The 141,327-nt window shown below is 39.1% G+C and overlaps 2 protein-coding genes across 5 annotated transcripts; one reads left to right on the forward strand and one right to left on the reverse strand.

The window, feature by feature from the left end:
- The first annotated feature begins 6,596 nt into the window (after positions 1–6,596).
- CCDC83 (coiled-coil domain containing 83) lies at positions 6,597–23,947 on the forward strand. The gene is made up of 10 exons (XM_084227039.1): positions 6,597–6,704; positions 8,885–8,969; positions 12,121–12,289; positions 12,923–13,090; positions 15,832–15,923; positions 17,095–17,163; positions 19,807–19,928; positions 20,988–21,067; positions 22,558–22,712; positions 23,689–23,947. The coding sequence occupies exons 1-10, from the start codon at positions 6,619–6,621 to the stop codon at positions 23,875–23,877; spliced, it is 1,215 nt and encodes a 404-aa protein (XP_084083165.1). The 5' UTR covers positions 6,597–6,618; the 3' UTR covers positions 23,878–23,947.
- A 5,546-nt stretch (positions 23,948–29,493) lies between these two features.
- Positions 29,494–94,549, reverse strand: PICALM (phosphatidylinositol binding clathrin assembly protein). 4 transcript variants are annotated; one of them, XM_084225995.1, is made up of 23 exons: positions 94,265–94,549; positions 69,918–70,060; positions 67,675–67,750; positions 66,349–66,451; positions 64,088–64,181; positions 63,472–63,583; positions 61,988–62,094; positions 60,762–60,803; positions 59,975–60,060; positions 58,630–58,753; positions 58,153–58,289; positions 55,735–55,835; positions 50,811–50,960; positions 48,923–49,003; positions 46,281–46,388; positions 45,284–45,415; positions 45,163–45,193; positions 44,258–44,357; positions 42,485–42,508; positions 40,394–40,453; positions 38,013–38,117; positions 31,932–32,034; positions 29,494–31,001 (listed from the first exon to the last, which is right to left on the reverse strand). In XM_084225995.1, exons 1-22 carry the CDS (start codon positions 94,392–94,394, stop codon positions 31,942–31,944), a joined length of 2,139 nt encoding a protein of 712 aa, XP_084082121.1. In that variant the 5' UTR covers positions 94,395–94,549; the 3' UTR covers positions 29,494–31,001; positions 31,932–31,941. The 4 variants fall into 4 exon arrangements, with proteins under 4 accessions (XP_084082121.1, XP_084082118.1, XP_084082119.1 ...); XM_084225992.1 differs by lacking the exons at positions 48,923–49,003; positions 50,811–50,960; XM_084225993.1 differs by lacking the exons at positions 42,485–42,508; positions 48,923–49,003; positions 50,811–50,960.
- Between the last annotated feature and the right edge of the window lie 46,778 nt (positions 94,550–141,327).

Raw genomic sequence — 141,327 nt, forward strand, 5'->3', positions numbered from 1 at the left:
CAGCCCTGTTGTCACCTGCCCACGTCGTCCGCACGGAGCGCTGGCTCGGCTCTCGCTCGCAGCAGCTCTGGTTTAAATTACACCCCCACTGTGTTCCCAGCCTGAGTCCATTCACTCCCCAAATCCTACACCATCAGCCCAGGCTTCCTGCTAACAGTAAATTCTTATGTTTCACTTCCTTCTCAAACTTAGATATGGTGAAACAATTTTTAGAGAAGCATTGGTGTAAAGCAATAGCATTTACACCTAGCATTGGTGTAAACTCTTGGTCAGTTACATGTCTTTTAAATTTCATGCATTTGATATGCGGTTCTTCCTTTTTGATGACAAAATAAGGGACTAGAACACGCTTTTCATGCACTATGCATGTAAAATTCTGGCTTAATAAGCCTTTAATAAGGCTTACATTCAGCTCACAAGGATCAGAGTGAATTGGAGACCTTGTGAAAGACTATAAGTCGTTTGCTCCCCTCAATAATTTTCATTCAATCATCTCTCATCTACATATCCTGTTTATTCATCTCAATGCAGCATATTAAGCTGTATCTATTCAAACCCACGCTAAAGTGCTGTTCAGTACAGATCGAAGTGATGCGATGCCCTTCTGACACTCTTCCTAGATGTAGCATACTTTTCTCGTGTGTTAAATACCTCTTTCCCCGCCTCTCGCAGTCCCGAAGAAAAAGGAAGGTATGAGTAAAACAGTTCAGGACCAGGCACGCTGTGAGTGCGCTTGACCCCTGCTGGACGGACTTGGAACTGGTGGGTCTGGTGTACCCACTGCCCAAAACAATTCCGCCTCTAATCAGGGACTTTGGACCCAAGCTAAGGAAAAAGCAGCTCCTCGCTGCTAAATGGCAAAGGTCTCCAGCGCTGTGAGAAGTGACTGCTGAGAAACTGTATGTGTGTGCTCTGTGTCTGTTAAAATACATAGGTGAGCTCTCCTGCTGAAATTTAATTTAGTGATGCGTTCTTACAATGGATTCAGATGAAATCTGCAGGATTATGCGTCTAAGGACTGTCTCAGCTCAGACCAGTTGCCAGTTGATATCTTCATAAAGAAAAAACTGGAAATATCTGAATGACCTTCAGAACATGGAAAACTTGAAGGACCCTCAGACTCATTCCTCAGTAACTGAAGATGGAAAAAGTCTGCACTGAGTATCCAGCCTGTTCCCACAGCTACTCTGCAGCTGTTCAGCAGATTTGAAGAATCTACTCATTTTATGTAAGTGCAGAACAGCTGTTTTTTCAAGTGAATTGCACCTGAACACTCTCAAGGTGGCAGCAAGAGAACAAAAATTAGTCACAGAAGGATATATTCTACCAACTCTCCTCTTTGTGTTCCCCAGACACAGTCACAGAGTTGTTAAATTCTCAGCACAACCAAAAAATATAGTTTTGACTGCAGTGCAACAGAGAGTGTTATGGCACCTTCAGGAAAAAGACCGAAACTAATGAAGTCTGCCGGTGTCTTTGCATAGTAGTATTGCTATCAGATTCAGAAAGTGGATCACCTTTCTTCCTTCACCCCCTCATTCAGCATGTCTAACTCTCTAGTGATTTCCAAAAGTAAAAAGGAAGTCATGACATCTTTTTCCAATAATGAAAAAATTAGTGACTGCCTTGGTGTGGTTACAAAGTGACAGGTATAAGTTGAAGAGACAGTAGCTTCCACTGAAGCAAATTGAGCTGATAATGCTTCCCTTCCTCCAGTTTCCTTCTGTCACTCAATTGCCTTTGACACTGAGCTGCTCTCTGATGAACTAATGCAAATCACAGCTAGCTCTGATGTTGTTCATTTAATGGCTGTAGTGACATTTCCCAGGTGGCTTTGACCACATCATCCCTTGCTTTTCATCCTTCAATTGGTTTCTGGGCATCAAGGTAACTTTTTTTCTTCTTTTAAAATCTTCCACGCTCTTAGGTTATGCCATTAAAAGTTCTCTACATGCACAAAGGGAGGCAGAGCAATAATGGTGAGTGGAGTGGCTTGAGAAATACCCTGCCTGGCTGCCCCCAAGTCCACCACAGGAGCTCTCAGTCCATCAAAGATCCCTCTCTTCACATGTGAAGGAGTGCAGAGTCTTTAAAAAGTAAGCCTTAAAAAATATTTAAGAATTATTTAGAATTTATTTTAAAATATTACAAGAAAATGTATACCAGAAGTGCAAACTGTAAAAGGAAAGAGTGTGGATAATTTATATTACTCTATACAGTGCTCTCTGTGGCTTGATAATAATGGTCATGAAAGGAATGGCCTCAAAGGTCAAATGTGCATGACTAGGGCCTGATCATTTTCCTTCTATTTTGCTCCCAAACAAAACAAACTTAATCCTTCTGCCAGTGACCAGGACATCTTTAAATTTACTGTCTTATGCAGCATGGCTACAGATCTCTGCCTGTAGGACTAAAAGCATTTTGTCCTTACTGTAATGAACATGGCTTAATTACAGAAACTGCTCTACTATGTCAAACAGGACTTGTCAAAGGAAAACACAAATTCCCACAGGGATGGCCAAAAATTATGAACAAAGTAAGTAAATGTGAATGTTCATCATGGAGGAAAAGCAGCTATGGAGAGACCTCACTGCAGCCTTCCAGTCCATAGAGGGGGCTTATAAAAAACAGGGAGAGTGTCTCTTTTTATACAGGCAGATAGTTATAGGACAAGGGTGAGTGGATTTTAACTAAGAGAGGAGAGCCCAGAGAGGTTGTGGATGCCCCATCCCTAAAAGTTTTCAAGGCCAGGATGGATGGGGCCCTGAGCAAACTGAACTAGTGATGGCATTTCTGCCCATGGTAGGGGGGTGAGATGATTTTTAAGGTCCCTCCAACAAGCCTTTCTATGATTCTATGTTGCCCAAGAATGCAGACAGCAGCAATTTAGTGATTGGTAATTTATTTCTGTGGTTGAGTATGGCTCTCAGAATTATGCGGCTCAGGCACTGATATCCTATGAAGGAAGGAAATGACGAGAGCCTATCCAAAATCTACTGCAGTCCACTGGCCAGGAGGAGAGAAGCACAAGTATTTAAGATCAGACTCCAGCCTTCCTTTCCACCTTCTTCAGTCCTGTCCCCATGCTGGCGATGGCCTTTTGCTCTGATGTGGAGCAAAGGGGACACAGGCCACAGAGTTTGGCTGTCACTGCAGTACAAGGCTCCGTCGCAGTGCCTTGGACTGAGGGAGCTGGTTCCTGAGAAAGCAGCTCTGCGGTGTTGGGCGGCCCTGCTCACATTCGGTGTGGGACTGTCCCAGTACGGAGCTGGGACACGCTCTCTTTCTTGACGAGAACAACAACTTCAGGATTTCAGCCTGGCACGGCATTTGGTCGAAACCCAGCCCGTCCCACAAGCCTTTTTTTCCCGTACTTCTCGTTTCTCGGGGCAGAGGGCGCCGGCGGCCCCCACGGCGCTGGGCCCCGTCGCGATGGCGACCGGCGGGCGGGGCGCGTGGCAGGGCCGGGGCAGAGGCAGCGCGCGGTGCGGGCCGGGCGCCGGGGCGCGGGCACCGTGAGGGGGGACGCGGTCGGGGTGCGGGCAGGGCCGTGGCGGGAAGGGGTGGCGGGGGGCTGAGGCGCAGGGTGACAGTGCCAGCGGGATTTGGTGCCTGCGGGCAGCGAGGTGCCGGCCTCGGTGGGGGGTGGCCCAGCTTTGTCCGCTGAGGTGTCTGGCGGTGAAGAGGGCTGGGGGGAATAGTGCAAGGGATATGAGGGAAGTGTTAGGCAGGGACGGATTGAGGGCAGAGGGAATTGGTAGCCTGCTTTGGGGATTGGGAAGGGGTTACAGTGTGACTGCGTGATGTTGTAGCGTGACTGAGGAATAGATTTTCCGTATTCTGCACCTGGGACTGGGCAAGCCCGGGTGTACGGACAGAATGGGGAGTGAGAGGACGGACAGCACCAGTGGAAAGGGACCTGGGGGTCTTGGTCGATGGCAAGCCGAACATGTGTCAGCAGTGCCCTGGCAGCCAGGAGGGCCGAGTGCGTTCAGGGGTGCATTGGGCACAGCATCGCCAGGGAGGCAAGGGAGGGGATTGTTCCTCTCTGCTCCGCACCAGGGTGGCCTCACCTTGGATATTCTGTGCAGTTTTGTGCATCACAGGAAAGACATTAAGCTATTGGAGAGTCTCCTTAGGAGGGCCACAACGATGGTGGAGGATCCTAAGGGGAAGCCATATGAGGAGTGGCTGAGGTCATTGGTCTGTTCAGCGTGGAGAAAAAGAGACTTGAGGGGAGACCTCATTGAAGTCTGCAGCTTCCTCATTGGGGAGCTGGTACCAATCTCCTCTCTAGTAAACAGTGAGAGGATCCGAGGGGATGGATGGCCTAAAGCTGAGTTAAAGGCATGTTTGGACAATGCTGTCAGGCACATGGTGTGATTCTTGGAATGTCCTGGATAGGGCCAGAAGTTGGACTCAATGATTCTGACAGGTCCCTTCCAACTCAGTGTATTCTATGAGTCTATAAATGCTGGGGACTGAGGGAGTAGAGGCTTCTGATAGTGCAGCTCCTCAATATATGGGGTTAATTATGTGAGTGCAAGTGCTAGTTTGGATGGTATTAATGATAATGATTGGGCTCATGAGAGTGGTGAGCTGCTGTACAGGTGGTCTCTGTAAAGAGTGTCTGGAAAGTCACTGTAGTTGGATTGCAGTGTCAGGAAACTGCCTGCTCCTTCTAAGGATGCAATGGCAGTGAAGTTATTGCTTGAGACACTGCTGGTGCTTATAAAGGGGGTCAGTCAAGAGCCTCAAAATTTTATTTGTTTGGGAGAAGAAATAGATATTTCCTTCTGTAAATGTTCTCTTGTACATTTCAAATGTGTAGTCAGTCCTCAGTCCCCTTAAATATGTTCCTCTCTCTCTCATGTGTATTTTCTATGGTTTGCAAAGTCCTTTATTGTAGCATGTGTTTTTTCACCTTTTACAGCTTGGAGGCTTTCTTGTTCCTCTCTACTTGGGAACAATTTCATAAATATATCACTGGAGTTCATCTAAGTCTGTAGTTAAAAAAAAAAACCACCTTAAGCCTTTTCAAAATACTTCTACTCAAAATTTTCTGGTTTGTATACAGTTTTAAGCAGGGAATTTGATTATCCATTTAGTGAAAGGGACAGAAACAATTTAAAGAAAACCTAATGGAGTGTTCTGGTGATCTTCAGTTTCTGAGGAAAATCAGTAAAATAAATGTTCAAGTGGAAATGGAATCAAAAGCAGTCCAGTTAATTCCGCAATGAAGAAGTGTGATGAATTCTTTTTTGTGCTTAACAAGTGTGTCCTGCACTTGTGCATTTGGTTTGGAAACATCAAAGGGGTGTAGGAGGAGCAAAGTACCTAACTCCCTGCCTCAGTGAGATTTTTTTCTTAATTCACTTGTTTATTTGGGTTTCTTTTAAATCTCAAGTCTTACAACGGCCACGTCTTTAGGATTTTTGGAAGTTTCATGAAAAAATATTGTACTGAATTGGAAACTGCAAAGGCTGTATATGAAAGAGAATAGAAAGTTATTTTTTATACAGAAAGCTGACATGGCCTTGCTTCAGGGTATGGGGAGTGTGGTGAGAAGGCATAGGACAGTGTTTGGATTGCAGTGCATCTGTCAATAGTTAGTTTCACTTCATTCCGTTGATTTTACAGTCTTGCTTATGTGGCTTTTTACTGATATTTTTTCCTGTTTACTTGTGCTCATTTTAACAGGAAAAAGTATCTATCCTGCTGTTTTTAGACACAGAACAAGTTTTAACCAATTTCACCTATTATTGTAAAATTCAGAATTTAAATTCAGCAACGCTGAATTTTTAATATAAAAACCAGGTTTAATATAAAACCAGGTTATATACAATGTTTCTACTCATTCAGTAATGAAACAGTCTATATTATAAAAACTATTTTGGTTTGGAAAATTTGATTATGTGACTGCTAAAAGTGAGGAATCTTTATAAGTGCCCTTTCTTGTGACATTTTTAATTTTGTATAATATATGCTACCAGTTCCATTGCAGAACTATTCATTGTCAGTCGAATTCTGAGGTTGGTGGTTGTGACAGCATGCCCAGGGAACACTGCTGACATGCATATCCCTTCAGAAAGTGCTTTTGTTCCAGCTCTGACAATGAAAACTGGTATCAGAGTTGTGTTGAAAGGGAGATATTCATAGTGCTAGGAGAACAGAAGGACAGGGAAAGAGAGGCATGTGAACAAGTGGACTTGATAAAACAAGCATGATAAAGACACAAAGGACTGGAAAAGGAGCAACTTCGGGTTTGATTTGCAAGAATGTAAAACACAACCTGTAGCAAGAGATGCAATCAGTAATGGTGATAGAGACCACTGTATCTACCCAGGTATACATTACATATATATATGTATATGCACACACACACATATATATATGTATATAGATATGGGCCTGAGTACTACCCTGGGCAGGATTGTTGCTGCCAAAAATCCAGCTTGTTTTTTTTTTTTTTTTTATTTCAGAACTGTTACAAGCTTGTCACAAGTGACTAATGCCAGTGAACACACAATGTTTTGTAAATTATTCATCTCTATACTTTTTTTTCTTTCACTTCTAGCACAAGCATTAAAAAAAAAAAAAAAAAAAAAAGAAAAAAAAATGGAAGAGAGTAAGAAAAAGAAGAAACCAGAAGAGCAAATTCAAGATCCTGAATCTGATTTACCAGAAGCCTTACTAGAATATCAGTAGGTTTAAAATATTTTAACTTTTCTCTCATACAGAGCATGTGAAAAATGAAAGCAGATAACAAAGAAAACTTACACAATTTAGAGCCTGAGCTGATTGTTTTGAGGCTGTTCAGAAAGGTACACTTTTTAAATTGTAGTTGTAAGAAAGCAATTAAATGGGTCAGAAATTTTATGCCATTAGCTCATAACTTGGGAAAAAAAATATTTAAACCAAAAAACCCGACATTTTTTTCTGTTAGTAGCAAGCTTTTGATCAGCATATGCTGAAGTTGCAAGATCACATTTGACTGTATTTTTTAGGATTCCTTGGTGTTCGTGGAGGTTTGTTGTCACTAGCCAGAACCTCAAGACCCACAGTTTGCTGTCTTCCTTGGTGCAGCTGAGAGCAGAGCACAAAGTGTTTTATTTTGAAAGTAAGAGATGGATAAATGAAAGGTCTCTTAAAATCAAGCAGAGGAAAATAAGAGCCAAGGGGGAAATATCTGAAACAGTTACAGATCTGTCCAATTTATTTGATTTCTAGTCTCTTGAGTAAATGATTAAAAGGAGAAAAAGTAAGCTTCATTAATTTTATTTAAGAGACAGAAACTGAAAGGGAAATACCTCAGGAACACCCAATATCCAACAATTTTCAGCGTTTAGGGAGCAAGGAGTAGTGCCTTGGTGTGGAAATGACAAGTGAAGTAAGCAAACTAAAAAGTATGCTCCTATAGTTGCAGTGACAGCTGTATGAGTTCACAGGGTTTATGTGGGATTTTCCTGTTTCATTTTACAGAGCACAGAGTACAATTTCCCATAATGAAATAAATGAAATAGCCTAGATTTAGCTGAATCATATCACAAACAAATACCTTCTGAAAAGTCCAAAACTAACTCACCTATTTTGTGAAAGAATAAGGAAACTGTATTACTGGGCTGATAAAAAAACTGTACCACTTTCTGATAAAATTATTGTTATGCATATGCTAATATCCAAGCAAATGACTCATTTGTCTGGAGAGTCTTCCACTGAAATAGGTGCTTCACTGAAATGGAACATGTAGTTTCTACAGCAACAGTAGGGGAAAAGGGAAGAAAAGTGTTCTTCTTACTGTTTTTATCTTTCTCCCACTCTCTTCTCTGTCCCTCTTGCTCTCCCTTTCTTTCTCTTCACCTTTGTAATCTGTAAGTTTTCTGTACTACCTGACTGATCAAGGGTGGATAATCGTACAAGTGAATAGCTGCCACATTCCACTTTAGGATTTATCAGTGTGTAGTATTTCTCTAACTTTGATTCCTGTTTTTTATTTCCTTTCACTGAAGAATGGTCACTATTCCGAGGGAGTTTGTTATTTTGCATTTTCATTAAAGTTCTCCATTTCAGCATTTCCTAGGAACAACAATCTTATGATGTGCTTTTGCTGTGACCATAACCACTCTACCCCCATATCTCTGGTCTAGTCTTTCTCTAACTAATATCCTTCTGCTTAATAGAAAACCTGAAGAATACCTTGGAGCACACTGACAGCAGAGGATGCAAATTTAGTAACCTGCAATTTGCATGATTCAGTGTTCCAAACTTAGAAAATTAACTAGGAAATATATTATCTTCTTTCGAAACAGCTGAAAGCAATAGAGAAGGGAAAAAACTCCCAAAACCACAAAAAAGCACCCCAAACCCCCAAACTTAAAATTGAAGGAAGAAGAACTGTTAAAAGAATAAAAGACTTTGTGATAATTGTAATACTTGCCTCTATTGCACCATATGATGAATGAATGCTGGGAACAGAGGTGCAGAATACTAGAATAATATTTTCTGGAGCACAAAATAGAAAGCACAAGTAATATTTTTTGGAGCACCTGATCCTGAAAGTGACCTGTGTAAGAGATCAGCTAAACCTCATGCAGAATGAACAAACCAGCTCCAGCCTCTCAGGAGGCTACACAGGAACAATATAACCAGGGAATCTGCTGCTCTGTAGGGGTATGAAATCCAGACTAACATGCAGGCCCAGATGTATGTGCGATATAATTTCTTTATGTGTAGTAAGCAGATAGTGGCATTTACCCAAATGTGCCTAGCAATATGATATGAAAATAAACATTTTGGTAGTATTTACATCTAATCTAGCTTAAATAGCATTCCTTTCTCTAATGTTTTTTGTTAGAATGTCTCTTTCTTTGCTCTCTCTTCATAGCATTGTGGCAAAGGAAGCAGCAATTGCACGGGTTTTGTTTCATCTGAACGAATTGGAAGAAGAGATCAAAGAAAATATTAAAAGGGTAAGTGACTATGCAATAAATTTTATTTGTGGTATTCTTACTCATAGATTCAGTTTTATTCTTTCCAATTGAATGCTACATACTTTAAAATTAGTTATTGCAGTGAATTTGTTACAGTCAATGAAACTAGAGTTAGTGAGTTACTTTATGTGCTGAAAGTTAAAGTGTTATCTGAATTAAATGTGACATATAGCATAAATGTCCTAAATATGACATGCTAAAAAGAAGCTGCAGGAGTAGAACATTACAGAATAGGACAGAGCAGTAAAGTGAGTTCAGTGCAGGTGCTTTCCAATGCACAAGAGATACTTATAACCACCTACATATTTAATGGAGTCACAGAATTGTTAAGGATGAGAAAGACTTCTCAGATTATCACGTCCAACTGTTTAACCCAGCACCATTGTGTTCATCACTAAACCAGGTCAACAAGTGCCACATCCATGTGTCTTTTGAACACTTCCAGGGATAATGATTCCACCACTTTCCTGGGCAACATGTTCCAATAACTCATCACCCTTTCAGTGAAGAAATTTTCCCTAATATCCAATCTAAGCTTGGCACAACTTCCTTTTCCTCTTGCCCTGTTACTTGTTACATGGGAGGAGAGACCAACCTCCACCTGGCTACAAAGTCATTCCAGGTGCTTGTAGAGAGAGATAAGGTGCAACCTGAGCCTCCTTTTCTCCATACTAAACATCCTCAACTGCTCCACATCAGACTTGTGCTTTAGTCCTTCTGTCAACTTTGTTTCCCTTTTTTGGCATTTTTCTCTGCAGCAAGGACAGGACAGCAAGCTCTCTTTCAGTAGGTACCTTTCCTGCAGTACATTCAGATATGCCTTTTAACCAGTCCTACAAATATTCTTCAATATTTCAATGCAGGAAGAATAAATGGTATAAATTTAACTTTTGTTAGTAGTATTAGCAGACCTAACCAAGCACTGAGAATTGCTGAGCTTCTTTGATTCACTTCTGAAGTAATGGAATTACACAGGTTTCTGTGAGAATCTAGTTATTGCTGCAAGCTTAGTTACAATAAAACTTGAATAAAGGAGAATGACCATCATGCTATTTGCCAGCTGTGATTTCGAGCACTGATTGATGAAGACACACTTTCTCTTGGATTAAGAATTGTTTTGGGTAATTTTTAGAACAAGGTTGTGTAGCTGCTGATCTTACCTGAGTGACGCTTTAAAGAACCGTGCAAATGAGCTGTATATAAACAGCCATAATATGGCATCTGATAACTGTGAGCAGTGAACTTTGAAAATAGATATTAGAGAGTAACCTATTGAAATAAATTGAAAATGCTCAAAAAAATCCTTATTCTGCATCATGTTGCAGCCTGCACTTCATAGCAGTGAAACATTGAAACAACACCTCTGTCTTTCCCATGCTGATGCTTGTCCTGCTTTTATAAGCATCCATCTGTTTAGCTTTCTGTGGTACTTCTTTCAGTCTTAAAGCCTGGATGGTGTTTGATTTGTGGCTTGACTATCACTGGAAGTGGCAGTTGCTCTTCTTTTTGCAGGCATCTGAAGGCTTTTATGGTTATTGTTGGGTCTTATGTCCCTTGTGGTTGTACTGCTGGATCAGAGGGTGGTTTGACTGCCTTGTTCAAAGACACAGAGCAACAGCATAGGGGGAGACCCTCAGTGGGTCTCCCCACTTTTTGACCCCTCAGTGAGTCTCCTCAATTTGTTTGAGTGTGTTACTGACAGCCAGTGCCAGTGAAGGGCTCACATTGACAGTTCATGGAATAATGCTCTTTATTAACATAAAGTTGCGACAGATTAAGTTTTGAGGATTTTCAGTGATAGTATCTCTCTGCAAAAGCATATTCAAAGCAACACACAGACAAGCTCTAATCCAAAGTATTCAGTGTCCACAGAGCATGGTTCTAACCCAATAGGTATCCCTATGGGGGAGAAGACAGGTTCAGCCTCATGACTGATCCCAGCAGTTATGATGGATTTCCCAAACTTCTCCCCATTCCTAACTTACTTTCATACTATTTCTTTATGTTTAGGTGACTAGTCAGTCATCTTCTCCGCTCTCCCCTGCCTGATAGGTGCTGTGCAGTTTGTCAGCTACAGAGTGCGATTGAGTTCCCCTCCCTGCAAAGATTTCTATGCAGCCTGGCCGCAGTGTCTTCCCTCTGTTCCACCCTCTGTTCCATCCCCCTTAGCACGGGCTGTGGTTGCAGATTTTAGGGTATCATCATGGAATTGGTTTCGAGCATGCCAGCTACATGCCATTCAGACAGTAGCAGCTGCGTTTTACTCTATAATTTCCATACTACTACAACTTCCCAGTTTCCTCTAATTTTACCTCCAGCTATCTTTCTACAGTTATTCCCCCAATTTGCTACTAGCTCGTGGTCTTTCAAGAACTCCGTATTTTGGATTGAGCAGGGTACTTTAAGGCATGGGTGAAGTGCTGTTGTTTTAATTTAATCATGTTTTGACAGTGCTTTGAGCTCCATTCTTTATTTCCTGCTTAATGTTTCTGAGTGGTTTAGAGTTAATCCTAGAAGTGAGGAATGCTTGAAACTCTTTCTACTGCCTACTCACTGTTACTTACTTACTACTTGTTTGCTCCTGTATGGTATCCTTTGGGAGCAAACATACACAATCAGTAATTTCAAACAGTCTGAGTGTCACTAGAGAGGGTCATGGCCAAGGGTATGATCACAGTTGTGGAATCAGGGTGTATTACTAACTTCAGCTCTGACAAAGAGTCTTTGCTGTGGTTATATGTAAGTGACCTGATTGTCTCATGATTTTTCTATATGAAGATGGTACATTCTCATGAGGAATATTGACATGAAGCAAATAGCTCCTACATAGAAACATTGTTATTAAATTATCTACAAGCACCTTTATTTCCATGCAATGGAGAATTATTGGTGGGCTGTACCAAGTACAGCTGTCATTTGTCCCTCTTTTCCTTCCAGTGGTCTTGAAGTTACTGAGGAAATATCTGAGCCTTGCAAATTCTCCCCTCTGCTCTAACCTTTCAGAATATGAAGACCAGGTTTTTAGCTGGGTATTCTTGCATTTCATCTGTCACTAGGCCAGATGTTACTTTTTTTGCTTAAATTTGTCATTCTGAAAGCATTTTAATATCAGCTGTGTCTTCTTTCTTAGAATGTTGTTCTGAATGAAGAACAGAAGGTGCTTATCAGGCGCTTAGTAAGGCAAATAGAAGAAAAGGAGAAAAGAAGAGATGAGAAGGAGGTTGTAACCAGGGATGATGTGGAAGAGTCACTGAAAGGAGTTTTTCAGTTTGTGAGGGACAAAGAACAACTTCTTCAAGGTATGCTGTGTGCTGGGGAAGTGTGGTTTGCAGTTTACACACTTGGGATTAAGTACGTGTTGTTGTTTTGCAATTTAGGTAGAGATTCAAATTCTTTGTTGTACAAAAAGTATAAAACTATTCCTCTCCCAAAATTGGGCTATCTCAGTTTAGTATGAGATGGTGGAGGGCTTATAAATCAATCTGTCCCTTCCAAGTGATGTATAGTATTGTGCAAGTACAGAGGCTTCCTCTTTTTAGAAACTCAGGAAAGTCCTAAGCACTGCCTCTACTGAAAATTAAAAATAAAAAATTATTGATAGCAGGAAAAAAGACCAGTTTTGAGTGTTGATAATTCCAGCTGCCATCCCTGCGATTCAATGTGGGAGATACGTGACCTTGGTTACAACATTTTGGTGAGAACAGTTGTCTCTCTTTGGAAGAATAAGATCAAGCTGTTTTCAGCAATGATGGTGGCCCTTAAAACTATGTAAGGCGGTTGCAATCAGGTTGCAATGTACTGTAGTGTGGAAGAATCCCCCTTCCTTTTCCATTCCCTGTGAAAGCACCTTTCTTAAGCAAGTTGACACTGTAAGAATTATCAGTTCAATAAATCAGTAATTAACTTGTCTTTTGACATTCTTATTTTCATAGATCTGCGCTCCCAAATTGAAGGAACGAAGGAAAAAATTGTAGAAAAGCAGCAAGAGAGAGATTATTGGTTGGAGTACAAAAATGTCGGAAGTAAAATACATGCTGAGAGGATTAGCAGTCTGGAAAAAGACATTGCAGATGTCAAATATGAACTTGAGAGAACTGAAGGTCAGTTTACAGCTGGTGTAATGCAAGTTTTACAGGGTCTTTGCATATTGCCAGCAGGAATTAAATGACAAAATTAATTTTAGATCAAGTTCTAGTAACTTGTATCAATTTTTCTAGTAATTTGCATGAACTTTTCTAAGTGCACCTAAGATGGGCTGCATAATCCTGAAAAATATAAGGACTCCCTTTCTTTATTTCTCTCTCTGTAAAAGTTCCTTTATTAAAGAAATTGATAAAGTTTACAGAAATGATGACACTTCAGGAAACTGATAAGCTGGTCCTTTGATGGTTTTCTTGTAAAATACAGGCAACCCATTGAAAAAAAATGTTACTGAGAAGGATGGCAGTTTTTTGTAAAAATAAGTCTACATATCTTTAGGTCACCTACACAGAGGGCTCCCTTAGCAGTCATACTTGAAAATGTTGACTCTGCTGCTGTTAGTTCTCATCGTCTACAAGCACTTCACATATTGAAAGCTCCTTTGACAGGAAAGTAGTATGAGCTCATTCTTGGAACAGTCTTCTCTGTGGAGCGCACTGGTTTCCATGGAGGACTAGAGGGAGCTCTTTAGCCAGTGGTCTGGGCCTTTCCTCCTAGTTACACAGCGTGAGGCCCTGCAAAGTCGCCCATAGATACACAGACACATTCTGAGAACTGATTCAGTGCTGTCACAGCAGTAGAATTAATTTGAGAGCTTATATATTGTGGTGCTGAGTGCTTTACAACGATTTCTTTATTACTGCATTATTTTAAAATAATTTAAATATTTTGCTGTTACATAACCCATGCTTCCAACAGGAGAAAGATGTCCTGGTTTTCTTTCTTTATGTCCCTCTCAGTATGCGTGACCGCAGCCAAGCAGCTGGTAGTAACAGGCAGTGACACTGCTCTAAGGGTCTCTGTATATTCTGTGCCAGCCATTACCAGGCATCAGCTACTGTGAATAAGCTATCTTTTTGTCTCTCAAAACATATTTTACCACCATTAAGATCTGGTCCGTGATTTCTACATTTCCAGATAGCTTGTCAGATATCCATGTCTGTATTCAGGAGAGGTTGGGGTTTTTTCATTACGCATTTTCTGTGTTCTTAATTGATTTAAAACTTCTCTATATTGCTGCTGAAATATGAAATGAAAAAGAGAATGGGCTGTTATATAGAATGCCAGTAGGGACAGGCAGTTTGATCTCTTGCATGCCACAGGGTACAGAATGTCGCGGTTTAACAAAAATTCGTGATCCAACAGAAGTGTATGTATTGAAAATCATGTTATAGTGGTACATATGTAAGTGGCCTGCATAACATACTGGAAAATGATGCTGACAATACTGGATGTTTATCATACTATTTTGCTTAACTGCCTAAAACTGAACCTAGAAAGTGGCTGGGGAGTACAGCCTTCCAGCAGAAATCTGACTTTCAATCTGTCCAGCTTTCAGAGCAAAGTAGGAAAAATTTGGCTTGCTCACACCTTGAATGTGTAACAGTCTTAGAGAATAAGCATAGGTGAACAGGTTTCTGTCTCTGTGTGTACCACTGAAGGGCTTGGAACTGGCACAGTTCATGTTTTCTGGCAGTGACATTTTAAGCAAAAGAAAGACACACATTTAGGTGATGTGTGGGGAAAACAGTGTTGCAGTGAGAAGATTAGGGAAGATAGCCTCTTTAGGAACTGTTCAGACACACAGTTTCTCCTTTTTCATTCTCCAAGTACAACTCAGGTTATTTAGCTATTTGAAATAATGGAAGAATGAATTCATTATAATATGGAAGTACTTCCTTTTCATTCTGCCAAGTCTAGATGGTGGAGTCCAGCTTCCAGAGTGTTAAATTAATAATTAAGGTACTACTAATACACCTTTCATATTTGACTGCCTTTGACTCCGCAGTGCATCCATGAGCAGATATTTGTTTACAGATAGATCAGAAGTTGGCTGTCTGCAACACAAGTGCAGTGAAAGACTGAATTTCAACCCTTTGAAACAAGAGTGCTGTGCCTTCCTTCACAGAAAATTACTATAATCTCATTCATTCTTTCAGAAGGAGGAATTATCAAGCAGAAGTGAACTATTTAGAAGAGCAAAAACAAAAGAACTAAAAGGAGGGATGAAATAATTAAATAGCAAGTGACTAGAACATGAAGCCAAACCTATTCAGTTCAATGTAAGACACACTTTCTAAATAATGACCACCAGTAATGATCGAAGCAAATCAATGTGGCAATTGCCACATTCTCCATTTTGTCCTGCTGTCAAATTGGAACCTCGGAGTCTTAAATAAGTCAGAAAATTTATTAGGCATGTTATAATAAGTATCTGAAAAAATGTCATGTGGATAAGGAGATTCAGTACGCTTCTGTGTCAGAAAAATAAATTTTCTAAGCAAATCTCTCATATGGCTCCAGGAGCTCTGCTTTTGATGGAGACAAAATTTAATGTTAAGATACCAATACTTTAGCAGAGAATTGCTTAGATCACTGCTCAGTTAGCAGTGAATTGCTCAGCAGTTGCAGTTGTGAACAGAAATGTGTAATTTCTGTTCCACTTCCAATTTTTAGTTTTGTAGTTAACACTACTGTTCTTTGGGTTTAGAAGGACAATTTCTTTGGAAAAGGATATTTGAATCCTTTTCTGTGGAGCATCTGTGCGGGCGACACTCACTGATATGTTGCAGTTTAGTAATGACACGTCAGTTATCTATCAAATAATGATTTTTGATTTCCCTGGTTTTTTGTTTTGAAGAATTTTATAGCGAAGCTTTGAAAGTTGTGAGAGAAGAAAATCAGAAAATGTTTGACAGGCACGTGAAATTACTCAGTGAAGAAGCTCTTAAGGTATTCTTTTTGCTTTTTTTAAAAACTCCTAACTGTGTTACAGTTGGGATACATGTACTCTGCATTATTAATTATTTTAACTCATATTAAGACTTCAAAGTTTTTAATAAATTGAGAGTAAAATAACCTGCAAATCCTGCTACATATGGATTTGGTTACTGCTATACATACATGTACCTTTTTTTTTTTGTTTTCACCAGAATAACAATGGGTAGATGTGAGGGCATTTTACAAACATTGCACGGGAAACTGGGGCACCATGCACTGACAAGGCTTGTTTGAGAACATATTGCTTTTGCCATGGCCTTGATTTTGACACTTACACAGATTTCAAAAAGCAGTAACATACAAAGAGATTGCATGAAAATATACATCAATTTGAAAAAAAAAGGGTTTCACTGTACTTGTAAAGTACAACATTTTTTAAATGTCACAATAGTGCAGTCTCGGGAAAATATAGGTTTATTGATTCACTATGATTTTGTCATCTCTGCCAGCTCTGATTTGAAAACATGGTTTACAAATAGTTCTAGTGACAACTTCTTACTTTCATAAAATGCAAAGTATACTTCAGTACAAACCACTAGGCCCATTAGGTGTTTAAATTCCCTGACTTCAGTGCTGGAATTTCCAGTCATGTGAGAACATAATCCAGAGGATTGTGTTTATGGTGATCTATGGGGGCATCTTCCCCCCCACTTCTTCCTTTTCACTTTACTGACATCAATAATTAAATTGTAGCCTTGGGTCATTAGCACAGACCTCTACATGCTTAGGTCACTTGTTGTAGAGCAGTACTGCCTCATTTGGGATTTTACTTGAGGTTCTCAATAGCTGCAGGTTTGATTTTCTGAAAGCGGTAAGAATTGAGCAGTACTGGAACACAGAAGAATTTATTAGGCAAAAAGGGAAATGCCCTATTTTAATATGGAAAATCAAAAAATATTGGTAAATTGCTTGACATATAATCTGCTCTAGGCAGGATGATAGAGGAGAAACATCTGGCCTTGTGAACTAAATCCCCTTGTAATCCCTCAGGGGATGCTACAGTCTGTTGTGTGGATGAATCTTAATTATTTCCTGCTAAAGAACAGACAGTTTTTCTTTATAGTGTGCAGGACTGTCAAAGCGACGCTCTCTGATGAGATTATCTTAAATTGTGTTTTCTCAGACTGCTGTGGGATACTTAGACAAAAACTGTCGCAGAGAGATTGAAGAGAACGAGTGGCTAAAAGAAGAGGTAAGAGGATCGCTTGCTTGCACTTTATCATGGCAGTTTATGTTTGAAATACTGTGGCCTATGGTCAGAACTGTTTCCAGTCATGGGCCTTGGGAGACTTCTGTTGGCAAAGGAGAGCAGTTTTCCAGTAATTAATCTGTAATCCTCAGCGGAAAGCAGTGCAATGTAGTGAATAAAGGTAAGAGGTGAACATCTGCTTTCACAAATGGAGGACCCCCTTTCCTGCCCAAGCTGTTACATGAAGGACTGCAATGTTCCATAGAATTAAGGATTTTTATCTGTGGAGACTGGGATGCTATAAAGGATCGACCAGGTAAGTAGCTGAAGAGGGGAGGTTTGAATTGCATTAAAGTTCTAGTGCTGCTGTATTGAAGGAAAATGGATATGGATGTTGGAAACATGTTCTGAGAAATGGCTTGAGACGACATTAAATGGAAGGTCATAAAGAAACCATGGGGACTCTACACTGAAGAGAGGAAAATCAAAATCGTGTATGGTTGTAATCAATTGCTTGATAGCTTTTATACTGACCTCTAATGACAATTTAGAGCTGTATATTAAGTATCTGTAATTTTCTTGAAAAGAAAATATTTTTATGTGCCAGATTTAGGAAATTAATTTTTTCCATAGTGAAGGTTTGATTTTATTTATTCCAATCAATAGAAGTTCTTTCTTTCAATCAAATCTGAGCATGAGATTGGTGGGTGAAATGCCTTTCCTCACTTTTATAACCTCACAGTTGAGAACTGAGCAAAGCTTTTTGGAAAGTTAATAAATGTACTTCTTGCTTTTCCATGCCACATCAACAAACCTGGCAGAGGTTCTTCATTTTAGTTACTTATTTAAGGTACTTGCCAGTATGCAGGGACACAGCTTTCCTTCTTCCCCTTAATGAGCTCTGAGCATGCATCTTTAACTTTCCAGGGAGGGTGTCCAAACCACAACTTCTGAAGCAATGAGGGTAGGGAAAAGAAATGGGAAAGAATTAATGTTTTATTCTGTATAAACAAACAGGAGCCCAAATTTACACATCCCATCACTGAATGAGTATGAATTCTCTCCCCTTCTCCCTGTCTCACTGAACACTTAGTTTTTACACATATTAGCAGTGCCAACAAGAGAGCACTTTGGAGTACTCTTATGTCCTGACAGACCTGCACCTCAGAGCTGAGGGATTTGGATTTCTTTCCTCTCAAGCAGAAGTTTCCTATGTTATGAGTGACTTTCCTATGTTGCTACTTTCCTATGTTATGAATTACTGCTTTCAATTTTGGGGGAAAACAAAACTATTGTCACTAACTTCTCCACTCCTCTGAATTCACCCATTCATTTTCTCTGCTTTTCTTACATGGATGAAATATTTTCTCTCAGACTAATGTTTATATGTAGCTGACAGACTGTTTCAGTATTTCCTTTGGGGGTGATAAACCAAAAATTTTAGTTTTGTCTCAGTTCTTTTTTTTTTTTTTAAGTTTGGCCACTGAACTGAAAAATGACTTACCAAAATAGCTCTAGATTAGTTACCTCCAAAATTAAAACAGATTTGGAGACTTCAGTCACATTTTTCCATGGTTACTGTGTCACACCAAGATAGTGCAAAGCTGCATCACCTCACTGTGCCAAGCCACATCCTGTTACTGGTTAATTTCCAGTCATTTTCACCTTTTTAATCCTTGGGAGAAGTTGGAACTAGTTTTAACTGCAAATTTGGATGATTATAGCCGGGTTAATTTGGTTTTGATGAGAATGGATGCTTTCAGATCGCTTGGTACTTCTCTTCAACATGTGCCTATGGCTAAGCTTTCTGGGAAGATCTTTCCCATAGTACATTCCCCTCCCCAGTGAAGGGGGTAAGTACTTGCTGATACTTAAGCAAAAGTGGGAGGAATTGTGGGAATAACCAGCTGTGAATAACCAGCATCCTTTGGTCAGTATATCTCCACAGTCATAAGGGACAATTACCAGTCTGAAAGCAAATAGTAACTGGGGCTTAGCCGATGTCACAGAACCATGGAACATCCTGAGCTGGAAGGGGCCCACAAGGATCATTGAGTCCAAGTCCTGGTCCTGAAAAGCCCCACTGAGAGCGTTGTCCAAACACTCCTTGAGCTCTGTCAGTCTTGGGACTGTGACCGAGGGGAGCCTGTTCCAGAGACCCGCCACCCTCCGAGGGAAGAAATGTTGTGGTAACTTGAACTGAAAACTTCACTAATTTTGGGTAAGAAGGTTTTGTGTATAGGAAGGAATTAGAAAAACAACACTTGCTGAGTAAGACCCTGACTATCTCTGCAAAGAAACTTTTCCTCTCTCAAAGCTCTGATGTGAAAGCAAAAAAGAAAAATCCGCAGCTCCTGTCTAGCAGACCTGTTTGACTATACAAGAAGGTGTCAGGGTTGCATAGCTCAAATGTGTGGCTGTGATTGACACACGTGTGCTGTGACAGTAATAGGGTTCTAATAAAGGTGTAAAAGAACCAGAGAATCATTCCTTTTGTCTGAACATGTGTCATTATGTTTCCCTTCCAAATGTGCAATCTTGCTGATACAGCTGCATTTTTCCTAGGTATGTGCTGGTAAGATAGTTGCTATCAAAGCTTTCCAAAATTCTAAGACTTTCTTTTATTCTTTTTTTAATTGTCAAAAGGTTATGATCTACCGAAAGGAAGAAAGGGATTTGAAAGCTTCTGTCCAGCTCCTGGAAGAAGAAAATACCAGTTTAGTGGCAAAACTGATTGATATCAAACTTCAGCATCTAGGAGCATCAGGGTAAAATAATGCTTTCATGGACTCAAAAGTGATTTTTTTTTTTTTTTAAGCTAATGCTCCTCTAGAGCATTAGCTATGCTCTAATGTCTGCCTCTAGAGCTGTTTGGGCTCTCCCACATCAAAGCCAAGGTAGTTTCCTAGTTGAGGAAAGACAGGATTTGACTGAGTATACATGGGAGCAGTATCTCTGAAGGATGACAATAAAATTGTGACTCCTCAAGTACTGAATTTCAGGGAAGAAACTGGGTCCTTAATTAATCCTAGTAAGACCTAACACTACTCACTTGGTATATCACTTAGGCTTGGAAATAATTTCTTTGTGTTGCAATTAGAAGGTCTCAGCCCCAGATTTTCATACTAAGTGCTGAATAATAGATTTTTTCTTTACTGTTTGCAAAATGTTTAAGGATGTGAAGATTAATTTGCAAATATATAGGGGGATTTGCAATCTTGAGTGAAACAAATGACCTGATACTGAGAGAGGAAGAGACCTTGGGAAATGTCTGTCTGCAGAGGTGTCTGTAGTATTGGCTTCTTTTGTGTTGAAATAATTTAACTTTTTCCCTGGAGAAAGATTAATTTAGCTACAAAATGTCAATGCTAATGGTATCAAAAACACAATGCAACAATGTGAGAGATCCATCTTCCGTTTCCAATCCCAGCTCAGTGATTTTAGCCATATTGCACAAAAAGTTCAAGTCTTAAAAAATGACCATTTTTCTCTGCTTTCCAAACTTTGGATTTCTTTGAAGTGAGAGCTGCCAGCTGTGGTCTGAATCTTGGACTGACTGGAGACTATAACATTTGTTTTCTTTTAGTCTCATGGACATAGTTGAACTAAGGCACTAAGAATAAAAAAGAGCAGCTTATTAGCCACTAAGCTACCTGGCTGCCTTCATTGCATTTTTGAACCATTGCGCTATTCTGCCTCTGTGGTTAAGCAACAGTGGCTCTCAGAAAGGGTGGCCTCCCCTTCACCCCAAATCATTGCACAGGACAGTTTAGAGAGAAAATTCAGACCCCTATTATAGGTTTCACTTTATATTTTTTACTCCATAGGCATTTGTTTCATACAAAGGGAGCTGGCTTGCAAGAACTTCCTAAGGATGAAATGAAAAGGGAAACCAGAAAATATGCAGGTAATGCAAATGTCAGAAGCTCATAAGAAATGCTAAGTTACTGAACATTTACAGACTTTTTATTTCTGAAACTTTTTATTCAAACTACCTCTTTGACATGGAGAACACCTTATTTCCCTCTTGATTGCAGCCACCACAGCCATGATAGATTGTAATTTGCATAAGGAGACAAAATCGCAATCTATCTGTAGTACAGTTTTTAAATTTAAATTGGTTTTAGATTGTGGAATATGATTACTCATCTAGAGCTACCCTAGAATACAGTTTACAGGATTTGCCATCTTTTATGAAGATATTAATCATATCTTAAGCAGTTCTTTACTGATCCATATCATAACTTCATTATAGCTTGTCCCTGAGAGGACACTCTTAAACTCCATGTAGACTTTCACTTTTAGTGTACATGCACTTGGTAGTCATTCATCCAATACACCAGAGTTCAATTATGACTAAATCCCTAATAAGAGCAGATGAAGCTACATGGAGCTCAACCTGAACTGAAAATTTTGGTAAGCAGTACTGAATTTTGGGCTGAATCTCCATCCCTTCTGGTAGGTGTGGCCAGGGAAAGGATATACCATTAAGCAAGAAGGAGCATGAGCCTGTGCTTACCTGTTTAGGACAGTCTCTGTGGATTCCTAAGTATCACAAATTTTATTTTACATCTTTGTGTGAGTAGAAGAAAGAGGATGGAAAAAAGTAGAAGATGATTCTAACATATCTCTTTAATTAAAACTAAAAAGATACGTTAGAAAAATGCAAGTCATACAGTTATAGAAGAAGTTTGTTGAAGTTCTGATCCGTCCCAGCCATAGGTGGGCCTTTTGAAATCATCAGGCACCAGCAAGTATGTTGACAAAGACTTCTATATTAAACACGTTTACTTTGAACACCTTTGCTAGACTTTTGCAATAGTTACCTGGAAGAGAAGGCTTTGTTCCAATAAGCTGGGTCACAGTCGCAGGCTGACCTGTAGCTTGGCAGTCCATCTCCAAAATCCTCTATCATCCTGAGAATGAGTCAACTACAGATGTGATCTCTTTAGGGGAGTTATAAGTAGACTAACTGTGTTTCAGAAACTTGTAGTTATGTACCTATAGATACACAAACATGGGTATAAAAGAAGTTTATACTTGGTTTTGCTGCCTTTCTTATTCTTTTTAACTATTCAGAGCTCTACAGGATTTAAATTGAACTGATAAAAGCTCATTTTTTCCTTGCCCCCTCCTACAGATCCATTAGTTCTAACTTCCAATCAATTTCAGTCCCTGGGCCTCGATTAGAAATTGTGAACAAAAAACACATAAAAACCCCCAATGTAAATGAGCATTTGGCTTGAATTGCCAATTAAAAATGCTACCAAGCTGTTTTTTGCATCGCAGGGGCTAAGCCATATTAAAGATTGCAGGCAATCCTCATATCGAGTACTGATTCTGACTTCCATAAGGCTTGACTATTACATACACTTCCTTTTTCTTCTCTTTAAAAAGCAAAGACAGATGGAAAGAGCCTCAGAAGTGCCTTTTCAAAGATTCGGTCTAAAACAGATTATAAGAAGCCTCCAGGCAGTGATGAAAAATCGCGGAAAAAATTCTTCACTCCAGCCCTGGACAGATTGTTGTATGAAGATGAAGAAGAGTTCCAGGTATGAGTCAGAGTTATCAGGTCTTCCACTGACCCAAGCAAACTTTCACACTTCCAGTGTGGAGCATGAGCTACTGTCAGGACCCTTCTATTTCCAATGGTTATGGCATCCAATGTCCTTTACCTGCTGGCTAATTCAGATGGACTGTAGTCGTCTGGTGCTGTTTGGGACAGTTAGGTCCATGCCCTTCAGATGCTGGGTCAAAAGAGCACAGGTTCTCTCTCCTAAGGACCAGCCTCACGTGGAAGTTTTGGATGCCTTCAGGCATCTCTGATACCATGAGGTATGTGCTTTGAATTGGCAATTGAATGATGTCCTAGAAATCATCCCATGGAGTGTCAGTATGAAATTCCCCTAGAAATAATTCTGAATGTCACCTAATGAGAGATTACTTGGCTTGGATGGCAATGAACAGGTCCTTTAGAATCTGTGTTGCACAGTAGCATTAAAGGATCAATATGTGCAAACTATGGGGTTGAGGAAGCAGTGCACATTGGTCTTTGCTGCAGCTGATGGACTCTAGCCCAGCAGAAAAGCTTTCCTTTTCTTTCTTCCCCTGAATTAGTTTCTGTTGGGTTGGTCAGCTGAGTAGACTCAGAGGTTCGGAGAAGACCAGAGCCAGTGCAGATGTGGCAGAAGCACGTGGCTGGGCTTGGACCTCTCTCTTTTTGGAAGGAGCGAGCTGTTGCATTAGTTTAATTCTTCTCACAGAACTGAATTGGATATTAGAATTTGGTTTATAGAGAAGGTGATACTGGTGAAAACAGAGAGAAGAGGACAGCAGGGCTGGAGCCTCCTAAAATGAGTTGGCTTGCAAAAGAAGCCCGTTATTACTGACATTATCAAACACAGCCCCAGAGCAGTACCTCTACAGTTGCTTTAAAAATAAAAGTTGCTGGTTTTGTTTTGTTTTGTTTTTTTAAGAATGGTTGCTTTTCTATGAAATTGCAAAGGAACCATATTCTTTCTTCTTAAGGCATACTCAAAACTGGGACCTCTGAAGAGAAACCTGCTTGTGGTTGGAAAAGTTGTACCTACTTGTAAGGAAACAGAAGAAATGCCAAGCAGGAGCCACAGAGAAAAGGACACTGTTGGTAAAGCAAATCGGCATATCACAGCTAAGATGATCAAGGCCTTATTTAAGGAATATGTTGATGAAAACTAGACAAGCTGTGCTGTTTACACAGAAATGTAACACTCTCAGTTCATTAAATATTTGATCTCTTCTGTGTGGCATGGGGCGTTGAGGAAACTATTTTAGAGCCTGAATCATGATTATAAGTTTCATGAGAGGTTTGTCTGTGTGCAGAGGCTAATTGAAAGGTTCCTTTCCTTACCGCTGAGAGAGGTCTTGTGCACTCTTTGGGGTATTCAGTCCACATAGCAGCACATATATCTACTGAAAGGTCTGAGCTAACATTTAGATTCTGTGGTCTCCACTTGCAGATGTGGAATTCCTACTTGAGGAGACAGTGAATGGGTATATGCAGGCTGCCATAAAACACAAACTGTTACAAAATACATAATGCTCTGCTAAAGCAGAATTAATTTTTGCAAGCATAATTCAAGTATTGCTATAAATTGAGTGTCTGAATGCTTTTTTTATCTGTCTCCACAAGACCCCTACTTAAATACACTGAAATAAACAAAAATTAATTTAAAACCAATTTAAAACCAGCATAAAAATCTCTAAGGTCTGAAATAGTTTGTTTAGAATTGGCCAAATATATTGTGTAAGCCCTTATCCTTGTTTTGTGGCTGGTCCCTTTGAACATTTATCTCAGTGTATTGATGCAATGGGGGGCTCCCTCTGGACACTCTCTCAGCAGCACACAACAGGTCCTTCCCACACATAGGCTCTGACCCATGCACTTCCTCATTAGAAACCTGTGACAGCATTGAATAATCAATTTAAATTCTTGACAGGATAATCAGCTATTTGGAATAAAGCTTTTTTAAAAACTTACTTTTTAAACAACCTGTATCTCTGTGCAGTACCTATCTATCTCAGTGTACCTCTACTTCAGTGCAAACACTTTTGGTTTTCCAAGCACGCTCAGCTGTTCCTTGCCAGCAGGTGTCTCCTTGGGCTGCAGGTGAGTTCCACTGGTCTCCACTGACCAAGCTCCTCCGAGGCTGGGATCACAAGCAGACAGGTAAAGGTGGCAGACTCAGGTAAAGGTAGATTCTCACACTTACTCTCACTTCACTGCCACATGAACAGTAAACAGTGAGTTTGGATGTGCCCCTGCTGTAACCCAGTGGAGTGACTGTGAAGGCTGAGGTGATTCCTGTCCTTTGAGTGTCCATGGAATGGGGATCCGCACTTGGGCTGTGTCTGCAGCCCAAGAGACACCTCCCCTCGGCTCCCTTGCCTTGCTTTGACTGGAGCACAAGCCCCATGAAATGGCTGACTTGAAAGAGAGATTAGTTCTGCTCAGTGATTAGTTTAGCTTCTCCTTTAGATGCAGAATTACAATGTGGCTTATGCTGAATGGCTTTTCTGTTAAAGAAAGGCCTCTCCTTCTTCCCACCACTCCCAAAGGGGATTTACATTTTCTAGTGCTGTAAATGTAGGTCCCAACTTTAGGCTTCTCTTGGCTTATGCCCATAATGCATAACACCATGTGCAGGACATATGGCAAGACAACATCAACCTGCACCTTGGAAAAAAGAACCCTTGACTCCTCCAGTCACTTTAGTCCTTTCCCATGACAGCCTGTGTGGGTGAGAGGGAGTTAAAAAGAAATCCCAAACATGCTAATTAGGGTACAAGCCACAGGCAGCCTGCACAAGCCAGAAGCAACAGCCTTCAGCAAAACATATTTAGTGAAGTGTCCCAAATCCCCTTGATTTCTACAGGATTAGCATTAAGGCCACTGCGGGGCTTTCATATGGAGAAAGCTGGGTCTTCAGCCCAAGGCATCTGGATTTGATAACTTCGTTACTAACAAAATCTGAGAAACGAGCAGCATGTTGTAAAACGGGGCTGATCAGTCACTTTCTGGCAGCACAGACAGTGCTTCCAAACCCCACTAGGAGTTCACTACTCCAGTTAGGACAAACTTATGGGAGTCACCCTTGTATTCCCAGCATTATGAAATACCTTTACTGTGTTACTGTTGCACAAGACAATTCTAGCATGCAAGCAAGGGTCCTGGTGTCTCCACAATTATAATCCAATCTAACCTTCAACTGAGCTGGAGTTACGTGTTTAACTAGAACAAAGCTCAAAGAAATTTGCAGTTTCAACAGGAAGAAAAAATCCAACAAGTATTCCTTGGAATTCAAAATTAAAGAAATACAAGCATCACTCAAGTTGCATGGAAATAAAAGCTATTTTAATAGAACTGAGGTCCATGAGAAACATCAATCCATGGAATGTCTAAAAAGCACAATGGGGAGAGGTGTGCTGAGAGCCTGTATCCACTCCAGTGATGAAAGGAGCTGCTTACCTCAGCACTCTGCTGGCTTGAACCCTCTCTGAGCAACTGGCTTGTACTGCTTTATAGTCTGGCTGTGCTAGGATGATCTCCCTCAGCCTAAGCTGCAGGGAATGTAGGTGATTTCACTTTTGGTCTGGTTTTTATGAGGTTTGCAGCCTCCACTGCAGCGAGGTTATATAACAAGGCAATCTTTCCACAGGTTCAGACCTGCACGTTTTGGGAAAGGAGGGTTAAGAGACTCGTTCTACAGCATGTGTTCTTGTTTGGCTGCTTTCTGAGAGAGAAGTTATTAAACACTCTGCTTCTGTGGACTAAAAGGAGTTTGCCAGAATAAGGTCAAGGCAGAAGGTAATGGACTGAAAAGTTACACTATAGTGACAAGCACAGAACAGAGAATCTATTGGTGTTAGCATCTTTAGCCACTAATGTTTTGCAGCTGGATGTTCCTCCAAAAAAAGGCTTTTCCTTGGATTTTGAGTCAACTGTGAAAGTAAGGATATTTTTTGCAATACTACATTTCAGAGCTCATGTTCTGCAGTCTTCCACAAACACCATATTGTTTTAGGACATGATACGGCAACAAGATGCCAACAACTGTTCCCATACGTTGACAACTGAACACTAAGCCATACTGAAAACTAGGATTTAACATGGTGCTGGATCTTTGCTCACTTAGTGATTAAAGTAAAACAAGAAGCTCAAATTGTATCAAATACTGCTTTTCTAAAAAACTCCAGCACTTGGGCAATTGCTGTAGCTGGCACAAGGAAGTTCAGCAGTTACTGCCAAGAACAAAGCAGAGATCCATGCTATGAAAATAAACCCAAGACCCCAGTGCTCCTTGTGTACTGCAGCTGCCGGCTATCCAAAGCACTATGCTTGCATCCAACACATTCTCTGAACCCATTATCACCTCACATAGAAATTTGAGCAAGTTGGCTCTTTGTTCCAAGGCTTTTTGATCTTTGCTTCAGGATATTTCATCATCAGAGAAGCAAGAAAATAATTACATGTGTTTTACTCACTCCTAGACTGATCTGTTATCTTGGGGAGGCCATCTCATCATATTACTCAACCTTCTGGTACAAAAGGTGCTGAGTAGGTGGCAGCGATGTTACACCTTCAGGGAAGCTGCCCAGGGTTTTCTCCTCACTCATTCTCCTGATCCAGCCAGAATGCAGCTGAACAATCAGCTAAGCCCCTTTGCTCTCCAGTTTGAACTTGGAAAACAGCAGCATCTCACAGATTTTTCTTGTTGGGCAAACTCAGTGGAAGATGTCAAGCTTGTTTCTGCTCTCTCCACTGTCATGTGAGAGCTCCAAAGGTCAAGAGACTGACAACAGGCCAAGGAGCAAGCTCTTGTTCAGTTTACATATGCTGCCATTAGCACTGCTCTTTTGTCTGTATTCAGCACATTTTTTCACTGCCCCTCACATTATCTTGTCAATCTTCTGCTCCCATCAGCATTTGCTATCGTTCCCAGTGTTTTCAGCACTTAATTCTCATTTCTCTGCCACAATCTTTATCTCAATTATGTCATGGCCTTTAAGTTGCAATTCATTTATGTTGCTTACAAAATTTGTGGCAGGCTCTGGAAATGGGCACTTTTTGTCTAATGAAAGATGCAGGGTTTCACCCTGTCCCTTTTTCTTGCTGAAGGGCTGTTTGGCAGCTGGGAACGTCTGTGACTTATTCTAGGAGTTGGCTGAATGGAACCTCTGATGTCAAAATGTCACACAAAGACAGACTTTAAACATGTCCTGAGGTACCAGCTCAGTTTGTGACTTTGAAACAAAGAGAAGCAGCAAAGGAATTTAGATCTGTCTTCATATGAAGACTCCACATTTGTGCTGTTGGAAAACTTAAGGAGCTGTTCAAGTTCTTGTTCTGGCAGAAATAATTGTCTCAAGAGGTAAATCCAGTTGTTTTCATTATATAATTCCCTGATCTAAAAAAAATAAAAATATTGTGGTTATTCTGACACACCAGTTCCCTACACAAAGCTTCAAGAGGAACCACATCCCTCCAACAAAGCACTCCATCGTCCTCTGCTTGCTAAGGGCAGGCAGCTTCTCTACACAGTTTGCTCCTGTAGATTAAACAGCCTTTCAACTCAATTCTGAAGAGAACAACCAGGTTTTCACTGCCCCTATTATTAAAAAATGCCAGTAATTAAAAAACAAAATATATCTGTGTGCTGTGCTTTTTAAATTAAGCTAAACTGAGTGTTTTTTCAGTGATACTGAAAGCAAACACTGGAACAAAACAAATAAGAAAATACTACTCATGAAAATTCTCAAGCCAGTTTTTCTCTGAAGAGTAAACCGAAGAGCAAGGGATTTTAGCAAAGCCTTCAACAAGAAGGCCTAATCTGCACAGCAGCTGTTTCAAGGAACGCAGAGCAACAACGAGCGAGCAGTAAAGGGTAACAGGAGTTCAGCATCTCTGCAGAAGACATGGGTTTGGGTGTTCATAATTCTTTGGTGCTTTCGTGATTTGCAGCCTCAAGTCCACAGCCACACAAAGAGTCCAAGGGATCAAAAGAGATTTAGGAACACATCTATCCTCAGCCAAAAGCCTCAAGTTAGACTCTGGGGAGAGCAGCAGAGACCTAAGAAGAAGGTTAGCATCTGTTTTATCATAACCCAGCTCATCACGCCCTGGAGGAGGATGAAGGTCGACCTTCTTCCTTCACACAAGGTCTGACAATCTGTACTCTGGTACTTACTGAGGTATATAACAGGTCACAGATACGCACCTTTTTTCCAGCTGGACCCCAACTCAAACAACTCACCTTTTTTATATTCTGACCACAAGCAAACTGACCCACACTGAAAGCCCAGTGGTAAGAAGAAAAAATTTTACTAAATGTGTATGAACTCCCCAGATCTGGCTGTCTGTATTACATAGTCTGTAATAGGTTCAGTTTTTTTTTAAATTCATGCTTTGAGAAAGAAATTTTAAATCTACTGACCTGTACTGCTCAGTTTATGATACCCTGGCCTCCAGGACAAGCCTCAAGTCGTTGTGAGGAGGAAAGTTCCATTTCTATCAACTCTTGCTGTGTCTAATTACAGAAGGTGGTCACAGCAAACTGTTCATAGCTTTTCCAGAACTACCCTCTGCTATAAGATTAGGGAAGATAATAACAATTTTTGGGAACATATTTATGCTTCTTGCTCAGTTATAAACAGTACAAGTTTATTGCCATGAATAGTTTGAAAAACTAGAAGGTGGTGAAATACCACGTTAGGTCAGGAAGAAGGAGACACCTTGCCACTGAGGTGTCCACTGAGGCTGTCTGTGATGCCAACCCAGGGAAGAGGCTGCATGGATCACGTCAGCCACAGGTTCAGAGTGCTGCACTTCCTGCAATACAATATGCACATATGAAATACATTTGGTATTTTATTAAGTAAACAACGCAATTATCAGTGCACATTTTAAGCAGCAAAAAGAAAAGAAGCACCTCAGACTTTCATACCGTAACAAAAGTTCTGTGGAAGCTGCATTTTATTTGAAAATCCACCCATTTTTGCTAACATACATTTTAATATTTTAAACAAAAATAGAATCTGCAGAGACAATGCAGCAAGTATGCTTAATTCATGTACAGAATTGCTTTCGTATCATTGACTATCCTTCTGAAGGCCCCACTCCACCCAAAAGTTATGGTGTATTTACACAAAGCACCGATCAACAGCGCTACTTCAACTTCCTGTGAACTAAATACCCACTAGACATATGTAAGGAAGCTACTTCCCCTTTTTTACTTTTAAAAGGTACATGATCATGAACAAGCCCAATGAAAAGGCTTTTCCCCCCCCAACACACAACACCTCAATTTATTTTTTTTTTTACAGAAAAGAAGGAAAGTCTTAAAAATGAAAGCAATTCCTCACATTCATCTTGGAAAGGCCTTATAATGTCAAATGTAAAAATAATGACATGCCAAGCACAAAGCAATAAAGTTCCTTCCCAATGCACTAATGCTGAATTAAAAATGTAGTGCTTCTTCTAGTCAGTTAACTGTTCCCTTGCAAAATCCTAGGCACAGATTTGACTATAAGGATTAATGCGTTTTACAGCTCTTCCCTAATTCCCATATATACTGAGAATTCATTAGATTCAGACCTTTAAAATATTTAGTGCTCTGTATGTCAGCTGAAAAGCATTCTGAATCAGATTCATTCTTTGTGGATAAAAATCAGACATACTGTATACATCCATACTCATTTTCATAAGGAGGTTTTTTTTGATACAATATTAATGTTAAATTGATAATCATAAATAAATACAAACAATAATACATAAGGAATGTCTACTGCAAACTGAATATATAATTTTTAAAAAAAGTTAATTTCCATTACTGCTGTGCCTACATTTGTGAGGACTGAAAAGGTAACTGCAGAATTAAGAGTTAGGATTCGACCCTCCCCTGCCCAGAGTCTTGTTTTGTGTTACGGTAAAGGACACATCTCCAATCCAGACAGCATTTCCAAACACAAACATCAATTTCCAGAATAAAGGCTTCTCTGCATACGTTACCAATTAAGGATATTATTAGAGGCTGAGAGTATTGACGTGTTAGTCACCAGGACAAAAATAGGTCTTGGTCTTAATTCATGGCAATTCTTGGCTTTGTGTTGTATACTGATGTCTTCTTATAGAGGTGTCCCAGCTTCCTTCATTGGTCTTCATCATTTCACTGCATCACTTAATGGAAGAGGAGAGTTTGAGGGACTGAAGTTCATTTTTTTCCTGGAAGTGGAAGTTTACTGCTGAGCACATCTTTTTGGAAACGTTCCTTTCTCTCCATCTAACACAGTTACATAAATTGAATCTGGAAAGATGAAAAACCCTGGGGTTAACATGCAACAGAAGTAGGACTTCACTCTAAACCTTTTTTCTTCAAAAATTTCCATTCTTCTGATGCCCAAGCTACCCCATGATCTGAAGTTTTGAACAGAAATAAAATATTTTTAAAAAATCAGGGCCAGGAAACAACCAAAAGCCATCAGGATGTTCTTCCAACGACACCAGCCTTTGGAATAGCTCTGCATTAAAAATAAAACCCACCTAGTTATCCATGCAATATTGTCACCAGTGGCAGCATAGCACAGACCAACACCATTATAAAGAGAACTCAGGGTCATTTTTCATGTTGAAGCAGAGGAAGTGCACAAAGAAAAGCAGCTGCTGTGTGCAATAAGCCTACTCTCTCTTTATACTATGAATTCTCAAATTTCTTTTTCATGTTTTCACTCATTTTACTATTTAATTCCCACCTGCCCCTGACTGGTCAAAAACAACACAACTCCTCCACTGTATCTCTGTACTAAAATGGATCCCTGGCACATGTAAAACAAGCACCTCCTCCTGCATGAACGGAACTCTCTGGTCAAGCCACAGGCAAGAGCACGAGCACCCTGCCAGCAGAACTCAGGGCTCTGCTGCTAACGGGGAACTCTGAACATTTTCCTGATGTGATGGTAAATACCAGGTAGCACCAGTTCCTTCTCCCTAACTGCAGCAAGTACCACATGAGCTGGTTCTATTTCCAATGGACTGAGGCAAAACCACTCAATCAGCCTGTAAACTGCTGAAATTAGATACCAAGAGTTTCCAAGTCACTTCCACAGTGCTTCCAACTCAAAAAGATTTGGTTTTATTTCCTTCAGAAACAGTTCTAGCCATGTTAATAAAACTTGAATTAGAACTTTTTTGTTTCATATCACAAACACCAGCATCTACCCAGAATAATGGACAATACCTAAGTTGTTCTACAAGAAATCCTGGAGAGAGAGCTCTGCAAAGGGATCCTTTCCTGAGGCTCTGTGAGGACTCTGACTGGAAGGGCTGGATGCTGCAGACAGCTAGTAAGAAAGACGACAGAGAAAGGGAAAGAAAAAGAAAACAAGGTCTCAGAATGACAGAATATGAAAGCTAAACGTGTAATGAAAGGACAAGGGGAGGTTAAGAAGCACACTTGGCAGAAGTCAACTATTAAAATAAGGTGTTTGGTCATATGGAAAACAAAGCCTCTTCAATGATTGGTGTAATGTAGAAACAAGCCGGACATGACTCTCCAGAAAGGAAACGCCAGCGGCATTTGCCAAACAAGCAGATACACACTTTCACAGCAGTTTTCTTCAAAGGAAGATACAAAACATTCAGCCTGACTTCTGTGAAACAGGTTAGTCCTCTCCCTGCTTTACTGGGAAAACTACAGCCTGGCAGGGAGAGATGATGCTGGGGTCTGGCCAGAGCATGGCAGCTTTCCAGATGGTTTCAATCCAGAAGGAATAGCTCTCAGCATCTTTTCTTGTCAAAATAGGATGCATATAAAAAGAGTCTGGATAGCAGAGAATAGATAATTTTCAATTTCTCAATTTGGGACCTAGAAGGAGAACACGAGATATATTCTGTGAATAGGAGAAAAAAGAAAAAAAAGGAAAAAAGATGAGAGTTTCAACTGCTACTGTGGCCATTTTAGGTGAGAAGTGAAGACTGTGACTGATAGTCTGTACACTCATAAAAATTGTACCTACAGCAGCACACCACAAAGTCAGTCATATAAAGCACTTAACTTAGAGGTGGGTAATATTGGCATTCCAACTGCTGCTGCTGGGAAGGACCAATAATCTGCAGGCTGTACTTGCAGGAGTATCTGCTATTTGTTGATTTATTTTTCCTTCTGTATTAGTACTTTTTTTTCCCGTTACAAATGGTGTTTTATTAAATCCTATTTGCCCCCCCACCGGGTAGAAAATGCAATGTTTCTGCAGTTATAAATCAAAGTCAGCATCCTCCAATTTGGGTTCCTCACTGGAACAGTTTGCCCAGAACCAAGTTACTTGCACTCTGTGCCCATGGCAAAAAATGTTGCATGAAGACCTTTTCCGCTGGAAATGCCAGGCACCTTCCAACCTACGCATGACAGGAAATCTGCTTATGGGAATTGCTTGCAGAAGTGCTCAGAGTGTAAATATTGCCACTGCACATTTAAATTTTTCACATGAATGTCTATCTCTGAAACCATATGAGAAGGAAGACTTCCTTCAGGATCAGCACATATTTAATCTGCATTGGAATCTTCATCTCCTCCTAAAACCCCACTCCCAATGGGGCACTCAGATCCAGTCACCATCAATAAACTATGCAAAAGTCATGACAGAGAATTGGAAATGCTTGAGAAGCAGTTTCAGGATGTCAAAACTTCCCCTCTTAAACTTGGTTCTTTCCTTTGGAAAGCCATAGGCAGACTAGTGATATGGTCCAACAGAGTCCTAACTTCAGCAAGGAATGCCTGCTGCCACTTGATTTCAGGAAACATTCTTCTTCTTCATGGTCAAATGCCTTGAAGTCACATACCTTTCTATCAAACTAAGCTGGCAAATCTCCAGCCCATATCAGGTCCAAAGGAACATCCCAGTTTGAAAGCAGTGTGGAAGACTGGTAGGTTTGGGCCAGTTGTGCAACATCAGCACATAACCAAACACAGGGGAAATTTCAGGAAGCCTGTTCAGGTTAAAATCTGAGGAAAAAACCTAAATTACCTAGATGCCATAATTAAATTCAGACAAGGCTTGCAGTAAATATGCATTTTAACAAAATTCCTCTAATTATTAAAAGGAGACCTAAAAAAAAAAAAAAAAAATACAGGGCAAGTATAGTTGGTTTCCTACACCGTGCCTCTTCAGATTACTCCAGTTTATAAATAGAACTGAACACCAGGACCATTTCTAGCAGTTTCCGAGGAGAAGCATTTAAAACAACAGTGCTGGCCATCAGTTTCTCTGGAGCTGATCTAACTAGAGCTGTGGATTTAGTGCCCCTGCTGCCCAGAGCTGGTGTGATGTGAAATGCACTGCACTGTGCTGCTCAGACAGCTTAGTCACACCTCCAGCATCAGCTGGCACTTCTCACTGCCTCCAACAAAGACAAAGCTCCCTGGAGTCACAGTAAAACCTAAGAACCCATCTATAAGCAAGCACTGGGCTGATTGGCACCATTAACTACATTCTGGTTTCCCATGAAACAAGTCTGTCAAGCTGTTTTACCATATATTCTAGGGGTAACATGCCAAAGCAAGCATCTCTAAGGTCTACTTTCTGGCATAAGTCTGTCCTGAACTTCCTACCCTGTTATTACAGTTTCAAACACCCCTCAAAATCCCCTCCCCTACATCCAGCCAAAAACCAACCACATAACAGATCCACCAAGCCAACTTATTTGAACCTTTACCTATTCTCCATCACCCAAGTGATCACTCCTGCTACTTGCCATGTACAACTGGCTGTGTTAACAACTGCTGTGTGTTACAATTTATATAGATGTTGGCAGTGGATGGAGTGATTTCTTTATTCTATTTTAAATCTTAAATTTTGCACTACCCATCTGCTTCCCCCTCCTAAGGCTATGTCTTTCTGTGGACATCACAGCAGAACATGTGACAGGTGAAGGCACACGGATTTGTCCTAATTGTACCATTTTATATTGGCCAACACAACATGTTGTTGGTTTAACAACCACTGGGATCCTCCGGCCTTGTGATGGGCAGACACATTCCAGCCCCTGTCCATCAGTCAGATCTGGCTTGTTTGGGACATTTGGCATTGACTGTAGTGTATCACATCTGCCAACCCTCTGCTTGAAGCACTGATTCAGCCTGCCTCCTCCTCAGACACACACACACACATCCCCCTCACCAGCTACAACGTCATCAAATAACTGTTCTGGGTAGCACAATATAATAAGTTGCAGTGGGTAATGCCCACTATTTTATCATGATGAAAACTTATTTTCTTTCTCAGGTGGGAAATACTGCAAGATAAATATTTTCAAAGAAAAATTACATACCTTTCAAAACTATAAATGCCTTCTGTGCTCAGATTTCCAAAGAAGTGACTGTTCTAGTTTTATTCTCAATTATTTCAAATTATTTTGCCCTTAAAAACCAAACTACCTTTGCTTTTGACTGCAACAATTAGGAAAAAAGTTGAGAGCATGTAAAGAGAACACTTGGAAGAGAAGCAAAAGAGGTATGTCCAGAGATAGAAAAAACTTATGTATTAAGACTAATCCTTGAGAGTATCAAGTTATGAACAACATTTTAATTTATATGGAAACTGCACAACATTAAAATGCCTATTTTCCCAGTGTGTTCTCAACTCACTACAACTTGGCAATAAAATTTTTGGCAACAACTTCATATCTGTCATCATGCTTTTAAGTACCTTTAGCTTTCTTTACTGTAGACAACACCCAAGATCTATCAGAAGACTGGAGGTGATATAATCTGGTGCTTTAAATTAAATATGAAAAACAATTTTGGTTTTGGCAAGTGGTGACACCATGGACAAAACCAGTATTAGAATAATGGTGTTTACAGTGATCCATGCGGGCAGTTTGAGCTGTGTGCCTTTCAGATAACCATTATTTATTCTTTAAGATTTGTTTACTGACTCCAAGAACACACATTTCTGTTTCTTTTACTTTCCTTTTGCTATTTCTGGCACAACAAGAGCATTAATTATATTTAAAATGCGAAATATGCTCTCAGAAGAGCCTCAAACTCAGCACACAGTAAATTCAGTGTGATAAAAGTGTAATTCCCCTCTGTGGCTATCCATTAATAAACTCTGCTGTGTATGGGGAAGCTCTCACATGCAGCCCTTGTTTCATTTAAGATGCTTTACTGATATCAGGCTTCTGAAAACTTGACACCTTTCGGCAACAAAGATTGTGTGTCTCAGGGAAAACCTTTCTTGGTCACAGCAAATGCTGACTCAAAGGGCGTGTCTTCAATGAAATTAATTCTCACAGGAGCCAAACATTGTCAGGTAAGAGAATAAATATAGCTCCACACACCTCACTTGTGACTAATTCCTCTTTCTCCTGTTCTGACAGCCAGCTGGGATTCAACCTAGGCCATGCCCTGCAATGTCAAATGAAGCAGAAAGGCTCACTGAACTATTCAGGCCCATCTACCTGTTCATAACAGAATCAGGCAGGTAGGCAGTTTTTTTTGTTTTTTTTTTTAAGGTCCATTTCAATTTTGTTTTTTAATGTAGAGAAAACTCCTATCCTTGAGGATCCTTTTACTTGGTCAATATTTTAAAATTGTCATGAACACTATTTGTCCTCTTGAAATGGTATAAAATCCATGTGAAAAAATACCAAATCACTTATGTGACAGTGAAGGTGCAAAGCAGCTCTCAGAAGTCTAAGACAAAGCCAGTTGAGAACTGCATTTCTAGCTAAAGAAATCTAACAGCATCCCTTTCAGATAAAGCATTTAAAAGAAGATATTTAGAAAAAATCCCTATTCATAAGGCTGTATTTTGAAGAAGACAATGGGCATACAGCCCAGTGGGAGCACACAGCAGAACCCTTCTTATAAAAGAATCAGACTGAGGCACTGGAAAATGCTTAAGGCTCTTTTTAGTTCCAGCTTACTGCTGAATTCTCTTCCTGCCACAGTCTAGTCACAAACACTGCAGTTACACCAACCTACACCTAGGTGAAGTTATACATAAATGCTTTTAAACATTCATCTATAGAAACAGAGATCTTTATAGTAAGATCAAAATACAGGCACAATATATTTCATTTTTCTAATAGAAGCCTGATGTACAGAGTGAACTTGGAAAAGGAGACATCCGATAGGTGAGTAAAACCACACTTAATGCTGGAGCTTCAGTCTGCCAGTTAAACTTGGCTCTGCCTCTAACTGCAGTTCACAAATACAAAGTCTTAATGATAGCAGAATTTTCCAAAAATAGTATGAAGGTGCTCAGGGTTATCCATTCCCTCTTCCTCCTGCTTACTGTTAAAAAAAACCCTCTCTTAGGTGATACCTATTGCATTATAAAAGTGAGTTCAGATAGAAATTTCCCAGTGACAGAGATTTGTAAAACAGTAAAACAAATCAGTAACAGGTATGTATTTAACTCCAGTACTGATGCAGTTAGTTTAGAGAGGCCCTTTGTTAGGTAATTAATCTGGACACAACACATCCTGAGAAAGAGGTAACCAGGGGATTTAAGGAACACTCCACCTAAGGTGGCATTTAACAGGGAAAGGCCAGGTAGATCAGTATTGCTATTACACATCTTCACTTTGCTGCAAATGCAGTCTCCTGCAAAACCATGGAGGAACACAAAACCCACTGAGGATTACCATAATTAAAACTAGATGGATGTGCCACATGCCTCCCACTGAGGTGGCCAGGACCAACAATGGGGTGGTGGGTTGAGTTTTCACCAAGTTTGATGCCACAATTCTTTCAAACCCATCTAATGCAGTCATAGGCATAAAAGGCTACACACACCCTGTCTGGCCCCTGCAAAATGCTGTAATACAAGCACACACCTTGCACTTTGGGTGCTTTATAATCTAATGCTTTCAAATGTAACAGGGGAAAGAACAGTGACACATATACTCAGGAAAAAGCTGTAATAGCCAATCTCAGATAAACACACTCTACGGGTAAAGCAGCATGGAAAAAGATCATTTTCAGCAAACTTTAGGGGAAAAGCTCATCTTCAGCAAAGGGCACAGACATCAGCTTTTGCTATTCTTTGTCATTGTCACATTCCCAGAAAAAACAATGCCTGAAAAAGACCTATCCTCTTTGGTTTGGTAATACAAACTTGCTGCTGTCAACATGGATACAAGCAGATAGGAAGCAAGCCTTCCATGAACTTTCCATGAACTTGTGCAATAATTTGCCCAACACAAATAAGAAATATTAATTATATCTATGCATAAAATTAACATATTTAATATACTTCTAAAGAAACTGCCTCGTGTAATTCACTCCCAGCACCAACAATTTGAATATACACACCTGTGCTCCCGGTACAGGGCCAAAGGGGTTTGGTGGTCTCATGACTGGCTGACTGTATATCAAAGTTGGCTGGGTCATTACTGGTATGCCTCCCATCTGTGATGGCTGAAAAAACCCAGACAGCACCAAATCACACACAGCATTAATACATTTCAAATATTTAAGGAGATAAAGGAAAATAGCAAATGGGTAAAATGTCTTAGTCATATTTGAGATAGGTGAGATCCTTCTACAATATTCTGCAAATAAAGGTTATCAGAAAGGAATATTAGAGCTTTTCCAAGGAATTTTTCTCAATAACAGCTTAGCTCATTCAATCTCTTGCTGCAAAGATCTGAAGCACTACAACACTTGTTAGACACGCATTTGTGCTGGTCCTTCTTCTCCCAAATGCGAGGCCTGACAGCACTCCCTGAGTTGCCTCTGACAGCACAAGCACAGTTTTGCAGACAGCAGTGCAGTGCTGACAGAGCTCAGGACAGAACTGAAAACTGAGAGCGGTACGTGCGATTAATGTTAAGTCATTATGCAATCAGAGGCAAAGTGTTACCAACACTCCAGCTGAGACAAATTACAAGTTTAATGGGTATTAATGGTCTTACAAGTCAGGTTATATTTAACACAGATGCCCATCTCTGGCACCGCTTTTTGCATTTCCCTCAGGCTTGGGTTGACAGCCAGCAGCAGTCTTACTGAAGCAATCCCCGCACCAAGCAGCTTTTCCCTGACTAATCCTAGTGGTGGTGGCACTCTTCCTATCATGCCAACTAGCTGTTTGGGCAATCACAGGGTGGACCCATTCAATAAACTGATCCTAATGAAAACACCCTATAAAAAAACACATGAACAACTGAACAACTGCTGGCCCAAGACACAAGAAGCAGCAGTCAGGGAATGCCCAGGCACAGTGCTACAGCAATAAACATGCTGCCTGTCCCAGCAAGCTCTCAACATATGGGAACACAAGGGAAAAGCCTGCACTTAGACAGGACATCCTCAGAACTCTGGTCCCCACTATTGCTTTTATGAAAAACGAAAAGGTTTCACATCAATGGCTGTAAATTGAGTCAACATTTCAGAGATTCCTGGTGGTAAATATCCTGAGTAAAGTCTGAATGAGCCAGGGCAGATTTCAGATGTGCTACAGAGCCTGCTGGTCATTCTGTAATGGCCTACCTCACCCACCTGTTCAGATACTGGACATGTTTGAACAAGCAGCAGCAACTCAGGGTAATAGAGTTATGTCTCCTTAATTCCAATTACTATTTCATATTGGCATTTAAACCCTACAATTAAACATAACACAACAACATAACCTAACAAGCAAGATTACTTCTCATACACTACATATGTTGCCTTCCCCTGCTGCTGACTCAAAAGAACTATGAAAATGCTGCTGGTACCATAAGAGCAAAGTTGTGTAGATCAAGTTTGAATCCATACTAATGTTAGTTTAAGCATAACAGCTTTGACCAAGAATATGGGATAGGTAATAGGGAATATGATGATATATGATACTCTCTCAAGAGGCCCTCAAAAATATAGTTGGACACTTCTGCAGTTTGCTTACCAAGTGTATATAAACCGTAAGTCATTAAACTAATTTGGTTATATGATGAAACATTTCAATTTTTTTTCCTTTAGTCTGTTAGACATTTAATAGCATAACTACTTGAAGGAAATTTTCTTGCCTTTTATTCACACAGGAAAGCTGTGATGCATCAAAATCATACTAAAAAGAGCTAAGGCATATAATTTCAGAAATATTTTATAATTTAAGATAAGAAAAAAATTTTCAAAGCAAAAAGCAGGAAGGCCAGGTTAATGTCAAAAGCCTTGAGGCGCTGATGTGTCACTAACAGATCCAATTCTCAACCGAAACCACACCATATTGCAGTGTCACAAACTTGCACTTCTGTAGCATTAATCATCACAGATGCTTGCTCCCAAACCTCAGCAGAAGGTATTTAAGGAAGGCTTCACTTCACCAAGAAAACATTTTTATTCTGAAAGCAGATATTTATATTGCCACAATAAACTTTTTTCCATGCCAATTAAGACCACCAAGAACAGACACTGTGTAATTTTCATAGAATCACAGAATGGTTTGGGTTGGAAGGGACCTTAAACATAAGCTAACTCCATTTTAAGAAGTTTACGAATAAAACAAGTGAAGTAAGGAAGGGCTTAGACTTAAGTTCAGACAAACAGCATGTAAGTGGTTCAGAAAACCAAAAGTTAATAGTCTGGTGAGGAATAAATGAATGAGAGTTGAAATTCAGTCTTCAGTAGAATAGTTCAGGAAAACAAGAGCTACCAAACTATAAGCAATCAAACAACAGACAGCATGTGCCTGGTTGGAGTGTAGGAATTCCACTCACCATCACGTAGCCCATCATTCCTGTTGGCGTTGTGGCAGGATAGGCCATTACAGGGGGTGCCTGGTGTGAGAAACAGTGGTGAACGGAGTGGAGAAGAGATCAGCTGCATACTCTAAAGCATTGCTTTCTAAGCACTCAGCTTACTATGAACATTGCAAAGAATAAATAGGATTTGCAGTCTGGTGTTAAGAGTGTATCCTAATTATTTCAGATGGAGTACAATACCTAAGCTAAAGTTTATGGGCCATCTCAGCAAATCTCTAATAATGTACTTGCCGTTATCATGTTAGGATTCTGGCTAAATTAAACTGCAAGTACCACTCTCTCAACCTCCTGTTTAGAGAACACAGTAGAAGACTCAGAAAAGTTTGAGAGAAAATATTTACGAAGCAGAAGCACTTTTTTAATCCCATGAAGTATATAGTTATATTTCAGTATCAAAAGTAATAGTACACACAAAGTCTTAAAAGAGAATCTGAAAGACCGAAAGACCAAATTACCCTTGCTTCTGCTGACACTTACAGGAATTCTCTTTAGCCAGGATGAACACCTTATGGGGATTCTCCTAGCAGGCTTTGATATAAATTAAGACTCTCAAAGGAATAGCCAGTTTGCACTCCCTCTCCCTCACTTCCATTCACCCTCACAGTCCATTCACTGAATTTGAACTTGCCAAAAGTCCTCGTAGGAATTTCATATGGCAGATACATTTATATTACCCTGATATGCTTCCTGTACTTTTATGAAGGTACTGCACAACTGCTGTCAAAACTGGGGTGAACTTCTGTTTTGTAAACAGCTAGGCAATATATATGCAGAAAAACAGCTGATAACTCTTAGAAATTTAAATAAAGACAGTTCTTCATCTCTTACCCTTATTCTTTATTCTACAGTTTATTATCCATTTTCAAAATTAGCATTTACTATTATTAGGACAAAAAAGTTGGATTTTTTTTTCAGACTAAATTGGTGCTTAGAGATATTTAGATAGCTTGCTGTCTATCCACTCCACCTCCTGTTAGTCTACCCTTTTAGAAAAAAACCAGTAATTTTCATGTTTTTGCTGTGGGGATTTCTGTTCAAGACAAACACCATAAGCATTTCCTGGTACACAGACATTACTGCTATAGAAAAGAGGCAAACCATAAACCATTAATCATACTGGATTAATTAAAGCAGATAAATTGTTTCATCAGGAATAGAGCATCAGGAAAGCTGCTTCTGAATTCAGTTCTAAGGTATCAGCTGCTTTTTCCTATATAGTAGAGCCAGTGCAACTGGCATTTCAATTGCCACGAGAACAGATAGAAAATCATCTGGACAGCGTATTTGCCATATATTTCACACAGCAGGCAAAGCTATCCTGAAAATTACACTGTTTTTTTTTTTTTGTTTTGCTTGTGTACACACACCTACACAAACATGCTGAATAAACTTATTGTTGAGTGCTCAAATATGGACCTACCACCCTTTAGATACAGAGTTACCCTGGAATTAAAACAAAGTACAGGGAAAGACCAATATTACTGTTGACATAAAGAAAAAAGTCCTTTGAAATGAAAGCCTGCATTCCTCAGACAGCAAGCACAGGTTATTTCTTGCCCTCTGTAAACTATCTGCATTAATTTTCTTTCTTCGTATGAGTATTCATGACATATTGGTCTCTCCCCACTTAAAAAAAAAAAAAAATTTAAAATCAAAATCTACCATAAATGTGGATCAAGTGCCACGTATAACAGAAGCCTGTGAGGTTTCATGCAGTTATTCAAACACAATATTTTTATCTTCATTCAGAATTCACCAAATGCATTAAAGGCAGCACAGACACACACCCCAGCTCTCTGGCAGCAGATGGTACAGTTTAAAGCGAGGAAAAATAATCTTGGTATTTCCCATGCCATCATTCGATTCAAGAGCCTGCACACCACCTATGAAGTTTGTGTATGCTAGAAAAAGCTCAATTTTTGGCACACCAAAGATTTTCAAATGAGAAATGTGTAAATAGCGAGGAGGTTATGAGATTCTGCAACAGCAGTGGTTAATATCAGCATGCCAGTCGATTGCAAAAAGGCTGTGGGTTGTTTCACTTACGTATTGTGGAAAATGCATGCCATTCTGTATTTCCCAGGGAGAACAATTACATAATGCAATAACACTGGATTAGAAGCAAATACTTACACAACAGAATATACACAGATAGCATTTTAGTTCACAAATACATTAAATGTTTACTCCAAGACATTCTTGTAATTCAAGTCATTCACTGAGACAACACACCTGTGATACTGTCATTGGTATTAGGTTTCACATTGGTTTGCACAGTCCATTTATTTGGTATATGCCTTTTTCACCAAAGATTTTCAAAAGCATATTTATTTAGCAAGCAGCAGCAACTCCACAATAAATGGACCAGCAGAGGAAAACAAAGCTTTTTTTCCCCCATGTTATTTCAAGTTTATGTTTACAGAACAGTTTCACAAGAAGTGTCCCAACAGTATCTCTCAATAATAAAAGCTGTTAAATGTAATGACTTATCATCACAAGATGTAGATATAAGACATGAGTTATTAAACAGATTCAAGCACACAGGTAAACTCAAACCACCAGTCATTAATGCAGGTAAGTAGTTAAAATTTCTTCAATATCTACACACCCTCCAGTAAGATCCACAAACACATTTCTCCCTAAATAAATGTAGTGAGTTGACAGGGGACGCCTGGTAGGGAAGAGGTGGCGGATCCAGGGAGACAAGTTCCACCTTTCCAAATCCACAATGCTGCATTACTACACTGCAGATTCAACCTCCCCCAGTCAGTCAGATGCAATAAATCCTTGGGGGCAGTTTGTTACCTGCTCTGTCCATGTAAAGCTCTCCAGGTCATTGGTGTAAGGGTGAGTAGGATTCACATGCAAAAATGTTCTGTGAACATTGTGAAAACTACTTCTGTAAAGCTTTAACATGTAATTAAAAGCTCTCCCCCTACACTGATACCCCAAAATCCTTGCCAATACTACCTGTTAAAATAGACAAGAACTTGCTCATCAAAACTGACATGGATTAAAAGCAAGTGCACACACCAGGCCAGGAAAGCAGTAGTTATGTACTGTATTAATAAAGCTGTAACCACAGACACTTGTGCAAGTATCATGGGGCTAGTTCCTACCCCCAGAGCAGACCAAGTTACAATGTAATGATGCATGACCTCTAAGTGCACCCGAAAGACACTTGCACACTTACACTTTTCTGGACTTCCAAATGCCTCCTCACTCCTTGGAATTCAGAGTTTTATGTCATAAACTCATAGAATGCTTTGCATTGGAAAGTACTTTGATGATGACCTAGTTTGAACCCCCCTGCTGTGGACAGGGACGCCTTCCACTAGCCCAGGCTGCTCAAAGCCCCATCCAGCTTGGCCTTGAACACTTTCAGGGATTGGGGCATTCACAGCTTCTCTGGGAAACCTGTGCCAGTGCGTCAGCACCTTCACAGTAAATAATTTCTTCCGAGTATCTAATCTAAACCTGACCTCTGTCAGTTCCCAGCCATTGCCCCTTGTCCTTTCTCTATAGGCCGTTGAAAGCCCACTGAGCAGAACCCAGAAAGCCCTACCTCCCCAGAGAGAGGCTGCTCAAACCCTACTGAAGTTTGTGCTAAACCTGCACGTCATATCACAAACTGTTTACTAGAATCATACACCCAAGAAAAACAAATCCCAGTAGCAGGCAGCTCCAGCTGACCACTTCTTCAATTTTCTATTACCCTTTTACTGCAACTATAGACCATTTTCAAATTCATCCATTATACATCACCCTGCAGACCTAAATTGCAGGAAACTCACTATTTTAAAATGAGCATTTGCTTACCAACGTTGGAGCGTTCCACGCAGTTGTAGGTGCAATCTTGGGTTGCCAGTTGGAACCACCTGTTAGTTTCTTTTCACCTGGCTGAGTCCAGTTTACATCACTTCAAATAAATTTTTTTAAAAATTGTTAGAAAACATTGGACTTCCTTATAAAACTCTCAGGCAAACACCATTTCCACTTGAGAATGAGGCTTCTTTTATTAATGAAGCTCATTTAGCAAAGGGGTTGATAAAAAATTTTGTGACAACATGTTTTGGCTCAGAAAAGTAAAAAGTTCAGCATGAGCCCCCTCAGCATCTCAGTCAAGTTGCTCAGAATAGGTAAGTTAGTGTATCTGACTCAGGGCAAGACATTTAAGTAAGATTTCAAGACAGCATATTAGATTTCTGAATGATTTCAGAGTTGGCACAGATGGTCGCAATAAACTTGAAATTTGCCAATTCCATTTCCCAGCTTTGCTGCTAGAGCAGATGTTCACTACCCTCGAATACACACACCCTGCCTTTGGAATTCTCTTGCCTAAAGGTCAGCCTCAAGACCAAGGTTGCAGTTTCATAATCTTTAAAACTGCTCTGCTCACACTCAGGTCACACCAAGTATTTAAGAAGTGCTATGACTACCAGCAACAACTACAAAGAAACATTTTGACGAACTATTTTTTTAAATATACCTAAAGTCTGAAAGGAATCAGAGACAGGACACCTTGCTTGCTGCTATCATTCTCACTGCCACTCAGTCTACAGTCACCTTCCAATAGCTCTCAACAATTCATTACACCTTGTACAATCCCACATGCCCTGAAGGCTAACATTATATGTTGCTATGCGCAGGTTTCAACATGTACATTCACAAACATTTACTATCACAAAAATCCAAATGCTCGACTTCTGCTTAAACATACTTACTTTTTAGTAGTTCCATTTCCAATGCCCAAATCTGTCACAAGGGAGAAAAAAGAGACTACTGAAATTCTGTTTGTTTGAAAGAAATCAGTAAGTATTTACATGTTAGTGGTTCCATACTTACTGCCTACAAGATTGGCTAAAGATGAATCCAGATCATCTGACACTAATTTATTAGGCGGTACTTTGGCAACTGGAAGACTCTGGTTTTGAGAGGCCACTGTTGGTTTTAGGAGACCACCTAGTTCATCAAAGCCTTGGAATGAAAAACATAAGTGATTTGAATCACAGGTCTCCCACAAATGTCATGACATTCAATTAGACAGCAAAGTCAACACAATGACTAAAATACAAAATTTAACCTGGTGATGCTACCCTATACAGGAAGCACAAAACTTATTATGCCTCTTGATAAAAAAGATATTTACTATGGAAATAAGATTTCAGTTCAGTGGTTTAACCTTTGGGACAATTTTACATGGAATGGATTCATAGTGACTGTAAAGCAGTCAAAACATAAAACAAAGAAAAAATATAGGAGGTGTTTTAATCTCACAAAAATATCTATTTGCTTTTAGCAAAATGATGATTTAGAAAAAAAAAAATCTGACATCAAGAGTCTAATGCAAAAGATCTACCTTCCAGATGCTCAAAAGAACACAACGAGCACTATGACTTCAATCCAAATTAACTGTATTGACTGATCATTTTCTGAAGCAATATTAATGTCAAAAGAGGAGGTAAAGGAGTGACAAAAACTGTGTTGCTGATAAATAAAAGGAAGATAAAATTCTACCTCTTCCAACCACACTCTACAAATACAGACTTAATTTCAGCTTACAGCATATAAAAATGAAGGCTGTTCACTGTGTGAAGTTTTAATGTACAAAATATGTAAGTGAGGGAAATCAGTGTAAACATTTCAGCAGAGTGTAGAAATAGTCTGTAAAGAAAAATTATTTGATTAATGCTGTTATTGACCTTTTAAAATCAGCTTTCTTTTCTTCATCTGAAACTCTGTCCCAGTAGTGTAAGTAAATACATATTAAGAGATTTATACCTCAAGAACAAAATACATCAAAGGAAAGGACATACGTTATTTATTTTAGCAAGTGTCTTACCACCAGAATCTGGGACAACATTAGAAGATTTGTTTCCAAACACAGACTCAAAGTCAACATTAAGGCCAGCTGATGGCTGTGGTTGAGCAACAGGAGATGGAGTGAACCCTATGGGGAAAAAAAGAAAGAAATTGTATGTTTTTATACAGCATTTCCCATAAATCCACCTTTATGCAAGAAAAGCCAAATAAGTATTTCAGCACTGCACAAAGACCAGGAATACCACAAAAGTCCAGATTACGCCCTGACACTGAGCAGTTTATTTGGTCTTTATTACTCCTCCAAAGAAAGATTTTGTCTAAAAAACTGAACAGACAGGCCATAAAAGACAATTCCCCTGCAATTACTTAATCTCTGCACACTTTCCTTACTCTTTTACTATATGTTTACAATAAATTACTGAGGAAAAAGTCACCATGCTTCTCCAGGGAAAGAAGCTGGCTAGTGTGGAATCTGTTTCAAGATTATTTGACTTGAAAATTATTCCTTTGTGGTTTATATTAATCCAGCAATTCTCTTAGATACAAATGGAGCAAGATCCAAACCATCCCAAGGTGCCTGAACTAGTATTGCTTTTGATTAGACACACTTAATACAAATAATTTCCATAGCTCTTAGTTACTTGTGGACACACATTTTGCAGTTGATCGTGTTTTTCAGACAAATTTCTAGAAATTATGGCAAGATTTCTAGAAATTATGGGGAGGTACAGTCACATTTCAGTTCCTAGTGCTGTCTAAACTTACTTCATTTGTCTTCCATCTGTCTGTAGTGTTCTACAAATACACAATTATTTTTCAACACTGAAAATTTATTGCAGCATGAAGCATTGCATAAGATGTTCAGCAGCATTAAGTCAATAATTCAGTAATAAAGAAGGTAATAGCCATTTGTTTGTAGTATTTTTAATGTTATATATGATCACACAGAAGCATGTGCATGTGCAACACCTTGGTATTCAAAAATAACAGAAGTAATCATTGCTTTATATGAAAAGCATCAAAAAAAAAAAAAGCAATGCCACCTTGAAAGTTAGCTCTTCTGGTTTCTAACAAAAAGTATGATGACATGGAGAAATGGAAGGATCACAACTACTTCAGCAGTAAAACACCACAGTGGGTAAAAATAACTGACAAAGAAAACTTCTTGGATTTTATTTTGCCTGCTGGGACAGCACCTCATTTCAATCTTACTGTTTTTCTGAAATAAGTCACATTTAGCCTAAAAAAATTAGCAACTACTGGATGTTATTTTTGAACATAAGCTTCAGAGGAAAAAAAAGCAAATTTGGATTATCTGTTTCTTTTTGTCTTAAAGGAGCATAAGACTCCTAACTTCATCACTTAAATTCAGACAATGTAATTTTCATTAAAAATAAATCAAACTGCATACAGCAAAACATGGGAAGCAGTAATGTGGGAAAAGAGAGAGTAAAAAATCAACAAACCAAAATGAGTATCTTTATGACATGTATACCATCAAGTTGTAACAAGCCATTTCAGAGACTCTGAACTTCAGATAGGAATTCCTTTGATGGGATGTCCTGCAACTCTTAAAACCGTGCCTGTACCAATAGAAAACTTGACTTACAATAGCTCATATCTTGCTTTAGCAATCAGCCTCAACCAAAACAAGCTGAGTTTCCTTCTCTCACATTTTAGACTAAGATGAGACCGTCTCCAAGACAAAACAATACACAGGACTCCTTTGAATCAGCCCATGAGAAAGATCAAATCCCACTCCTGATATCAACCACCAACTCAGGGCTGTTTGTTTAACACGGGTATTTTGAAAGGTGCAAAGGTCACTATTTTAATGGAGCTTCTTTGAGCATCAAGACTTGACAGAAACTAATAATCCTGCTTTTTTAATAAGGAACAAAGGGAACACAGTAATTTGTAGCATTTAACTTCTGTTAAATGACGCTCACTGATTTGTATGCAAAGATACTAAACCAAAATGTGACTTTATGGGGCTTTTAAGAACTAAGCCTTCCACAAACCATTTCCTGAAGGTATTCCTAAGCCTTGCACGGCAGCAATGTTTACACACCCTGCTCAACCTGGTTTGGACAGATTATAACCCGTCACAGCCCACAGTCTCTCTAGCAACTATTAGGATGGTGTTCCAGAATCAGCACCAGTATGGAGTTACTACACAAATGTGACACAGCTGCACAAATGATTAGCCAGTACTTCAGTGCAGCAGAGACCTCTTTCTCCTGTTCTGTTGAAAAGCTTAACACTAGTTTAGTGCACTATTTAAGAGCAATATATCAACAAAACTGCCATAAGCAGCACGAACATCCCAATCCCTTTATCTTAAAAACAATGAGGTAGAGCAACATGAGAAGCTACTTAAAAACATGCATGTCTTTTGTGTGGTATGTAGCAACAAGTAAACTACAAGAGATCCTGAAATGGGGAGATACTCATTTCATGTTTAGACTAAATAAGCCTTAGTTTGGCAGAAACTGAAAAAATTCATACCATTCGTGACCACACACCTGGCACAAGCACATGAATTATAGTTGGAGCCACTACAACAAGGCACTTCTGCAGTCAGCAACATGCCTACTAGTTCTAGGCACACAACACATCCAAACTTGTGTGTGTGTGGTAAGGCTGTATCCCATTACCTACCTCCAAATAGACCAGCTACAGAAGAAGGCTCATTGCGGAAATGAGAAGCGTTAGGATAAGCTTGAGGACCACAAAAAGAATCTGATAAGGAGTATCACACAAGAGAGAAAGCCAGGAAAGGAGAAGAGGGAGAGTTACAGAAAGAGAACCAAGATACACTGCTATTCAAAACTTTTAATTTCACATCAGTCTATAAATCCACATATAGTCTAATAACATAGAACCAATGGAATGAAATCATTACACATCAGACAGACTGTAAGAAACAAGTTTACACAATCTCTAACACAAAAGGAGAAAGCATGATTTCCAAGGAACAGCTAGGATCTTTTTTTTCCCAATCAAATGCCATGTTTTACACCCTTGGAGGAAATGAGTGTAAAAGCTTCAAGGCATTTTTCTTATACCTGAAGTATATTCATATTTGCTTGCCACAAAGGGATTTAGTTGAGTAAATGGATTGTAATGATCTAAAGAACCAGAAAAAGTTATTTTAAATCCACATTCACATTATCATAGCACCTTGATCACGCTACAGCTAAAACTGCATCTACATGTCCCACATCAATCTGTAAGGAGGCCACCCTCTGGTTCTAGATATATCCTTAGAGCATGAGACACTGGAAGGGAATGTAATATCAATGCCATCCATTTCCAGTGACTTCAGAGCAGTCATGTGATAAATACTGCAAAGACCAGCAAGCACCACAAAGCCCACGAGGGTCCTTGTTCACAGCTCTGCATTGCTGCAACTTTTCATGTGACTGCAGAACAGGTTAGAAAGAGAAAACTAACCTGACTAAATAACCATTCTTTAAAAAAAAAAAAAAAAAAAAAGCTGTATTTCAAATAATCATTCCATATTTACATGAACCATAACAATTTCATTGAAGCATGGAAAAGACAGATTATCACACAGCAGTGCCAACTAAAGGCATTTTACATATATTTAAAGATATATTTATCTTTCCTGTTTTGTCTTTCCAATAAAGACAAACAGGCTAGGAAACAAGTTGGTTAAGTTGACAAAGTACAGGTAGTATGACTATCTTTAAAGAGATAATCCCTTTGTTTTACCTCTGTTAACAAGTAGCAGAAGTATTAAAAACCCCTCTTTGCTCTAATAGTCTGTATTTTTCTTTGACCAATTCTAGTGAGGTTCAACCAGCATAAATCCAGTCTGTGGTGGACAACTGTCTTTAAACTTGCTTTGTTTAACAGAACTGACATGTAGTTAAGTGATTTTTTCATCTATGAAAACAAACTAAATCTTCATATTGAAAAGTAATTAAATTACTCTGGAGCTGCACCAACACAAGTGTTGGAAGGATTTCTAGTGAGACAGCCATGCTGAATCATCTCCAAAGTAAAATACGAACAGCTTTTAACAGGTGAGTTATTAGTTTATTGCCCCATAGGTATTGCCCCATATCTGAGTAGATTATGCATCAATATGTGCATGACTTTATCAGCTTTGTTAATGACTACACGACTGGGGCAGAAACGTTAACTATTAAAAAGAATCAGATGAGACTCTTTTGTTTAAAAAGAGCATTTCAACCTGAGGAAGAAAGTAACAGCATTTTCTTTTCCTTCTCAGGCATATGCAGCATTTTACCTTAAAATTTCCAAGTACAATAGACTGTAAAACTGCACTCAAGCAACTACACTGTTTCTTTATATTGTGTTAGAATCCCATCTAGGCAGCCAAGAAAAGACTTTAACACCATTTTTATTGTAGAGTTACTAAATCAAATTCTAACACAGCACAAAACCAGCCCCAAATGACCAGCTTTTATTTTCTGAAAGCTGCAAAAATATATTTTAGAAACTAAAATAATGTTAAAATTTTTAGGAAATAGGAAATTAGTTTGAAATGGTACTTTACCAACAAATATTTCATGTGTGGGTGTCCTACTGGTGAAAGGAGATACATCAGAAGACACAGACAGATGAGCAGCATCGTTAGTTTTTGTAAGGAAAGGATTTAGGTTTGGAATGGCATCATCAACACTATCAACAGTAGCAGAAAAAGGATCTGTTCAATTCCAGAAAGCAAGAGAAAGAAGAAAAGGGAGATGGATTTAGTTTTCTCCTGACAATTCTAAAGCTTGGGATGACCTAGCTATTTATCTCACTTTCAAGTTGTCCAGGACTGCAGATACTAGTTACTAATTTCCTCTTTTTTTAATTTTTAAATTATTAACATCACATTATAAACTGTGCTTCTTCCTGAGTGTGTTTTAGACTGAAACTAACTATGTTATTCCTCTTCAAACACAATCACTTTTTGTTTTTCACAGTCATGTCCTGACATTTGCAACAAAGTCCCTGGAGCAGAGGATGCCTCTCAGGACTACAGAGCCCAAGGTTCTATGAGAGGATTCAATGCAATAACATCCCCAAGACAACTTTAAAAACCTGAACAAAACCAACTAAGCTGAACTTCTCTTTCTCCAAACTGTGTTTATGGATTTTTCTGTTACTGAGCATCACAAAATTTTCAAGAGCTATGATTATACCAAGGTAACATACAGGACATAAGCACTTTCCTAAGTACCTGGGGCATCAGGAACAGCAGCTTGTTGTGGGTATGCTGTTACCTGCAAGCAAGCAAAGGACTGCTCTGTTTTTACAGACAACAGACACCAAGCCATAATGAGGAAAATGTTCCTTACTAAAAAAACTGTCAGACGTTATTGGAATGAAGGAAACATGGATCTAAACAAGTAACTTCCCAAGGCACATAGTTTCAAGGTTTCCTGCGAATGGATGCAGTTGCCAAACTCAAGTATTTCTGTAATTCAGAATCTGACAGATAAACAGGATAGAGAAGGCAGCTATAACACTTGTTGACTGAAGGAGTTGCAGTTTAGCTGTCTGGTTTCAGAGCCCATAAGCCCTTGATGGAAAACTCAAGAACTCACTAGGTAAGATCAGCGAGGGTTGTATCTAGTCCTACTTATCATTGTGCCTAGAACTGCAGCTTTCTCTTCTAGACGAAGCCACTACAGAGAAATTTCTGAATAATAATTACAGAAAGATGTGTTACATACTTCAGTTCTTGGTCTTTTTATTTTTTTAATCTGGCCAGTTTATGCATTTATCCGTAATTCTTGTAAATACTATCCTGCTGCATGAAGCAGCTCTGAAGTGTAAATTATTTTCTCTCTCTAAATCTGACCTCCTGATTCTTAGCCGGAAGTTCCACACAGCTTCATAATGTGCTCATAATGTGTACAAAAGTCCTAATAGAAACAAAATAACTACATTATTCTTTGCAGGCTTAATGTATGCTTTGATTTGCTGCAAGCTCAAGATATGTTATTAGGTAAGACCTGCCTTTTCCCCAGATTGCTTGGCTATGTTGCAAGAATGAGTGAAATACCTTAACAGACCTTTTCCTAAATCATTCAGCAAAAATCACTGTCAGCAAAATGACAGTGTCCAACACTGAATAAGCAGAATAAGCTGATATAATATTTGTAATATATAACACGAATACAAAATTACATGTAGTCTCATGTATGTTTTATATACAGGACATGCCAATCAGCCACTTGCCTGAAGCTGAGTCCTTGTTTCAGCTACTCCTTAAAACAGCTTTCTGCTTTGAATGTAATTTTAAAAGATGTAGAACAAACAAATTTGTCAATAAAAATGGGGCAGATTATCTGTTCATCAGTTCTTCCTTGCTCTTTCTGTTGCTGCTTTGTGTTCTGCTTATTTTATTGGTTCTCTTTATATATATTATATAAGTGGAGAAAAATCAAACAGATGGGTCAAAATGTTCATTTCCACACTGATACATTTGTTTTGCTTTTGAAGTTTAGGTACAAATTGATAGCTGGCAAATATACCAGAAACAGCTGGAATGATCACCAAAGAACCCCAATAAATAGTGCAGATAAAAGAATATGGAAGAAATTAACAAGCACAGGCTTTTAACTGTATTTGTTTGAATCTACCATCCACTAAAATTATTTTACACATGCACTCACCCATAAAATAACCAAAAAACACTCTTCTGTTCCCAATTCCCAAGGTTGTATATGGAACTTCCTGCGTTTTGACTAGTTAAAACAATATAATCCAACTTTAGATTATCAAGATTAGCTCAGAAATTTAACCCTTTCTCAGACTCTCTGCTTGTCTACCCCGTTCTAACTCTATCCAGCATGTCCAGTCTAGTCCAAGTCTCAGAACTGGCAAATGCTAGTAACAAAAGTAACCAAAAATTAATTGGGCTTTATATCCTAATTTATATCCCTGTATTTTCAATTTTTTAAAATTGATATGAGTTCTGACAGCAACACCTAAATGTTTCTAAAGCACAATTTCATCCCTGAATACAAATGACATCTGTTTATGTCAATGGAATCATTACGCACCTGCATGCTATCATTAGGTATTAATGTTTTAAGTGCATTTAAAAGAGTAGTTTGAAATTTGCAAATTTCTACCTTTAAGTTATCAAATTAGAAGCATTTTGTCTGAAAAAAGAGTGACAAAGGATTTTCAATGGCATCTTTTACAGTCTGAAATAGGTAAACTGAAAACATACAATCACAGAACCCATTCCCCAGAGTTTAACCTTGTCAGTTTTACATTTTTGGAAGCACAAAACTAAAGGCAGCGACCCAAATACAACGCTTCTGTAACAATTTATTGTTTTATTACACACCTAAGAGCTTCTGCATAAAATTTTTAACAGTAACTGATTTTAGCTGATCTGGTACTCTTCTCAAAGCCACCATACACACCAAATACAAAGATCATCATGTCAGAAAATTACCTAAGGGAGGGATGCTGTGCAGTGGTTAGAGCACAGGACTGGAAATAGTTCAGGTTCCATTCTTGGCTCTGCCACTGACTTGCCGTATGACTTCAGACAAGTCAGTTAACTGCTCAGATTTCCCCATCTGTAAAATGTGGAAAGCACTTCTTATCTACCTCACCTGTGTGAAGTGAGTGTTTATGTCTGTAAAGCTGAAGAGCTGGGGATTTTTTTTATGAAAGGTAACACAAAAAATGGTGATCCCAGAATTTTAGCCTAAAACTTTAGCAGACAATCCAAAATCTTCACAGTTAATTAAGTCTTATAAGTATTTAGAAATGTGTCAATAGTGAGCAGAAATATCAATGACTAGTACTGAAGACTCATACCACGAGCAACACAACATGGAACAAACACAGACTTTCAGGCTCATGAAGAAATGCTAAATTGTGATGTGACCTTTGAGAGGCAAACAGTTCCCCCTTTTATATCTCACACATGAAACAAACAGGACAAGCTGAAACAGAAGGTATTGTGCAGAAAGCAATCAAGATGAGCCAAACCATTTTTCTCCATTTCTAAATTCTAAGCCTATTGTAGCACTGAAATTTGTATGCCTAACTCCATAGTCCTCACTACATCTTTCTCGGAAGATGCTTTGCTCAGCAGAACTAAAGAACAAGTAAACTACTCATTTATTTTAGAAGCTGCCACATATATTAGTAGTGCCTTCCTCACTCAAAATTGTGTTATTTCCCTACAAACAAATGTGAGAAGGTAGAGAAAACAAAGTACACAGCAAAAAGTAAATAGGAAGGCAGAATACATGCGCAGCTTATTATGAAGATACATTAGATAGCTGGAAAGATGTTAAGAAGAGCTATAGCTCATAAAAATAAACAGGGAAGTAAAAATTTAGAACAGGGTTGTTCTGATGCCTATGAAACTTCCTGATGCAGCAATTCCCAATTTTTCGCATCATAAAATAAAACACTTTTGCAAGCATCTAGTTTAGAAAAAAATAATCTGGAAATATCCACATAGTTCAGGAATTTACTATTTTATTAAGCGTCATTTATGTAGAAAAATAAACCAACAGTACCTCTCTCTCCCTCTGTCATAAAGCTCTTTAATCCTCCACCAGTATAACCAACAGTTATATTGGCAATATAATACTGTATCTGAATTATTCTGGAACACTGCAAAGCAGCCAAGAACTTTGAGTAAATATCAAAATACTCCAGCACTCAAACCAAACTTGAAGGAAAATTCATTACTTTCTAGAACTCTCTTTCTTGAACCCTTGTTTGACTGTACCAATAAGGTCATTTCAACTTATTCAGTCCCCCCTAGAAACTGGGCAGAATGAAAATTTGGGTGTTCTGGAGCACATTTCAGAGGGAAAAATATACATTTTGTCTCCTCACTTAAAAGGTCCAACCACAGCTTTTTGCTGATTTGCTGTTGTAGTTAAATGAAATACAGCAGAGAATTTAATAAGGCAGAGAAGCCTTATTATTATTATTTCAGTAACTAACTCTGGCCTTTCTTTTATTGCACAGTTGTCACAAGTGTCTCCTTTCAGGCTTCATCCAGGTTCTGCATTACCATCCCCAGCAAATTTGATTTAATATTAGACAAAATTTAGAATATGTATTAAAATGATTTTGCATTCAGGTTCCTGTGTTCGCAGCACAGTCTACCTCTTAGACATCTTCACTGAACTGACTTCTAAACGGCTAAGTTTCTGCAGCTGGCTATGTGAATCTTGAAGAGAGCAGTTATGAGGCTGGCAGATCTCATCAACAATTAAAGTAACTTTGCTAATAAGAAAGCATTTTAAAAATTTAGAATCATCACACACTGCTACATTATTTTAATCTATACACATATTTTACTTTTTCTCATCCTTTTATTCAATTGTAATGTCTTAAGATCTCTCTCTTTAAGGAAGAAATAGCCCCCAGACTAGGGACAACATGTACAGGAACATGGCCATAGCAATTAGAACCTTAATCCAACTCAGAATTCTTACCTCCCCAGGTACTTCCTACTTGTGGAGCAGCTGATATAGGATGTACAGACGGATGAAAAGTTGGCTGCAAATCAAGCAGATCATTTGGCAGCTTTGAAGTGCTACAAAGATAAATTAATACAACTGTTTGAACTATATCACAGTTTTCAATATAAGCAAATACTAGCCACTGTCAACAGTAATGAAAGCTTTGTAACAAAATGGTCATTACAAAATGGATAAAATTGAACCAAAATCAGAAGGGCTGGTGAGCTCCATATTTTCAATTCTGTAAAAAAGTGTTAATTTAGCAAGGTAAGTTGGATGTTATGCCAAGGGACTTTTGTCAAAGCTATCCAAGATAAAGACAGGTGTCCTCACAGTCCAACACTAGGCTGGGAGATTTTACACTCAGAACTTTTTATCAACTTTTAAAGTTCACCTCATGAAAACTCTATGATACAACAAAAAAAACAGACAAAATGAACTGTAATGGGCTGCACCACCAAAGTATTACTCTAAATTCCACAACTCCAATCTTTCCACTATAATCACTGCTGAGAAACTACGTCACAACCATGAGCTATTAAAGACCTTTGGGGAAAGCAAAGCATAAGAGGCCTTAAAACACTTGATCACACATCAGGCATATGAATGAAAACATATTCAAATGCACATTTTAGACCATTCAAAAGAAAATTGAGATCTTATAACATCACATGGAAATTAAGAGTGAAGGCTTATATACAACTTCTGCATAAATTTAAAGTCAGACAAGAACAGTAAAATTCATCCTCTTGCACAAAGTTCATTTCACACTTTAAATAAGTCTTGGGAAAAAAGAAAAGAAAAAAAAAAGAGAAAAAAAAAGAGTACCGGTCTTCTCCCAGAAACTTTGAGGAGATGAAATGAAACCAAATCTGCACATCATCTACTACACATAGAAGCTGAATCACTGTGACATCCAAAAATCTCTCTCAATAAGACCAGCACAAGAGTTTAATGGCTAGTAGTGACATCCTAGATCTCTGTATATTTTCTTACTCACCCAATCACTTGTATAATTCACAGTTTTCAGTATTGCATGATTCATTTCAGCAGTGATTGAAATTACATTTTGCCACTACTGCTCCTATTAAAAAGCAGCATGGTCTGGCACTGCCCTGTAATGTGAGCAGCTGAACAAAGATAATTTTCAAGGTAAAGCTTGTTCAAGATAATGACAGGGATTAACCAGACACAACAGCAAGCCACTGAACTTCTGACCCAGCATATCCCCTTCATGACAACTCCTGCTTTAAAATCTGTTCTTTGCTCATAGCATTCATTCTGCCAGCAAGGAAATTTGAACAAGAAAAACTAGCATTTGGGGTTTTTTTTACAAGAAAACACTCTCGTCCTCACTATGCAACATTTCTGTCTTTTTAAAGAAGATTTATTGGATGTTTCTATGTTTCAGACCTCTTAAGAAGAAAGATCAGATACTCAAGTTCAAAGCACACACCCATTTCAAGTTTTCTGCCCTCTAAAAATCAATTTGAAAAAAATCTCTTTACCAGGAAGTCTTTCAGTTACTAACACTGACAGATTCTCTAGCTTCTTATACATGACTCAGGTATTTACCGCATATTTGGTGTCAAGTAATTTCCTACAATAGCTTTCTAATGGGAAAGAAAGCTGTCAAAAGAGCAATAGATTCTTATGTGAGCTCTAACAGAACAACTAAGCAATCCCTTCAGGTTTAGGATCAGGCTCAAAGCAAAAAATACTACTTCAGAGCGTGGATTCCTTCTATACTGATAAAAGCACTGCACCTTCTGCTGCTGCTTAGTTTGACAGGTATTTTACAGAATGATCACACACTTGCTCATACCAACAGCTCCTGTTAGTCAAAGACCAGGATTAGCAGGCAGTGAGTACTCTTGCCCTTTCTTTGCAGGTCCTTGCAGAAATGTTCCAGATACAAACACAAGACTGCAAAACCTGCCTCTCATTTCAAACTCTGTTTCAGGCTTTTTTTTTTCTACAAAAACTAGCCAGAATATTTGCCACTCTACCTTTAAAGATCTAGAAATACGTTTTCTTTATGACTTCTCAAACATAATTTTTATTTGACTTTTCTCGAATTTACTTGTAATGTTCCTTGGGGACAAAGCATGTATGTGTGTTTTACAGTTCCAGCTGTCTGGCTTATGGACTAATAACAGCTACAAGGGCTGTCAGCAGTCAGTTTATACCAGAAACTTCTGCAAACAGATGAAAACACAGTTTTACGTTATTTATTGCAATAGGCTATTTTCCCAACAGCTTCACTATAATTTCTTATCACATTGCTAATGTACTCTACACCCAACCAGTCTTGTGCAATACACACTCTGTGGCAGAGGTTTAGAGGAAACCCTTGCTGCAGCACATCTCCCAGTGGAGGATTGAGCATACCTGTTAGAGGAGCTAGGGGTAGAAAAAATATCAATGGCTGGTGTAGTCATTATGCTTCCTGCTGCAGTTGACACAGGAGAAGCTGCTGTGGTTAAAGAGGTATGAGGCTTCTTTGCAAGTTCTTTTAGACGTTGCTCCTGATGGGAAAATGAGCTGGTATAAGAAATCTGAACATTTGTGCACATGACACTGGAGGTAAATAAAGCAGAACTAAAGCATTATTTAATCCCTACACTAGTGTTAGCCACTAGTAATTACAAGAGTCAGCGGTGCCACAAACGCTTCAGAAAACTATTTTAACAAACCCTCCACAAGTTGTACCATCTAAGTACACAGAATTCTACTTCCAGCACTTTGCCAACAGTACATGTTCAGTATTAATAAGTCTGTTTTCCCCTTTGCTTCTTTAAGAATCCTAATAAGCTATCAAAAAGAACACAGGAAAAGTATTTTCAATTAAAAATTCTGTATGCTTACCTTTAAAGCTTTTAAGAGAGCCTGTTCTTCCTCTAATGCAGCTTGTTTTTCCCTTTCATCCACTTTTGTGAGGGACAAGCCAGTGCTTGCAAGGGAAGAGACTGCATTGGAAAGGGTGGTAGCCCTAAAGTAATTGGACAGGAGAAAAGCTGGCTGTTAACAGACAACACGTGATAGCAGCGTCTGAAGAACACTTCATGCGTATCCACCCAGTCTCCTTCTGAGCTCTCTTATAGTGCACAAGTGAAAAGTTTACATAAGATACATCATATGAAATGCAAACTTAAAAATGCCCAGAAATCTTGCAGGCTACTCTACTGGCTTTTGGATTTTCCACCTTAAATGCTTCCCATCCAAACTGCATCAAAAAATTCACATTTGAAGCCTTTGCTCTTTTCCTGTTTGCCTAAAATGACATTATTTGAAGGCACACAGCAATCTTCCATCATCTGGGCCCCACTTCACATAGTTGTTAATTTACCAGGCTTAGTGAACAAACTATCAATACTTTTAATATCCTAAAGGAAATTTGCAATTTATCATTATGTTTAACAGTATGCAAAAAGATTTAAAACAAATACTTAACTTTTAACAGAGTAATCTTACAAAAGAAAACCAATATACTAAAATTAGTGCCCTAACAAAATAGTGCCCTAATAATCACTGCCATAATGAATTCATAAAACATTACTGCCTCAGTTTTTGAACATGAAATAAAGAAATGCTATTCAATTTTACAAGTCTTACTCCCAAGATTATGCTTTGTTAAATTTGAACAATGAAATTTTTCATGTAAAGGGGACATCTCTATATTGCCTGTTGTATTTTGGAAAGCACTCACAATAATTTAATGCCTTATACCATATGCATTATGGCTTTCACTTCCAATTACTTTCAAAATTCATTCTTAATGTAAGGACATCCTGGAAGCATTTCCTTGCTTTTGACAAAACAGGGATTAAAGTTGAGATATAAAAGTCTAAGGACATGTATTTATTCATGTTGCATACCTTGCAGAAGTCTAATTATTAATATAAAATGAACATTTGCAGGTAGTATGTGAAAGAAACTTAGTTTCTCTTCAGAAGTTCAGGATCAAAGGCTAAAAGTGTAAGTAAGGATGCTAGAGGACACCCTTACAGGTCCTTAGATTCTAGTTCTGCCGACCTGGAAGAAGCTGTTTTAAGATATGACAACTTGCTAAGCCATCATTGCTTATACAACGCCTTTAAGAAAGCCTCCTCAAATCTCAATTTATAATGAAATTGAAAAAAAAAAACCAAAACTGATTTAACACTCGATTTGACAATTGTCCAAAAGTCCAAAAGGACAAACATGTAAGCACCTGCTTGCAGCTGTGGAATCTTTAATTTTCTTCCCCTCTAGAGAAGCTAAATGTTGTTCCAAAGCATCAAGAAGGCTACTCGGTGCCTGCAAAGAGAGACATTGGGGAATACATTTGAAGAAACAAATAGTTTCAATATTTTCAGAGGATGCAATTGTAGGGCAACTAGTACAACAGCTCTGAATACTTTTACCCCCTCTTGGCATTCTGTACACATTTAATGACTTCAAGTATAAGGTGATGTGTACTCACTACATTATTCCATCACAATGATTTATCAGCAAGGAATGAAATAAGTCAAGAAATGTTAAAATGAACCGTTAGGAAACAGCAGGCAGATAATCAGAAGCAGTCAGTGTTTTAAGAGACACTAAGAAGAAAATTGTACCTAAAGTAATTTCTCTGTGCATGTTCTGCAAGCCTTCACATTAACTTCACTAGGCATATGGCCAAAAGCAAGGGTGCTAAAACCTACAGCTTTGTAATATCATGTAAGACTTTCATTATGTGACCTCACAGATATAAAGTGTGTCTTCAAGCATGATGGAAATAAGGCTATCTTAAAATTCAATTAGAGAATGACAGAAATGTTATAAATATTTTACAACAGGATCACTGAATATAAAAGCCAGGCTCTGACAGAGCTTGGATTTAATCACAGACTTAGAGATAGCTTGGTGACAATGTATACAATAACGCCTAAGTGAGTACCATAATGGCATTTCTGATCATGCAACCCTAAAACCACACATACGTGCACTGGAAAACACATAATAGGTTTATCTACCTGTGAGAGATCTGGTATGTCTCCTCTGTCAATTCCAACTTGCTGTAATAAAACAAATGAGCTTTAGAACCTGTTTGCTTTTTTGAAGGCAGATATGCTCAGAAAGTAAACAAATATTAACATGAAGTAATGCAAAAAGCGCAAACCTGTTCAATATAAATTTTACATCTCCAGAGTCTGTACCCTGTAATGGTTGGTTGTAATAAATTCTTGTTAAATGCATACACATTGAAGTAGGTGTGTCACACAGATATTTCAACAGATAGAACCTTAGAAACAAGAGAGTAAGAACCCAGTGTTTTATAACCTGAAGAAGTTTGCCTATCTCACAATTTACATGGCAAACTCTCAGACCTACTGATACACAGGATATGTTTGATGAAACAAAGCATCAATGAAGTTTTGTAAAGAAACATTTTTCTAAAATGCAGATGAAATTTAGGATGTTTGCAGCAAGACATATAGTGTTACAACAGAAAGATCAATACTCTCAACTTCAACTGATGTATCAGCTGAAGATAGTATCTCTGACAGAGACACTGCCAGGACAGACAGCAAACCAAGCTTGAAGGCTTATTATTTTGTTAAGAGAGACATGAATACCAAGGAAATAAAAACAAGAGTAGCACAACTCAACTGAGGAATTCCATAATATTAGGACATCAATTTAGCAGTGCTCTAGAAACAAGAAGGCAATAGACTAAGCATTTTTTTAAAAAACCCACAAGCTAACATTTTGCAAGGTAATTTGCTTTTCCCTCTATGAGCACACCTACAGCAAAAAATCTTGAAGAAATCCCACGTTCATCTGTTTGTCTCAGTTGCTTATTTCTGAAGCTGTTATGTCATCTAAAACTTCTGGTAGAATTGTGGGTTTCAAACTAGAATATAGCTAGAATCATAGAAAGCAGATCATAATGAGATTCCTCTGTTTGTTTAAAGCAATCCTATTCTTTGAAAAAAGTTCAAAAGTATTCCATAACCAAGGAAATTTTAAAATGCTCATTAATACACTCTCCTCAAGTAAAAGACAAACCAATAAGCACTCCACAGTCAGGTTTTCCAATACAGTCCTCAAATGAACTAATCACCAGGGTAGAGACGAACAAGATGACCGTTGAGAGAACAGCAAGTAAGCAGGATGGAAGAAGCACCTGTTTTATGATAAAATAAGCACTTTACAAGCTGTTTCAAATAAACAGCTAAATTGACTGGCTTAAGTTTACCTCTGCAACTTTAAGGAACTCTGAGATCCGTGTCATTCTAGTGAGGAACTTCTTATATATATCAAGGCCTTCTTTGCATTGGTTCTTTTTCATATCAAAGTATTTTTCTAGAAACAGTAAGGATATTTGCATTAAATAAGAAATCAAGATTTTCAAAGGATATCCAAAGTAAAAGCATATAAGCCAAGACAAACAGAAAATACCTGCAGATCTGTTATCATGATAACTGCAGAAGTCACTATGCCTAACTCGCACCAAATGACAAAAGCTGTGTGAAATGTGAGCTATTGGTTCCACACATGAAATTACACCTTACCTTGCAGGCATTAGATACACAAAAGCAAAACCACTTTGAAGAGGACAATCAAGTTTAAGAACAGGTCATTCAAACAAATGTAAATTCATCTTCTTGGAAAGGAGAACAAACAAACAAACAAACAAACAAAAAAGGGGCAGTTTTACAATCTGACAGTCAAATAACTACTCTATTCCAGTGGCCATATATCAGGCAAGATTTTTATCTTCTCTGATAAACTGATGCCTCTTACTATGGTCTGGGGCAGTGAAGTACAACTGATTAGAACACACCAGTGCTGAAAGCAAGAGGGTGCCACTCCTCTTTCAAAAAGCCCTTTCAAGGCCTGTTTCTTCTTTTTTATTAAGTTTCACTCAAAGCATAAGTTGAAAGCAAGTGCATACTACTTCTTACAAAGGGAAAGGAAGCTGACAGGGGCACCACACTGGAAGACTGACTGACTTCAGATTGTCCCTTACTGACTTATTCTGGATTTTACTTTTCATTTTGCAAGCACTGGGTAATGACTTCATCTAATCAGGTAACTTCATCTAATCACAGCATACAACAAAATCAAGTAAGTCAACCGATTACTTTCAACTTAATTCTTTCCTAAATTAGGAAAAGTCGTCTCCAGTGTGTGCAAGTGAAAGGGCCTTAACCCTGAATTTTTAATTCTCCTTATATATTAAGATATGCTCTAGGAACATAAGACAGCCAATCATGGAAACAAAGCAACATTGAAGTTTCAATAGCCAAGCAATCACCGATGTTGTGACTGCAGATTTGCAACGGAACATAACTGATTCCTTTACTAGGAAACACAAACTATTTCTTAAGAAAATCCCCAACCAACATCAATATTATAATTCAGGTTTGCCATGCAGTTCAATAAGACAAAATAAAAAAAACCCAACCCAAAACCAATGCACACAAAAATTGCCAACAAAGCAGTGCAAGAAAAAAAATTAGGCAAATAAAATCTTGGATGGACTTTGCTTTCAGATTTTACCTATTCCTGGGTACAAAGCAATGTCACATGCAACTGCACAGACAAACACTGGAAATAACAGTAAAATTTTGATATTTTACAGTAAGACTGTTTCAGTTTCTCAAGAGAGCAGCTCTTGTGAATCATTCACTGAGCTCCCCCTCAGGGCTGAGCATTGCAGAAAGCAGTTGTATTTACCCAAGAGGTTAATAATCCCTTCGTTATATGCCGCAAACAGTCTAATGGCATCTTTGAAGAGGAGCATGAAGGCAGCATTAATTACACCATTTGTAAGTTCATTGCTATTAACCTAGGAAGATCAGAGAAAAAGTTAATTGAACTGGATTGATCTCTTACTGGAAAACTTCTAGTTAATCTTCAGCACACTATCTCATGACAAGCTTTCCACTCATCTCACTGGCTATTAGCAGAAGCAGCACCTAACTAACCATTAGTTTCTCTCATCACAGAATTAAATCATTTTGGCAGACATTTTTGTTAACCAATGCTAATGTTAACTAACTAACATAACTAAAATACAGAGGGCTTAAATAATCAGCTTTTCAACAAACAAGCAATTCTTACATAAGGTACACAATAAAAACACAGTAATTTAGCACAAAGCATTTTCTCCAGTGAGCATTGTTTCTATTTTTTTCTGATTTCTTGGAGGTATACCAATGAACAAAATGATCTGTGCTCTTTAAGCTATGCAGATAACATAGAACCAAGTGCAAGACATTTAATCTTGACCTATTTTATGTGTTTATACAAGATGACAGTATGTTAGAAATGTACATGCTGCTGAACTTACATTAAAGTCAAGAAGTGCATCCATTTGATTTTGTATAATTGGTACAGTTTTTAAGAGTTTTTCTGTGCTCATTGTTCTCATCACTCCATCAGCCCTGTTGTGAGAAAAAAAAAAAAACAAAGAAAATTCTTCACATGAATTTTGAAGGCAATTGTTAGTAAGAAACAACAGAAAATATATCAGGACTTTAGAGAAACCACCTAAGTCTTTGCCATACAAAGCCATCCTTGTGGCGTTTAGGAATGGTGTCTAGCCAATATAACCATAATAATTGCAGCACAGAAAGACAACAACTTATTTGGTTAAAATGTGACTTCAAGACGAATTTTTACTCAGAGAAAATGAAACTGATGGTGTTTAGAAATATAGAAGAGCTACGATGTATCAGGTAACAAAGAAAAAAAAAGCTCCAAAGATAATTTTTGAAGCAATTTTTAATGTATTTTTTCCCAATCACCCAATTATTATTTAGTATCAGTTTGGATTCTTTTCAACTTAAAGAGATAAGAAAGAATAAAAACATGCAGCAGTATGTTTTTTCAAGCTTTTTCAGAAAGATTTCCTTTTAATGGCTGACCACCAATATTTGGTTGTTTATTGCTCAGACTGAATAGACTAAGATTGGCTGCACATTTGAAAAACCCATCAAATGAATACCAAAAATATCCAAGAAAAGCAACAGCTGAGGAAGAGACTAAATTCCCTCAGTGACATGAAACAACTGCTTTCTGTAAGACAAATCAGACAGCCTTGCAGTTCATCAGCATGCACAGAGCAAACCAAATGCTTCCTGCAAGTGCAAATCTCATAGTGCATCTTCACAGAACAGTTTGTGGCTGTTCTCCAGGTTGGAAAGCAGTGGGGAGCATGCTGCTTCCAGCTCTCTACTTGTGCTGTATATTTACTCCTAACAGCAAACGCAAGAAACTGAATGGGGCAGAGCATGGGTGTGAGGGCTGAGAAAAACAGAGTAGAAAAGGCAGATTGCTGCCATCAGAACAGTTATCCCTATTGGCTCACAGAAGGACCTCCAGGCACATGGTGCAGGCTAAATAATTCACCTCGTTAGATCTAAAGAACCTGATAAAACAACTGTATATCTCTCTAGAGCAGTTGCAGTGACCTTACCACACACAGATCTTAGGTGTGGAAAATATTTGTGCTGTTGGCAATTCAAGCAACTCCAAAGGCACAACAAGCAAAAGGAGCCCAGGCATCCTCCTTTTACTCTACAGTCACAGTTCAAACCAAAATGGACTCTACAGTCTTAGCAAGGAGGCAGAAGGGATTTGGACAGTATTCTGAGGCCCACTCCAGATGTCTTTACAACATTAATGCAAAACATCATTAGAAACACCATTACTACAATTAATTCATTCAATAGTATTAAATTCAGATTTCTGTGGATTAAACATTAAGTTTTTAATTTCAATATAAATTCACCTATATGGATAAGACACCCAAATGTAAAACTACTATTATGCTTTTAAACCTTAAAAAGCACCATATAAAAAGATAATGGACAAAGATGGAAAGACTCAACTGTGATTGGTACCTTCTCCCCAGTCTTCCCAAAGAAGAGCTCCAGATTAATTCCATCATTCACTATAACATGCAATTTACCAAACTACTGGTGCTCTGCACTGTGCTATTTTGCATGTAAACAGGTACCTAGTCTCAAAATAACTCACTTGTCTTAAATGAGCACACTTTCCAGGGAAAATCTGAATTCCTGCCGACCAAATCAGGATAGCATCTGCTGCAACATACTATTCTAAGTACAAATTTACACTACTTTCACAAAGGTAGTAAACTTTACACAGATATTTTGTGACAAGAACAAAGAAACACCAGGAAGGACTGCAAGGTTGTTTCACCTGTCATTTAAGCCTTCCAGAGCTACAAGCACAAACAAATTGCATGGTCCTCTATATTACATAAAAGGCAAAGTATATAATCTATTGTGAAAGATTTATTCAAACTTCTACTTTTTTATATAGACTTCCAGGCATACCATCTTTCATTCCTTTATATTAAACTGTTAATGCTTAAAGATAAAAAATTACAACAACTGAAGTAAAAATTTTTTTGCTATATACTCTATCAGGCAGTTGGGCCTTGGTGTGTCATGGGAGATATTCCAAAGAGAAAAGGAGTCATTATTGTCTGTATTAAGCCTGAGCTAACATCAATATTTTTCACTAGAATTACAGGATATATGACAACACCTCAAGATCAGTAGAACAAAATGCAGTCCTTACCCTCTTTTTACTTTTGTGAAGTCAAAAGCCACTTGTCTATAGGAAACTGCCTTTTCATTCAAATACCTGCTATACCGCCTGATAAACGTTGACATGTCATAACCTAAAAAATAAGTTTTAGGGGTTTATTACTTACCTAATCAAAGAACAAGAATGTTATTTAAAATAAAGTGCAAAATATTAGCACAAGACAGCTCCATTGACTATGCAAAATTGTGCAAAAATATAATCTGAAAATAACTGTGTACGTCATTATATTCACCACGTAAATCAAACAGACAATACCACAAATACCTAGACAACCTCAAGTATGTAAAAGTTTACACTTCACTTCCTAAGGAAATCACTTCCACAAGCAAAATAAAGTAATTTTTATGCAAGTTCTTTTATACTACAATAGAGAATTACTATAAAAAAATTAAATTATGCATTCGCAAAGACATCAGCTCGGCAACACATTGTCTCATTTGCAACTGAACAGAAAAAAAAGGCTTTGATGGAAACACCACAATATGACAGAAACTCTTCTCTGTTAAGATAGCAGTGATAGGAAATATTTTGATTAACTGTCAGTCTAGGGGTATAGACTAAGAAGAAGATCTGTTCATAGTCTATGCTGAGACCATAGAAGTTAAAACTCAAAAAAATAACAACTTGGTAGAGCCTTGGTTATAACTGAGAAGGTTTCTGTCTTCAGGCAACCATTCAGGCTGCCTGTTCTAGTATACTTGTGGCAAAGCTCAGAAGTCTATAAGAAGCAGTAGACAAAGTAATGAACCATCTTAGGAGAAAAAACAATGCCAGCTACAGGTATAGTCAGAACTGCACTGAACTGCAGCATAACAGTTTGGAAGACTTTCAGTTGAAAAATCTGAACCAGATAAACAGTTATTTGCCCACTGAATTAGTCTCAAAATAAATGGAATGGTCTTTGATCAATTTCCCAAAAAAGTAATTTTCATTTTTTTTAGATAGGGTTCTTTTCTCACTGACATGATGTGTGTACATATGATGCATTTTTTAAAAATTAATATCAAAACTGCCTCATTTGGAGAGGTCTATCTCTATAGAAATAAGAGGAATACTGAGATCAGTATGTCTAAGGAAGTCAGAAGCCTTTAAGTATGCCTGTTAGAAAAGATTCAACATGGTCTTCCAGCAGACAGGTCCTGGCACACCACTAGAACATTTTATTTAAGAAATGCAGCCTGGGGTAAAATGGACAGAAGAGTTACTTCCTAAATGACAGGGTTCATTAGAGTAACCAAGTTGTCTTTGCTGTTCCTCAGCACATTACTAACTTTTAATGAATAAAAGACACCTTACCTTGCAATCCACTTTTGTCTAGGAAATTGCTCAAATTAAACAATGTGTTTCTGGACGCCAGATACTGGATAAAACGCTAGATGAAAAAGAAAAAAATTGAATACTTTTACTGTGTTACCAAGGAGAAGGAATTGCAGTAGCAACACTAGAAACTTTTTATCCAGGCTACAAAATTTAGCTTTTATGCCTTAAGACTGACTTCAAATCTGGAAACTATTACAAAACCAGCTAAGCTATCAAAGTAAGCTAGCTATTTTTTATGCATAAATCTGTGAAAAAATCCAAGTAGCATTTTGTATGAAGGCCTCCTTTAGTCTGAGTTTATTTTAAGCCAGAATATGGAACTCTGAACTTCTGAAAAATTCTTTCAAATACATTCTCATTTTACATGCTCATAGTCGTTTCACTGACTTCAATTTTCTAACAACTGATTTAATATTGCTAATTAGCCAAGTCATCTTTGTTCAGCATACAATTGTAATGGTACTTAGCTTAAATAGGAAAATAGGTGATGGAAATATTAGTTTGCTTATAAACCCAGTATCAAACATAACAATTCATATAAACATTAACACTGCATCACAATTCTTCTAATTATACTTAATTACAAATTATGTTTCACAAGGTGAATGATGCTATTTTCGTCTTGTAAAGACACATTTAAGATTGTTGACACAATAGGAAAAAAACTTGTACAGAACTTCTACAAAAATAAGCCAATCATTCAGTTGCAAGAAACATTTTAACAAAAGACAAAACACCAGTGCTGATTAATGCAACATGTACTACTTCATTGCTTTCATTAGCATACATAGGTTACATAGAAAAATGACTGGAGAAGAGTAAAGGCACTCAGTACCTAGTTATAAAGGACTTAAGCCAAAGTTGGAGGCACCATCCCTGGAGGTATTTAAAAGACACAACAATGTGGCATTTCGGGATATGGGTTAGTGGTGGGCTTGCAGTGCTGGGTTAGCAGCTGCACTAGATTTTAAAGGCCCTTTGCAATCTAAATGGTGCTATAATCAGTTTGCACTCTCATTGTTCAAGTACTATTTCCAATTGTGAAAGATTTCATTTTCAGCAGCAATCTTACCCTCAATACCCTCCTGTAATATATTTGTCAAACAAAATTTGTTTGTAAATTCTATTCTCAATGGAAAGTATTTCAGACAGTGGTCCCATGAAATATTTTTAATTGCTATTAACTATTTTGGTATCAGTTTATGAGTTTATGATTCATATGACTCCAAGTGCAATGTGTACAGATCGTGTTTTGAAAAGTGTCAATTATCCCAATATAAAAGGTTAAGCTTCAAGCCAACAACAGAAGTTTGCCCTCTTGTGGCTTAGTTAGCTTCACAGAACAGATTTTCACCCAGACTAGCAATAACTTGCAAGTGAAACCAGTATATGTTTAAAAACTTAACCTCCCCCTCAAACCCACACAAGTCAGAGGAAGCAGTTCCTCTGAATGCAAACTCAGATGAAAAATTTTGGTAATTTGCTAAAACTATCTCAATTCCAAAGTTCATATAGCTTACCTTATTCTGCAGTAAAAGGAATGCTTACAAACATTTCCTAAGAAAGCCTTAGAAATATATTTTTTTGGTTTTTGTAAAGGCAAAACATTCAAGCTGCTGCTATGCTTGTCTTGGTATTCCAAACAATAAGGCCCCATAGGAATTAAAATTGTGAGACAAAACAGGTTTATTCCTTTTTGTGTAACTTGGGGTTATGTTTGTTAAACTGTTCAACTGTTAACATTTTAGTGTTATTTCACCCTGTCCTAGGGTGACCTTTAAAGCCAACTCATAGGCCCATATTTGTTTGCATTTTAAAAGATTAGGGGGTGATGGTAGAAATTAATTTAGAATGAAGTTATCTAGGAGAAAAAACCAGAGGGTTAGCTACAGCACGAAGGCAAAAACGCTTCCATTTTCAGCTTGCAGAAGCCCATGCAAGTTAGTTTTGCTTGGGTTTTTTTCTTTCATCATTAGAATATGAACATAGGAAAAAAAGTACCCTCAGCATTTGGGACATTTACTTTTTATGCTAGAATTGCACACTTTGAAGTAGAAACAATGCAAACAAACAGAAAATGAGGCCCGTGTTCATTCAGAGTAGGATCCAAAAAGGCAAACCTGAAGATTGTCTTACAAAAAGAATTACTGGAAGCATTTAGGTGACATTTACTGGAATGATGGACTGCAACTCAAAATAATACATCATTTTTGTATTACCTCATTTCCATACACCATTAGATGATGGGTTGTGATAAGAGATTTGAAGACCACTACCCAGCTACTGTTGGTAGTTCTTTCAAATAAACTATCTGCCAGTTGTGGGATGTTCACATTCATCTCATTTGTGCACTGGATTAAATCTGCAATACAAAAATTTTTGTTGTTATTATCAGTTCTGTAAAGGAAGATCAATAATGCTCCCCAAAAGAATCAGTACATTCATTTTATGTAGCAATATTTTTCATGAAAACTGAGGGGCTTTCCAGCAAAATAAATATTGAAAAGCAGCATGGTTCTGGTCTATCAGAACTTAATAATACAAAGCTCACTCTGCTCACTGCCAAGATTCAACTGCTTTTGCAGCTGCCTTAGAAGGCCCTGGAACAGAAGTACCATAATGACTTACAGTACACCTCTGACTAACAACTGTCAGCTTTCAAACACCTAAAGCATTAAATCACAAAATAATTATTACATGGTACCACTTAATTAAGTTTTACTGGAAGATTATTGCTAGAATTAACTGTAATCTCAGATTTCTGGCCTCTTAATGGATCAGTAAATACTTTCCAGCACTGGTTCAAAGTGAGTAATAAAACATTCAAATACTACTTAGTCTTGACACAATGCAATCAACACCTTCAAAAGGGCAGAAGAAATGTTGAGTGGAAAAAGGAGCCTCTAGCAACAATGCCAGAAGCTGACAGATTAATTTAGTTCAAACAAAGTTGGATCATTAACCAAAAAGATGGTTAGGAGCACAAGACCTGAGGTTGGCTAGTTAAAACAAAGCTTTCCAATCTCTGTTCAGCCTGGACTACTGTCCCACCTGTGTAAACATGGGGAGCTATACTTTCAGTAGAACCAACAGAAAATGTCTCATCATCCCGTAACTTATTTCCAAAGGCTGATGAAGGAAGGGATGACTTAAGATCATGACACTATGTTGACAAATACAACAGAAACAACTATATGATAATACAGCTTGCAAATATTTAATATGAAGCTTGATGCAACATAGTTGTGATGAAATTTTTCTACTATTAGCACTCCAAAAACCAACCAGCAATTTTCACTCAAACTGACAGCCCTGCCAAGGGCTGTAGCTCAATAAAAATCAAGACTTCAGAATGTCCTATGCCTTCTTGTCTAAGGACTACTAAGGCATACTGGAAACACCCATTTAATCTGAAGGCAAACATTTCACTTTTGAAGGCAGTTTTTATATCTTCCTATGAACAATCATCCATCTTGAAGGACTCCTGAAAGACAGGACCTTCTTTCAGCCAGAGCAGCAGGTACGCACGGCTACCACACACTTTGAACTAGTATGGTCAGAGCTGAAAAAGCTGCTATTTACATGCTTAAGTATTGAAGGAAGCAAGCAGGAAATGATTTCCACATTCATAAATGTAACGAGATGGAGAGATAAACATTCTTTTATCTACAAGTAAAATTGTGATGACTACAGGCATTCATGACCTCATTTTTAAGTCACGGTTATCTATTACTGGATGATGATTGGGAGCTGTTAAGACAATGCCAGGATATTACTCAGCAAGAGATGTGCTCTGAACTGGATCATCAAAACCAAGCCCTGCAGCTTCTTCACCTTCAGGTCTTTCCTCCTAAATAATAACCCAAACAGTTTTGTGAAAGGCTATCTGGCAGGAACATACATTAAATACAAAGGTACACACATCACTGGATGTCAAGTCATACGTTTTGGCATAAGAGGTGCAAGTGCATATTAGAAAGTGAGAATTTCTATTCTTAAATGCAACATCTGCCAGCAAATCAACAGTAATAAAAAATACAAAAGAAGAGGTGAAAATTCACTATCTAAAAACATTTTAAAAACCCCACCCCAAATAAACATCCAGTGTAGATGATATTTTGTGCTGGGAGAAATGGTTTCTGAAATGCCCCTGAACTTTGAAATCATCTGTTGCAGCGTATAAAAAAAACCAGGCTCTGTCACCCTCAGAAAATCATCCCTCAGAGGACTGATGAGTGTTTCTGTGAAAAGCATATGAATGAACCTGGGGGCGAGGAGGGGCAGAGAAGAGAGTACAAGCACATTATGAGAAACCAGTGACCAACTGGCAGAGAACACAGGCAAGAAGCAAAGTACAGAGGCAACTCCAGCCTTCAGTGGAAGTAAATTTGCAAATGCAAACACGGGAGTCACTACAATACTACAGTTACTACAAACTAAATTTAGTAAAACATGAAATTTCTCTCTCTCCAAAATACTGATTGAACAGATGCACAACAATCTGGTATGTATCAATACCTCAAAGCACCTACACCATATACATCTCAGAAAAGTTACATCTCTCTGAAATTTCTTTTCAAAGTATTTTCATAAGCAATGCTAAATAGGTAAAGAAATATTTGCAGAGTTACACCCAAATTAGAACGGCAATTTTGGTGCTAGCTATACTATAAGCAGCATAGTAGAGACAGCAGAAGAGGTATCCTTCATCCCACACTCCTGCACTACATCCCACACAACATATACAGTGTTCTTATTTATCCTATTCCCACAGACACCCTTCATTAAAGGAGAGGAACAAATATATAGTTATTTTCACATCCTACACTTAACACAACTTGTCTCACACCCACCTATAAAAATACTAGCTATGTGTTTGGAAACCTAAGGGCCCCAAAGCAACATATCTCTAGACTGCTACTTACTGGAAATGCTACGAGCAATACCACAGGCAGGTGTAAAACCAAAGGGTACAGCACTAAGGGGAACAGCTTTCATCTTAGAGCAAAAATAGAAACAAACAAAATAATCAAGAAAACAAAGGATAACCCTTGGTGAAAGAGTGATGCCTGTTTCATAGATCATCTTGTCATGGGAGTCAAGAAGAAAGATTTAATAGTTACTCCCATCAATACTAAAGATAGGAAAATCACTTTATGCACCAACCTTCTGCATTAAGGCCCTCAAAGAATACCTCAAAGCAGAAAAAGAAATACTCTCCTGGGAAATAAACCACCTAAAATCATAGAATTCTGCAATTCTAAAATCTGTTAAAACTTTCACAGTGTGAGACCCATAGCATACAGGTCTTAGATAACAAACATCATTCCTTCTTTCAAAGGCAGCAATTAGCAACAAGAATCTTAAGCTTGTAGCTGGCTGAAAGACTTATATGAGGGAAGCTTAGACAGAACAAATGCACAGTCATATCCATGGATGTGGCTGGGGACAGCCAAGAGAAAGGCTACCAGGTTGCCCAGGGTGTAAAGCATACAATGCACAAGAAGTGGTTGAAGGAAGTGGGTTTATTCCACCACCAAAACAGAAGGCTGGAGGCAGAGAGGGGGAATATAAAGACTACCTTCAATCGGGTATTTCTTGGAGGTTCACAGAAAAAGGATGAAAAGCAAAAGAAAATGGCCAGGCACCAGAGCCTGTAAACAGCCAGACCTATTAATGTTCAGCATGGTTTAAAAGCTGGAGTTCATTACAAAACCTGAGGTCCCTTCCAATCTAAAGCAATTTACAAATCTACGCAACATATAGAGAGAGAGAATATAGGCAGGCAAAAAACAGAGAAGTGACTTACAAAGTAAACTGAAGTAGGAAAGAATAGGCCAACAGGTCTAAGATCAAAAACCTTAGACTTATGTGACTGACAAAACATGTTTTGAGAACACCACTTACCTAGCTACAGTATCAAATTTCGGCAGAGGTTTCAGAGGCAAAACTAGATTTTCCAAAAAAACCACTTGTAGCTTGTTTTTAAATAGCCTTCAGATTTTATTTTTGTTGTAACAGTTAAAGCCTTCACCACCAAGTGACTTTCACATAATTCAGTTCTGTTTGAATCTCTTTCCACCAAAGCAAGGGTTTTGCAAGGAATCATAACACAGGTCTGGCCAACAGACATTTCAGCAACACTTGAGGATTTGCAATTGCTCCTGTACCAAAGTAAGCATATTGCCTAACCCTATTCAAGTTAACTACTGCAAAACATACAGTACCATACTGTACAATACTCAGGCTTACAAAAATAATATACTTGCAACTCCCAACAAGAAAGAGTTCTACAGCCTTTCAACTGTTCAGCCTTCATTACAGGAAAGAGCCAAGTGATTCACTGCCTTATGCTATTCATAGTTACCAGGTGAAAGAAGTATAAAGGTGCAAAGCAGAGTAAAAGCAGAGTAAAAGCAGAGTAAAGAGAGTAAAAACTGAAGATTCCTACCAAGAAAGAAGAAGCAATCACCTACACAAAGCAGTGACTACAAGGCTATGATGATAAAGTATGCTGTCTGCTTCACACTAGGCATGTAGATGCAGATTAGTCAACTCATGGCAAGAGATCATGAGACTTGACCCAAGACAAACATGAGGAAGTCAGGCTGGATAATAAAGTAACAAAGGCATCTGTCCCAAATTACCCCAGAGAATGCATGTGCTTTCAGAATGTGCCTGTGACCTAACTCTTTGTGCAGCACCTCGTTCTGCACCAGGCAGCCTGCTATGACAAAATTATAAAAAACTGGTTTCCTTCCACACAAAAAAAAAACCACCACAAGGTATCCTGAATGAGTCTTTATGATTTCTTTTCCCAGAATCTTACTCATATGAATTCACAGTAAGATTATAAAGAAACAGGTTGAGAACAGCTTTTGTTAATGGTTTTAGTTTCAGATACAGTTTCAGTTTACTGTGTCATTTGTGGTAACTTGACAAGCAGACTGAACATAAGCCAGATTTACATACTCCATGAACATGAAGTACCTGATTATTTCCAATGGTTTACCTGTATCTCTCGTTTTGAACAATATTTTTATTTGTAAAGTATCAGTCTGAAAACATGTACAAGAGTAAGATCTCCCAGGCCAGAAAGTGGGTGCCACACCCCTGTTACTTCAAAATAGATCAAGCAACTGTGACAGATATCCATCTTGTTAGCTATTGCTTTTTCATTTTTTACACCACAGACACTACCTAGAATAAGCAAGTAATTGGTTATATCCTGCAAGTTATTGATAGTTGTGCCATTTTAAAAAATATATATAATGGGAGAGACAGTATCCTTTAAACAGCTAAAATATTTCCAAAGACAGGTGAGAAAGCAGCAACGTGACCATTTCCCACGCAATGATACACCGTGTAGCAGCAGTTAACACTGACAACTTCAGGAATTTGGTGACAAATTTCAAAGATCAGAAGTCAGCAAGTTCACATCAAGTTGGTTAATGATATGAAAATGAAAAATGATTGGTTTTATGCCATTGAGAAATCAGCCACTAGACAAAAATTCCTTCCTTTGATTTTTTTGTTGGGAATACAGTTATAGCAAGCTTTTACTATTTCTAAACAAATTTTATAGGTCTAAGATCCACATTCCCCAACTTACCCCTAAAGAGCTCATGATCTACAGGCCATGTAGATTATAAATAATATGGGTTATTGAGAAGGGGGGGGGGGGGGGGTGTGGAATTAAAGAAATAAGCATGTTCCAATTACAGTAATGTAACATTTGTCAGCAGATATTAAATGAAGGAGAAACTGAATTTAGCAGCAACAAAGTTTTTCACGGTCCATTTTTATTTTGTTATTTACTGAACAAGAAGTCTCTTTTTAACCAGAGTGGTTTGCATGAAATGTAACATAAAATAGTATAAATAACTAACATCTGTATATTAGATATTCTTCCCAGTTCTTATTTTGTTTTCTTCAAATTTCTATAGCAGGTCATCTTCCTTCACTGAATAATTGGCAAGTCAAGGTAGTCGCTTATTTTCAAAACTTCAATAAAATGTATCAAGTAGAGTTTTTCAAATGGCCACAGATGATAACAGATCTTCTGGATTATGGAGGTTATTTTTTCCATTCACCTTGACATAATGACTGTGAAGAGTGTGCTCTAATTTTACACAGTTACAAAATTAAAAAAATTTAAATGACTTCACAAATACATAGCAGTTTTATTCTAGCAAAGTGCTTTGAAAACGTTTCTAGAACATATATATAGACAGTGTTCTCTAATATTTAAATACTTGGAGAACATAACTGTACCATGAAAGGACACTTATAAAAACTTCAAGAAATCGGAAATACAAAAATAAGAACATAAGAAAAAGATTTTCTGCAAAATCTATAATTAAAATCTACTTCTACAGATTAACAGTTCTGATAACTACAAACCCTGACACATTCAGACCTGATTCTACACATTCCAACTGACATTTTAAAAGTAGATAACTTAATGTAAGTATATGGTAACTTTCTAAATAATTTCCCACTTCTTCCACAGGTGATGTCCTTATTTAAATATGGGAAATAGGATTAGAATGTTCCTGGAAGCAAATAAGTACTTTCATTAGAGAACCAAGCAATTTGTCTAAAAATAATACTCAGAATAATTCTGAACATTAATGCAAATAGGCAAAATTGTAATTTTGAAACAATGCATTTGTAACAAAAAATTAAGCTTGTGCAAAAAGAAGTTTACCCCAAATAACATACTGGAGTGATCAAACAAAACACAGTGATGGTAAATTTCATTCTGAGCCACACACTAAAGGAAATTTAATCTGCTGTATTTAATCTGAAGAATATTATATAACAAGCATGTATTTGAAAACTGAATGAATATTTCAGTATTTTCCTAATTAACAGAAAATACCTATATTTGCAGTTTAAAATAAAATGTGCCATAAACACTATCTGTTCTAAATTTAGGTTTATCTTCTGAATAAACCCATTTGTACCAAACCACTTTACTAGAAGTAGTTTACTACATCAGACTGCCCCATGGCTTCACCAAAGTCCCCTTGAGAAAGTGGACAAGGAAATCTGGACCACACATTTTTAAATTAAGAACAAAAATTCCCACTGAGAATTCTTTCTCTGTATATAAACAGCATCTTAAGAGCTATATGCACTGACTCAGGGAACAATTTATGGAAGAGTTAAAGAAATCTGAGAAGTCTCATTCTATTCTGAGCTTTCCACGTTTAAAAAGAACTATGATTTAATCTAATTTATATTAGATAAGCACGACAAAAAAGGCAGAAAGAAGATTTATCATAATGTTGATTAACTTGCTCTATAGCCACACGTTTATATTTTCATTTCATCAAGCTACATCTTGCCTTTTTCTTCCAACTCAAATGAGACTATCATGTTCTCTCTCCAACTTAAAACCACTGTTTCTAATTGGAATTCTTAGAAATTACTTTAAATCTCTATCAGTAACCCTGTGAACTCAGCATTACTGCCTCAGGTATCTTTTAACTCTGCATTTTTCTCATATGGAAACACTTCAAGCAACTTAGTACTTCTGTTTGAGAAGTAAAAAAACTAATTAATATACTTTCTGCAAAAAACAGAGCAAAAATTTGTTTAGTTGAATAACTGGTTTCAATGAAGAATTCTCAGAAAAACATTAGTAATGTCTACCAAAACTCCTCAACAAACAAAGCATTGGTAAATGAAACAGCAAAAAGTTAAAAATAAGGGAAGAACAATTAAAACCATTAAGTACACAATTTTCCTTTTTCTTTTCTTTATCTCAATTCCTAATACTGAAAGGTGCCACATAAACACTTCAATAAATATTCATAATGATTATTCAAACTTCGCCAGTTACAAATATTGTGGAAAAGACAAGTGTGGCTAGGTTACCTTCGGAGAATTGATTTCTCAAGACAGACTTGAACATTGCTTTCATCTAAACTTGCCAAATACCCCCATCACATTTTAAAGACTAACATAAAAATACTGCTAAATATTACCTCAACAGCTCTAGCCACAGATTGTAAATATAACATTCTTATTTCAGATACATTCGAGCTGAACACAAACCATAGCTTAACTCACCTAGATCTTCATCCAAGTTTAACACATGGCAGAAGTTCATTATTTTAGACCAACACAAATGCATAAGATATATAACTCACATGATATGTTTTCATGATAACTCATGACAAATCTGGGGGGGTCCCATTCCTGTCTCTACCTGCAAACATTGACACACTTCCACTGCTTATGTCATGTCAGCCATAGTGTGCTTCTCCGAACTATACTAAGCACACAAAACCCCCTGACCGCAGTGGTGCTGGATGGTATAATGGGGATGACACATGAGGCGACACAACACAGCACAGTTTTTTCATTATCCTACCAGATAAAAAACGGCTCACAAAATACCAAAACAGGTGAAAGCCACAACAAGAAAAGGAGATGATGACACGCAAAGGTAAGAAGAAAGAGGAAAAAGGGAAGTGGACAAGTCCTTCCACTTTTGGCATCAGTGAGTGACTGCTACTCAACCACCCCACTACAGTCATCCTCTGTTTTTCCAAGATGTCTGCCTTGGCCTTCAGTGCTTACTGTACATCTCTACTGTTCCAAGTTTTCTTACATTAATATTCCAAAGTCTGATGTTCTGGTGCAGATTGAAAAAGAAATTCCCCTTGTGCTTCTCACTGAAGACTGAGTATCCATACTCCCCATAAAAAACTCCAACAAAATGAAAAAACTATTTTCTTTGTTAATAAAATAAATAAGTTTCTTTCAATGTTTCCTAACTTTTCAGTCTTCTTAATTCATCTGACCACCTTGATTTTCTACAGTTTCACTGATTTATACATATAAATACACACACACATATGTATGTGTGTTTAATATATCTATGTGTGTTATATATATGAATGTATATATATATATAGTCAAATATAGTGTTCTAGCTGGCTAATGGAAATTACTTCCTTCTACAGACATCTTTCCTGCATTCTCACGTTGGTGGTTTATAATGAAAATTAAGTGAGCCAAACCTTCTTGCACAGTTCCTGCATGTTCAGATAATCCTTGTAGACTAAAGTGTTACACCTTCCTTACACATTAGACCTCTGCAAGCATTCATAGAGCACTACACCAATTTATCAGTGTAACTTCATCTTCTAATCTTGGCCTGAAGAGCATCTGCACACAATCCCAGGACAATGCAATTCTCTGTTGATACAGAATGTGTACCAACATATAGTTACTAACAAAAAACATCATTAGAACTAGATATGAACATATTCTCCACTTTTAAGTATTCTCTAGTTGTGGGCAAAGTGATGTAAGCAGTCTGTATTAAAGCAGCACTCTCTGGGTCCACTAAGTTTGAAAATCAAAGAAAAAACACACTAAAACCCATGGCTGTTACCTGTACCTATCTGTTGTTATAACAGGAGAGAACTATCTTTGTTAAAATCTTAAAATACTAATCAATACAAAAGCATCTAAAATATATTAGTTACCTTTCTAAGGATTAATTTCCCAGCTGCCACCCACTCTTAAGACTAAATTCTTCCTCAAAACAGATCAACAATTGTTTCAGCTCCCTAATACTAAGAAATATGCAAGACATACCAAAAGAACTGAAAACTTTTGCCCTACGTTTACTTCCTACATACCCTTTAAAAGCATTTTATCATGAAATCTAGTTCAAAATAATTATAAGCTCCCACACATACACTAGCACATTATTCGCACTGAAAAGTATTTGTAAACGTAGAGCCTTGATCCTATCTTTACAAACATGCTTAATAATAAGCCTGTAAATCATCTTCTAAAGATGATTCTTGATAAAAAGATGAAAAATGTCTGTATCTATCAGCCAACTAACATGACAATTCTTGCATAAGCTGTAAATTCAATTTGAATATTTAACCCACTGGCCTAATTAAACCAGGGAAAAATCAATATTCTTTTTCACTAATCACATGCTAATTTCAAAGCATTCATTAATAAAATTATAAATAGTTCTTTGTTCAAGTCCAGAGTGCATGGCTGCAAACACTTGAGGATGCACCTCATTTCAGGTTCTGATAAGCAAGAAAGCAGGTATGTACCCTAAGGGTTCTATATGAGCACTGCTGTTTAAGAATACATCAGGACAAGTGGTTGGGCAGGCTTGGATTTTGAATGACAGCCATTGGTTTGATATTGAATTCAATATTTACTAAGTCAGCGTCTAATATTAAATTAGTATATTAAATATGAGAATAATTTATAATAATACTTAAGCATCCAATATAATATTTATAGTGTGAATGGTCACACATAGTGGGTGAATGGAAGCACGATGAACTACATGAAATGGAACACTTTAACTTTGATGAAGACTAATTACTTTGAAAATTGCATAGCTTTAACACTGCTTTTATATCCTACTAAAAACATGAAGGTATTTCAAGCAGCCTGCATATATGTGAGTTTATCCTATCATTTCACCTTAAGATGCATAGAGAAGGCACATAACATGGTTTATAGATAGCTGAGAGATCAGTATGTGATGCCAGAGATACTAACCCTCAGGCCTCTTCATCACCACGTACACACTGAATGCTACCACACTGTTCTCTGCCCCTGACAGAGAACAGTGCCCAAGCCATCGGCCTTTGCATACAGTGAATTTTTGGTTATAGTATGTACTTACAGCCCTCTCTTTCTGCTCCAAAGAACCTGTAAATGTTCTATAGCTATTGCACCTCCATACAATAAAAAACAAGTTGTGCTAACAGACGTTTTTAAAACAAGGCCTGTGAAATATGTGTACAAGCTGCTGTTGTACTGCCAATAGCACATAACCAATCCTTGCATATTGCAGAAACCTCCTGGATACAGGCATAGTACCAACAAATGCCTTACCTGGCAGCTTGCTAGCGGTGGTACAGTGACATTATCATGGCCCAGCCTACTGGAACAGGGATACCATTTTGTTAATAGCAGAAACCACTGAACAAAAAATCCTCAATGAGCACAATTCTACAGTAGTTCTGCAGCAAGACAACTTCTATCTCTTCAAGAAGGTAAGCCTTTAACGTAACTAGGGTTTGCTTCAGTATCTAACCCTCCTCAATACCGCAAGGAACTCCTAATCTCAACTTTAGCTCACCTGGTTATGTGGCATTCTGACGATATCCGTTAAAAAATATACCCAAAGACTGTCAAAGTACCTATCACAGAACCATAGAATGGTTTACGTTGGAAAGGACCTTAAAGGTCATCTAGTTCCAACACACCCACCACAGCAAGAATGTCACTCATGATCAGGCTGCTGAAAGCTCCATCGAATCTGGCCTTGAACACTTGAAGAAATGGGGCATCTAGAACTTCTCTGGACAATGTGCTCCAGTGATCCACCAGCCTCTGAGTAAAGAATTTCTCCTTCTGTCAGTTTAAAGCCATTTCCCCTTGTCCTGTCATTATCGACACATATGAAAAGTCCCCCTCCCTCCTTCTTACAAGCCCCCTCCAGCTACTGGAAGGCTGCAGAAAGGTCTCCCCAAAGCCTTCTTGTATCCATACTGAACAGCTCCAGATCTCTCAGCCCATGCCAACTTCCATCACCTGTGACTTCCTTAGTCCTGCATTACCGAGGAGCAAACAGAAAAAGCCAGACTTCGCGCACAGCATGAAGTAAACACTTCTAGCACACTTTCTGAATCTAAATATATGTATCTTCTAAATATAGAATATCCACACAAGTGCAATTTAGGTGTTTTTTAGATGTTTACCTTCCACATTCCTTTATTCTAAAAGATGCAGGGGAAAGCAATTTTGTAGTACTGATGTATCACCACAGTAGAGCACAGTGAAACTGAAACCAGTGAGCGCTAACATCAACCTGACCTTTTGCCACCACATCCCACTGAATGGATCTTCAAGCCAAAGAAATCCAAAGACCTTTGTTACTTTGTAATTAATCACACAGATGTAATTCACATTCTTTTCTCTTTGATCAGCAGTGCACCATCTTTAATTGGTTTAATAGACAAAACCAAAGACAAGAGAAAACCAAAGCCATCTGACCTGAGGTTTTCCTACTTCAATACTTGCCTTATTTCAGTAGCTCAAAGGTCTTACTCTTGCAAAGTTGTTTGGAATATGTGTCAGCCTCTCCTATTTTAAACCAAGATTTTGGAAATTAGATTTCCTTCTGGACAAAATCTAACTCTGGGCATGAATAGCACATTTTTTTCCTGAATACCTTTGGGAGCTGTCAGGAAGCATGTATTTAAGTTAAAGGAGTTATGCCTCTGTACTTGCCTTCCTCCATCAGTGCTGAAATTGCCAGTGAAGATGTGTGCATTTAATGCATGGCAGGACATCTCTTGGCAGATATCACCCTCCAGAGCTTCTGGTTAACTAGTGGAAAAAACTGGGCTGCCTGGTTAACGACTGGAAAAAACCAAACCAAAACCTAAACTTGTGTGGAAATAGGTTTTCTTTTGTCAAGAGTCCGTGCTAATATGTCGTACAAAACAATTGTACTGTCAAGGGAGTCTAAAGGTGTGTCAGCATCTACTACAGGTTCTTTTGCCCCTGTAGTATACTGGTTAAAAAACAATATTTTATTGCCTCTCATGTACTTACACAGATTTTCAAAATTAGCCTGATAAAGAGAAAAAAAAAAAACTGGGAAATTTTTGCATTCAAGACAAAAAAGGTTTAAGCCATATTCTAAAGTGGTTTGATTATTACATCATGTTCTTCAACATCACAGAGATGCAAAAATTACTCATTTGGATTTGTTTTAATATAGTAGGCATCAAAAGCCCAATATATAAAATTACTGCAAATGGTGCTTTTCTAGCATAAAATAAATAGAAGTAATCCAAATTACTTAGATTTTTAAAATTAGTACTATTTATCACAAAAAAATGCAAATTATTTTCCTTATAAATAGCACAATGCCCAGCTACTGGAGAAAACCTCCTCAGATGATAGCTTTAAAACAGATTTTTACTATGAATAAACTTCACACACATCATAGCACAATCCAACTATGCAGTATTTCCTATTTTGTATGGATAATGCACATATCTTACTTTTCTGCGGGTTTCTCAGGAAATACATAGAGCAATGTCCTGTCAGATAATCACTTACTCTTTTAGCTGACTAAACAGAGCTTAACAGGTCTCAATGCAGCTCTGATTTAAAGGCTTATAAGCAATGACCTAAGCATCCCAACAAAAGTGGAAAAACCTGAAAAGAGGGGAAAATAAGGCAAAGACATTGAATCATGGGGCTAATAAGTGACAAACAAAACACAGATTTCATGAAGGAGGTTTGCTGAGGAATACTTTTTTCTTGAAGTTTCTATAGAAGAAGCTGGTCAAACTCAAAATAGTAACCCTCAAGATTATAAACACTTGCCCAAAGTGCACTTTTTTTGCACTTGCTGCAAAAATGTCCTTACCAAATTTCAGTTAACAGACCAAGGAGGAAAGCAGTTTAGACTATTTGCCTATTATATCATATAATGAATTTTCTTGAAGAAAAAACTAAAACTCCTGACAAAGTATTGGAATTATTTGAATGATCAAAGCAGCAAATTCTCAAACTTCAAATATTTATTATTCAGTGAAAATCAAACATCATCCTTCTCCTACAAAGTGACTGGCAGAAAATCACACAGGCCAGCACAGGTTTACACAGTTGGATACTTGAGCTGGTATCTCAGAGATCAAATAGGCCAAATATTGTACTCCCTGGTGTTATATGAAAATATTTTGCACAATGTGGCTGAGTTTTCTCTTTCTCTATACTAAAAAAAAAAAAAAACAAACTCTGCACATCAGGCATTTTTATATGACTTCTGTCTAATTCCTGAGTGAGACTAATCTTAATTTTTCCCATTAGGACTAGGAGAAAGAAGCATAACAAAACCCAAGAAACTACTTCTTCCATGTTAATGTATTTGGTGATGTGCAAAATTTTGTCATTTTGGTTAAAAAAGTGTCACTACCTTAAAAATAAACATTTTTTAAGCAACAAGGAAAGTTCATAATACATGGATTTAGAGCACTTCTGCAGTCACTTTAACACAAGCTCCATCAATTCCACACAATCTACTTCACATTTTGCACTTAAAAGTAGGTGAACTCATTAAAGGAGATCTGGCAGCCACTTTCATACCTTTTCTTTTGACCAAATCCAGATCAGATTTTGACATAAACGGTTAGAAACTGGATGAAGAAGAGCACAAGAACTAAAAAAAAAAAAAAAAAAAAAAAAAAAAAAAAAAAAAAAAAAAAAAAAAAAAATCACAAAACCAAAACCAACCCAATAGAACCTCTCTACTCTACCTATAAAAACAGAGGTATCACCACAAAATTGTTTCAACTCATCTACTGTGACTGTGAAGCTCTTCTATGAAGGGTGGCAGTCAAGCAAAAGTACAGCTAAATTCTTCCATTCTATTAATAGAAATGTTGGAAATGCCTGCCTAATTTAGCTTTTACTTCCTTTTTCAATTTAGACTAACATCTCCCACAAGATATTTGGAGCTCTCTGACCAAACAAGACTCACCCTGGCTCGTCCCAAGCACATCTTCAACACACATTTGAATAGCACTCTTTTACAAGGGCACAACAAAGCCATCCCTTACAGAGCATGTCCAAGCTGCTCAGAGTAAAAATTTTAGAACATACTGTGATAAGATGTTAGGATGGTGCAGGAACAAACTTCATTTAACATGCAGAGTAAAAAGGAAGCCAAGGTTTCCCAGGACCATCCACTAAGCTTTACCAATTCTCAGTAGATAAAGCAGACGATATTACCAAGGCAAACATATCCTCTTTACAACAACACTGTTCTGTCTGAGTTTTCATAAATCCAAATCAGTTCTTTCCCTCATGCCTCACTGTTAGAGACTGTTCCTGACCCCTTCATTAGTGACCATGCAGCCATCAAGTTTCATAAAGCTTCAGAGCCAATACAGAGTTTCAAACTTTTAGTCTGAAACTGGATGGGTAAGGGAAATTGTACGCAGAAAGAGCTCCTCAGAATCTACAGCTTTCAGCTGGGAATTTCTCTGTTTACCATGAACAAAGACATGTCCCTATCACAAACAGCCTCTAAGATAAACTAAAGCCAAGAGAAGTAGCAAATAACATCTGTCTTTTGGGTTTCAGTAAAAGGAAAGAAACCTTCAGCCAGATCCTATCCTTAAAATTAAACTGTTTCCTAAGAAAAGCTCAAAAAAGAAAATAATTAGTTATTCCATTTACTTCAAAGTAAGGTTGTTCATTGGTTAAAACCTTAGAGAGCTAAAACAAATACAGAACTCTGGTGGTTAAGACATCTTGTGTCAGCCCTAGTATATACCAAGAGACTGACCACATTCCTGTCCACAAAGACTCCTCATTAAGTTTAAAATAAGGACAAAAGCATCTCCTCCAACTCACTGTATTTTACTTACAGATCATTAAATATGAAGAAAGTCTCCTCATAAACTATGTGTAAACAAAAAGCAAAAAACCACAGCAAATCACGAGAGAAAATCAGACCCTAGAAATGCATGAGCTTCAAACACATAATAATGAAATCACAAGCATATTAAATTCAAATTCATAACAATGAAATTCCAAATTTCAGAAGTTATACTAACTGTTCTGCTCCCTAGTATTTGAGAACTAACAAAAACTTCTTTGGATTTCTATCCGCTTACACATCAAATTCAGCACTGAAGCAAGCTTCATATATTCCAGACTTTTAATGCAAAGGAACCTGCTTGGAAATTGACTTAATTTATGTTACATTTGATAGGCTTAAATGATGCTACATAGTGGCAAGGCATTTCAACTGAACAGATCAGGAAAAAAGCTTGAGCTAGCTCCTTATTAACTATCAAGAACCTAAAAATCCAAGTCTGTATCCAGACAACCACTTTTTTCCTCAAAGCTCAACAAATAGTGTACTAGTCCCTGTGTATCAAACAGCTTACAGCTAGGAGTTGTGCATCCTGAGCTTTTCCATTCATCTGCTAATCAAATGTGACAACTTACTAAGCATGAAATACCCTTATTAGAAATAACTACAGTCCACAAATGCAGAGGTGTTCATATTTGGGTTCATTTTTTTCTTTTAAAATCCACTTCTCATGTATTTTTGATACTCTAAATCTTATCCTGCAATGCTGCACTGTAACACTCCCGACTGAAATGCAAACACTCCAGGGAGAAATAATCTCTAATGAATTTAAGACATTAGGTTATTAATATATAACAGAAAAACTGATTTAAAGGATAATAAATCCAAATTCAGTCATTTTAATAAAATCCAGCTGATCCAATCATGGCTATATCAATGAAAGCTAAGAGACATGGACATTCAGAGAATTAATTCAAAACTGAAATCTACCTAAGGATTCCAGTATATTTCTAAACAGTAAAGAAATTTCACTTCTCAAGAGAATAAAAGAACACAAGGATGTTTTTCAAAAATACATTTTTCTTTTTTATCTGCAACTAGGATTTGAACTAGTCATGGTTCACGATGAATAAAAAGTAATTGCAAGTAAAATACCTGAAGTTTGGGCCTAAAACTTACAAATTTACTTAACAGCTTACATAAATATTAAATTCAAGTGCCCCTTGTGAGACAGAAGAATGAAGGCGTTTTATGAGTAAGCAAGACTCGATGAAACCAGATTTACATCAACCCAGAAATGAAGAATTGCTTTGGGAACTACAACTGCATGAGGCTGCAATACATAATCAAGTAAATACTCCTAACAAACTGATTTTTAAATGAAAGTTATTTTTAATCTCTCCATAACAGCATACATGACAAATTATGAACACCAATGGCTTCTGACAAATCAAAAAGGGGACAGAATTAAACATGATCAAATAACACCCCAATTCCCCTGTGTGGAGACTTAACCATCACAACAGTACAAACAAGGTTTTACACTTCACATAAAAAATAAGGTCAGATCTAGAATACACAGTCGCTGATCAGAAAAATTCATAATGTTTGAAGTAGGCTGCAATGATGGCTGAAACTACTATGATAATACTGGGCAGAGAGAGAAGGAAAGGGGATAAAGCAAATTCAAGTGTGACCCCATTTCCAATTAAATATTGACCCACTGGTGAGCAAGAGTGGAGGTACCAGTCAAATAAAGCAAGTGCAACTGCAGGCAAATGTAGGTGAAATGGTGATATAACTTCTGAACATATGGGAAGAAGTGGGGAAGAGAGGGACATGCTACATAACAAAACTAAACCCAAGAACAAAAAGCGCACACTTGAACTGCAAAAGAGAGGTACAGAAACACTGCAGGTCACTTTACAGATCAGCATCCACCCCAGAAAAGCCCAAATACTAACAACCGCAAAGCAAGTTACAAGCAGCGCTTAAGAACACCAAGGAACACGAAGACACCGATGTCTACCTTTGGACAGCCAAGACATTCAACCTTCTGATCTGGCAGAGTAACAAATCTCAAACAACCAGCGCTCTGACTGGATTTACTGCCAGGTGAAGGCAAACTTTTTTTTTAATTAAAAATAAGTATTTAAAACATGCTTAACTCTGCCTATAGCTTTGTAGCCTAAGTTTAAATTAAACTTTTCCTGTTACACACTTTGAGTCAGAAATCTAGCTGACTATGGCAACTTTAGAAACTTATGCTGTGCAGACGAATACAAGTGGGTTTGGTTTAGTTTTGTTGGAACAAAAGTAATTAAGGAACCCCATTATCACCTTTTTGTAAATGGATAAAAGAATGTACTTTTCTACAAGTTGTTAACATGGACAATTTGTTTATATACTAATTATTTAACTAGGACACAGTGTTACTAAGGATTCACAATTTATGCTTTAAATTTTATTAACTATTCAAAAAATCAAGAAAGGTTACAATACAGGCACTTGGTTGATGTCATAACACACAGCCAGCAACTGGAATAGCTGAGCTACTGCAAGCACCATATTTAGAGTAAATATGTGAAATGCCAGAGCAGTTTCAACCCATGCAAACTTCTCACTTCCCACATCAGCAAAAGAATCACTCCTGCTAGAATGGCACCGCTGCTGGAGCATATGAATGTTGTGACTGAAGGCCTGCTTGCTTAGGAGGAAGCAATAAAGGACAGTAAGTAAAGATTTCAAAAGTGTCTTTTCAGGAGAAAAGGCAAAAAGGAGTTGATTAGGACAACTCAGTAAATTAACATCAGTATCAATGAAAGTACATAAGAAAGCTCAGAATGAGTATAATCCCCACTTTTGGAGGTTTTTTAATTTTAATTTAGACTACTTATGTCATGACCTGCATAAAAGTCACAAGATTTCCCTTTATGCCACCACTGTTCACTCCAGTAAATTCTCTTTATGCTTCCTTCTGTCAATTAACATGCCCAAGTCAAATTTTGATGTAGATTTTGTTCATTTTCACCCTCTCTTCTGAGGTAAAACTTACAAAAGCCTAATTTACCCTTGTATAATATTGCAAATGATCCAGATAAGCATTACTTTAATAAAGCTCCTTTAGCAAAATAGCACAGGAGATTTTTAGTCACAATCAGAAAATCCAGCGTATTTGCTAAATCTGTATGAAATGCTTAACTTCATTAAGTTATTCTCACGAAGTTAAATACAGCTTAGATCCCTAATTTCTAAAATCCCAATACCCGATTTGTGACATATTACTCATAACTTGGATTTACCGTTAGTAGATTTGAGACCACCACACCTTAGCACTGAATTTACTAACATTATTTTTAAGTTTAGAAAGTAAAAGTCAATTGATAAAGCTCTGATATAAACTATGGGTAAAATACAAAGTGGAACAATATTTCTCCTTCAAGTTTTGAAGGATACAATTACTTTGAATTTACTAAAAGTTCATAATCTGCCCACTCATGACCATACTTCACAATGGAGGAAATGGCCAGAAAAGCAAGGAAAACACCAAGCCAAATTAACTTTATAGCAACACAAGCTTCTTTCCACTCTATTGCATTCTTTTTTGTTAGTTACTTGTTGGTAGTTTTAATCAGCTGCAGATACAATCAGTAATAAAATCTCTCTCATACCCAAGTCTTTGCAAGATAACATTCAGCTCCAAATTGCAACTACTCCCAGAGTTAAGACTTCAACCCGCAGGAAATCTAAATGGTTAAATTCACATACTCATGAATTAAAAGCAAAGTTTGCAGCAGAGGAGTTTGCTAAAATGCTCAAAAGGACACATACTTGAGATTATCGCTTTAAACATGCATTGCAAACTACTTGAAAATATTAAGTAACTGCCCCAGTAGAGGGCTTCAAGAATTTATACACAAGTCATTTACAATTCTTACATGATTTCTACTATCATGGTTGAGAAACAGCTACTTCAGTTTACAGCAGTAAAGCTACTATGTGTTATTTTTAAAGCATTAATTGATGAGTGAGATGTTTGGAGTGGAAATGTTTTAACAGTAGTGAGAAATTTCAATTTAAGAAAGCTGTTGAATAAATTAAGCTTTCAAATACAAAAGGTGTCTCGACTTCAGAAATAATGTTGCATTTTCCAGAGGGAGTGAGAAACTAGTAATGTTTTCTAAGTGAACTTCCCAGAATTCTATCATCATCAACAAATCATGTACTTTACATAAGGCAACAAATGCAAAAGTCAGGAAGCTTTAAATTCCACACTGGATAAGTCATCTCTTGTATTATTATGCAAACTACCATTACTTTGTGAGACAAGTCATTAGGGACAACTTAAAATTTTCATATCTATAAATCAAAAACTGATTTTAGGATTAGGAACTGAAGACTGAAATAGATCATTAGGTCACAGGCTGAACAGCAAAAGAATGTTTCTCCCAAGTGTCCCGTTTAGAAAATGCAAGATATGACAGCACCATTAAAAAAAATAATTAAGAAAAATCTCAACGAGGGCTATAGCCCAAAGTTACATGAGACCTGAATAATCACTGCTGCTGGGAAACAATGGTGGTATGAAGATTCACAGGAAGCTGATTGCAGGTGTCCTACAGCTTCTCCTTAGCTCCTGCCTCTTACATCATCTGAAGCAGAATACTGCTCCAGGCTAAGTAAAATAAAACAACAGCTGCACAACTACACAGCTATTCTTTCTGCAAATGAGCAGCTGTAGTAGAAAATTGTCCCTCTGGCAGCCAGAAGGAGTATGATAGTTCTCATACTCTACTAAAATGCACGAACAAATATTCCAAAGGAATTCCAGTAAAAAGTAAGAAAGTTGGCTAAAGCAAGAAATTATGAAGGAATCAAAGGAAAAACTCAGAAAGAAACTGAATACTTCAAAAGAAAGTTGTAATAATGCAATTATCTGTATTTGAAATAATTACAGTTACAAAGAACATTTCTAAGCAAAAATAACAATGGATTGCCTCCAGAAATTTAAGTCAATTACAGAAAGGGAAGCAAAGCTGCAAGAAACCTCAGGTGATTCTGCCAAAACCAGAGACAAAATATGAGTTAGTTGAAGCACTAAAATACCATAAAAGGAATGTGGATAATCTGTGTCTACTGGAGAACACGGAAGTATCCATAGAGCTAGGACTTAATTCACCTCATCACCCAGTAACACTTTAGAATATAAAGGCAAGTGAACCCTTACAATGCTGGTTTTCCCAGCTTTTCTACAAATCTCTTGGGTGTTCCAGTGAAAAGCAATGATCCTTGTTCCTCAGTTCTCCAAGTTACCCTTTTTATACCATTTCAGCTTGAAATAGAAACTGTCCCCAGCACAGACATGAAGCAAGTCTTTTGCTGGGCTTTTCTCTATCCCAGTAGTAGCCTCTAGACAAAACCAAAGCAGCTGACACCAGTGACTTAGGAATTCAGCTCCCAACAAGCTCCTTCAAGTTTACTTTCCCTTACACAGCTTCTCATAGACCTCTACTCAACACAGGACAGGGTTCTGGTTTACTGTCTTTCTTAAAAATACACGTTTTCTTTCACAATAAGAAATCAAGGAAATTACACTCTGGCTTAATTATAGAGATATTTCCTGTTAAGAATGGGTAATTACAGTATCACAACTTCCTTCCAAGTCATCCTTCCACATTCTCATTTAAATAGGGCTACTCCATTAGCTACAAGCAGATAGAGTTACTATGCCACACTCATTCATGAGGCCAACCCTAAATGTGTATCACAACAAAGCTGTTTTAAGCACAATCCACAACACACACATGTACATAACATTTCTATGTTACTGAGCTATCGCTGCTACAGCAGCTTCACTGAACCAACCCAGTGAAATTTACTAAGCATTAACTTCAGGTATTCCTAATATTAATTATCCACCACACATACAACACAAGTACACCTCCCTCTCAGAATCACAAAAAGAAAGAGTGAAATCTGGCAACAAGTTTCCCAGCACTATTTATATTCAAACAACCTAAAGCACTTGTTCTTAGCATCACTATCCAACACTCAACGTGGGGACAAAAAAGCTACCTAGAAAGAAAGGGTTGTACTAATCTCTGTGTGCAAGTTAAACCCACAAACCAGTTTAGCGCTCCCACTGCTCAGACAGGTGTAAAAATGGGGACAAAGTCCTAGTGAAACTAGGTTTTCCATAAAAGAAATTAATGAACTATGCTTTGATGGTTCCAAGGCTATTAAAACCTGATTTTTGTAAAACAAGTAATCCATCACAACAAAAGCAGCATTCAGATTACCAAACAGAATCCTTAACCCAGCTCTAAGGCTGGACCTTCAAAACAGAAGAAAAAAACAGTATCATGGATTCAAGCAGACAGGCTCAAGATGATGTTACTCCATATCACAAGCCATGTCCACTTGTAGATTAGAAGTCTCTCTGCCTCAAACCAAACAACTAAGCTTTGTAACAGGAGAGAAAGCATTCTTTGAAGCATATTATATTTTAACCACCATGAGCTAAGGAAAAAATTCCTTTTTAACTTCCTTGATAAAGATAACCGTCACTCAGGGAAATAGAGGTAACCTAGGATGGAGAGCACTTCAAACTCCACACACTGGGAGAAGCAAGATAAATAAGAATAGGAATAATTAAGTTCACAAGTATCTATGTTGGACTTCCCCCATTTTTATGAATCAACATGAGGCTGAGCTAGTTAAATCTGTTAATGACAGCTCCAGCTTAATGAAAAAAGAATTTCAGCAACGGGACAGTCAGAAATCTTGAGATGTGTACAAGAAATACAGTAACAAGAATGTATGTCATGGTCACAGAACATGCTACAAAACTAAGACTTTATTACAGGACAGTATAGGAAAACTCAACTTATCCACTCACCAGGACACAACCTATAGTAAGTTTTACCTGTATTACCACAATAAGCAATAATCAGAACAATATTAAGGCAGCATGCTGCCTATGAAGACAGGTATATAACTCTGTCATTTACAATGAGATGTCATAGGCCTTACCAAGTTAAACTGTTGTAAAAGGAAGATATGTACAAATTGTTCAGAACTGGGGCTTGAGTCACAGCTTGCGTAAAAAATATTTATTTTAAAGCATACAACCATAAAGGGTATGAACAAAGAAAAAGTTCAAAATACAAGACCATGTGTCATTTCCTCAGGAACAGAGACTTCATAAATATATTAGGGTACAAAACATCTAGCCACGATCTATTTTAACCACTAAAAAGAGGGACTAATTAAAAAACCAAGTTTTCTTTGCTGTGATAAAAATTCTCAGAGATGCAGAAACTAAAACTCCTGACAGTCTAGAGTAGAAAAAGGAAACATAGAATTGGTCTTCTCATCCAGCAACTACCAGACAGCTTTCTAAGGAAGTCCAGGCAACCTTCTGAAGCAGCACCCTGGAGGTCTCCATTAGATTGTTGCCTAGCAGCCCTATCCAGAACATCACCCTTTTACACACACCCCCCCCACCTGAAGAGCAGTTTTCTGGCCAGCTCCATATTCTTTTCAACAAAGCTTATACCACAAAATAATTCAGCTCCTAAATGCCTCATAACTGAAACCGTTCTTTTAGCACAATTACAGCCTAAACCTGACAAAGTTTGTTTTTCAGAAAGCCTCACTTCTGCTGTGTGAAATCCAGTAACATCACAATTTCAGACATATGCCATATGACAAGGTGTTTTCTCTACCTGCCAATAAGTTACTCAAAGCCTAAAGATTTCCTCAGTGTTCTGACACCCTTAGCTAACCAAATATAACAAGACCACTCAGTTACTATCATCTTCAGCCAAAAGATGAAATGAATGAGGGCATACCAAAAGAGTCAGAGGCAGCTGTTCTAGGACTACCCTAAAAAATTAATCACATTGCTCTCAGGTACTTGCAGAACAAGAATTTCTTAAACCTTTAACATGCACACGTTTTGGTGGAAAGAAGAAAGAACTACAGTACAATTAATCCTACTACTATCATCTGGTGTTCTCATTTGGATACAGAGCAATTCAGAAGGTACAAATCCAAGACTCATGAAGATTCAACCTTCTCCTACAGACGTGGGTGGGAGGAAGGGAGAAAGCACACACGTAGAAGGCATAGACACACAAATCTCTTCAGTATCTTTTATTATATATTTGGGAAAGTGAAAGGGGTGGGGGGGGAGGCTGTCCTTAAAAGGCCTATAATGAACAGATGCAACGCAATCAAATATTCAGACCAAGAACTAACTTCCTCAGTCCTGTGACCTTACAGCTTAGTGAAGAAATGCTAATGTGAACTTTGGTGTTCATCATTCTCTTCATAATCACCTGGACAGATCACAGTTGACAGAAAACCTTTTAAGCCTTCCCACCTTTGATCTGTTCTTAACAGAAGCTGAAAAAAGGCCAGACCCTGTATGGTATGTTAAGACCAGGTATTGAAGTTCTAAAGAAGTCCTCCTAGATACATCTTTCAAGTGAAAGAAACAGAGCAGAAAGAAGACTAAGAACATCCTCACTGAGAGAGATTTGACCCTCAATCAGTTGTTTCACATATTTTCCCACATGGAAGATTTACGTGTTGCAGAAGGATTTACGTGTTAAGATTTTCTTGTTACAGAAGGATTTTTTTTTCCCCTGGTAGATTACCTGGAAAATAATGAAGATAACTGATGAGCTATTACTTCCTGAAACTCCTGCACCTCCTCTAGAGAATGGGGGAGTGCTGCCCTAGCACAACGCAAATGAGATCAATTAGCAAGGAAATTGCAGCCCATTCCTCTGCCTGGCCTCCGTGGTTCTCTCTCTCCCTAAGAAAAGGGTATGGGGCAGGTCCTGTCCTTCAGGAGCTTACATTGTCTGGGGCCCTATGCATAAGGAAGACTGGCAAGGCCCCTTTAGGAGAGCAAATATACTGAACAGCCTCTCCATCGCCACGTCCCCGACCCTCCGCCCCCGCCCTCGGGCTATGCCCTCTGCTGAAACCCCGAGCTCCTCCGCCTGAGGAGGCTTCCCGTACCCACGAGGCCGGTGGGATGGGCGGCAGCCCCGCAGCGGGACCCCGGCACAGGCCGGGCAATCCCGCTCCTCGGCGGGACGCTCGGGGAGATCCCTCGGGCCGCCGTCCCCTGCCGGTACTCACAGTCCAGGTGCTTCTTCTTGGGGCCCATGACCTCGTGGGTCGTGGCCTTGCACACGGTTTTCGAGACGGCCGAGCCGGTCACGCTGTGCTGCGCCGCCGTGATGCGGTCGGTGAGGCTTTGGCCGGACATGGCGGGTTCGCTGGCGGCGCTGGAACCGAGCGCGGCTCCGCTCCCTCCTCAGGGGCCGGGACGGGAGGAGTCGCTGGGGGGATGGAGCTGCGCGGGCTCCTCACCCCGCCGTGCCGCAGGCGGCCCCCGCTCCGCCCTTAGGGACGGACCTGTCACCCGAGCAGGGACCCCTCCTCCTCCTCCGCCCGCCCCCCTCCCCCGGCCGCGGTCCCCTCCCCCGGCCGCGGTCCCCTCCCCCTGCGCGCCCGCCCGGCCGGGGACAGGGACACGCACTGGGCGCCGCAGGAAAATGGCGGCGGCCGAGCTCCTCCTCGGGCCTTGCCGGGCCTCTCCCGCGTCACGTGACCGCCCGGCGCCCCGCCCGCGTGACACGCGCCGCCCCCCTCAGCCCGCGGGCGGGGGCAGGGGGCGGGAGCCGCTCCTCAGGCCGGGATCGCCTCTGCCGGGGTCCCTCCGTCCTGGGCTGCCTCCTCTGCCCCTGGCGGCCCTTCCCCCTGGGGAGGCTCCCGTTCCTCTGGGCAGGCTCCCCTCGGGAGATTCGGTGAGCCCCTGTTCGGGTTCAGCGCCGGGTAAAATCTCTGTGGAGCGAGTGGGGGGTGTCTCCGCCCCTGAAGGAAGTAGTTTTGTATTTCTCAGCCTGCAAAGTTTTTGTGGGAACTCCTTTGATGTCACCTTAGGCTAGGGAAAGCTCAAAGGGAAAAAAATCTGTTCTTAGGCAGCGAAGGATTCGGAGCCGGCTGGTTGCTGCGATCGGGCTCCTCTTCGATATTATTTTTACTTGAAAGCTCGCCAAAACTTTCTCGAATCTACATCACGTCTAGCATAAAAATACTGGTGGTTTTCAGGTCTTTCACTGTTCTGAAACACACTCCCACTGTTCTGCTAGTCAGCTAATGCTTCTTGGACCTATTCGGTGTCTCCGTCCTCGTCAGCCTGGGACTTTGTACGAAGTTACTCTGTTTCTGTTCATAAAAATCAGAAAAAATTTCCTGAAGGTGCCTTCTCCCAGCCTGGTACCTACAGCTGTAAACCTGGCTACAGAAAGCTGTGTGACAGTGACAGACAGTGAGGAGAGGCTACTTGGCGTCCTTAGCTCCCACCGCCCCTTGCCCAAGTGCCGCCCCAGCCTCCCGGCTCCCTGCCGCTTCCCTTACTCCTTGCCACAGCGCTCCTCTCCTCCTCCCCAAACACACAGCAGTGAATAACACGGCAAAACCACAGGATTCCAGCAGGCAAAGTTCTTCCTCTCCCAGAAGTGCCTCCTGAGGAGCTGTCTTGTAAGTGTCCCCCATCCATGAAGCCACTGAAATTTTTATTGGGCAACTTAAAGAGAAGCAGTATACAAATGATGCTCAGCTCTGTCTGCCTGACAGGATGTGTAAGTAGGATTATCTGTTTATAATGCCTAAGGAAAACTGGTGTCAGAGGAAGAACATCTGGTGAAAGCTGAACCCAAATAATGCCATTTGTGTGTGTGTGTGTGTGTGTAAGGAAGGCTAGCAACATGTAGAACTTGCTTTCTTCATAATGCCAAGCTCTTTGAGGATATCGCTATATTTGTATTTCTTAGCTCTTCCTGAACTGCTTTAGGACTACCAAATATCCAAGCTGGGGAAATTAATCACTGATGTATACAGCAGCAGTCTCTGGCATAAGACATCCTTAGCATAAAGCTTCACACTATGGAAGCACAGGGGCTGCTATAGGCTACTGATACACCAATACACATTGGTATTTTTTTATGCTAACTTCAGCTAGGACCTAGATTTCAACACCCCATTTCAAGCTGCTGTTTGGAGAAATTCCATGGAATTGGCCTGAGTAAATTAGGCTCCATCAGTTCTTCTTAGATGATGCCTGTCACTTTCTCCAGGAGCAGTGAAACTATCCAAACAGAGGAGGCTTGTGACTCTAGGAGTTACTGAGACCAGATTTGGACAAAATATCTCATTCCTAAGGGAACAAAAAGTGACCTCGATCTTAAAGGTCCAAAACTAAAAATAAATTTTGCCTTTTTTACAGTTGTTTTTGTTCACAGAAAGCTCACAGTTTTACTCCACAGTTAAAAATTCTGCTTGTAATATTTGTTCATAAGCAGAAATGGATGAGAGAACTGATGGCAAAATCTATTTTGATAATTGTTTGGGAGACACTTGGTGCCATTACAGCAAGAAGCTTGAAGCACTACGATAGATAATATCTGAGCGCCTCCCAAAGATTTGGAAATTGAAATCAAAATATTATCTCTTTTCCTTTCCAACCTGGAGAAAACAAGTTTGATTAGCTTGTAACTCATTTGTTTTTGTTTGTGTGCCTGGGTGTGTTTGAGAATGAAAGGAGGAAGGAGTACATATCTAAAGAGAAACTACTCCAGAGATAGGAGTCCTATGTTTAGTGAAGCAGCAAACCTAAACAACATTCTTTTCTCTTGTGAAAAGTTCTTCCAGAATCTGGATCTAGTGCTGGTGAAACTGCTGTATCATGCATTCACAAGCTCCCCAAAATTGACAGTATTTAGCTGGTATTCAGCTATCCTGAAAGGGCAAACAAGCTAACAGATCTTTTTCTTCCCATGTGTATGTATTGTATAGTACAGAAAACTTAACCTCAGCATGACCTCTGCAATTTATTATGTATATCATATTCTTGCAGCAATGTCATTTCCACTGGGTGAGGTGCCTGTCACACTGTAATGCCTGCAGTCCACCAGGGTGATTTTCTGTTCCCAGTGCTGCTGGCATTCATGCTCTTCCTCCTTGCTTCATGGAAGCACTATTAGGAGAGCCACGGGTTGGGGCCACTATTAATTAGCTTCAGATCTAAGCCAGGTGTTTTGGCTGAATTTCAGGTCTATTAGACATCAGCCCATCTGAGCCACAAAACTAGTGAGGAACAAAGCTAAGCATGTGCTGATAAACTGTTGCAGGCTCATTACCAAGGATTTGAGGCCATGGCTGCTAACAGCAACAAAAAACCTCTATCAACCATAATTTGGGAAGCTAGGGGGTCTAGTGAAGAGAAGTTAGAGGGAATTAGTTTGAAATAGGGCTGGGCACTGGAACAACTGAAGGGAAATGGTAAGAGTGATGGGGCAAGGAACCAATGGGGAGGAAAAGCAAATGCAGCAAAGCCACCTGCATAAGGTTGGGAAATGCCCTATCAGTGTTGTATAAATTATTTGGAAATAAGTTACAATCCAGATGTTTCCCATAACCCATTTAAGGATCACTGCAATTTCATTTGCTCTTAAGGGTTATTTTCCCCAGCTTTTCAGGGAAGGTGGTTTTGATGTCAGCTCCAGGAATTCAGCATCCATTTGAGCAGACATAAGATGTAGAATAGACTGCAAGAAATAGAAAATATCAGCTTCCCAAATGTAGCTCTCTATGATATTTGTCCATGTCTGTGGCCACTATATGGTCCCACTTCTTGTACACCTCTGGCAGCAGAGAACTCCAGAGCAGCTGCACAGCTAGAACCAGGCAACTCACTGACCATATGCAGAAATCTACAGTTAGTGATGCACTTCTGAGTAGCCTAGTTTTGCCCAGCCTAGTAGAACTGTGCCAGCTTAACTCCAGTGTATTAATTTCAAAACCATGTTCAAAGAGTTTGGCAAAGATTTATGCAATGTTGTTTTTCTGTGACTATAGCAAGAATTCAATATAATTTGCATCACCATAGCAACTTAACAAATAATTTTTTGGACAATAATAAACTTTTTCCAGCAATGCCTCTAAGAAGATAAAGTGGAATAAAGAAAAATTATGGTTAAAATAATGCTTGTTAGTGACACGATGAAATGAAGTAGTCCAGGAGTATGGTTCTTGTTACTCATTCATGCTGCCATCAAGACCAGAAGCCAGCTGAGGTGGGCAAGGTGGCCACGTTGCTTTGCTAGGAGGGAAGGAGGCAACAAGATCCTTTATCACTGCAATCTGGAATATTTCAAAATAGTCATGAAGCACAGTGGAGTTAGGATACTTTTTAAAGTGATATGCCTCTTCACTACTCCAAATGTCCACAGGTTTTCCTTTTGCTTCACTTGTGTCCAGTTTCTGGTCCTTCATATTTTTAGTACTCAGCTCCTTCCTCTCATAATGATCATTATTCATGTTAATTCCTGTTTCAAATACATTACCTTTATCCATCCAAATACCCACCCTGAGTCTATCCAGAATTTTCCTGCTGAAAGTGACATTCAGCTCTTGCTCTGCACTCCTCTTATATCACCTGTGTTTCTTCAAGCTCCACACTGTCCTCACATCTATTCCAAATCTATCAATCCTCAAATCTCTTCCAGCTCACTCCTTGCAAAGAAAACTTCTGCAAGTCCATAGTGAATCAGAGATCTCTTTCCCAATTCTCTTCCCTCTTTCTGGAAATAGTGGCAGCTTTCATAATTATTTTGTTCTTTTTACATTTCCTCTTGTGTGCCTCTCTCTGTAAGGCAAATATCCAACTTCCTTCCGCATACACAGTATTCTAACCTCTGCAGCTTGTGGCATCTTCTCATGCAGCTCCAGTTATCTAGTAGTCAATGTCCCTTGCAGTGCTGCTCCCTGAAAAGCACTGACTGAAGCTGACTTTGTCAATAAAGGAAGCAGCTGTCCAAAAGCTAATTTTGACATGATAAAAGCACGTAGGAAGGGACAAAAGTGAGTCAGTACCATTGCACAGGAGGGGAGCAATCAGAACAAATTTTTTTCACTTAGGAGCAGGATATCTGTGTAGGAGCTCCCAGGCCTCATGAGAGTATCTAAGTAGAGGCTGACAACAAATATGATGCTTCTGAATCCTCTTGTGTCTTCTAACACCTCTCTCTCCTTGTCCTGACATGAAACTTGCACACTAGAAGACTGATCATGTCATTAATGCTGTAAGTAGGATTCCTGCCTGGCTGACAAATGCACATAGTAAATGTCTTTGAGAGAGAAAGGAAACAATCTCCTTTACATTTTGTTCACACTTCCCAGTGGATGTGTCAAACACTAACACCTCTGAAGAGCAAGAGGCTTACTGTCCTCTGCGCCTGCCATGCATTGCCCATCAGCAAACATTGCTAATGCACTCCTGCTGCTCTCTTTCCTGCTGTGGTTTTTTACACATCCTTTCTTGGCAGTGGGCACTCTCATAGTAACTCACTCAGATACTGATCAAGGAAAATCAAACCTTACAACACAGCCTCACCAGCATGGTAAGTGCACCTATACACTTCCCCAAAATTTCTGTAGACCATCTGTCATACAGGAAAAAAAAAAAGTGGCCCTGTCCCTGCTAGTGACACTTGTCCTCATCCCCCCTTCCTAGTTTGATGTCGAAAACCCAGGGCCTTGCTGCCAAATGCTTCTCCCCATCACTGCAGGCTGGCAGTGTTTGTGAGACTTGGCAGGAGACAGCATTTGATAAGAATCCTTCTCTGGGCACCTCTGAGAGGGCACTGTCATTCATTTCACTCCCCTGCCAGTTCACAAACAGCAAGCCAGCAGGGCAAGTACAGGAGGAACTGCATTCCTTTTGGGCTCCTGTAACTTGGAAGCAGCCCCTATCATTTCCTTCAGTCACCTTTGAGCCAAAAGCAAGCAGAACACACTCCAGCCCCAAAGGAATATTTTTAAGGAAAGATATAAGCAAACAAACAGGCAGGGTATCAGTGGAACAGCCACTGCTGCCAAGCTAAAATTGGTACTTATGCTCACACTCTTGCACACATATACGTGCAGCAGAGCTTAATCAATTCCCTCATTAATGTTGAGGATCATGTACTCACGCTCTGTGTCTGGGAAAGCTTTACACCCACATGAATTTTGATGTGGAGCTGAAACAAAAATGTTGATGCTGGCTATGCCAACTATAGAGAGTAAATAGCTGGGGCCTGCCAATGCTGACTTGAATGGAGCTTCTCACACAGAAGGAAACCTACATGTGAAAAGTATTCTCATTATCAGGTCTGTGCAGTAAAAGTGAATCCTGGTTTTCTTCCTCAAGCAAATAAATCCATTTATGCCAATGAGTTGGTTTCAAGCCCTGTATGGGTAGGTTCCACTCTCTGGTCTTTATGTGAGATCCGAGTCTTGCCCACTGGAATGAGTCAGGCTATCGGTGTTCGGCTCTGTGCTGCAAGGGTCAGTGACTGCATTTACACATGGGCAAGACTTCATGCTGATTAAATCAAACTACTGCACTGAAAAGAACATTAACTAAATGCCTTCTAACATTCTGATGGTGTATAAGCTATTCTAAATCTTAAAATCCATAGAGGATTTGTCCTAATTCATTCCAGTAAACACAAGTACATAAATGAAAGTGCTTTCTGTTTAGTAAATTGGAGGAAATGCATTAAAAAAAAAGTTAACGGCAATTTAAAATTGCTTTCTTTTTCAAGATCTGAGAAGCAAAGAATTGTGAGTAATATTGGAATGAATGTTCTCACATTCTTGGTCATCCTGTGTTTCCTAGATTTATTTCTTAGAACTCAAAAAGAAATACTTTCTTAGTAGTAGTGGCACAGCAGGTTTGTCTTGATAACATGCTTCAGCCATGAGCCTTGTCTAGAAGTGATTGGTTTATATGTTTTGTCTCCTCCACTGAAGCCAGAGACAGATGCAGGCCAGATGTTAATATCAGGGACACAGCACTCCCTTCACAACTCTGTGTTAGGCACCCACATTTCTGACAGCTCAGTGGCCTTGAGGAGATCCCACAGTGGCGGGCCAAATGCAGGAGAATGCATACTCACAGTCCTGACTCAGGCTGTGCTTTCTCTACAGCTCCCCACTGCTTGTGGCTAATGTTGAGGTGCCAGAGAGGGGATGAGATGATATCCCCTCTGGGAACAAGGGAGTTGCTAGCACTACTCCAGTGGAGTGGGAGAGGGGCAACAAGAAGGGTAAAATTTCCTTGGTAACCTCCCAATAAATCCGTATCAGTTTAAAGCTACAAGTGAACCTGGCAACAAACTTCTATGACTTCAGATCATAAGTCACCCACTGTGTTGAAAGCTGTTTGATGTGGATCTCTCCCCTGGCAACTGGCTGCAGGCCAACAAACTCACTTTCTATGGATCACAAAATCACCACAGTTTTTACTGGTCACTTTTTTTCTGAAGGCAGGAATAAAGGGTAGTAGGGGATCTGTGGTTTTAGTGCATCCACCTTCCCGGTTCTTCTCTTTGTACCACTTCCATGTGCTTTCAGTAATCAGTTAAGCCCGCCTTTGCCTTTCATGCAGCATCCCTTTTCAATGGAAATCCAGACATGTTGGCAGCGCTTGCTACCCGAGAAGTAAAGAAGGAATAATGATCCAAAAGAAAGTATTACAGTGTCTCTGTAATAGCACTGGAATATTCTCAAGTCAAACAGTAGCCCTGCATGTGTTGGTATTCACTTCTAATATTCTTCAAGAGAGCCTGTGCATTGCTAAAGACTTTGTGCATTGCAATAGCAGCTGAAACCTAGGAAGAACTACAAAAGCAAGAGGCTGATGATTCTGGGCACCTGTGCTTTTTAACCCTCATAACCAAAAAACCAGTGAATGATAAGGAGCAAAAATGGATAGCACATGCATTGAACTTTTTCAGATTAGATAACACAGTTAGAGGAAAGGGGAGAAGATAAGTAGTTTGTGCGACATCTTGTTGACCTGAAAGATCAGATGCCTAAAAGATTATTTTACTAAGAACAGTTGTAAAGAAAACAGTAACGTGGGGAGGTAAAACCGCAAATCAAATACTTTGCAGGTCCATATTTCATCACATGGCAGTATACTTTCTGATGCCATATTCTGTTGCTATTGAATCTATGGCAAAATGTCCGCTGACTTCAAACAGAATAAGTTTTGTCCCTCTAACCTATGAGTATGGTCAGCAATACTAATCAGGATAGAAATATATTGTGTAGGTGAAGAGTAGGGAGTTGTTGCTGGAAATTTAGTGCCTGCCTGATCTTAATCCTTTTATTTTTAAATTGACAAAACCCTTTTACTCCTGGAACATTATATCAATCATTGGGTTTTTTGGTCCACAGTATTTTACAGTCCATTGGCTGAAGTGATTACTGCTAATAAACTTTATTTGGTAAATAGTTTTTTAAATAGCTAACCCATGTTTTCAAAAGCATTAGAAACATTCTTTTCAAAATAGAACTTTTTGATATTGCAGCCAGTTTTGCTCAAGAAAGACCTTTGAACCTTCTCATTTGTATTCTCTTTCTTTTTACCTCCTCCTCTGTTGCATGATATTCACTTTAGTGAAGTTTATTCAAATATATATTCTTATACCTTATCCTGAAAGTGGATTTGATAAATCTTTGTAATTGATTATAGCATTATAGCAGGTATCTGTGCATGGATGTGAAAATGAATAGCATAAAATGAACTAGTGAACTTTTTTTGAAGGAATTTTGCATCAAAACAAGTAAAATTGCCAGCAGTGTATCTGTAGTATTTTAAAATCAGATAAAAATAGGATTGCTGAATTCTTTAATTAACATAGCTGAAAGTTAGCCAAATCAGCTTCGGACACAGCAGGAGACGTACAGTTTGTCCTGATTTTGTGGGGAATGAAAAAATGTAATACTTGGCACATGAACTAACTGTGCTAACTTAAAATGTTACCAAAACATATTCAACTAAATCAAATATGGTGGTTTACCAGAGATTAGCACACATATTTTAACAGAACAGAAGAGCACAATTTTAAAGTTGTAGGTTACTGAAAGAAACAAAATCTAGAGAAAGTGATTATCAGTGACATGAAAATTTTGAAATTTTGAAATACACATTGAAATCAGTGATGTCCTTCAGCCAAACTCTGGAGTTCTTACTGGCAGAGATTAACATCATCCCCTATGAATAGTTCTGTTCATTTGGGAATCCAGTATTTTATGGCAAATAAAATCTCAAAGTGTTTCAACTGGAGTGAACATTTTCTGTTGTCAAGATGTTAAAACCTGCCACTTTTTAATTTCTATGTGCTCAGTTGCATAAAAAAGGGTTTTTATTAGGTTAGAGGTAATATGATGGGGATAAATTCTTGATTAAACAAAAACAAACATAAACTGAGTAAACATCATTAGTGCTTACAAAATCTAGACTAGATGTAGTAGCTACCTGTGTATGAACTTCAGTGTCTTCCTAAGCAGATACTTTCTTGTCGAAATTTTAGAGCAGAATTCTGTCGTTCTCAGATGTGCATCCTTAAACAAAGAAACCCTTATGAAAACTTATGAAAAGCCCAATTAGAAAACCTCTGATGAAATCAGATGCGGCTTTCAAAACAGTCCTGTTACAGAAAGGTAAAACTGATTTTTCAGTTTCACTGAGGCAGTGAGGACTGAATCCAGAGAATTTTCTTGAGGAAGGACATTGCTACCCTCCCTGCAAAGCTTTAGTGTTTTAAATTGCAGTTCAAATTCCTGCTAGTAAGGTGAGGGGGATTAAACTAGTTCATGTGGCAGCTGCTCTCCCCATTCACTTTTCTGTAGACAGCCCAGCTCAGCTTGGGTAACACTGGCCCCTGTATGAGAGGGCTGTGTGCAGACAGCTACCAAATTTACTTTTAGTCGTATTTTCTGTATTTAGAAATTTTATTTTTCTTCAAGAATTTTATTATGAAGACTGTCTCATTCCCAGATATAACATTTCATGGTTTTGGAAGAAACAGCTACCTGCAGAACTTGTCTAAATTGCCACATCCCTTGGTGTTTCTCTAGTCCAGATCACTTTGTTTCCTAGAAAATACAGCTCATCCTCTCAGAGGACTGATTTTCCCTTGCGTGGATGGTTTGCCTGTTAAAAAACTTGCCTTCAGAAACTGCAGTATACCATGAGCACCCTTAGGCAACTGTTCTGGGGTTCTGACCAAAATTAAGTTATTGTCCTGGGGCTGTGAGCCAGTCTGAAGGCGAACTTGCAATGAAGAGTTACTCAAAAGCCAATTGGACTGCACCTTACTCTTTTACCAGCTTCCGTCTTTCAGATGTCTGTGAGATATATTCTATAGTCAAAATGGGTGAGGATTATAATTGTTCATCCATTTTACAGACAATAAACAGCAAGACAGGAGGCACAAAGACAAGAAAGGCCCTGCAGATTAGAGGGTGAGGCAGAAGTCTTGCTTTTCCTCAAGTCAGGACCACTGATTCACTTTGCAACATACTCCAAAGAGCTGTGACCTCTTTATGTGAGACACGATTTTTGGGCATTATTCCTCAAAGATCCTCAGATCTCTTTTCTACACCAAACCCATACCCCTTTGATGGGGGAGGTAGGATGACTCAGTCACTCCACAAGCTCTCTGTCACTTCTCTCTGATACATACACTCAAGAAAAGCAGAATGCATCCATGCTCTTTGGTAAACAAAGGGATGTGTGGGAGCATTTGTCCCCTTAGAGACTTAAGAGACATTGCATGGGTAGATGAAGCAGATCTAAAAACAAAGACATAATTCCAGTGCTCTAGCAAAAACATCTGGCCAGCACTCTCTTAAAAAAACAGACTGGAGGAATGTAAACATATGTTTGGCTCGCAAAGGAGTCGTTACATAAATGTTAATTATGAAGAGGATTTCCCATGAGTACAAGGGCTTTTGACAGAACTTTGATTCCATGCAGGACACAAGTCTCAGGAGTCACATGCTCTGCCTTAGAGCTGTGCTGACACTTCTCTGAGTACTAAGATGCAGCAAGGACATTTGCTGTAGCACAGGAACAGAACAAGCTTTGATGATTGTAAGTGGAGTTTGCACAGCATCATGTTGAAGCAACTCTGTGTAATTAAACAGTTCCACTGATTATGTGGAACATGTGAATATCTAGCTATGATCCCAAAATGGTAAGGCAGCTTCCCTTAGGTTACTTAAAGAACCTATCTGAGCATTATCATATCATTTGGCATAGCAAGGGCTATGGAGCCCTTACATTTTTTCTGTTATGGGACTGAGATTCTTCTCTTTGGTTTCAACATTTTAAGCTGTTATGATGTGACTTTCATGCCTTTTTCCTCCACGGTCAGGAGGTATTCAAGTTAAATTGACCTTTCCAAAGGGATGCTGAGATTCTCACATGCCTAACATGACTCCAGGCTCCCACAAAGATCACAAGAACAGGGGACAACCTTAGGCTTTCTTTGCTGTGAATAGTGCCATTTAGCAAAGGGAGTGATTCACCATATCCAAAGTGAAGCCTGCCTTCAAACCATTAGGGTGAAGGCACCAGAGGACCAGTTTAGTAATCACCCTGTTTGCATTGCTTAAACAGACACTGTGAGCCTCCTCTTCTTCTCCCACTATGGCCACCTCCTCCTCCTTCACATCCTTCTGCACCTCAGTATGACTTGAGCATCCTTGTTCTTGCAGCTCTTGTGCTGCTGGGTGATGAATCTGACCAGGGAACTTACCTGACTGAAAAATATGGCTGATGTTTATCTGGCCTTTTTTGCAGTGTTACTTTTTCAGTTGGATCAGAGTTCCCTGTTCCAATTTGTGATGTGGCTCCAAAGTCTGTCAGCAGAGTAAAGGCAATGAGAGGTGGGAATGTTCAGGTGAGAGTGGGAGTTCAGGGATAGGAAAACCGTGGGTCTTTAGTGTCCAGTGACTGAATATTGAATCATACTTTGGGATTGATACCTTCTGTCTGCCTTGCCTGTTAAACTCTTACTGCATATGGTGCTCTATAAATAATGTCTTTTGAATCTATAGCAAGCCTATTTTAAAAGAGAAACACAGTTACTGAATTTCCACTACAATTTATCTGCCGGTCCTCCTTCCTCCCCAGTGGCTGAACATATCACTTATGTATTTCACAAATGCAAAACAGAATACTCCACTGCTTTTTCCTCCATTTTAAAATGAAATTGTGAGAATTCATCCTTTCAAAATGACTAAAAAAGTTAGCAGGACTTCTGCTCAGGAAGAGAGTGATCTAGATTTAAGGCTTTAAAAGATTTCAAACAGTGAGAAAGACTTGAAATATTTAAAAGCCAAGATTCCTAGGCAAGCTTTTAATTTTATTTTTTTTTTAATATATCAGAATTTCTGACCATATCCAAGGGGTTGCATAGTTCTATATAATGGCATTGGAGAGAGTTTGTAGTCAAAATGTAAATGAACACTTTGACTTAGTTAAGTTATTAATGCTGAAAATAACCTTTTTTTCCCCAAGCAGTAAAATATGAGTTACAATTCTGAAGATGACACAATTCAAAGCATATTTATTTGCAGTAAAAATCTGCATCTGAAAGAGGAAATAATGGTTCATAACATTGGCTCTGAAATATACTCAACAGTGTCAGAGGGCCAGATTTTCCAAGAAGATGATTCTGTGAGTGCCATTGGTACCCAAAGAGCAGGTTATATATTATGTACCCTTGATCTATGGCTTCTAGCTACATTACCTGTTCTCCTAGTGATGTAATAACAAGGAGTCAAACTCTTAGCTGTATTTAATATTGACTCACAAGCCTTTGTCACAGGCGAGCATGATTTCCTGATGTCTTTGACACCCAGGAATGAAGGATGAGTGAGACACCTATAAATCTCAAAGTCCTGTTCTAGACATAACAGAGCGAAGGAGAGAATATTATGACAACGTAGCATTTACATGGTCAAAGTACTGCAGTTGTAACAGCATCTCAAATACCCTCATAAAGCTAAGGAGTAAACACTATTATCTCCATAAAGAAGCTTGCTAAAGGTGATATGCCCTGGAATTTATTCTAAGTACGTTTAAGCTCTTCAGTTTCCCTCTAGAAACTAGTAAGCCATTGAGAAGCAAAATTGTAGCAGAAGTAAAAATAGATACTGGGTCTTGCTGGGATTCAAGCCCATGCACCTCACAACTATCAGAATTTCCTGTCTGAGAGGTAGCTGGAAGCTGTATAAAAAGCTGGAGTTTATTAAGTTGTGTCTGCACAATGGACCAGTTCTCTGGAATTTGTCTCCTGCAAACTGTCCTTCATTTGGTGTTTCCCTGAAAAGAAGTAATCCTTGTTTCCACTTCTGATGATCAACCACAAGTTAAAACAAGCAGGTTTTTCCTTGAATGCCAATCAGCTATTATTATACAATTTGTTATCAGATCAAAGCAAACATGACCTTGGCCCTTGGACAGTACATCATAGTGCCATACCTTTCACATGGAAAGGAGGAGGAAGGGGGAGGAGAATACATATCCTGCTTTTCTCTCCAGATGTGACTGCACGTACTTAAAACCATAATTATGGAAGTGGCTAAGCTCTTTGCCTTTCATACTGATGGGGTGTCTCCCCTCCTCAGTCTGTTTCTGGGTGCTGTAAATATTGCTCTCCGAGTGGCATGAAAGCAACTGATTCACAGCCTTGCAGTGTAATGACTCAAAAATGTGAGGACAGATAGAAGCCATACCCATTTCTGAAGTCACTTGCTCAGCAAATCAGTACAGGTTGGTGCAGCCTTTATACCTTAGCAATAGCCCTTGCTGCACTTGAAGGACCATGTTGTGACAGGTGCCCTTCCCTCAACCTGTCCCTTTCTGTGCCTTGCGAGACACAGACAGACCAGAGTTCAAACTTGCCACCTGTAGGAAGCCTTTGCCAAGAACAGAGGATAGTTTGCCAAGCTGATAGCTCTGTTGTTAACATTTATAATTCTTTGCATTTTACATTAAAGCCCAGCTTCTGGAATTTAGTAGTTATGTGAGAAATTCAACTTTTATTTATTTCTTTGGAAGGTTTCTAGTGTTCAGATTTGTGAAGAAAGGACTTCTGAATTCAGGGTTCAGAAGTTAGGAGGAAGGGAACCCCTGTCCATAATTGCTACCTATAAGAAATGGTGATATTTTTAAGCAAATTTCATGGTAATGAAATATGAGTCATGTTGTTTTAAGATCTGGGCTGCTGATAGTCCTATTTTAATGTCTTTTGCATAGTCCCACAGACTCTTTCACATCTGGTCATAGACCCAGTGCACAGTTTGTGTTGTTTAATAGTAGTACAACAGGTTCCCTGATACCTGCTTACATCTCAGAAGTCAAGTCAGGTTGGCACTGCTTGCACCTCCACAATTTGTTATTTTCCTTCCAAGTAAAGGAAGAGCTTTAGGCCAATGTGAATGGTACATCTCACAGGTGGTGGCTTTCCCCGCTTTTCTCAATGCAGTATTCTCATCAGCATTAAAAGTGAGCTCAGTACACAGCACTTATTCTTATTCTTAAAATGATTCTTGCTGCAAGGCTTCAGCTCAGCATCACTTGGGCTCTAAAGGTGTTCCCTTTTTCACATGCTGTTCACACTTTTCGTTATAGCATTTTGAGCAATTACAGGTACGTTACAGACTAATTTATCCCTCACAATCCCCCTCAGAGCCATGCAAATGTGTTTTATTATCCTTCCTTTACTGACAATGAAAGCAAGACATGGAGATTAAAGGCAATATTCTCTCTTTTGTTTTTGTTCTTGGAAAAGAGCCAAATTTATTAAAATCTAGCTGAGAGTGAGGGCAGAAAGTCAATGTCTGGGACAAACTCCTCCCATTCCTTGAAGCCTTTTAAAAGCAGTTCTGTCACAACCTTTGGAGATGAGGTCTCTGTGAGGTCCTGGAGATGACAAAAAGAGGTAAGAGGCAGCTTTGAGATGATATAAATTTTCCATCAGTCTGAGTTGAAGGTTGCAGTTTGTCACTGCAGAGGCAGAGAGTTTATAAGGAGCCTGTATTTACAAGAACAGTGAGGAGGCTGTGAGAAGTGACAGGGCATCAAGTTCACTGAGCTCAAGTGGACCTTGAGAGGTGGGGCTGCTGTTAAGATATTGGGAACAAACACCATGAAAAGCAGGATGGTGGAAGGTTTGCTGTGATACTAGTGAGCTCTCGCTGCTCTTGCTGCAGCTGAATTATTCCTGGCTTGCAGAGGGCAAGGCCAATCCATTAGGAAAGAGAAAATTTCACTGATTAAATCAAGAAGAATTTGGAATGCATTTACAAAGACTCTAACTCCCAGTGAATAAGTTATGCTATCCAAGTATGGTGGGGGCCAAAACAGGCCTCTAACTTATATCCTAGTGGGGATGTCAGAGCAATAGAGAGGTATTGTCCCCACCCACTTAGAGCAATACATTCCTTGTGGCATCTGGATAGGATTCCCCAAGAGAATTATGAATTCTGTGTTAGATGAGGAACTCCTGTACTTAGAAAAACAACTGAAAAATTGTCTAACTGGTATCTAGAAGAAAGTCTGTGTTCTTGCACTTAAATTTATGCCACAAACTAGTCTTCCTCCATCCAGTTGACTGTCTCAGTAAGGGCTCTAAATTCTGGAAAAGGAAGTAGATGCCTCTATACATTATCTATTTAAGACTCAGTTGACCTACCACTGTAATTCCAGAAGAGCAGAGAGAAATACATGGTTTCTCTGAACTCCATAATTCTGTAAGTTTGTTTGGAATTTAGAAAAAAGGCTGATAGATGTCTTTTAAATGTCAATGACAAGATAGATATGTGTTCCTTCCTTAACCTACCATTTTCTTTCAAAGTGCTGCTGTCTGTTTACTGTCTCTTCTTGTTTCTTGTGTTCAGACTTGAGAAATAAAACCTGCTGGCAAATGCAGCACAGACAGCCCTGATCCCAGCCATTATCCCTGACTTCTCAGCACTCCTAGAACTGTAATGGGAACAGTGTCAAGCTCTGTTGAAAACAGGTGCAAAGAGAGTCCAGTCATCATTCACGCAGCTCTGTGCCTCCCCTCCATATATCCAGGACAGTCATTAGCCCAAATGTTCTGTCCTGAGAATGATATTTCTTCCTCTCTTCCTGTTTTCTTCACTGATTTTATTTTACCTGGTATCCAGTCTTTCAGTTTATATTCTGATCTAATGTCTCTGATCACTGTGGACAAAAAGTGGAAAAATCCCACTCAGGCAGTGCATTTTTTTACAGTAAGTGTGGTGAGGCACTCAAACAGGTTGTTCAGAGAGATTGTGGATGCCCCATCTCTGGAAGTGTTCAAGGCCAGGTTGGACAGGGCTTTTTGCAACCTGGTCTAGTGGGACATGTCCCTGCCTATGGCAGGTGGTTTAGACTAGAGGCTCTTCAAAAGTCCCTTCCAACACAAACCATTTTATTATTCTATGGTTCTATTACAGAAATAAGTTAATAGAGCAGCTCACAAGAAGAATTCTGCCTTTTCTGTAGGATGACACATTTAGATAAGGCTTGTCAATTGGTATTCTTTCTTTTTGCTCCCATAGAATTTCTCCCTGCAGCTGCACTTTTCCCCTCACCTTTTTATTGACCTTTGTCTCAACTGAGACTCCCACCACAGTGTCAGACCTCCTCACCTACTTCCTTCTGGCCTTGGCCAAGTCAGTCAGTTGCGTTGACAGGTTGAGCTTCACTGATCTCTAAATTCATGGGGCTTATTTTCATTTGTCCTTCTGCCCATGGACAGAAAAGCACTGCTGTTCCAGCATCTCACCAGAGTTCTGGAAGTGTTGGGAGTCATTTGCTCTTTGTCCCTCTGCAGTTCCTTATTTTTAAGTTTTTAACCATTTGTCTTTCTTTTCAGCCACTGTTTCTTCCACTTCTTTGGCTTCTCCTTTTCTCTGACCTCTCTTTTTTCATCCCTTCTTAGTTTCTGAGGGAGTGCTTTGATGGTGTTTCAGAGTTGGACTAATCCCCTTCCCTAAGACACAGGGACAAAAGGGACAGTGGCCAAACGATTAAATGAAGATCCATCTCCTGTTGTTTGTTTCAGACCTGGCCTCTCCTAACTTCACCTCATGGCCCATGCTCTTGCACTCAAAGGGACAGTGGCCTAAAGAGTTTGTCTGTTTGGTGTCACAGAGAAACTGTAGGCAGGCTTTGGGGAGCTGTCAGGCCTTGTGGGATTTAGGCTGGATAGTCAGTGTAGAACAGTTCCCTTGCTGAGAGCACAAAAATACGAAGCTTTTGTGGAATGTGGGAAGAGGATAAAGACAATGCTCAAATAAAAATCAGAGGTGTGGATGACATGAAGATATCTTCTTTGTCTCTGCATTCCATTCACAGTTTTATTCTTTTCCACCTCTCTACCCACCAAGGCCATACTGTCTGGCCAGTGCAGTGGGATGCTTCTACTGACACAGATGGAATGGTGATGATGTAGTGATAGTGGAATTTCCAGCTCCTTACACAACTCTGCATGTAAATATGCAGAGATGCTTTCTCTGCATATTTAAATGCACAGCATTTACACAAATTCTCTTTACATCCCTTATACATGCATATATGTCCTCTTTTTCTGAGTCAGGCTTTCAGACAGAACATTCTTGCTGCCTTGTGCTTGTTGTTCATGTCGCATTGGTCATCCTAGCAGATTTGTGGCTGCTGTGCATCACTGGAATAGGGCAGCCAACATGCACTCTGGAGGGAACCACTCTGGAGCAGCTGAGAGGAAGAGAACTTATTTTACAGAATCATAGAGTCACTAAGGTGGGAAAAATCAATGAGTCCACCCATTAACCCAGAACTGCCAAGCGCAACACTAAACCACATCCACAAGTGCCACATCTACATGTCTTTTTAACCTTTTCAATAAAAAAAAAAAACCCTAATATCCAATCTAAACCTCCTTTGGGACAACTTGAGGCCATTTCATCCTATCACTTGCTACCTGGGAGAAGGGACTTGTCCCCACCTCACTACAACCTCTTTTCAGTTGTAGAGAGCGATAAGGTTTCCTTTATGGTATTTTTTACATGCAGTGCTCCATGTGAAACAGCTATGCAGCTGTAATGGGCCGGTCTTATGCCCATTACAGAGCTGTTTAGACAAAAGCCTGCCAACCTGAAACACTTAATTCTGTCTGCAATTAAATTTGATATCTACCTGCAGTCACTGTTGGAATCTTATGGCTTTTCCAGTGACTGCTAATGACTGATGAGGTGCCCAAGATGAGCTATTCCCTGGGTCGTACAGCCCACATACTGCTATTGATCTTGTTAACATAGATTTTTGTGAGTGCAGTTGAATGCTGCCTTGAGACCTCCAAAATGCTTTTTTCAGTCGATGCTAATCTGGAGCTACCAAAAAACCCATAGGTACAGGAAAGGCAGATTATGTTCAGCAGATCATACATTGGGATCCAGCCAAGTACAAAAGAAACTGAACAAGAGCCACAGCCAGGCCTTTGAAGGTAAAACAGTGTGAAACATTTGCTTCTGTTAAAAATACTCCAACTGCTTTTTTTGTGTGTCAGTCTTCCTGCAAAATCATTTGCCTCTATGTCTTCCCCCCCCCCCAACTCTGGACACAAAATACACACTCTGGATGGCTGCCAAAATAGTGAAACAGCTTCTCTTAAGTCGCTTATAAAGGACATCTGAGCATTATCAGTTGGATTTTGTCATGCAGTGAGGGGAATATAAGGTTTTTCTGCTTCCCCAATGATACAGCCTCTTGCAATACTTCAAGCAGACTTTGTTTTCATAGCTTGTTTTCAGAAGGGGCTGGATTATGAGCTAGCCAGAAAACTAAAGCCAAGCTGGTTATCTCATGCAGCTTGCAACATTGCTGAGAAGCCAGTTCGCTTGCGGCTAAGATTTTCCGAAGATACAGATTACTTGAATGCACTAACATCCCTAATATCTGAGTGGCCTCCACAAAATATCTCAGAAAGTCTGTTTTTGGAAAAACTGTGCCTCTCTTCTGTGAAATTGAACCTTTCTCAGTTGTCACAAGGTAAATGGGCAGTAACAAAAATCACAGGCACTTAAAAATCTTGGCTGAGTTATTATGCATGTTTAAAAGACTCTGCAAATTTGTTTGAATTATTAGAATCTATGAGCATTAATTCTGAAGCCTCAACAGACCTGTCTTATTTAGATGTGAATTTAAGCAAGTAAATAAGAATCTCTTTAATATGGAAATTGGGAGCACTTCAGCAGAATTATCAATGCTGACTTTAGCTTATTTCCTAAGGTAAACATGAGTAGTATCTTCCCTCTTCCATTAACTTTCTAGTTCCTCAATAAAACATTCTAGAGAATTAGATTCTTCTCTGCTGCCAGTTTGAACAGGAAACATTTAGTGCTGGTGAATAGTAAGTATTTTCCATATGCAAATTTGCTCATTTGCTGCCCCTTACTTCTTGTTAAGGGAAAGGGTCATTTATTCTGCTTAAAGCTTTCCTTCAGAACTATTCAAATTAACAAGATGCTAAGTGTTTTGCTGAGGAGGGTCTATAATTTCCTCAGCTGGTACAGCTGGAAAATCGACATTTATTTATTCTCTGCTCAGAAATTACTGGCACAGAGACATACATTTGCTATGTAAAATACATTGTTAGTTTCTCAGCATGTATCATGATTCTGGGTCAGAGTTAAGAAGGTTAATGAAATATTTAAAGTGAATTTTTGCATAGCATTTCTTTCAGTACTGCAATGGATAAGCCACAAAGCTAAGAGCATGTTTATGTAAGGTATTTAATCAGGTATTTTCATCCTATTGAATGTATAGAGGCTATCATCAAGATGTTCTTACACCACTTGAATGCAATTAAACTCTTTATAAATACTCTTTTAAAGGCAAATTTGAAATTTGCTTCTAAGGTTGTATTGATGTTGTAATGAGCAGCAGAGCTGATGTCTCTCTGAGTTTGCTTTGATTTATACTATTTTTGAGGCCAAACTGGCTCTGGTTGCTTTTGGGCTTGAGATTTTTAGAGGAGATGTCACCCTTGTCAGTCCAAAATTCAGTGGAGCTCAGAGGCTCTGAGTATGTTGTGTATATCAAAGGCAGTATTTTTGACTAGGTCCCCTGGTCCAACATATCCAGACCAAGGCATTGTGAAATGTTGACTTTTGTCTTCCTCACAGAACTCCTTGAGCAATGGAATTTCTTGAATGTCATCAAAAGAAGTCAGACCCAGATGTGGACTGTTCCTGCTTGATATGCCAGGAGTGAAGCTAGCTTTATGTAGCTTCCCACGCTGCGGTGAGAGAAGGATAAAAAGCTAAGGTGTTAGAACATTGTGAAATTACACACATATAAAGCGGTGGATATTCAGAACGGCACTTTGCAAATAAACAAAAAAATCACCACTTTGACACAGCCAGGCTTGAAGAGAACATGCCAAGCTCAAATAACAGCTGTACCCACTGGAGCTGGAATCAGAACAATCTCGTCCACTTCATTTTCTAGTTCACAAACAAAGATTTTGGTTGATAAAAATGCTCTTAAGCCTTTTTAGCTGTGTGGTAGCTACAAGATTGCTCCAAAGTGGCTTTACAGGAGCAGGCTGTCCTGGTTGAGCATGGCAACAGTTTGACTTTTTTCTAGGCAGTGAGTTTGGTGCCTGCTGATCAGGTATGGAAACATAGAATCATAGCATGGGTGGGAAGGGACCTTCGAAGATCGCCTCATTCCAGCCTCCCTGCCATGAGCAGGGTCATCTTCCTGCCCTTCTTTCCCGCCAGCTTCCAGCCCCATCCAGCCTGCCCTTGAAAGTTTCTAGGAATAGGGAATCTACCACTTCTCTGTGCCAGTGTCTCACCACCCTCACAGTAAATTTTTTCTTCCTAATATCTAATCTAAACCTGCCCTACTTCAGAAACTCCATTTCTTCTTGTGCTGCACTACATGCCCTTATCAAAAGTCTCTCTCAAGCTTTCTCGTAAGCCCCCTTTTACTGGAAGGCTGTAATAAGGTCTTTTCGAAATCTTGTGTTCTCCAGGCTGAAAAACTTCTTCTCTCAGCCTTTCCTCACAGGAGATGTACTCCAGCCCTCTGATCACTTTTGTGGCCCTTCTCTTAACCTGCTCCAACAAGTCCATGCTTTTCCTCCACTGATGACTCCAGGGCTGGACGCAGTAGTCCGGCTGTGGTCTTAGCAGAGTGCAGTACAGATATGAGAACCATCACTACAAACCAAACAGTCTGGAAAAAACCTGGAAGTCTAGATATCCATTTTATTTCTATTCTCCATTTAGAGTCAGAAGCTGCCATCTTCAGTGAACTCATTAGCAGGATGAGAATGATATGAGACAAGTTTCTGACCCTGTTTCTCCTGTGATGAAGTTGAAATAGTTCTGACTGTTGGGTGTTTTGCCATGGGTGAGCACTTTAGGGCATTTAACCATTTATTTAGTTCCTTCAGCAGAATCACTGTTGTCAACAACAGCCAAGCACGGCCTCAGCTGTCTGGTAATTAGATAAAGAAGACAAGATTGCAGTTCTGGGGGAATTTGATACACACACAGCACCACTGATCTTCTCACAGTGGTGCAGTATAGAAAGATAAACTGTCATGGTTATAACAGTACAGTACAGGAACCTGGCATCTGAGACAGAGATGGTTTAACTTGTATATTTTTAGAGGCATCACACTCTGTTTGTTTGGGAATTTCTTTGATTGTTTTTATCTTTTAAAAAGAAAAAATCTGGAAATCAGCTTTCTCCTTTCTTGCAGCGGAGAATTTTTCAGCAGTTTCATCAAAATAAATATACGGCATGGGATCTTGAACAGATATGATTTTCTTCAGGATATGTGTCAGAAATTGGAGTTAATGTGTTGCAACACAGAAATAAATGAAAATTCTACCTTCAATGGTGGACAAAATGCTTTAAAAATGGGTTAAGACCCATTTTTTGTTTACTTCATGTAAGACTTATGCCAGTTCTCCAATCTCTTTTCCAGGATAAATGTAAACCAGACAAACTCTTTTTAAATCTTCTGCAGTTATCATGAAAAAACAAAGAATGGCATCAGGCTTAAAAATCTCTTCCTAGATTATCGCCTGAGAAACATCATGCTAAAACCAAAAATCTGGGCAACCACCAGGTTTGAGAATTGTGGTCATTTGTAATTGCAAATAACCCAGCCATGCTTGTTGGGGCTCTCAATATTTTTAGCATTAAAACTGGATATGCACAACAAGTCAATGTGTGCCTCAGCAAAACTGGATGACAGGAATCCACCAGCTTAAAAGGAGTATTGCATTACACACAAAAGGGAAAAACCTGCTAGTTGTAAACGGTTTCATTTGTATCTCACAGTAAATTAGGTTCCTTCAAAATCTCCTCAAGGGAGTGTGGCATCATGAAGCCTTTCATCAGGGGGCCCCAGACTGGCCTCTGCGTCCAACTTCTTCAGAAGAACAGAATAAACATCCTCCTTCCACTGAGCCGGATGTTTTCCGAAGGTAGAACAAGGTATCCTCTGTACCTCAAAGGGAGGAAGGATCACATAACACCAGGCATAAATGTGAAGTTACCAGTTTTCACAGGCCTTTTTATTATTATTACTTTTTTAAAGCAGGAAGCTTTCCCACATCCCAATTAGAGCTATGAAGTTCTATGGGTTTCCTCTGCTTTGGATGTACTGACATTCAAATCCCAGACTCTCAAACACAGTCATTATGTGCTGGGCACCTTAGCAGAGAGTGAGTGGCTGGTAGATAATTTCACTCTCATAACAGTCCTATAACAAGTGCAGAAATGGTGCATGTGGAAAATTATTTATCAGGAAGCATTTGATGTATTTTTAGGTTCTCCTTTAAAGCAATTTAGTGGCTGGAAATCAAGGGAGAGGAGATCAAGTTCTTGGCACACTGCCATAACTTCTCTGTGGACTTCAGCTTTGGAACCAGCCATGCATGAACGTTTTCAGAGTTGTCAGCAATTCAGATCAAAATTGAAGCATCTTTCTTATGACACCATACAAGCAGCAGCTCCTGCCATTTTATTCCCTTAACTCAGTAGCCTGTTCTTAATCCTGTGTTAATCCATTTAAAAAGGCTGCCCAGGGAAGTGGTGAAAGATCTGTCTCTGGAAGTATTCAAAAGGCATGTGGATGTGGCACTTGGAGACAACATTTCATGGTGAACATGGTGGTAGTGGGTTGATGGTTGGATACCACAATTTTAGAGGTCTTTTCCAACCTAGACAATTCTATGATTCTAATCAACTGAACAAAAGTTTGTATGACCTTTGTCGTATATTGATCACTCTCCAGAATGAAATAGCTTGGTATTCTTGTTGTAGAGTTCACCAGGAGCATGGAACAAAGCAGAGCAAGGATCTTTTTCTCTAGCAAACTTCCTAAGTTTAAACAGCTCACATTCTTCTGGACTTCTCTGTTCTTACTTTAATGGTTTTGCACATTTTGCCTGTGTGTGCAAAATACTTAGATGTTGTTTAAAGCATTCTGGAAAATTAATTTTTTTCATTCATGCCCAAGAGAGGAAAGGGCATGATCAGCTCAATGGATTAATAAAAAGGGATTTGAAGATATTCACCTCCTAAGGATTCACTTCTAGGCTGCAGGTTGTAATGATTTCAAGACTGGCCAGTGGCACACTGAAGAATGTTTCACACTTGTATTCCCATTGACCTATATGTGAATGCCTGTCACAAACCTCAGACCACATAGTGTTTTCTATAAAAAATTTGTGCACATTTCCAAGATAATGGACTAAAAAAATGAATGGTGTGGAGATGACCTACCCTTTTATGTGTGGAGGATTTGTCTCAAGGGCAGAAGAAAGTAATTTTATAGGTCTTTGTGATTGATTTATTGTCTTGATAACGAAAGTTGTTTTCTCTTTTACATCTGTTGACCTGTAAACTCAGATTTTTTAGGGTGTCGATCTCGTAAGCTCATGTTTACAGAATGAGTCTTTTTAGACATTGTAGAAACAATGACTGCATAACCAGCAGCAACAGAAGCCTTAACATCTCTTCCATCACACTGATGCTTTAGTAAAGCCTTTGACACCCTTTCCCAAAGCAATCTCCTGGAGAAATGGCTTGGATAGGTGCACTGTGGGTTAAAAACTGTCTGGATGGCGCAGAGAGTGGTGGGGAATGGAGTTACTTGCAGTTGGCAGCCTGTCACCAGTGGTGTTCCCCAGGGCTCAGTGCTGGGGCCAGTCCTTTTTAACATCTTTATGATCTAGATAGACATGGAGATTGAGTGCACCCTCAGTCAATTTGCAGACACCAAGCTGGGTGATAGTGTTGATCTGCCGGAGGGCAGGAAAGCTCTGCAGAGGGATCTGGACAGGCTGGATCGATGGGCCAAGGCCAATTGTATGAGGTTCAATAAAACAAAGTGCTCAGTCCTGCCCTTGGGTCACAACAACCCCAGGCAGTGCTACTGGCTTGGGGAAGAATGGCTGGAAAGCTGCCCAGCGGAAAAGGACCTGGGGGTTTTTGTCAGCAGCAGCTGACCCTGAACCAGAGTGTACCCGGGTGGCCAAGAAGGCCAATGGCATCCTGGCCTGTATCAGCAACAGCGTGGCCAGCAGGACCAGGGCAGGGATTGTCCTCCTCTACTCAGCACTGGTGAGGCGGTACCTTGAATGAAAAGGACAGAGCAGACTAAGAAGCACTGATAAAGAACAGACCCTTGGCTCAGCCAGCTTCAGAAGATAATCACAAGCTTTCTGGAAGCCAATTTAAGTGCCATGCCAGAACACAGTCTAATTTTGCTGTTAAGCCCTTTGCCAGGAAATAAACTATTTCATTCAAAATGTTATTGCATTAAGCAGAAATGACTAAGGCTGAGATTCTGAGATCCAGTTCATGCTGAATGTCACCTCACTTGACAGGCAGATCTTAAGTAACAAAAAAGGCATTCAAAAAGCAAGCTTTTAATTCAGTTATATTTTTAACTAGGCCCTCCTGCTTATCTCTAGATATCTAGTTTCTTATCAGAATGAGTTAAAGCTTCATGGAGCATAAGGTGAAGAAAAGCTGAGCTGCTGTGGTGCATGACTTCATATACTGAGTAGGATCAAATGGGTGAGAAATTGGTGATGCTGGACAGGAAATAAGATCCTCTTCTCTTCACACAGCAATGCCCAAGTGTAGCAGTAAAGAGAATCTATTGAAAAAATACAAAATACAAATGTATTCACAAATAATTTAAAGAGTTTGTTTTACTCTGACTTCTACAATTGGAATTATTCACAAGTAGTTGGATGGCAACCAGAATTTTTTTCACAAGAAGGCCATTTCATTGTTCTGCTTAAAAAATTTCCGTCATTCAATTAGGGAGCTGAAACAATGTCTTGGACAAAAATGACATGTTTGCTGCAAAGCAAACAAAACCCAAAACAAGCTCAGTGGTTTTTTTCCATTAAAATTGCTGTCTTTCTCCAACTGGCTATTCCAGTTTAAATCCTAATGGAAGCGAGGCTCAGCAGTTTCTCTCTCTGTCAACTCAAAGAAAAACACAGCTGCAGAGAGCAAAGCTGATCTGGCCCAGGTAGCCTGTAGTGAAGAATGGATCCCTTTTGCAATGAAGATAAAGCCTTAAGTAATCGACCACACAGTATGAGTAATGGATAAGTAAAGTATGCAAAGAAATGATTCACAAATAAGCCATAGACTGAGGGCTATTAATTGATTTACTCACTGGATTCTGACACACACCACATTTTTTAAGATTTCCTAACCAAAAAAGGCATCCTATTTGTGGCAGATTCTACCCAGAACTTTAGAGTGCCTAGAAAAAACAGCATTGCTCTGAATTTTGGGTTTTTAAAATGGAAATTGAATTGAAAAACCTCCCTTTGTATGAAACACAAGGACTTGACCACTTTTTTATCATTATGACTACGACACTTTTCACAGAAGTAGGGTGTTAACCTCTGAGATGTGGCTATGTTCCAGCTCAGATGTTTTTCTTTCTTCCTGGATTTTCTCTGTAGTTTCAGCTGAATGACGTATTCCTCACTTCCCTTCCTTTGTGTAATCCTGGTGGCACAGAATGGGAAAGACTGCTGTGTTTTCCCTACAGAGATTGCCTGCTGCTGAAATGCAGCTAGTGAGGGATGTGTGCACAAGGTGAACTGCATCCACACTCTTCGAGGCACTGAAGAGAAGCTGCATATCCATGAGGCAGACTTTGCCCCCAGTTTATTAAGCATGCTGTTACCCTCCTTGGATGACAGCAGTGCCGAAATAGGGAGTGGTGTTATCCTGAGCATTGTTCATTGTCCATTCTTTACCCAGAAAACACAGGTTATTTTTATCAAGCCTTAGAAGTGACAGAGAGGATCATGATTAGCTGATGAAACTCAGCAATTCTGCAGCGTAAAAAAAGACAAAAAACTCCAGAGGAACAAACAAACTGTAGGTGACCCATCTTTATGATATGTAAAAGTAATCTTGGAGAATTCAAAAGAAATCCACTCTGGAGTTCCACTCCTCTCTTTTACATTAAACCTTTTGCTTATCCACGAGTAAAAATATCTTTAATGTCTTTCTCTGCCATGGTGCCTTGTCAGTAAGTGGTGCCATTTGCAAGCAAAGGCATATTTCTCACATATTCCCACAGTGCTGTTCTGAAGTTCACTCTTTTATAGGCAGGAATCTGAGACAGGTCTTTCCTAAGGGTCTCTAGAAGGTCTGGGCTGGTATTTTTCCACTGTACCACAATCTCCTTCTTAACACAGCTGCATCTCTGGGCCTGGAATGAGCTTGGTTGTTACTTTGGCAGTCCACAACTAAATAAAGGATGAAGAACTCGGGATGATTTTCTGAGCCTAAAGAGCCATTCAGTAAAACCAGGAAAAAGTCCATCTTGATATTGCTAATATTTAATAGGAAAACCACCTCATCCCAAGATCTTATTTTTATAACCTTTCAGAATTTCTTTGCACAGTATGAAAAGAGACACATTATTAATTCTTAATTGAGGATAACTTCTAAATCTGTTTCAAAGATGTAGTGGGGCAATACCTTGGAATTTAGGTGCTTCAAACTTCTGAACAAGCCAGATATGATATTTGCAGCTGTGGCCCACCTCTGCTCTGAAGAAAGCCCATTTCACTAGTGTGATTTTATTTTTAAAAGCAGTTTCCTGGCAGGCTTCTCTGCCTTCAGCCGATTACGTAAAGTAAACTATTGACATATGCAGACCAGTTGAGGCCATTTTCTCCATTAAATTCAGACCTTGTTTTAAAAGTGCAATTTTAACATGTTGTTCTTTCTGAAATATTCCACAATATGTGCTTTCACGTTTCGTTATATAACATTACATTCTTTTACAATAATAAAGCCGAGTGTATTTTGGAATTGTTCACAGACTGAAGCAGTTTAGCACATGGGACACATCCAGATGTGAAAAAGTTCTGTGGCTTGGCTAGACATGTTACTAGACCTTTTCTCAGACATCCAAATGATGCTCAGGATGAATTTAGATTTCCTTTCTGAAAGGGACCTAGCACTTTCCTAGTATGCACAGGGAGAAACATCCTATATCTGATGTTGGGCTATTGCAGTCAAAGACAAAATATATTTTACTTAATGTTAATTCAGTAATATGCTAAAACTGCTCATGAGCTTCACTTAGGTACTTCAATAGCCTGCTAAGGGCCTTGATACAGAAGAATAGACAAATTGCTGTATTGAATTGAATGTCTTCAAGCTTTAGCCTAGGGGCAGAGATGACTGATAGTAGTGCAACAAGGAACTCCTGTTTGGTAGGATTTCATGTATAGGCAGATTGCTATGAGTTTTCCAAATTCATAAGTAGGTGCTTAAACATAAGCCACAAGGGGATCTGCTATTCCTACAGAATAAATACATTAACTTGTGAGTATGTGGGGCTTTTCTGTTTCAACAAGCTGCTGAAGGGATGTGACATAAGAAGGGCTACTGCTATACAGCACCCTCTTGGGTGGAGATGGGCAGCTCCTGTGCTGCAGTGAGATACCTCTTTTGTCTGAAGGCATTTTCATGACCCTGTGAAACTGAAGGCAATTCAGGCCAAAGCTGTGGTCTGCATTTCCAAACAGATATTTGAGAGATGCTACATAGCTCTCTCTGCCAAGGGTGTGACATCACTGACATGAGTCTTGGCACAGGGGATCTCTTGCCCAGATACCATCCATTGTCTCTGTCTGCATTATCATGTGTTGCCATCCCCACAGCAGCTACTTGATCTGCACATTCAACTGCTATAGCACACTTCTTCACCCTGGCCCCACACTGCCATCAGCACAAATTTAACCTTATGACTTTACAGGATAGATCCTGCAGGACTTACATATATGGATCCTGTATTGTCTCTGCACAAAGGAAAATTCTGTGGACCTCAGGGATTTCACTACAAACTCCATGTGCCACTTGTTGCTCTGGTCCTTCACTGGGCTACTTGACACTTGTTTTATTTATGGCCTGAGGATGAGAGAGGATAAAAGTTCCCCACTAGGATCAAATAATCTTCTTCAATTGGTTTATTCCAGTCTCAGATTCTGGTCTGAATCAGTCAGGACCTGACCCATTAACTGAACAGTGTTTCTGTTAGTATGAGACAATGGGTCTATGTCAACAGTGTGCTGGTTTGGCTTTACATCACATTGAAATCAAAGCAGTCATCATGTCATCAGCCTGTAGAAACACAGTGGTGAGTTCATCCACAATAGTTATTTAAAATGTTTCTTTTTTTTTTTTTTTTGAGCTGACTTTGATGGAAAACTTCAGGCTGACTGCCTTTGAGTTTGCTTTTTTATGTTGTTTGTTGTTCTGCTTCCTGGTTATTATTGACATCCCATCATTATCCAAATACTTTCTAACCACAGGAATTAGTGCAGCTACAAACTCTTTTTTTTTGTTCTTGTTGTTGTTTGTTTCTTGTTTCTCCCCTTTGCTTGTAACTTATGAATATTTATTTGTAGAGGCCAAATGTCATGTCACAAAGTGTTTTCTATCATTTCCCTGCATATAGGTACAATACAGTGATTTACCATGAGACCACAGAGTTTAAATTCATTGCCTTGCAGCCTTTATTGTTTTATTTATCCACAGAATTCTTATTTATCCATTCAAAGGATCATCCTGGCACAATTCAGTTTGTTGCAGTGGTGAGATTCTAATTCAAATGTTGAGCTTTGGCTTTCTTTATCAAAGAATTATTTTCCAAATATGTTTATCACCAAATACCCTTCATTTGCAGCTGCAAGATATCTGGGTGGGAAATAAGAGACAACTTAGAAGTGCATGCCAGACCTGCTTTATTTGCAGATGTGCCATGTACACAGAATTCCCACCTGGTCTTTGCCAGCAGTAAAAAAGATGTATAGTAATGTCTGCACTTGGCTTTGCAATGCTGAAAGCTTTCTTTTCATGGAAAAAAAAAAGTCTGGAAATTTCATGCACTTATATGGTATTTCATAGCCTAGTACTTTAGAGCCAGAGGAAATGTACATGTCCAAGAGAGTTTGCTGGATACACAGACAGTATTCTTGGAACTAGACCTAACTGTAATCATTAGGGAGAGAGATCACTTTGTTGCTTTCCTTATGCTAGCATAGCCAATGTGCTATGCAGTTTGAACCTCTAGCGTCCTCCTCCTCCAGAGCAGGAAGGTTTGCATTCTGAAAGCAACAATTCCATACATGATAGATTGATGAGCAGCACTTATATACAAAAACACACAGAGTTTTGTTCTCTTTGCACTTTATGCCTGAGAAGCCTCACACTCACATAGATAATAATCTACCATCTCTGTTCTTGAGGCTTACAGTCACTACTCCACATCTGCCTCCATGGCTGAGTCATCTCAACTAACATTAGGCATCTGTAGCATAAATGTCTACAGCTAAACCAGGGATCTGAATTGCTTTTTGTAGTCACTGGACAGAAAAAGGCACTTCCAGGGACCAACATTAGGGACCTTTTTATTCAAAACTGGCCTGTTAGATATTTAACCTCGATGAAATGGATTTTGTCTTAAAATCCATTTAGTAGATTTTTACCATCCATGAAGGAAGCTTGGGTGACTGGCCGGGATTTATATATGTTATAGTGGCATCCAAGCCTTGTCCTTTCTGTTCAAAGTAAAACCTCATATTGATTTGACATCTTCAGTGGGTGTGTAATGGGTTTATATTCCATCTGACCAAGGAAGATGTTCCAGCCTTCACTACTAAAACCTGATTTTCACTCTTTTCATCACTGTGTAGTGTACATGATCTTGTCAGTCAGACCCAAATGCTGGATATCAGTTTTGACTTCTTTGATCTCTTTTGGATTTATTTAAATACAGATTCAATTGTTAGGTTCCTCTAAGATAAAGCCCTTCCTACACATCTCATCAGCAAAAATTGTGTGCAAGTTTTAGGTCTTTTGCATGATCAAGATGCAGAAATTGTCTAAAATTAAACTACTTAAAGAGTATGAAACTCTACTCAGAATATGGATAACTCTTAGCTGTGCAGTTCTTATATACAATCCATACTCAATGTGGCAAGCATAGCCACATCTGTATTGTTTTGCTGATTTCCCCTTCTGTGTTCATCAAAACTCAGCTGTATCTCTTCTCTCAGGTTAAGAGCTTTTCCATCCTCTCTTCCTATCATGCATACTGAGAGAGTGACTCCTGCTTCTGCCACATATTTGCCATGTTTAAAAAATAATAAATATTTCTATTCATGATCTCTCAGACCCATTCATTGTTCTAATTCAGACTCCTTCTTGCAGCTCTCCTTGGCTATGATGTCTAGAAAATTCTTGGCAATCCATGCTGTCTGGCTGGCTAATGCAGGTTCATCGCTTCCTCACTCTCCATCTAGGTCTTTTGCATTTTGTCTTGGATTTAGATTCTAAAGCTATTTGCCCATGTGTATACAGTACTGAGCTCAACTTCTGCTGAGCCACCATAGTATGGAAATATTAAGGTATTAGTAAAGAAAATAATAACAATGAGAAAAAATTTAAAAACTTAAGGGTAAATAACATTTCACAAAAGCTTTCCAGTGGAGATTTACAGTGTCCTCTTTCATAAACACTAACACTGTGCTTCCTTTGTTAGAAAATTATTCTTCTAATTTTGATTCTTTCATACTTTTAAGTTGAAAGGCTTCAGCTAGGTTCTGAAGCCAGCATTGTTGCAAGCATGCAGTCCTTTGGCAAAGTTCTTGTATTTTGTCTGTAAAATACCATGCTTTAGAATAAAAGATCACCATCATTTTGCTCAAGTAAGGCAGAAAATTTCTAGGCTGTAGCAGGTTTCTACCATCTGCTGTTCAGAGAGAAAGGGTTGTGCTTCAAGTGGACATTGGTGAGACAAGATTTATTGATAGTCTTTTGTTGGATCAGCTGGTATAGTTTGAAAAGTTAGACAATTTTCAAAAATATACGCCCTTTGTATCTCCCAAAACTTAATGTATATAAAATGTCTAATAAACCTCATGCCATAAAAACAAGAAACAGGTAAAACACAGTAGGAGAGGTGTAATATGCAGCCAAGACCCAAGATACCACCTCACTTGGTCTAGAAAGAGCACAATCAATGCTATATCAATAATGTTGTATTTTTTTTTTTACCAAAGGATACCATTGTACTTAACTAGATGGAGTGTTTGAAAATACACTCATAAGGAATTACTTCAGAACAAAAAGAAAACCTCCACTGGTTCTGTGGAGTAGCTGACAACAGCTATCCTAGCCTGGAATCCACAGAGAGCAGTTACAGCTGTGATTACAGTCTTAGGACATAAATACCCTCCTTTGAAAATGTTCTTCTAGACCTCCTATCCTTCCCTCAAACAGCCCTCTCCTTTGAAACCAGGGTGTCATTCACAGAGATACAGTTTCTTCAGGTCTTCTGCTTTGTGTGGTGTGTCATTTCTGTGTTATCTCCAGGGAAATCTCAGTCAGGTGATAACAGGTGGAAGAATTAAACTACTGCATGTCAGTAATTAATAATAATGCAAATCTGTGAGACACAAGAATTATGAATTCATTGAACTTATTTTTCCAAAATGTATGAAAGCGAGTCACTGTGAGGATGAAAGACCAGTCATTTGGGGAACTAGCCCATGTGCCTGTCACCATTAAGCACTTATTTATGCCTTATTTATGCCTTTGGCCACACAGACTGGCTGAAGGGAGCTGCCCAGAATAGAATACAGATGGCTATAGGTGTTTCGTCAGGAATAAAAGTCTGTGCAAAGCTCTGTCTCAGTGGAATCAGTCAGCAGTCCTTCTGAAATCTGCCAAGCTTTCTGAGGCACCTCAACAACTTTGCCTTATCTTGTGTGTCTTGTTCCTCTGGATAACTGTTTTCTGCTCTGTGCTAAACTTGCCTTGTGTGCTGGGAAATGCTGTTGATCTGGCATGGTGCCTGAAAGGTTTTGCAGATGGGCAGGAATGTTTTGTTCTGATAAAGAAAGGGCTGCAGATGTAAGAATATCAATTCTCAAGAAAAAAGGAGGAGAGTATCTAGTGCAGTGGAAATAACCCTCCTTTTCTCACGGACAAGGGAAGTGTTTAATAGTGCTCAGCACCAGCTCTACACATTATTTTGTCTGTGAGGAGCACCTGGTTGCAGAGATTGCTGCTGCTTCAAGTCTGTTGATCCTGACATTTTGTCAACATCTGTACATGACTTTCTCTATTATAGCTCCAGGACTGTCACTTCCCTCCTCTTCAACAAGGTCTTGAGTGTCTGTGCAACATTATGAAATTTGTCACCTTTATGTAACACAGCAGTGTTCAGAAAGGCAAATCTTTTTCAATTTATAATTGAAACTTTCTGTCTTTATTTAATAGGATCCACTCAACAGGGGTCTGTTTACATCAAGTATGAAAGTGGCCTGAGAGATACTAAAGACTATAATATTGAGCCCTCAGTTAACCTTTTCTCTTTTTTTTCCTTTTACAATTTTAAAATTAGTCTTGCATTGTATTGCATCCCTTTATAACACTCATAGCTAGGCACATAGGACCAAAATCAGAACATCCTCAATTAAATGTCTAAACCAGAGTGGATAGATGGTGCTGCCTCTCCACTGACTGCACATGGACCCCAAGGGGATTAGCTGAGACAGTCACCTCTGCTGTGGACATGAGGCACCGGGGGGAATCTAACTTGCCTGAAAATACCTGAAAGCACTCAAGTAACTGTGTTCCAGCACAGAGTTGCTGTAGGACAATTGCCTCTTTGTACTGCCAATGAATATAGTTTGTCCCTATAGCTCAAGCAGCCCGAGCAGTCAAGCAGATAGGTGAAGTTTCACAATGGTTCTACATATGCAATATCCAGCGTGAATAAATTAGGACAACCTTCCATCAAGCATCTGCTTAGCTTTTCAGCCTATATACATAATGTTTTGCATGGGACATATAGGAAATGTAATGGTAAATTGCCTGTGAATCCTGTTCATGGTCCAGTTAGGGAATGGGTGGAATGTTAAAGGATGAGAAGACAGGGCAGAGAAAGAAGGTTATTTTTTAGCATCAGTTTCCTTCTGAAAATATGCTGGGAAATGCAGAGAATGGGAGAAAAAATGAGGTTGTCAGCCCAGACTAAGGAAGGAAGTTACAGGAACATAGAATAAATGGTAGCATGACTGAAAAACTGCGTATAGTCACTGTAGAGATTTGAAAGAGTTTAAGATTCAGTGAGACACCAATAAAACTATATAGCACACTTGAATGCTCATCCAGTGTTTTAGTATTGAGAGGATAGGGGAATTAAAGTTTATTTTACGTCTGGAAACTTCAGTGCTGGTCTCTGAAAAGGAACATCAGCAGTATGTTCTTCATTTAAATTTCACTGCTCTCTTAGGTGTAAAACAGCCCAGTGGTTGCTCTAGTGGAAGATACTGGCTGGATTTAGATGAAGCTCTTCTAGCTCCCTCTCTCCCTCCTGCATGTCTGTATCGCGCAGATGAGCATAGTGTAGAACATCCTTTAGGAAATGCTGATTCATACTGGCAAATCCACATAGCAGAGATGTTCCCAGTCTTATCCACTGTAATCTTTCTGGAGCAGATGCCCTGCATGCAGAAAGCAGAAGTAGAAAAATATTCTCTGCCAGAGCCAGCTGGTGGTGGAAGAAGTGGCCACTGTTGCCCGTGTCATCGTGTCTCTCCACCAAAGTGGCTATTCTTTCTTCTCTTTTAAAATACCAACTCCATGGGTTTCTCCTGATGAAGCAGTGGGAATAGTCTCTGACTCACTTAAGTGAAAAAGGGACAACTTAGCTTAAAAACTTTAAATAATTCATTTTCACAATCTAGGTCACTTTGCCAGAGAGATGGGTTTGGAAGTGCCTACATATACAGGGAATACATGGAAGAGAGGAAACAAAGAAAATTTGGGAGTGATTACTTCTTCCAGTGTCACAGCTGAATCTAGAGGAAGGTACCAGCTCACAGACTGAAACTGTGCCACCCAGAAAGGGCTGATGTACACAGCTAATAATGAAACCATGCTTCGGTGTCTGGGACACTGGTTAAGCTACAATTCAAAATGGAATGACACGCTAGAAAGATGATACCAATATTACAAACCCTTAGACATCTTTTGAAAAGGAAATTTATGTCTTGGCCTTACATTATAGTACTAAAATGAATGAGGAAGAATCAGGAGACAGAAAGTTGGACTTGAATGAGCCTTTGAATAGTTAAGCTATCCAAGAGAAGTAAAATACCATCAGAGGGCAGAGATGAGAAAAATCAGTAATTACTCCACACATGTTCATCACAGACAAGAGTTAACACAGAGTAGCCAAAAGTTTGGAGTAGAAACTGCACCATCCAGCATGGCAATACCAAATAGCAGGCAACACTCCAGTCCTGGCAGCTTGGTGTCCTACAGCATTTCTCCTGAAATCATGTGTTATATAGACTTGGCAGTGATGGTGGGGACAGTGTTGCCTATTCTGTCACAAATGCCAGAAGCAATGCTATCTCCTGATCTGTTCTGGGGAGAAGGATTAAAGGAAAGAACAAATGCTCTTATTACTTACCACGACTCTTCCAAAGGAAGAGCACCATAAAACACACTTCAATACAAAAAAAAAAAAAAAAAAAAAAAAAAAACACCCACAAAAAACCACAAACTCTTGCTTATGTGCTTATGTAATAAGAAAAACAAATTGTATTATTTTCTGCAAAATTTTCATCTAGGGGCTACTTTCCTTGTTTGAAGTGGTGACCATGGATATATTTATGAATGTTCATTTCTGATCTGGAAAGAGGTGAGAAGCAGGAAGGCAAAACCTGCAGACTAGTCAGTATTATTTCAGGAAAGAAAGAGCTGGAAAGAAGGAAAGAGCAGAGAGTTTTTGAAGATATTTTGAAATAATGTGTTCAGCCTGGCCACTGGGTCTAATAAAGGATATAGTTAAAAGAAAAAGGTGGAGAGATGGGCAGTAAGACTCACGTAAGAATGGAAAACCATGGGTATTAAAGGAAAAATACTAAATCTTAATTTTAGTAGCAGGACAACAAGGGGAGACTATGATGAATTGCATGAAATGAACACTTTAAAGAGGCACATTGGGATTCTTCCATTCATGTTCTTTTCACAAGAAGCTATTCACGGAAAGAGAATAGCAGTGAGCATGAAAGGAAGGAGGGAAATATTATTTCAAACACTGTACAACCCCCATTGACTTACAAGGTAGTAGAGTGAGAGATTACCTGTTCTTAAAAGATAATTTTTTATTTTTTAATTAGGATTTTCTGTCTATTCTCATGAAAAATGGAAACAGTCTCATTTAAAGAAATAGTGATGAAACTGTGGTAAACTCTAAAATTCCATGGCATGAACGCAACCAAACTGTAAATGAAACTGAAACAAGGTAAGTAACTCTGGTTTTGATTGTTGTGGCAGCTGCCTATATTCCAACATCTATTTAAAAAATAAAGCTATGCCAATATGAGCTATAATAATTCCTGGGATTAGACTAGAAAATAGAGATATGCAAATTATTTTTTTTCTCAACACCTTTCAAGACTTCTCCTTCTGGAAATTTGACACCAGCTTTTGGTAAGGAATTTATTACTTTGCAATGAATCAGAACTACAGTGAATATGAAATGAATGTGCACAAGGGGAAGACAGATGATATAAACAGTAGTCTGATAGCCAGTGCCTGTTTAGCTGCTGTGGGAATCTATGTATGAGCATGAATATCATTAAGATATTACATTTTCTTTAAATATGTCCCTGGGCAAAACAAAACAAAGGCTAGACTAAGTGATCACCATTGTAACAACTCTTAAACAAAAACAAGGCAGTCTTTCTTTTCTTTTCCAGTATTTAAATATCTCATTGTTGAGCCAAGAGTAAAATAAAGCTGTTCTGAAGAAGCCTATATATTATCCTGATGTGCAGCAGCTGAAGATTTAATCAAGGTTGCTAACTGGGACCTTCTCCCTAAACCTCTAGTCTCCTGTAAGGTATTTAACACAGTGACTGCATTCCAGTGAGTATCTTCAGGGAGCTTGAAAATAAGCTGATCTCCAGCTTTCTTTGTGGTCTGTAGTAAAAGAAGTAGGCAGGGCTCATTGCAATGACAATTTGAAAATGCACACCTAATATTACCTCTCCCATGCGTCTATATTGTTTTGAAACTTGACTTTATACATAAGATGGTCAGCTTTAAGGTGGTTTTAGGTCTACAGATGAATTGTAAGGATGGTGTTAACTGTGGCATTTTGCTATGAGGTCAGAGAAGCTTTGGGCTGTGACTCGGGCACAGGCTGATGAAAAATGGCTGCAGGGGCTGACACCTATAACATGAACGCAGATTTCTATGTCCTCCATTGCACTGACACTGGAATATGTCCAGTCCCTCGATGAGCTGGGCACCAAAGTGCCAGGAAACTACTTCAGTGAAATAAGTGCAACTTTTCTGTGGATTTATTGCCTTGGGATGGGATCCTCGAGAGTCATATAAAAAGGAGAGCTGGTACTAGGAACAAGATGGGATGATATGGGCAGGGACTAATCAGGCTGCTTTAAATTGTCATATAATTGTGACCAAAGGTGGGCAACCACACCTGTGCATGGAGATCCTTTGCTGTGCTCAGCAGTATTTGCTGCTGCTTCCAGACTCCTCCTCCCAACACAAGGTGCTGCTGCGTGATATCTGCTTGCAAAGCTGACCTGTTGGGTGACAGTGAGCCAGGACACTTCCCATTAAAATAATGAAGAAACCAAACTATTTTTACTTGAAACAGGCTGGGAGACAGGTCTGACAGCAGAAAGAGACAGGCAGCTCCAGAGGAGAAACAGGGCAAGAGGTGTGGTGGGCTGGGCTCACAGGATACTGGCAGCAAGTATGCTTGTGGTAATGGCTGCTTACCATAGGTATGCTGGTTTCTACACTTAAAAAGCTATGTTTTAGCTTTAAAAAGTAAAAAAAAATATAGACCCCCCCCCCCCCAAAACAAAACAAAACAAAACAAAACAAAACAAAACAAAACAATCTCCATAAAAAACAAAGATAAATTAGGAAGTGGCTTGATAACAAAACTTATTCTTACAGGGAAGAAATACCAGGTGCCACTTAATGTCACTAACGGCTGGGGCCAGGAACATTTCACAGGAGAAATAAGGCACGATTGTTCAACTGTGAGAGTGGAACAGACTACCATGGGAAGCAGCAGATTTTCCATTTCTTCAAGTCTTCAGCTCAGGACTGGATGCCTTTGTGGAAAATACTTTAAATAAACATGAGATTTTGGGCTCAACACTAACTAATTCAGTAAAACTCAGTTGTGCTTATTAAACAAGAGGTCAAGCTGAATCATATAATACTCTTTCTACTCTTAAAAATCATGGAAATGTAAATGAAACAGCGATTGAACTCCACTATGGAACTGGTTAGGGAACACATTCCTATGCTTTCCTTGTCAGTGGCAATGTTTTGGCTGGGATATTGCAGCCTCTGGTGTCCAGGACAGCATCTTGCTCCTGCTTAACCCTCCTCTGAGGTCAGCCTGTCTCTGTCTGAAGCCCTTCAGCTAAGATTATCTCCAATTCGATGTTCTTTGTGTCTAGTTCAAGTTGTGTTACATAAAAGCAGAAGTACAATAATATTGGAAAAAGAAGCATGCTTAGTACCACATGAAAGGTAAATAGAAAAAAGCTTATTTAGATAGATACAACAGATGCTACATGTAAATGAAGTCTAAGTTACAATTTTTTCATGCAGTCTTAAATATGCAATTTTCTCAGCAACTCATCTCTAAAGTCCCTTAAAATGCTGGGGTTTTTTCCTCCTGAAAATAATGAAACAATACTTAAAAGTGAACTTTTCCTCAGAGTTTAGGGCCTAAAGTCCATTAGTGAGGAAATCATCATTATTATTTGCTTCAGATTTATAGATGGAAATGAAAAAAAGTGAGTTGTTCATAGGTAGTCAAATACTAGTGAGGGTGATCCTGCTGTCTGTATGTCAGACAAGTGTCCAACAAGATTAGAAGTATACACATATCCGCATTTTATTGCAAGAAACCAAATGTATTTTCCTAAAGGGTTTTTCTGTGGCTGTCTTGATAATAATCCTGAAGGAAGTGGGCTAAGGGATGCTCTTGCTCATAGTTGGATCTGATGATTTCCGTCAAATACAGTCACAGGACAGATAATGTATAGCTAAAGCTGTAGGCATTTCTGGTACCCTCTGGAGTGACATTTCCAGCCATTTAACATGTTCTTTAGACACAGTTAAGATGTTCAGAGTCAATCCATAGCCAGCAGTGTGGGTAATGTGCATCCCAATGGCAAATGAGAGATACTACAGGTGGGAGAGGGGTAGCTGCAAAGTGCCTGGTGCTCAGCCTGAAATTCAGCACACAACTGCACAGCTGGTCTGTATGCAGAGAGCTGGTGCCTGTGTGCCACCCACATATTTACGAGGAATCATGATTAGGAACAGTTAGCTTGTACAGACTTGGACTGTCTGTGCACTTAAAAGCAAGCCTTCACTCTGAAGATGACCTAAAAGCACTATTTTATAATATTACAACACTGTTGTCACCCTTAAAGAGTCACAGCATATAGGCAAGCACAGGCCATGGTACACAGAAAGGAACTTGAAGGCTTCAGAGTTTTCATTGTGACTTTTTTTCCTACCAGCCAACTTTAGAAATGCCTTTTCAGCAATAAGTCAACTTGCACACTGTGGAAACATTACCTCTTCAGTTTCTCGAAGATCATCAGAAATACATAGCTACCCTGAGCCCAAATTTTACTTTGGCACTAAGGGTGAAGGAAACAGGCTAGCAAGACTTTCCCCTGATTCTGCTGCAATGTAATCTCTTGGACTATTTTGTTCTCCTGTTAATTCTGTGCTTCCTCCTTGTCTGCCCTGCATCTGGAACATGCCTATACAGAAAAGAATTCGAGAGGCCATTGGCCTCACTGGCCTTATATAGGATCAGTTATGCTTAAAATATTAATGACTGAGATTTCTATAACCTTAAAGCTTCCATATACTATCCTTCACAACAACCTCTTCCTATTGATTATCTATTAAGTATATTTTCCCTATACATAAACTGAATCTTCTTTACTGCAATTCAAGCCCATTGCTTCTTCTCTCGTAGAAAAGAATTTATTTCTTCAAAGACCTTTCCCTTTTTTCATGTTTGTTATCACCTCTCTTCTCAGTTTTATGGTTTTAAGGGTAAGAAGTTTCAATTTGTTCTGTTTTTCCATTGTAGGTCATGGTTTCAAACCTATCATCATTCCTGCTGGTTCTTCTCTGGACACTCTCCAGCAGAGCCAAATTATTCTTGAAGTGTAGTGCTTGGAACTGGATATACCGATAAGACCTTAGCTGCAGTAGTTGACATTATTCAAGCCTTTATGTTATAATCCCCTCAGCCTCCTTCTCAAGGCCTGGTCTTTACTTTTATGTTGTCTGCTCCATGCTTGTGCAGTTGAACATTGCTGCCCAAGTACAGTATCTCAAATTTACCTCCATTAAAAAGCTATTTTCAGACCCTTCTATAAATATGTCAAGAGTGTATGGAATTCTAATCCTATACTCCAGTGTTTTTTCAGTCCCCTCCCACTTCTTTGTCATTTCCATGTGGAATGTGCCCAATTTCCATTCCAGCAGCTAAACTATTCTTGAATAAATTGAGAAAGACTTAACTAGGGAAAGTTCCACTTGGTAATGCTGCTACACTAATAAAGGATGGCAGCAAGGAACAGTACAATGCAGTTGTCACAGCACTGTCCTAGTCTGGTAATGCCCAGAACAGAGACAGACCAAATTTTTATTCTCCAACCTTTTAAGGTCTTCAAGTAGAAAAGTGATGCAAAGACATTTTGGGCCATAGTTTAACCTGTTATGTTTTAAAGCAGCAAAAGTTTAGGTTTTCTGTTTTCTGCCCTCCCTTTGGCACATGTACCCTGCACAGCCTTTTCTGTCAGGTCAACACAACTATTTGTGTGGCTAAGTGGTAAACCAGGCTGGGGGAAAACTAAGACAGTAGAAAGAGAAAATGCGTAGCTCATGGATAGATGCCTGCTCTGAACCAGGTCACTGTGGAGATTGTGCCCATACAAGGAGAGGGACAGGAAATCATGGCTGGAAGTGTATGCTCACAATGGGTTTAAGAAAGAATCAGCCCTTGCTGCTGCTTGGAAAAATTGTCCATGCACCCCTCTGCCCTTGCTTTCACTCTGATGCTGGCTCTAATATTTCAAAATCTTCTGTTCTTTTTGGCTCCATAAATTTTGACTTTGGTTGGATCCCTGATCTGGCTGACCACAAGACAGGCGTTAGACATAGGAGATAGGCTCCTGAAAATGTCGTTTCATGACTGGCTCTTGTCAAGCAAGTGCTGTTTTGGCCCAGAAGAATTTTCTTTACTGTGCCTTCCACCAGCTCAGCATGAGGCTGTGTGACTGACAAAAGGGCACAGCAAGCACCAGTGGTGTGTCCTGGGCTGTTGCATCTGTACCTTAGGCGCCTGAGCCTTCTGTATTGCTAAGGGCTTTCCATCTGCAACTCGCAACCTGCCTCCCAGAGCTGGGTCTTCTCACCCTGGCTGCCTTGGCAATGTTCCCCAGAGCTCCTGGGGCAGTATCTTTCTCTTGTTTTTCTCATGCTGTTGTTCTCATGCTGTTATTCTGTTGTTCTCATGTTGTTATTCTAATGACCTTGCACCTCCAAGTCCCTGATAGTGTTCTCAGCAGGTTCCCATGGGAAGTGATTGCCACCAGCGTGGGAATCACCCCTCCTTTCTCTCTTCTCCTACCCCTTGCTTCTGGTTTACATTTCAGGGGGCACAAAGCTTAACAACCACCCAGCATGTGGAACCTACAAGGTAAGTGGTTTCAACCAATGGCATTTGAGCTGTCCCAATAACCATTATATCATTGCTATGGTAAGAGCACTACAGGGCAGCCTGGAGAGAAGTCCAGGAGAGGATGCTTTCTGAGGACCCTCTCCCCATTTTTTTTCAATAGTCCATGTAGAAGAGCTCTGCCTTTCCTTTTTTTTTTTTTCAATATCTCTAGTTATTATTTTCACTCTTAGTTTCAATATATGCCCTCAGCTTTGAGCCCCATGAATAAATATTTGTGTGTGTGAACTTGTCGCCACACCCTGGGTGCATCAAAGGAAATGCTTGTAAGGTAGGAATCCCCTGACAGCCCACTTGCTCTAGAAACACCACCTCCTATAGCAGTCTGCAAGCATCCTGCAGGGAAGAGTGCAGCTCCATGCAGTTTAAATGAATGGGTTTAGCTGATGGGTTTGCCATCCTGTGCAATGGAGGGGAGTGCTGAGGCAAGACAGAAAGTGACAGTGGAATGGCAGCTGCATTGCACTGGAATAGAGTGAAAATATAATCTAAGTGGGAAAGAATAAATATTAATACCCAGGACTTTCCTCTTTGTAGAGAGACAACAAGTTTACATGAACTGGCATGAGCAGAAGAATGGCTCTGGCACTGAAAGCTGCCTGTCACCACAGAGACAGGCAGATCCTGGGGGGCAGAGTCTTGGGAAAAGAAGGCACAAGAGAAAAGTGATGAGGTGATAGGACATGGGAGCTGTTCCAGCAGCTGCTGGTGTGGACTGTTGCCCTCTTAAGCACTGCTGGCAAATCTGCCTGCACCCTGTTATGAGGTTTCACAGTTACTCTGGAGTTTTTCCAGTACAACTACTGGAAAATGAAACTGAAATATGAGCTGAGAGAATAAAGCATTCATTTAAATACAGATTAACCATAGGTGATGGACCATTTTCCACGGCAAGTAACTCCTGCAGCATGCAGCGAAAGAAAGCCTGAATTACAGTGCATAATTGTCTCTAAGGCATTTCTAAATCATCACATTTTGATGCACTGAAGTTTTAGCATTGTGAATAGCTTCTGAAGATGATGTCAACATGGTCATTGTGACTGTTTGTGTTTCAGTGGAAAACACTTGGGCTAAGCCTTGTGCATGGCTATTTCAATAGAAAAATATTTAAGGGAAAGAGTATTGCCGTGGTGAACTACATAGAAAAACTAGGGTGTGGCATGGGAAAAAAGGCAAAAGTTACAGGCAAAGAAAAAAGCTGCTTTTTAAAAAATTTTATTAATTTATCCAAATATTTTTTGCATTAGCTGCTCCTGTGGTGAGTGATGCTGTCACAGAACAGCCAATTTGGCACAAGACCTGAGTCTGTACTATCTTCCCTACAGATTGGCTGTGTAGCAGGGTGGTTTCTCTAAGGGCATTCCCTGGGATTAAGGAGACACCCAAGCCAAGAACTGCCTGCCAAAGGGGCTCCAAGTGGTAATGGAAGCATGAGGCTTCCCTGGATGCTCCTGACATGTTGTATCTTTCCAAAGTTGAAAGCAAATCTTTGTGGGGATCATCCTTGTAATGTTTTTGGGAAGATGGGGAGGAAATCCTAGGGAGGTAGCTGCACGTACTTCTGCTCACTGCACAGATGGCAAGTGAAATACAGTTTAGCTGAATGTTAGTTTCCTATCCTGGCCTTTCAGATTCTTTGGTGTTATGGTGATTTAGTGCTTTAATATTCATACTTCTATAGACTAGTTCTGGGATAGCCAATAGCATGGACAGCAGCCCTTAGCATTTAAGACATTTTTAACTGCTGCTGTTTCAGGCCACACCAGCAGCTGAATTCCTGTTGATGGCAGAGGTTTCATCAGAGAATCTTTATTATACTTTGTCACTGATCCAGTATGTGGGACTGTAGGTTCCCCCCATTTCTTCTATAAACTGGGCTCCAAAGTCCCTTTGCAAACGTGCTTCATGTACTGTAATGTGCCTGCCTGGTTCAGTGGGAGCTCCTTCACATACAGAACAAGTTATTCTGTAAGAAAGGTCACTTCAAACTAGGCTAAAGGCTCTGTTCACATGAGCTATGGGTCCATAAGGATTTATTTGGTGACAATACTGGCTTAAGTAATTCTGGCTGTTTTTCCTGCCACCTCCCTCTCTTCCCACCAATTGTTCTTGCGCCACTCCCTGCACTGTGACAGCAGAGCTGTTTGTGTAGTACTTCGTGAACAAACAAGGGAACTGATCTAATACAACAAAATAGAGATGTGCTCCTTGTTTTCTTCTGCCAGTTCACTTGACTTGTGTGCTTCTTTACACAGCTATGTAAATCACTCCTTGGCAGAGAATAGAAGGGCAGGTGGAAGCAGGAGAAATTAGGCGGATGGGGTGGGATGGGACTGTCTGCGCCACGCTGTTGCTGATCATGAAGGCACAGACTGAGATGATACTTTACTGACACAAAACTGCACATTGCCCCTCTATCATCACAGCAGCAGAGCTGTTAGAGCAACATAGAGAATCCTACACCTTGAGTCAAACCCTTTCAACATTGAAGATAAACCATGAACCGAAGTGGCAGACAGGCAGATTTCAGGACATTGCTGAGCTGCAGCTCACCACTACTGAGATCTTGTTTCTCTGCCATCTTTCACTCCTGGCTGCAGCTTCCTTTCTGGTGGTCATCACAGAATTTGTGTTTGTCTGGTTTTGCCCATTAGCTAAAGACAAAGGATCAAGTTACTTCGTGCTTGATCAATTTTCTTCTGGGTTAGTGAGTTGAACTTGCTAATTGAGAGTGTTTTGAAAAGTAAAGCCCATGGAAGAGCAGTGGTGGAAGAAAAAAATTAGGAACATGAAGAAGGTTTGGAAAGAGGGGTGGGTGAGATATCCTTCCTTCAGTATCACTGAGCTGTCAGCTCAACTCAGCTGTCTTGTCTTCTGATTCAGATACATCTTCCATTTATATGCAGGTTGTTAGCTCTAGCAGATGGGAAACGTATGCAAGTTTTATCCATATCATCTTGAACTTCTGCAGCAAGATATAAATGTGTGAGCTGTTCCTTGCTTTCAGAGTATGAGTCAGCCAAAGGTTTGACCCATTAATCTTTCAAAAGTGAGAGGGGGGAAAAGACTGCAGCCTTTTCTGGCTGTTGCACTCCCATTACACAAAAGGGATGCTACGGTTTTTCGTGCAGATGCTTTTCCAGTTGGTTTCTAATGTTGCTGTTTTCATAAGGCAAAAACTATGTTGGCAGTCAGACTTAAAAACTCAACTGGTGTTTTGAAAATCCAGCTATGTTTTCAGACTCTTAATAAAAATACCAGTAAAATAGCCTCTGTAATTGGGGATGGACTGACAGGGCTATTGACAATACGCGGAGCAGAACAGAATCCACCTCAGTTGCCATGGCTATGTTTTCCTGTTGAGCTAACACAATTTAAAAAATTACTTTTATCCAGTTAATTCAGTAGTTCTGATCTATAGACACATAAAAACCAGTTAGTAATAATAATAAGAAACACTTTTTATAAAGCAGGTCCTGGTATCAGGTAGTTTAGCTGTGGGGCACATCTCTGCACAGAGGTAAAATACTGCGCTACCTAAGGCAGTGTAGTATCGGGGCAGCACAAAGGCCAGGGTCCCTCTGTTAATGCAGGAGCTCTAAAAAGAGCAGTCCATTTCAATGTGCAGAACACCAAGCAAGCAAGGCAGAAGACCAGCATGGATCGATAAGAGATTCCCAGCTGAGCTCCAACACAAAAAGGGAAATGTATGGAAAGTGGAAGCACAGATGGACTACCCAAGGAGAATACAGACACATTGCATCAGGGTGTAGGGCTAATGTCAGAAAAGCCAAAGCTCATCTGGGAGATGAAACCAGACCGAGGGGGGAAGATTAACAGGAAAGGTTTCTGTAGGTACAGTGGCAGCAAAAGGAAGGCTGAGGAACATAAGGATCTGGTGCTCCATGGAGCAGGGGGCAAACACAGCATGGAAAACGCAAAGGACACACATTGAAGCATGTGAATTTCTGACTAATTACAACTTAAAAAAAAATTATTACCATGAGGGTAATTAAACATTGAACGCAGAAGACCCCAGTGGCTGCAAAATATCTTGTGTTGAAGGAATTTGTAACTGGACTCAAGGAGGCTTGAGGAACTGGCTTTAACTGGCCCTACTTTGAGCAGGGGATAGAGATGATGAGCTTTGGAGGTTCCCTCCAACCTCCAGGATCCCATGATCCTGTGAAGAAGCTTGCCTGGTAGAGAATGAATGAAAAGTGTGAGACTGATTTACTTTCAACCCATATATATATATATATATAAAGTATTTCAATGTCCCTGAATGATCCAGAAATATTGTGGTATGTATTAAAAAACCCAACAATCCAAAACCAGACTATCTATTAAGACCCCATTCTTCGATGCATTCCAGAGTTTTTTTGACATTTATTATTGCAATCCTATGAGAACTTGTATTTGGCAGAGTCTTTCCATATATATTAAATCCAGCCTCCCAAGTATCCACCATGTGTTTTTAAAGTACCATTAAATCACTACTTAAAACTGACTGGAAATTAAAAAATAAAATTATTGTTCTCCTGTTTTCCTCTATATACTATATCAAAGGCCCCATTACTTCTTCGTTAATATGTGTATGGTATTTATATAGCAGTATTATACTAATTAAACAAATAATGAACTATAATATATTTTTTCATAGTACCCCTCTGGGATATGAGAAATGCTTCTCACATAGCACTGCTGAGAAACTGAGGTAGAGAAAAGCATGGAGGCTTTCCAAAGAGAATCTCAGCAGAGCACAAATTGGAGCAAATTCCCTAAGCTTTCAAGCTTGTGTTAAATCACACAACTAACACCTTAAATAGAAGCTAGAGGAAATGTATTATGACATTTGGAAACGGGGCTCCCCTGGTACACCAGTCTTTCATAACTTTCAAAAAAGCAAAAGAAAAGCAAGTGCCTAAGACTAAAATGTGTCTCCAGAGGGAAGTAGAGCTATCACCTTGAGATGGAAGCTATCACCTTTTCCCCAGCATCTAGAAGATAGGAGAAGGCACAGACCTGCCAGGACACAGCTGTTTGTAAGGGAGATGAACTGATTGACTCTGGGAGTAGGTGAGGAACCTTTCTGCATGCTGGCCATGAAGCACAGGCTAGCTGAGGCTTCCACTTTCCTGGTGAGCTGGTGAAACGTGGTGGAGTTGAACGTGCAGCTCAGCTGGCCATCTGGAGCATGTCAGCTGACAGCTGCAGGACAAAGGGGAGCTGTCTTCTCCCCAGTAGCTCAAGGGCATCCACAGGGAGAAGTTAAAAAATTCTCTCTGCTGAAAACTTGGTGCCTGCCCTTCTTTCAACAAATCTGCAGCACAGTCGTGATTTAGTCTTCATTACAAGACATCAGTCTAAAAAAATCCTGCTGTATTTTAGAAACAAGCCTGTATGTTTTCCCCCAAACACTTCTAACAAAACCTCAATCTTACAGCACAGACCTACACAGGGCTTTTACCTTTTAAATACCACCTTTTGTTACACGTTGTGTAATGCTTCATTGGAGCCTACAGTTCTGCAGAACTGAGACCGGTAATTGGTAAAAACACTATAGTTCATGCACTATTTGAAGTATATCTCTTCTTCCTCTTTATCTCTGAAGTTCATGCGAGATTAAATTTTATACACAAGGCACGGGCTCAGGGCTCACTTCTGTCACTGCCCTCAAAGCTTTTTTGAGACTGGAATGTCTCCCTCAGGGTAAAAAGACTTGTTTCTGCCTCTACAAGAACAGCAGATAAGATGCTGTGCCTGTGGGCAGATTATTCTTCCCCTTTGTTAGAAGTTTGGCGCTTTTTTTTCTTTTTTTTTCCTTTTTTTTTTAATTGTTCATAACTATTATGA

Source organism: Fringilla coelebs (genome assembly GCF_963513975.1).
Source record: "Fringilla coelebs genome assembly, chromosome: 2".
NCBI classification, from domain to species: Eukaryota; Metazoa; Chordata; class Aves; order Passeriformes; family Fringillidae; genus Fringilla; species Fringilla coelebs.

Excerpts from the sequence above, each read along its gene's own strand:
- CCDC83 (XM_084227039.1), top strand. The coding sequence starts at position 6,619 with ATGGAAGAGAGTAAGAAAAAGAAGAAACCAGAAGAGCAAATTCAAGAT. Across the intron at positions 13,091-15,831 it reads TGAACTTGAGAGAACTGAAG|AATTTTATAGCGAAGCTTTG; the intron begins GTCAGTTTACAG and ends TTTGTTTTGAAG. Across the intron at positions 22,713-23,688 it reads AAGATGAAGAAGAGTTCCAG|GCATACTCAAAACTGGGACC; the intron begins GTATGAGTCAGA and ends TTTCTTCTTAAG.
- PICALM (XM_084225995.1), bottom strand. The coding sequence starts at position 94,394 with ATGTCCGGCCAAAGCCTCACCGACCGCATCACGGCGGCGCAGCACAGC. Across the intron at positions 62,095-63,471 it reads AGGGATTATTAACCTCTTGG|AAAAATACTTTGATATGAAA; the intron begins GTAAATACAACT and ends TACTGTTTCTAG. Across the intron at positions 40,454-42,484 it reads GCATGCATTTTCCACAATAC|GCACCCCCTGTAATGGCCTA; the intron begins GTAAGTGAAACA and ends TTCTCACACCAG.